General features: G+C 40.7%; 2 protein-coding genes across 10 annotated transcripts; one reads left to right on the top strand and one right to left on the bottom strand.

The window, feature by feature from the left end:
- Positions 1-17,094: 17,094 nt before the first annotated feature.
- Positions 17,095-91,193, bottom strand: RAD50 (RAD50 double strand break repair protein). 5 transcript variants are annotated; one of them, XM_059698343.1, is made up of 25 exons: positions 90,829-91,193; positions 88,562-88,645; positions 75,829-75,980; positions 71,589-71,774; positions 71,055-71,259; positions 61,137-61,265; positions 60,753-60,918; positions 57,230-57,423; positions 56,605-56,811; positions 54,206-54,388; positions 52,794-52,951; positions 50,672-50,847; positions 49,665-49,902; positions 46,371-46,560; positions 45,757-45,883; positions 45,139-45,332; positions 41,856-41,966; positions 40,084-40,176; positions 39,697-39,810; positions 37,503-37,630; positions 35,153-35,377; positions 21,684-21,769; positions 21,010-21,152; positions 18,673-18,806; positions 17,095-17,446 (listed from the first exon to the last, which is right to left on the bottom strand). In XM_059698343.1, exons 1-25 carry the CDS (start codon positions 90,955-90,957, stop codon positions 17,260-17,262), a joined length of 3,939 nt encoding a protein of 1,312 aa, XP_059554326.1. In that variant the 5' UTR covers positions 90,958-91,193; the 3' UTR covers positions 17,095-17,259. The 5 variants fall into 5 exon arrangements, 4 of the variants coding, with proteins under 4 accessions (XP_059554326.1, XP_059554327.1, XP_059554328.1 ...); XR_009453064.1 differs by having other exon boundaries at positions 17,306-17,446; positions 21,006-21,152; XM_059698344.1 differs by lacking the exon at positions 18,673-18,806 and having other exon boundaries at positions 17,279-17,446.
- Positions 91,194-91,267: 74 nt separating this feature from the next.
- IL5 (interleukin 5) lies at positions 91,268-101,633 on the top strand. Of its 5 annotated transcripts, none has more exons than XM_059698351.1 (5): positions 91,268-93,522; positions 99,750-99,917; positions 100,108-100,140; positions 100,906-101,034; positions 101,142-101,633. In XM_059698351.1, exons 2-5 carry the CDS (start codon positions 99,780-99,782, stop codon positions 101,238-101,240), a joined length of 399 nt encoding a protein of 132 aa, XP_059554334.1. In that variant the 5' UTR covers positions 91,268-93,522; positions 99,750-99,779; the 3' UTR covers positions 101,241-101,633. The 5 variants fall into 5 exon arrangements, with proteins under 5 accessions (XP_059554334.1, XP_059554332.1, XP_059554335.1 ...); XM_059698349.1 differs by having other exon boundaries at positions 99,004-99,917; XM_059698350.1 differs by lacking the exon at positions 91,268-93,522 and adding an exon at positions 98,551-99,107.
- The last annotated feature ends 19,228 nt before the right edge of the window (positions 101,634-120,861 follow it).

Below are 120,861 nucleotides of genomic sequence, written 5' to 3'. Positions count from 1 at the left end.
CAGGTGAGAGGGCCTGGGGGGCCGGGTCAGCCATGCTGCTGGGGTGCCAGAGGTCCTGCCTGGTCTGCCCTCCACCGAGGGCCTGCCCCCTCCTGCCCTCAGACCCCTTTGGGCCACCGCGTGTGCTCGGCGGACAGTGCTGGGACCCCAGTCCGCCAGATATGGGGAGTTGGGGGTTTATTTTCCAATGAAGCGGTCTTTTGCGTTACCGAAGGGATGCTTGCTTCGGATACAAAGTACAGACAGGACAGGAGCGGAGTGAGGTCCACTCCTCAGGGCCTCCTGGTTCCCAGCAGCCCGGCTGTGTGAGGGGTTTTAAAAGTCCAGATTTTGGGTCTCCACCCGGATCCAGGCAGACCCTCTGGACCTTCCCTTTTCCACGTGGCTTTGACGGGGGCACAGGCCACCTGGACACTGGGAGCCCTGCCCAGCCTGGGCGGCCTCACTGCTCCGGACAGTCCCAGGTCAGGGAGTGGACTGCCCACCTCTGCCCACCAGCCTCTGTGGAAACCAAGCCGTGCCCTCTGCGGCCCTTGTTTCCCTTCTGCACAGTGAAGCCCGCTCTGGGTCCCTGGCACAACCCACCCCCTGCAGGGACCCTGGCACGTAGCTGTTTCCTGCCCTTCCCTCATTTCTCTAGAACTCCTCCAGAAACCCCCACAACAGAGATGGCAGCATTTGCCTATTGTGTGCTGATGTCAAACCCTCTCACCCACTTCCTCCCTCCCCTAAGCCAGTGCCTCCCCCTCCAGCCCCCTCTTTGCCTTCTTGCTCAGGCTCCCGGTCACCCCCTCCCCCCTGTGGGGCCCAATCTCCTCAAAAGGGCCTTTAGGGATGCAGGAGCTTCTCTCCCGCTCTGCGGCCTCCCAGCCTTACCCCCTCTCCTCCCACAGGCAACACTGTCCCCCATCTCTGCTGTCCAAACCCTAAGCTCCCACCCAACTGCCCGCCCTGAAGGAAGGCAGCCCCTGCAGCTCGGTACCCCCTCCCCATCCAGCCCTCCCCACTCCCAGTGCCTGGAGTGCTGCTCCCTGGCTGTGGGACCCTCTGTGCGCCTCCGGTTCTTCGTGGGTAGAATAGGGCCAAGGGCATCTTTGCCTGGGGTCTTGGATGGGGGAAGGTTTGGGGAACCACCCTGGGCTGTGCAAGTCCCGGGGAGCCCTGTCAGGATGAGTCAACGCCTGCCTACTCCCCAGGAGCAGCCGAACCCAGGCGGGGAGCGGTGGGCAGGCTGCTGTGTGTGGGAGAAGATGCGCTGGCCGTGCGCTGGCGGCGATGCCGGGGAGATAGGGGCGCGGCCTTATGTAATGGGAGATGGGGCTGATAAGCGGCTGGTACCGCCCGCCCCTCCTCCTGTCCCGCCACCCAGGGCCCGGGAGCTGAGCCCTGCTGGCCAGCCGACTGTGTTGCTATTTCTTGACTTTCTGCGGGGCTCCCACAAAGTACAGAAGGGCTGCTCCCGGCACTTGGCAGCCGCTGGGTCCGGTCAGGGGCAGCCCAGCGCTCAGCCCCGCCCACGCCCACCAGCCCTCCCTGGGCAAGGTTTCAGAAAACTTCCTTTTCCAGTTGTCTTCAACTGTGGGTCTCCGTTGGAAAGAAAATATGCCTAGTCGGTAGGAGTGGGGGTTAGATGACTTGTCTGAATCATTTAAAATATCTTAGGTTTGTGTTTTTACGGAAGTTTTATGTGCATGCAAATTTTAAAAAATAATTCAAGGAGGTTGATGATGAATAACAGCAGTTTTGAGAATCAGTTCTCCATTGTTCTCTTGCATTTCTGCACACCTGTGAGTCAGGCACTGGCTGCCCTCTGTGTTTCCCTAGAGAGTGTGTGTGTATTTCAGAGAGGAAGGGAGAGAGAGAGATGATCAGAGAGAATCATTAATGGGCTGCCTTTTGCACGCTCCCCGCCCATGAAGCTTGGGCTCCCTACTACCTTTTTTTTTTTCTTCAACTTCCAGCATCAATTTATTTTCCCTAGAATTTGGATACAATAACTGCAGCAAGACAGTGCTCAATACTATTCAAACCTCACTTTAGGTTCTTAAACTACCTCAGCATTTGTAAATGTGAATTCACATTCCAGTGAAACTGGGAAATTAAAATTTAACATATGAACAAATTTACTCAATATTGATGTAACTACAAAATTTTATGTTAACACGTGGCCTTCACAGAATTTGGCCTTTAGAGACTAGCTTACAAACACAAAGTTAATGCCGCTGTGAAAATAAACTGTTCTTTGTCTCTGATCCCAGAGTTCTGTGTCTTCTGTCGGCATCCATGAAACTGTGGCAAACTAGTTAGTGTGCAAGTAGGGTAAGATCTCAGACCTGTCAGACCTTGCCTCTTCTCCAGAAAAACCACCATTTTCACTGTTTTTCTTGGTATTTACCCCCTCAGGTTTCCAAATTTCTTGATTTTCAGGTGTAGCCATTATGTGTAATTTAGCTGGATATTTACTTCTCTTTCTCCCTACCATTCTTCTTCCACTGTATCCTATCAATACACATAAATCATACGTTCGGTCGGTCAAAAGCCTTGTCTATCATTTACATAATTATGCTAACATATTCATCGCTGACACATGGTTAATTATGATTATTTTTATTTTCCCTCAAAACTCATTTCCTCTGGGATTAAAAATTGTCTTGCACCTGAAACATGTACAATTTTGTTAACCAGTGTCACCCCAATAAGTTCAATAAAAGGAAAAAATACAAAAATATACCATAGAAAAGCTTTTTTTTAAAAATCTTGTTTTCCCATTGGCTTAGTTTTCTATGTTCAAATCAGTCCTTTAGCCTTACATTCTGGGCCACCTAATAAATCTCTTCTCAAGAGACTTGGGTAAGTGAGTTATTCTCACAATGTCATCTTCCTGAGAAGTCTTCCTCAGGGCCTGCCCACCTGCCGTGACAGGGACAGCTGCCCTCTGACCCTTCTACACAGCGGTCACCACTGCCCTGGAGTTCCTTCGCCTCTCTCTTATCTGACTTCCCTGTTCTTTGCATCCCAGGACACATTCTAATAAACATAGAATTTCAGGCAGGAAGTAATTTTCCTTCAGAATCTTGAACGCCTGTGCTGTTGCCTCCTAAGTTCCAATACTGCTGTTCAGAAGTGCAAAGGCTTTTTTGAATCCAGACCTGTTCTAATTCTCTCTCTCTCTCTGGAAATTGTAGGGAATTTTCCTGGTCCCCATGTTCCAGATTTTGCAATGATGTGCTGTGTGTTTTCATCTATGATGGAAGACACCCTGGGGGCCCTTTCAAATGGAAACATGTTAAGTTCTTGGAAACTTTCTTTTAAAAGAAATTTTGTGAAGTCGTTGCTTTTTTAAAAATAGATTTTATTTTATTTTTTTAAAATATATTTTATTGATTTTTTTACAGAGAGGAAGGGAGAAGGATAGAGAGTTAGAAACATCGATGGGAGAGAAACATCGATCAGCTGCCTCCTGAACACTCCCCACTGGGGATGTGCCCGCAACCAAGGTACATGCCCTTGACCGGAATCGAACCCGGGACCCTTCAGTCCGCAGGCCGACACTCCATCCACTGAGCCAAACCTGCCAGGGCAGATTTTATTTTTTAGAGCAGTTTAGATTCACAGCAAAACTGAGGAACAATTACAGAGTCCCTACAGCCCCCTGCCCCCACACATGCATGGCCTCCCCTCCATTAGCATCCCCACCAGAGTGGAACATTTGTTACAGCTGATGAACCTACACTGACACATGTAATTGTCATCCAGAGTCCATAGTTTTCATTAGGGTTCACTCTTGGTGTTGTGCATTCTGTGGACGTGGACAGATGGATAATGACATGGATCCACAGGATATTTTCACTGCCCTAAAAATCCTCCGTGCTCCACCTATTCATCCCTTCCTCCCTCCTAACCCCAAACCACTCATCTTTTTTACTGTCCCCATAATTTTGCCTTTTCCAGAACGTCGCATAGTTGGAATCATAGTCTTTTCAGATTGGCTTCTTTCGCTTAGTAATATGCATTTAACTTTTTCCATGTCTTCTCACGGCTTAATAGCTCATTTATTTTTCAGTACTGAATAATATTGTCTAGGTTTACTCATTCATCTAATCAAGGATGTCTTGGTTGTTTCTAACTATTGACAATTACGAATAAAGCTCCTACACACATCTCTGTGCAGTTTTGTGTGGACATGAGTTTTCAGTTCATTTCCACAAACACCAAGGAGTATGACTGCTGGATCATATGGTAAGAGTATGTATAGTTTTGCCAGAAAAAAATCTAAACCCGTCCAACTGTCTTCGAAAGTGGCTGTACCATTTTGCATTCCCACCAGCAAAGAATGAGAGTTCCTGTTGCTCCACAGACTTGCCGGCATGTAGTGTGGTCAGTGTTTTGGATTCGGGCCGTTCTAATAGGCATCTCACCATTTCTCTGAAGAAATATGATGTGGAGCATCTTTTTATGTGCTTACTTGCCCTCTGTATATCTTTTTTTTTTTTTTAATGAGATTTCTGTTAAGGTCTTTGGCCCTTTTAAAATTTGAGTTGGTATATATTGGATAACAGTCCTTTATCTGACATGTCTTATAGCTTGTCTTTATTCTCTTGACAGTGTTTTGAAGAGCAGAATTTTTAACTTTAATGAAGTCCAGTTTATCAGTTAATATCTTTCATAGATTGTGCCTTGGTATTGCATGTACAAAGTCACCGATAAACCCAAAGTCATCTACCTTTTCTCCTATGTTATCTTATAGGAGTTTATAGTTTTGACTTTTACACTTAGGTCTGTGATCCATTTGAGTTACTTTTGTGAAGGGTATAAAGTCTGGGTCCAGTTTTCATTTTCCCCCCAGATATTCCAGCACCATTTGTTGGAAAGATTATCTTTGCTTCATTGCATTGCCTTTGCTCCTCTGTCAACGATTAGCTGACTATATTTATGCGGGTCTATTTCTGAGCTCTCTGTTCTGTTCCACTAATATATCAACAAGTCTATTCTTTTGCTATTACCACACTGTCCTGATTACTATAGCTTTATAGTAGGTCTTGAAGTCAGGTAGTGTCAGTCCTCCAAATTGGTTCTTTTCCTTCAATATTGTGCTGGCTAGTCTTTTGCCTCTCCATATAAACTTTAGAGTCAGTTTGTTAATATCTACAAAATATCTTGCTGACATTTTGATTGGGATTGCATTGAATCTACAGATTAAGTTGGGGAGAAATGACATCTAAACAATATTAAGTCTTCCCAGTATGGAGTTTCCTTAAAAAACTGAAAATGGAACTCCCATTTGACCCTGTGATCCCACTTCTAGGAATATATCCCAAGAAACCAGAAACACCAATCAGAAAGGATATATGCACCCCTATGTTCATAGCAGCACAATTCACCATAGCTAAGATCTGGAAACAGCCTAAGTGCCCATCAGTAGATGAATGGATTAGAAAACTGTGGTACATCTACACGATGGAATACTATGCTGCTGTAAAAAGGAAGGAACTCTTACCATTTGCAACGTCATGGATGGAACTGGAGAGCATTATGCTAAGTGAAATAAGCCAGTCAATAAAGGAAAAATACCACATGATCTCACTCTTTCATGGACAATAGAGACCATTATAAACTTTTGAACAATAATAGATACAGAGGCAGAGCTGCCTCAAACAGATTGTCAAACTGCACCGGGAAGGCCGGGGTGGGTTGGGGGGCAGGAGGTAGGGGGGAAAGAGATCAACTAAAGGACTTGTATGCATGCATATAAGCATAACCAATGGACATAAGACACTGGGTGATAGGGGAGGCTAGGGGACTGTCTAGGGCGGGGGGATAAAATGGATACATATGTAATACCCTTTGTAATACTTTAAGCAATAAAAAAAAAAAAAAAAAGAAACTCAGAAAAAAAAAATATTGTCTTCCTACCCATGAACAATGGACTATTTCTCCATTTATTTAGTTCTGTCATCAGAGTTTTGTAGTTTTCCTCATGTAGATCTTATACATATTTTGTCAGATTGATACCTACATATTTCATTTTGGGGTGCTAATGTTAACAGTGCTGTGTTTTTATTTTTTTTTATTTTTTTATTTTATTTTTTTTAAATATATTTTATTGATTTTTCACAGAGAGGAAGGGAGAGAGATAGAGTTAGAAACATCGATGAGAGAGAAACATCGATCAGCCGCCTCCTGCACATCCCCCACCGGGGATGTGCCCGCAACCCAGGTACATGCCCTTGACCGGAATCGAACCTGGGACCTCTCAGTCCGCAGGCTGACGCTCTATCCACTGAGCCAAACCGGTTTCGGCAGTGCTGTGTTTTTAATTGCAAATTTCCCTTGTTAACTACTGGTATACAGGAAAGGGATCAAGTTTTGTATATTAACCTTGTATCCTGTAACCCTGTTATAATAGCTTATTAGTTCTAGCAGTATTTTATTGATTCTTTTAGATTTTCTATTTAGATGACCATGTCATCTGTGAACAAAGACCGTTTTATTTCTTCATTTCTAGTCTATATATCTTTTATTTCCTTTTCTTGCCTTAGTGCATTAGATAAGATTTCCAGTATAGTGTTGAAAAGCAGTGGTAAGAGGGGGTATCCTTGCCTTGTTCCTGGTCTTTGTGGGAAAGCTTTGAGTTTCTAACCATAAAGTGTGATGTTAGCTATAGGTTTTTTTTAGAGATTCTTAGTCAAGTTGAGGAAGCTCTCCTCTATCCTTAGTTGTTTGTTTGTTTGGAGAGAATTTTTATCATGAATGGGTGATGGATTTTGTCCATTGATATGATAATATGATACTTATTCTTTAGCTTGTTGATGTGATAGATTACATTAACTGATTTTTGCATGTTGAACCAGCCTTGCATTAGGAAAAACTCCATTTGGTCATGATGTACAATTCTTTTTATACATTGTCAGATTTAATTTGCTAATATTTTGTTGAGGATTTTTGCATCTCTGTTTATGAGCTATATGGATTTGTACATTTATTTTCTTATAATGTTTTTGTTTGTTTTGATATTAGGATAATGTTGTCCTCATGGAACTTGTTAGCAAGTATTCTCTCTGTTTATATCCCCTGAAAGAGGTTGTAGAGAATCAGTATAATTTTTTCCATAAAATGTTTGGCAGAATTCACCAGTGAATGAACCCATCTGGGCCTGGTGCTTTATATTTTAGAGGATTATTATTATTCAACTTATTTAATAGATATGAACCTATTTGGATTGTTTTTTATTTCTTGTGCAAGTTTTGATTGGTTGTGCCTTTCAAAGAATTGGTCCATTTCAACTAGGCTATCAAATTTTTAGGCATAGAATAGCTCATATTATTTATAGTATTTATAGTATTCCTTGATTATCCTTTTTATGTCCATGGGATCTGCAGTGGTTCCCTTAGTCCATTTATGTTATTAGTAATTTGTAGTCTTTCTTTTTTTCTTAGCCTAGTTAGAGGCTCATTGATTTTATTGATCTTTTCAAAGAACCAGCTTTTGGTTTCTTTGATTTTCTCTATTGATTTCTTGTTTTTAAAATTCATTGATTTCTGTTCTAATTCTTATTATTTATTTTCTTGTTTATGTTGGATTTAACTTGCTCTTTTTTCTAGTTTCCTAAGGTGGAAACTTACTAGTAGATGATTGATTTTAGATCTGTCTTGTTTTCTAATATATATTCAATGCTATAAATTTCCCTCTAACACTACTTTCACCAAATCCCATAAATTTTGACAACTTGTTTTCATTTCCAGTTAGTTAAAAATATTGTTTAATTTACCTAAATATTTCTTCTTTGACCCATGATGTTCCAAGTGTTTTGTTTAATCTCAACATATTTTTTTAGATTTCCCGCTATCTTTGTTATTGATTCCTATTTTAATTCCATTGTTGTATGAGAGCAGACATAGTATAGTTTCTATTCATCTGTGTTAGGGTTTGTTTTAGGGCCCCAAATGGTGAATTTTCCCTGTAAGCTTGAGAAGAATGCGCATTTTGCTGTTGTTGAATGAAATAGTCTACAGCTGTCCATTTTACCCGGTTGTTTGATAGTGAATAGAATTCAACTATTCCCTCACTGATTTTCTCCCAGTGGATGTATTCATTTCTGAAAGAGGGTACTAAAGTCTTCAATTGTAATAATGGAATAATCTATTTTTCTTTGCAGTTCTATCAGTTTTTGCCTCATGCAAAACTGACACTGTGTTCTAGCCAGTTTGGCTCAGTGGATAGAGCAGAGCATTGTCCTGTGGACAGAGGGGTCCCGGGTTTGATTCTGGTCAAGGGCACATACTTTGGTTGCAGGCTCCTCCCCGTCCCGGGCCCTGGTCAGGGCTTGTACGGGAGGCAACCAATCGATGTGTTTCTCTCACATCAATATTTCTCTCTGTCTTACCCTCTCTCTTCCACTCTCTCTAAAAATAAATGGAAAAATATCCTCAGGTGAGGATTAAAAACAAACAAACAAATAAAAACTGACATTGTTATTATATGTGTCCAGTAGGCATCCATGTTAAGAATTTATGTCTTTTTGGAAAACTGACTATTGTTATATAATGCCCCTTTTTATCCCTGATAACTTTCCTTTGTCTGAAGTATGCTGTCTGAAATTAATATATTATTAGTATTCACATAGTAATATTTCATATAGGGGAGAGCCTGGGTGGGGGGTACTTTAGCTTACTGGGAAGCCAGAGAAAAGGGGGCCTTGGAGACAAGTTCAGGGGGTTAGCCAGGGACGAGCTGCTGCTGCCCATTGCTCCCCAGTTGCAAGTCTCCTGGGGACCCTTAGAGTGTAGGAGAGGCATGCTTGTGGGGAAGAGGGGAAGGGAAAGGTACGCATTCTCCCGGGAGGGGGCGTGCACCTAACTCTTTTTTTGCTGCATATAGGCCACATATTCCTGTTGTTTGCATGTCTTATAATTTCTGGTTGATAACCGGACATAATATGATGTATCAACTCTGAAAATCAGATTACCCCCTCCCCAGGGTTTGTAACTGTTGTTATTGCTATTTATTTATTGACTTTCCTGGACTAATTAAGTAAAGCTGTTTTCTTTGTCACGTGTGGTCATTGAAGTCTCTACTTAGTAGGCTTAGTAGTAAGTTAATGATTGGACAGAGATTTCTTTTAATGCCTTGAACTAATAAGTTTCCAAGCCTTTGTTGAAGGGCTCTGTGCGTGTGAATGAGCGAGGGAAGAAGCGAGAAAGAGAGAGAGCGCGAGATTGAGATGGAGATGGAGATTGAGATGGTTTGGTCATGTTATCAATGCTCTAGCAGGCAATTTACAACTGTGCTTTAGCCTTCCCTTCTTGCCTAAGTGTCAAGGTCAGCCAGAGGTCAGAGCTCAGGGCCTTCTCAGCTCTGACACACACATGAACATCTAGATTCCCAGGAACATGTTCAATTTGTCAAAGCCCCCATGGGCATATCCTTCCCCACTTTGTCCTTTTAAGTTTTTTCTTAGCCCTGTGCCTCAGGCAGCTGCAGAGTTAACTAATTATACCACTGATTGGCTATGGCAGGTGCCCTGTTTGCAGCACGAGCTTGCCTCAGGCCAAAAAGACCCTGAGGGTGGAGCGTTTCAGTGAGCTGCCGGACAAGCCAAATCGAGGCAGTTTCCTTGGGCTGCAGATTTTGGGGAGCTCTAGACCCATTCCGCTTCGCTTCCTGCAGGCGCTGCTGCTTTAACAGGTACTGTGGTTATGTTGGTTTTCAAATCTGCCAGAGACAGGGAGAGGGGACTGGGATTAGGGCAGGTTCAAATGCACTGGCTTTTCTTACTGAGACTCAGCTGCTTTCCTTGAAAAGGACTCTTTGGCCTGTTGCAAGCCTTTAGTTAATTCCTAAAGTTCTAAAAAGAGTTTATTTTGGCTTTGTTCTCATTGCTTTTATGGAGAAGCATATTTTTGGCAGTCTTTGCTCTTCCCTTCTGAAAGTTGAAATCCTTTATATACTGAAACCATACGTTTACACCGATTGTTTGGATTCAATCCAACAGTACTGGGCTCTTTCTATAGCCTTCCCCCTTTCCGGACATGCAAACATCTCTCTTCAACAGTGAGAAACTCAGCTCTAATTATCTACAATGTACGTAAGTATTTGTTTGATTTTGATATAAAGTGGTTTCAGAATTGCTAACCCTCACCTCTGTGAGAAACACCTATTTCGTTTACTTTTTAACACAAGGACTGGCTGCTGTGTTGAGAACAAACTGTGAGGGGCAGGACGGAGTCGGCAGAGCAGTTGGGTGCTTACTCAGACTGCCAGGTGTTGGTGGCCTGAGCCAGCGCAGTGGCATGGCCCGGTTCTGGGTATATTTTGAAATTTGAACCCATAGCATTAAAATGATGGGTTGGATGCATGATGTGAGATAAATAGAGTAAACGGTGATGCCATGATTTAGCCTGAGCAATGGGAAGGAGCTGACATTAATTGAACGCCTATGGGAGGTTGTGAGGGAAAGACTGGTTTTGGTCATTTTAAGTTTCAAATGTCTATTACATATTTAAGTGCAACTAGATGTCCAGTAGGCAGCTTAATGAGTCGGGAGCTTAGAAGAGATCTAGACTAGAGACTTGTTTGAGGAGTAGCATCCACATGATTATTAAAGTTGCCATCAGGGCCCTACCTCTATCCTAAAAAATTCCACTGTGCTCCGTCCCATTTGTATCTTCTGCTATGCGTATCTCTGTCAAAGGCGTTTTCTTTCTTACTTAAAACAACAACAAGAAAAAAAATCCCTGTAAAAGGCAGCTCTGCTGGTGTACATGGCGAGCCAACAGCCAGCTCGCCCTGGAAGAGCCCTCCGCTGGTGCCTCTAGGGGTGGGTATACACAGACTTGCCCCTCGGGTGGGATAATCCTGAAACATATATTCTGCCAAAGTTCCCGGTCTCCCTGTGGGATGAACCCTCCGTTGCCTGCTGGGACCGCTGGTTTAAGAACACAATCTTCATTGGCTGTCTTCACTATATAATTCCTGAAGTCTCCTGTTTCCTTCTGCTGGGATCATTGCTTTAGGTTCTGCTTCTGGGAGAACCCAAACTAAGATAATAGTAACTTTAAGGCTGAGACCGGATGAGATCAACAAACAAGGGAGTGCAGAGGAGGTGCAGATTCAGGCTGAGCGCGAGCACCACAACCTCACAGGCGAGGGAGCTGGGGACCAGCGAAGGAAACCTGTGCGGGGAGAGGGCTGGCGCTGTCAGGAGAGTTTGAGGACAGAAGAGGACGAGACAGTGACGTAGGATGGGCCGTGGAACTTCAGGTGTGCGGAGAGAAGGCGAGGGAAGTGAAGAACTGAAGAAGTGGTGGGATCAACGGGCCAAAACCCTGGTGGGCTCAGAGTTGCTGGGGTTGGAGGCCCCAGGAGTGAGTTGGAAAGTACCAGGGGCTTGGGGAGAGAGGTGCTTCCAGTCGAGCTTGTATGTGTGGGGGGTCACAGTTATCGCTATTGGAAGGACTGGACTCGGGAGCAAGACCATGGAGTGCTCTCACTGGAGGGAAAGGACAAGGAGTGGAGAGCCAGGGGTTGGTCTTCGATCGTCGTTTGGACACTGAAATCACAATGACTGTGAAGTTAGTGTTGGACAATGACAGTGAACTGGATGATGAAACAGTCAGGGGACATGGGGGAGTGACCAGGCTGGTGGCTAAAGATAACGGCAGTGAGAAAGAGTAAACTGAAAATAGGCTTTTCTTGCACACCCAGGACTTACTGTGTGCCAGGCAATTCTAAGCAGTTTGTGAAGTCATTTAATCCTCACAACAACCCTACATGATAGGCACTGTTTTTACCTACTTTTACAAATAAGGAAACAGAAGCAGAAGAGGATATAAATGACTTGCCTGAAGTCCCAGGACTAGTGAGTGGTGGTGCTAAGATTTGAGCCCATGTAGTCTGGCTCATATTCTGAACCTCCATCCTGTAATGCCTGTTCATTCCAAGTGCAAAGGAGGGGGGCTGTGGAGAAGCAGCAATGAAAAGCAAGGAAGGGCACCCACCCCACCTCCATGCCCACGGATTCAGGAGGAACGGGGGCGAGGTGGGGAGAGGAGAGCAAGCAGCAGTCACTCTCAACAGGGCTGCAAGGGAAGCTGCATCCTTGGGGAAAACCAGAATCAAACTAGGAAGTCTGTCTGACTTTGTTTCATTGCCTATGTGTGTCCTGTATTGCTGTTTTTGGTCACTCCTATTGCAATGGCTAGAGCTTTCAGAAACATGTTGTTGCTAGAAGGTAACTGGTTTTATTATTTAACTAGAGGCCCAGTGCATGAATTCGTGCACCTTGAAAGAAACTGTGGGCCCTGAGGATGCGGTGGGCACAGGGGCGGGTCTCGGCCCATCCTCCTGCCTCAGCCCTCGGTCCCCTGTCTGCTGGCAGCCCCACTCCTGCCACTCCCATGCACTTGCGGTGCTGGCCCCACGTGCACCTACTGATGGCGCAGAGCAGTTGGGGCCGGCACCAGCAGCGGTGCGAGCAGAGGCTGCTGGCCTGATCGCCCCTCAGGAGCAGGGGGAGGTGGAGAAGCCCTGAGGGGGGATCTGGGCCAGCAGCCACCACTCGCACCCACCTACGGCACCGAGCAATTGGGGCCAGTGCTGGGCGCTGGCAGCAGGTGTGAGCGGCGGCTCTGGTGCCGGGAGCGGGTGCAAGTGGGACCAGTGCCGGCAGCAGGTGTGAGCACTGGGCAGGAACACGGTTCATAGGAGCAAAGAATTTTCAGTAACCACCAGAGGTTAGCCCCGATGACAGTGACTGGTGCTCTGCCTTGGTCTGGCGCCCCTACTCACCTGCTCCACCATCCTTCTGTGGCCGACGCCTGACATGTTTGCACGCATCCCCTGGTGGTCAGTGCACATCATAGCGATTGGTTGTTCGGTTGTTCAGCTGTTCAGTCTATTTGCATATTAGAGTTTTATATAGATAGATGGGAATGTTTCATCGTTGGCTTGAGTTTAATTTTGATTTGAAGACAACATTAAGAATATATTCTCTTATCCTTTGCAATGTTATGAGTTTGCTAAGCTAGGAGATAGTAAATGTTATCGAATAATGGCCAGTGTTAGGTGTCTGTCAGACATTTTCCCTTTGGCTTTATTGTGTTGATGATTTAGGTTTCTCATTTTCTGAAGTAGTCTTGCACTCTTGGGATAAAAACACCTTGGTTAATTATGTGTACTTACTTATTTAAATCTTTATTGTTGAAAGTTTTACATAGGTCCACCTTTCCCCCCCATTAATCTCTTCCAGCCCACTACCAACCCCCACACCCAGGCTCTCACCACCACATTGTCTGTGTCCATGGGTTCTGCATATGTGCATACAAGTTCCTTGGTTGATCTCTTCCCACCCCCCCTCCCCTGCCTTCCCTCTGAGGTTCATTGTCTGAAGATGATATGAACAAGTCTGTTCATGCTTCTGTGTCTCTGGGTCTATTTTTGTTCATCAGTTTATTTGGTTCATTAGATTCCATATATGAGTGAGATCATATGATACTTACCTTTCTCCAACTGGCTTATTTCACTTAGCATAATGCTCTCCAGGTCCATCCATGCTGCTACAAATGGTAAGAGTTCTTTTTAATTGCTGTGTAGTATTCCATTGTGTAAATGTTACCAGTTTTTTTTTTTTTCATCTGCTGATAGGCACTTACGCTGTTTCCAAATCTTAGCTATTGTAAATTGTGCTGCTATGAACATAGGGATGCATATATCCTTTCTGATTGGTGTTTCTGATTTCTTGGGATATATTCCTAGAAGTGGGATTACTGGGTCAAATGGGAGATCCATTTTTAATTTTTTGAGGAAACTACATACTGTTTTCCATAGTGGCTGCACCAGTCTGCATTCCCACCAGCAGTGCACGAGGGTTCCCTTTTATCTACAACCTCGCCAACATTTGTCGCTTGTTGATGGTAGCCATTCTGACAGGTGTGAAGTGATATCTCATGTTGTTTTGATCTCTCGTATGATATGTGACTTTGAGCATTTTCTCATGTCTCTTGGCTTTCTGTATGTCCACTTTGGAAAAGTGTCTATTTAGGTCTTTTGCCCCCCCCCCCCCCTTTTTTTATTGGATTGTTTAACTTCCTTATAAGTTGTGTGAGTTCCCTATATATATTTGGAGATTAACCCCTTATCGGATGTATCATTGGCAAATACGTTCTCCCATGCAGTGAGTTAATTGTGTTTATTTTAATATGACTGGGATTGATTTGCTCTTAATTTATAAATTCCTGGATCTGTGCTCTGAGTGCGAATTGGTTTGTTTTTTCTCATACCTTTGTCAAGGTCATGCTAGTTTGGTAAATATGGGTAATTTCCGTTTTTCAAAGCTCATTAGGACTGAACATTGTCATGAGAAGGTGGCAGGAGAGGTGGCTGTGCTGCTTGGCCCTTTCATCCAGGCACTGGGTGAGGGTCTAGACCAGCCTTTTCAACCAGGGTTCTTCATGGGAACCACAGAAAGGAATCTGAGTAATTTTTTCCAATTCTCTCAAGGATAGTACGTAACTAGTGTCCTTTTATATACATAGAAATTGATTACATACAGTGGGTACTATATTAGTTTCCTATTGCTGCTATAACAAATTATAATTACCACAAACCCAGCAGCTTAAAACAATACAAATTTATTCTCTTATACTTCTGGAGATCAGGAATCCAAAATCAGTTTTACTGGGCTAAAAGTCAAGGTGCCAGTGAGGCTGGTTCCCTTTGGAGGCTTGGTGGGGGTGGGGGGGTAGGGAGGGAATTGGGGTCCTTCAGCCTGCGGCAGGGCTCTATCCACTGAACCACACCGGCTGGGCTCTGCCTCCTTATAAGGACACTAGTGACTACATTTAGGGTTACCAGGGTAACCCCATCTCAAGATCCTTAGCTTTAATCACCTCTGCAAAGCCCCTTTGGCTACATAATATTCACAGGTTCCATGGATGAAGACCTTGGTATCTTCAGAGGCCATTACTCAACCTACTATAGGTATGTTAGGGCCTTGGAGCTCTTTATTTCCTCCATTTTTAAAAATTTGTTGGGATTACACTGATCAATAAAATTATATAGGTTTCGATTATATAATTATGTAAGTGTACAATTCTATAACACATCATCTGCATATTGTATTCTGCGTTCACCACCCAAAGTCTAATCTCCTTCTGTCACCATTTGTTCCCCCTTTAAGGACCTTCGAGCTTAATTCTCTTCTATACTTGGGCTGAGAAAGGCTGTCTAGACCAGTGACGGCGAACCTATGACACGCGTGTCAGAGGTGACACGCGAACTCATTTTTTTGGTTGATTTTTCTTTGTTAAATGGCATTTAAATATATAAAATAAATCAAAAATATAAATCTTTGTTTTACTATGGTTGCAAATATCAAAAAATTTCTATATGTGACACGGCACCAGAGTTAAGTTAGGGTTTTTCAAAATGCTGACACGCTGAGCTCAAAAGGTTCGCCATCACTGGTCTAGACCATATCCTCATTGTCTGCAGATGACACAGAACCATGCCACATGACTGACAGGCTCCGAAGGATCAAACTCCACAGTCTAACTCAAAAGCATGTGGCTTGGTAGCACTCTGTATGCAATGCTTGTGAGAGGCTTCAAGATGTCAGTTGGCAATTCCAAGGAAAAGTGTGATTGGGCTTTTATTAGAAATGACATCTAGAGTGAAATGAGGGGCCCGCTCCTCCAGATGTGGCAGGACCCCACTGGAGCAGGTCCTGACTTTGTGAGCGAGCCTCCCCCCCCCCCCCCCGTCATGCACAGCTGGAGCACAGCCAGCTGATGGTGAGGCTGAGGACACACAGGGAGAGTTAAAGACTTGTGATGGCAGGGGAGGCCTTGCTCTCTGTCAGCGTTTCCAAGGGTGGATGTGCACAGTGGGGAACTTCCTCTCTAGAGAGCCCTGCGGCTGGATGTGTGGGGAGGGAAGATGGTGGACAGTGACTACAAGGTTACTTACGGTTCCGTGAAACCCTGAGGCCCCATTCAACTTTGTAAAATTTTAGCTGGGAAAACTGAGGCCCAGAGGAAGGTCGCTTGGCTGGATTTATAGAGTGAATGGAGCCAGACATTAAAATCTCATCATTTATGGTCATCGTCAGGTGTTAACAGTCACTGATAACTCAGTTTTATAAAAGACTTTTTAAAAATTGATTTTTAGCCAAAGCCGGTTTGGCTCAGTGGATAGAGCGTTGGCCTGCGGACTGAAAGGTCCCAGGTTCGATTCCGGTCAAGGGCATGTATCTGGGTTGCAGGCACTTCCCCAGTGGGGGGTGTGCAGGAGGCAGCTGATCGATGTTTCTCTCTCATCGATGTTTCTAACTATCTCTCTCCCTTCCTCTCTGTAAAAAATCAATAAAATATATTTAAAAAAAAAGAATATGTTTAAAAATTGATTTTTAGACACCTTCCTGGTGTGGTTGAGTGGTTAGACTCTTCAGCACCTGCAATGAAGTCACGGGTTGGATTCCTAGTCAAGAGCATGTACCTGGGTTGCAAGTTCAATCTCCAGCCCCATTTAGGGCGAATGCAGGAGGCAACCAATCAATGTGTCTCTCTCACATCAATGTTTCTCTCTCTTCCCTCCCTCTCTCCCACTCTAAAAATCAATGGAAAAAATATCCTTGGATGAGGATAAACAAAAAATAAAAAGTTATTTTTAGAGAGAGAAGAAAGTAGGGGAGAGAGAGACATCAATGTGAGAACAAGACATCAATCAGCTGCCTCTCTTATGCCCCCCACTGGGAGCCCGAAACCCAGGCATATGCCCCGTCTGGGAATCAGTGCATATGATGTCGTCCAACCAGCTGGGCCACACTGGCCAGAGTGATAACTCGGCTTTTAAAAACCGTATCTCAGCAAATAAATTCAGTGATAACATTTAACACACATAATTTTAAAATGCAAAGACCTAAATCTTGAAGGCAGTGAGGACCTACTCTCAATGGTGCTGTGAGGAGTGAAAGGTAGCAGCAGGTCAGGCCAGGGAATCACACGGATGCTGGGAAGGGAAGGGAGGCCGGGTCTAACTGCTGAGCCCTGTGGGCCTGTCAGGCTGCCCGAGGGGATGAAGTTCAGGAATCAGTCCAAATTTCATGTGAAACAACTTTAATCATTTTAGAACCTCTCAGACATTCAAAATCCTAGACACAGAGCTCCTTTTAAAGAATATATTTGCTTACTGACTCAGCTGATACCAGAAACAAGCAGTTGCCTAAGGACCTGTATTTCTAAGGCAGCTAAATCTCGAGTCTTCTCAGTGAACATAGGATTCCAGGGAGCTAATATTGCACTTCACAATCTCTGAGCACTGGTCGATGTTCTTCTTAATCCTGTAGAATTTCTCCACATACTCGGATCGCCCCAAGAGCTCCACAAAATCTTCATCATGAGTGATTACCAGGAGCTGAAAGTTACGTTGCTGTGAGCGACTCTTTATTATCCTGAAACAACAGATTTAGAACATTTTGTGACTGAAGAACATGTATAACCCTTTCTTTCCTTTATTTGAAAAAGCGATTGAGAACCTTGTTTGACATATGACTGAGTGGCAGGGCCTCTGCCAGCCCTGCAGGAAGTGGGGCAGGGTGGGGTGGACCCGGGCCTCTGTCAGGTAGGAGCCCATCTCCTCTCCAGGCAGTGGGGGTGCATGTCTTGACTCTTCACGTAGGTCTGGCTTACGAACTGGTAAGAATACGTGATCTAGTTTCTTCCAGAACACAAAGTTCTTACCACAGCAGCTGGAAATGCTCTAAAGTTTTCCTGAATATCTATGCTGCTCAACTTTAGGAGTCTGACTTATTCCTTTGCCTTGGGTTTTCTTGACCTCTGACTAGTTTTCTCTGGAAGAAAATACTTTTTCTTTTTGAAAAGACAGACTACAGGCAAGGGGAATAACGTGTGCAAGCCCTGCTGCCTTCTCAGGAGCTGTGTCTACCTAGAATTCTGCCCGCCTAGTCACTAGATGCATCATGAGCATGACACACGGCCTGAGTGGGTGGACTGAGACACGGTGCTCGTTATCTATACGCTGAGGTTACGAGGCTGAGACCTGAGGCCTGAAAGACCTTTTCCTTATATCAACCACTTACATATCCCTTGCCCGGAGCTGGATGTACTTAGGTTCAAAAGCACTAGCCCTTACTTGCTGGTCACGCAGGTCTCCTGGGAGGTGGCTCCGGGGTTGCTCAATTCTCCCTCTGGCTGTCAGACAGGAAACATGTCTGCCAGGGGTCTCCCACAGGTGACTGTGCTGCAAGGTGTGTGCAACTTTACCTTCCTGGATTCCACTTAACCACTAATCTACTTTTGAATAAGAACTGTCACTCCTCACAGAGTCTGACGCATGTGGAAAGCTGGGGAGACAGTCCAAAACCACCGTGACCACCCAGAATGTTTTACAAGTCATGGTAACTCCTGTACACAACATGTGGGCCCCTCTGGTGGGTTTACAGGAAAGCCAAACCAAACCAGAAAACTCACCAGTTTCCCCATGAACACATGGGGAGGTGCAGGGTGTTGCTGCTGGTGGTCACCATTTAGTTCATTTTTAAAAATCTGATAAATTACTATCAAAAGGTAAAGCCAGCCAGCTTCCCCGAGGAAGACACATCTAGAGGCGTTTCACCACGGAGCTCTCTTAATCTTACTTTAAACTTGAGAAACTTACTCAACCAGCGAATGTGCGAGAGATTCAATGTTTTCTCGGTCAAGATTCGTTGTTGGCTCATCCAAGGCAAGGATGCCGCAGTTCAAACAGAAGGTTTCAGCCAGGGCCAGGCGGATAATGAGGGAGGCTAACACCTGGAAAAAGCACCAAAGCTGAGCTGCCGCACAGACCATTTTCTCATCCACCTGGGAAAGTGTGCAGACCTGGCTGGGTCTCTACACGGGGAAGGTCACAGGGCCACTGACCTGAGGAAAATCGCTGCTCTTCTGCTTGGGAGAGCCCGGCACTGTGACCAGACGTGCCCTTCCAGAAAGTGAGCCATCACGTGCACAACCTCAGCATATCATGTGCAATGAAATAAAATGCTAAGAGCAATGCTGACCCCCTGCCCCAATCACATCAGCTATAACAAAACTTGAAATCACAGACGTGAATCAGAAATGCATTGCCATTTAGTATTAACTAATAATTTTAATAACTGGTATAAGATTAACAACCTTAAAATTCACAACCTATTTTATTTTCCTGATAGAGATTTATCAGGAAACCTGGACACATTACATTTCCCAGAGCCTCAGAGGCCTTTTATCTCTTCCTTACATCTCTCTGTTCTGTGGTCTAAAAGAGGCACCTAACCTACAAATGCTCTCACCCACACAAATATGTTCGTGCATTGTGAGACAGAATGAATGAATTCCTGGGCCACAATACCAGGAGTACAGAAATACAGCGTTATTTAAGCTCACCTGTAGGAAATCCAAACAACCCAAACTGAGGCACTTCCATGGCTAATAGAAACCTAGTAGAAACCCCTCAGGCCCCGCTGAAACCATCTGAGGGCACAGGCACACCAATAAGAGTGCAGGCGCTTCAGGAAGTCTAACCACCTGTGTGTGAGCTGGAAGTCCCCCTCCCCTCGAACATGTGAGTGAAGGAGAGTCAGTGAGTTCGTGATTCTAGAGCAGCTGACAGTCTCTCTTTGATGGAGCGCGTGGCCCTTCGGACAGACACTTCTTCCTTTGTGTCTGAACCCCCTGCTGCCACCTCCCCCACCACTCCTCGGAGTGGAGTCTAATGAGGTCCTGGCCCACCTCTACCAAACCATTTCTCTGTCTTCTCCCCCAATCACTACCAATGAATTTTTCTAATTTATAGTAGTTACAGGAAATCTACTTTTATTCAGAAACTATTTTTGAAAGTATTTTTAATCCAAAGAGACATGTTTTAAACTATATTTTCCCATTCATAACTACCACTACAAATCACCAAAGCAAGTAGGGGATACTGATTATAGATCACAAATTTGTCATTTTTTGCAGACTACGATTATGATAATCTGCAGATGCCTTAAACTAGTATAGCTGTCTGGGCTGACAACAAAATACATACATGCATGGAGTGTCTTTAGGTCAGAATTTAAAACTACAAAAATAACTTGGGTAACATGAGCATCTATTTCTAGAATTTTAAAAATGTGTTAAGAAAACCAAGGGTAAAGAGATGTCATCAATATAATCTCTTGCTTCTAATCTGAAAGGAGGAATCTGAGGCGTCTTGGGTACCAGCCTGTGCGCAGGGAAGACCCAGCCTGTTCCCCAGGACGCAGGCCCCGCTGTCCTCACTGTAAATCACCTTCCCTCTGGCTTGCTCTGTGCTCCATACCCAACCGAGGCTGTCTTCCCAGAGCCTCACGCAGCACCAGGTGCCCTGCCCAGCAGCTGGGTGTGTGTGTGTGTGTGTGTGTGTGTGTGTGTGGTGAGGGGGGGGTCTGCAGGCCCCAAGGCTAGGCTGGGTGGTGTTGGGGGACTCGGACCTATAAGGGGGCTGCTTTCTCAGTGAGGCTCATCTATTATAACACCTCATCTGGCTCAACCTAGGATTTAGTTTGCTAATACTGCCTGTCACTGACTAAAACACACCTCCTCCTCCCACTTGACTTCTCTCAAATCAGGATGCATCTTATAATCACAACTGCCTTTTTTCTTTCTTAGTGGCACATAAAATGGTGTGTCTTGCAATCAATGACACAGTAACTTATTCTCATAAGGAAGGCTGTAGAAGAATGAATGGTCTTCAGCTCCTTGTTTTATATTGAGCCTATCCTGTGAGAATGGTTCAGGCCCTTCTCCTAAAAGCCTAATGTATGTGATGCTGCAGGAAATGCCGGTTAGAAGTGGGGGAGTGTGTGAGGGCAGCAGATCCGCCCCTGAATGTGGCAGCCACGAGCGTGGCAGGAGCTTCCACCATTCCCGGGCGGCCTTGGAGGCTTCCACCGCACTGACGTTTCTCTCTGTCGAGTCTCTGGGTGAAGGTGGCCCCTCGGTTCTGAGTACCTGCCTTTTGTCCAGCACTGCATCGTCCTCGCATATCCAAGGCCGTGTCACCCTTTAGCATCACCACGCGGTAGTTGTAATTCCGCCGTTTATCAGAAGCTGATACGTTTTCATCGGCATCAGACCGAATTTCTATATATTCAATATCTGACACAGAAGGAAGAAGATTTCAGAGGAACCTACACTCTGTACCCTTTGTCATTTGCCAGCATTATCAAATAAGCCCAGGAGTACCGTGTGAGGCAGACACCACAGGGGAAACCCTGGCTTGTCTGGAACCTTTCCTCTGGCTGAGAGTGTTCCCGTAGATTCCTGGCTAGAAGCAACCCAGAGACCCCAACCCCCTCTCAGCGCTGCCTTTCTTAGTTCTACTCTACTAAGAGTTTCCTCCTGACGGTTTCTTCTTATCACATTTCGGCTTATCCCTATCGACACTCAACAGAATCTATTATGTCATCAGCTAAATATAATGTGCATCGTAGCCAAATATGTAAGGCCTACCAGGCTCTGGAATAGAAACCTCTGCACTTCTTGCTACAAGATGTTGTCAAGATAAGAATTCTTAGAACACATCAGAGAGATGCTCAGCAAGGACCCGGGAGGGGACGCGGGCGATCAGAAGTCGCGCGGTGGGAGCGGGGACAGGGCTTGGGAGGAGCTGGTGACACCGCGCGGTACCTTGTCCACGATAGGTGCTGCGCCAGAGGTCTCGGATGATCTTATTGATTTCTTCCATTTTCATACTGTGGAATTTCATTATTGCTCTGGAAAAAAAGCCAGTGGTACTTTTAATAGAATAATAATATGGTAACGTGTTATTACATGTAACAGTAACATTAAAGTGTGAAATATATAATAATGTGTATAATAATAATGTAAGTAACATCATAACAATATCATGAAGTAACTTCCCTGGATATTTCAGTGATAAAAGTAGGATATAGTAAGAGCTAGAAAAAATAATCAGGACCAAGATCTTGCTGCTTGGCTAATAATGAGTAGTGCCATCATATTTCCAGAGCTCCAGGGTCCCCACCTTCTCCATTTTTACTCTGTATGATATGACAAACACCCCCTTAATACACCCACAAATGCTGTGAACATTTCAGAAAACAGTTTTTTAGTAGACTCTTTCTTAGGCTTATTGGAAGGACTGTTTCCACTGATGGCCACCAGTTACAGGAAGACCTGCTGAATGGAAGAGAGTCAAGAGGGGAGGGAGGTGTACAGGGTCCCTTGCTCTATGGGGAAATAGGCAAATCTCTGCAAATGCTGTTGTTTTCCTCTTTAATTACTAATAAGGTTTACCAAGAGTCAGTCTCTTGGGCTGCTTTTATTCCTCAGATCCGTGAGCTTTTTATCTATTAGAAGCTTTGGTACAGAAAGGGCCATTTAGAGGCTTAAACTGAGCTGAACCTCAAAACTTTTATTCTCCCTTCCTAGCCAAAGATTCAGAAATCCTAATAGGTACACCCCTTCCGTCCCCTCTCAACACTCTTAAAAACTAGGAGTTTCTGAACACTAAAAAGAAGAAATGTCTGTAAAAACAGAAGTAGCCTTCAAAATCTAATGTTGTTCTTACTATTGTCACCTTTCACCAAAAAGCGCGGGGTTCTGTGGAGGCCTATGAACTGTAGGCGCTGCCCCAGTGACACACAGGCAGACTTTGGTGCCACCGCCACACAGAGGATGTGAGGCGCCTCACTTCCATTTGCAGCCTCTTATCTGATACACACAAAAAGAAACTGAACGTAATGCTTCTGCCTCTTCATAATCACTTCATGATCTTCTGGTTCACTAGCCAAAGAGAAAGAAATGACTCAACATAAATACATTTTAAGTATCAGATGAAGGATTTTGAAGTAATTGACTGGAAAAAACCATATTCTGCTTGATGATGAGAATGCAAGTCTCCATATTCTACTTTATACATCTGTCTCAGGCTAACATTTTATACTCCTTTAAAAGGATGGAGACAGCCCTGGTCAGTGTGGTAGGTGGTTAGAGTATTGGCCCATGCGCCAAAGGGTCTTGGGTTTGATTTCTGGTCAAGGGCACGTATCTGGGTTGCAGGTTTGATCCCTGGCCCCAACTGTGGGTGTGTGTGGGAGGCAACCAATTGATGTCTCTCTCTCACATCGATGTTTCTCTCTCTCCCTCCCCCTATCCCCTTCCTCCCTTCCACTCTCTAAAAATCAATAGAAAAAAATATCCTTGGGGTGAGGATTAACAAAAAAATAAGACAAAGGATGGAGACAAAATGTCTAAATATCTGCTATAAAATACACACACACGCACCCTCAGAGAATGTTCTTGAGATCAATCATGTAATCCATAGTTTTTTGCTTTTTAATTAATCCTCACCTGAGGATATGTGTGTGTGTGTTTTTTTTTTTTTTTTAAATATATTTTATTGATTTTTTTACAGAGAGGAAGGGAGAGAGATAGAGAGCCAGAAACATCGATGAGAGAGAAACATTGATCAGCTGCCTCCCGCACACCCCCCACTGGGGATGTGCCCGCAACCCAGGCACATGCCCCCGACCGGAATCGAACCCGGGACCCCTCAGTCCGCAGGCCGACGCTCTATCCACTGAGCCAAACCGGTTTCGGCATGTGTGTGTTTTTTAATTGATTTTTAGAGAGAAAGGGAGAGGGAGAGAAACATCAATGTGAGAGACATTGATTGGCTGCCTCACGAATGCACCCAGACTGGGGATTGAACCCGCAACCTAGGTATGTGCACTGGCCTGGAATCAAACCCACAACCTATTTGGTGTATGGAACAAGGCCCAACCTGCTGAACCACCTGCCCCAGGTTGTAAGCCATAGTTTTATATATTACTATCCTGACTTTTCAAATGACTTTTTAAAAAAGTCATCTTTCCATTCAAGTTAAAAATCTTCCATAAATGAACCCTCCCAAAGTAGAGCACAAGCTCCAGCTGAGGCAGGGGGTGACGGTGCCCCGTGTGCAGCCGCGGAGGTGCATCTGCCCGTGGGTAGTGTGCTGGAGAGAGCACTGCGAGAAAGACCTACTCACCCCAGGGCTGTGCCAGACACAGCTGAGGCTACCTGGCTGTATCCCTTCTGTCTAGTCTTGAGTTTAACCCCACTTGAGGGAATAACAATAATAATAGTGGTTACTATTGAGGAGCATTAACTTATGGAAGGCACAAATATGCTTAAACAATCATATTATTTCATTTAATCCTTATAATATTGGGAGAGTTAGGTTTGGTTATCCCCATTTTCCTATTAAGAAGATGAAGTCAGTAACTTCATCAGAATCAGAGAAAAGTGGGTAGACTATTAACAGCCCTTGAATATGATAATTAAAAATTTTAAAAGGCAGTCAAAATGCCATCCTTAAAGCCACCAAGCTGAGCTAGTTTTATGACTAAATGTTCTCCATTCTTCAAGGTACATTGGTACGCTTAAAACTCTCAAGTATCTGAAATATTACATAGCAAAAAGAAATATAAGTAGAGCCTGGCCTGTGTTGCTCAGTGGTTGAGTGTTGACCCATGAACTAGGATTCATGGTTCAATTCCTGGTCAGGGCACATGCCCAGGTTGTGGGCTCAATCCCCAGTAGGGGGTGTGCAGGAGGCAGCTGATCAATGTTTTTCTCTCATCATTGATGTTTCTATTCTCTCTCCCTTCCTCTCTGCAATCAATAAAAACATTTTTTTAAAAAAGAAATACAAGTAGAAAGAGGAAAAAAATGTATAAGCCTATATAAGATCATTTAGTAGTGAGGTATTAAAAAGAATATATCAGGACCAAGTAGTATTTATCCCAAGAATAGTACAACAGAAAAAAAAAATTGATTCATTGTATTAATGGATTATAAGGAAAAAAATCATCTCAATAGATGTCCAAAAAGTACTTGTTATAACACTGAGTTTTGATAAAAATCCTCAGTAAAAAATAGAAAATTTTCTTAATTTGACAAAATGACTTGATCAGATATCCACAGCAGCATTCAATTAATGTTGAAATATACAGAAGTGTTACTGCTAAAAACTGTATCAAGAAAAAGATGCCTCTTATTATGGCTACCCTAAAATAATATCCTAGAGATATCCCTAACAATTCAGGAAGATAATGAAGAGGAAGCAGCAGCCCAAAACATGTCATTGTTTCTGCAAGTGATATAACTGTGCACTCAGAAAATCTAAGAAATCAACTGTAAAGCTATTAAGACTAATACAGTGGTCAGAAATAAAATTAATAGTTTTATTATCTAGTAGCAAAATCCAATAGAAAACAATAGAAAAAAAGGATCCTAATCACAGTGGCAATTAAAATTATGAAATAAATACCTAGGAAAAAATCTAACAAAAAGGTACATGCTCTAAATGGAAAGCTATAGAACTTTACAACAGGACAAAGGAACTGACTAAATAGAAGAGACATACTATAGAGTCCAAAATGGGAGATTCAATACTGCAAAGATGTCTCCTCTCCTCAGTAATCCATAAAGCAAATGCAATCCAAACACAACTCCCAAAAGATTAAAACATTTTTAAAATTAAATCCATAAGGTGACTCTAAAGTTCTTATTTCAAAAGAGTAATGCAAAATAATAAATCACAGTAGGACAGGAAAAGAAATGAAATAAAACCAAATACTTGCAGAACTTTAGTTTTATAAATGACATTTTAAATCAGTAGGAAAGCTTTCAGTAGTGTTGGGGAAAGGAAAAACTTAAACTTATATCACTGCCCTTTAACAAACCTCAAATATAATTCTTCTGAAAACATTTTTATAATTTTAAGATTGGGGAGGCCCTTCTAATCCAGAAGCCATAAAGAAAGACTAAAGATTTGCCTACCTAGAAATTAAAAGTCACAAACAATACTGTTAAGTTAAAGGACAATGACAAACTAGGAATAACTAACTTGCAATGTATGTGAAAAGGATTAATATCTAGAATATATATTTAAAAAGTGGTACAAATCATTGAGAAAAAGACAACCTAATAGAAAAACTGGTAAAAAGATATGAATAGGCAATTCTTGGAGAAGAAATACAAATAGCCAACATATGTAAAAAGTGTTTAACCTCACTAATAAATAGGGAAATGTAAATTAAAGTGAGCATTTTTTGGTGTGTGTAACAGACTGGCAAAAATTAGAAAGGGTAATGATATGAAGACATAGAAAAATGGGTACTTTCATACACTTTTGGTGAATACAAATTTTGTAAATGTGTTTGGAAGGCAATCTGGCAATAACAACTTAAAAATGTAGATACCCTCTGACCCATTAACTCTGTTTCTAAGAAGTTATCTTCCTAGTGTATCTATACAAGTGTGCAAAGACATGCATTGTAGCACTATCTGTAGTAGCAATTATTTAAAAACTTCCTAATATGTCCATCTGTGGTTAAATAAAGTAGGCAACATCCATTTTATAGAATAGTATGCAGCCATTATAAATGAAGTACTTACATATATGAACATAAAAGATTTTCATTACATGTTAAGTGAAAGAAAAAGCCAACAGAAAAAGCCAATAGTGTGATACTATTCACATAAAAACAAAAAAGATCTATTTGTATAAACATACTTAGAAAAGCACTGTGAGGGAAATAAAAACATGTCACCAATGTACTAATACTTAAGTGCTGAATAAATGTTAGACATTGTCATGGAAATAAACCTAAGTCTAATGTGAACCATATTCTGTGATTTGGTTAGTAATGGAGTGAGTACCAGGAAGCATAAATATCTATAATATAAGGCTGAATGGGTTAACTCATATAAGTTGTACAAAATATTATGGAATACACAGGAAGGAAAAATTACATCTGCTTGGGAAGGGCTTCATCAAGATAACGTTCCAAGGAAGAGAAATAGCATGGGAAAATCTGAGGTGTCCTAAGGAATGTTCGGTTTGCTTAGATCACAGTGAGTTGAGAGATGAAATGGGAAAGGCCAGGTGTGGAAGGAAGTCTGTCCTAAAATTAGCAGGGAATAGAGACAACTACCTTTAGGAAAATTAGCCAGGTGAAAGTATATTGGGGGGGTAGGAGGGACAAAGAAGTGAGGGAAAACGACAACAATATAGGTAAGAGTAAGGAGGGTCTGACGTAAGAGGGGGCTGTGCAAGAAAAGCAGCTCTGACACAGGACTGGGTGAGGGTGGACTGCTGATCAACACATACAGGCCCAGAGATGAGCTACACACACCTTTACGCACCTGGACTTTATAATTAACATTTAAGATTGACCTTGAAGGCCCATGACCTCAAGTAAACAATCATTCTGCTGAGGCAAAGATATGAATTTCATGGGCTGGAAACTGTTGTGGGTAAGTGGTCATCTGGTTAGTTGCATCAGCCCCACCATGTGCCTGGTATACATATCATTTGGTTATATGCAAATACTAACTCACATGAAGTGGTACATTTTGTGAAAACTGGTTCCCACAAGAGAATGGAAAGGTCTAAGAGCTAAGAATATGGTGGTCTATAAATTATTTGGTCCTATATTTAATCTAAAAGATTTCCTTTAAATTTTCAGTAACAATGTATGTCATATTATGAGGACAAATGATAGCTTTAGAGTAGTGATAATTTTGGTGATCAATAAAAGTCTTAGGATATGATCCTCACAAATGACAAGGGCCTACTAATTTCCTGTTTGAAAGAAGGCATGGGACAGCATGAGGCCAGAAAGACAAAAAGACATGTGCCAGTGAAACAATTCTATATGATACCATAATGGTAGATACATATCATTATACATTTGTCCAAACCCATAGGATGTATTACAACAAGAGTGAACCCTAATGTAAATGATGGACTTTGGGGGATTATGACATGTCAGTGTAGGTTCAACTGTTCCACTCTAGTGAAGGCTGCTGATGGTGGGAGAGGCTTTGGTTATTAGGTTGGGGGAAGTATATGGGAAATCTCTGTATTTTCTGCTCAATTTTGTGGTGAACCTAAAACTGCTCTAAATGAAGTCTACTAAAAAAAAAAAAAAAAAAAAAAAAAAAGACAGAGGCCTAACAGGTTTGGCTCAGTGGATAGAGCGTCAAGCCTGCGGACTCAAGGGTCCCAGGTTCGATTCCGGTAAAGGGCATGTACCTTGGTTGCGGGCACATCCCCGGTGGGGGATGTGCAGGAGGCAGCTGATTGATGTTTCTCTCTCATCGACGTTTCTAACTCTCTATCCCTCTCCCTTCCTCTCTGTAAAAAATCAATAAAACATTTTTTAAAAAGACAGAAAAATAGAAATAGGGGCCAATGTAACTGGTGCAGCTGTTTCTATCCATGTCCCTCTTCCTTCTTTATGCAGCATCTCCTGTAAACGTTAGGCTGACTACACTGTCCTTTAGTACCTCTTTGCACCAGGGCTTCTGCCCCGGCAATGAGATGATTTTCCTTTTTGTTCTAAGCTGTCCAGCTGCCTCCCACACTTGGACATTTAGTGAAAAGCTCTAAGTTCTAAATTATCTTCTTCCTAAGTATACATGTTTGATGTCACAAGTTCTAGTCTGATGTCACAAGTGAAGCATATTAGGCCTCCCCAGGACCATAGATCAGGGTTTTTGTTGCCGTTCTGAGGCCACGTTTTAAATCAGGACTTAGCAAAGATCGGAATGTCTGATATGGAGTAATTAGAGAGCAGGTATCTAAGGGGTCAGAAAAATATCATCTAAATAGTCCAAAACCTTACCTGCCGGGAAAAGACCTTCTAGGTCCTGCTTCTTTCATTATTTAAAACATCTCCAGGTACTAAGGAAGGTTAGCTACCATTTTGGCAAAATTTGAACTAATGCACATAAAATGGCAAATCTTGAACTGAATTTCCCCATTGTCTCAAGCTATTTTATTGAGTATTGATTAAAAGGGCCAAATACAAATATGCCTTACTAATAAAAAAATGTTAGTTCAAAAGTATGAAAAACTAAGTTAATGAAAATAAAGTTGGAAAAAAGTAGAAAAGATTATATATATATATATATGTATATATATATATATATGTATATATATATATATTTTTTTAAATATATTTTATTGATTTTTTACAGAGAGGAAGGGAGAGAGATAGAGAGTTAGAAACATCGATCAGCCGCCTTCTGCACATCTCCTACTGGGGATGTGCCCGCAACCAAGGTACATGCCCTTGACCGGAATCGAACCTAGGACCCTTCAGTCCGCAGGCCGATGCTCTATCCACTGAGCCAAACCGGTTTCGGCGAAAAGATTATATTTAACAAAGGACGTTTTCTAACAATATTGTCTTTATCCTTGTATTTAAAATTGTACCAAACTTTGGGATATATAGTTTGCTAAGAAATTGGCTAAGACCATTGTTATTCATGATTACATTGAATACTCTTCTCTGCTGCCCTGGTATTTAGCAGCGTGAGAACTTCCTGTCTCCCAACATTTAAGCTAGCAGAAGCCCTCTCATATAGAGGAAATGGTACCATGTTCCAAACTAATAATGATTTTCATCACCGAGCTAAACTCAAAATCCCTAATTTGCCAAACTTAAGTTGCACATTTAAAAGAAAAAAGACCACTTTTTCTAGATAAAACCCTTAAGACTATTACATTCTTAAAACTACTGAACTAATTTCCTTTAGCCAGACTCTCAAAAAAAAACCCACCACAAAACAAAACAGCTTTTAAAATTCAAGCAAGGGTTCAACCATTATCACAAGATAAACATTTGGTTTAAAAAAAAAAAAAACTGCAGTGAGTGTGAAAAGTCTCTGGTTATCTTTTGATTTTGGCTCGATGCTGGAGGGACCCAGTGCTGTAAAACTGCTGCATCCACGGTGAAGACAAGAATATTGGTTGAAAAATGAGCCCTAAGCCCTCCATGCATTCAAGTAGCCAGACTCTCAACAGATTCACAGAGAGTTGGTTACCTTGGATACAAAACTGTAAAAGTTACATGTTTCCACAGAATCTCAGCAGAATATGCAACCTTCCACGTTTGGGGAAGAATGACAGTGTAAGAATGGTATAAGGTTGAACATATTCTAAAATCATTTAATTCTAATTGATATATTCTACTAAGGGACAAGGAGCAATACATTCTAAATGATGAATGTTTTCCCTCTTCTCAGCCAGTGCAAGTCTCTCAGACCATTGGCAATGCTTACAATTAGTGATGTTTTTAGATGATTACTAATAACAGATGGTAATCAGCTTTTCTTGAAAATGCATTGCTAATTTCCTGTGTTACCTTAAATAGACAGCTAAATGCAACAACTACATTGACTGCATGCTTCATTCTAAGAGGTGAAACAATGAGGGAAATTTTGGACCTCACTTTCTTCTAGGTGAGAAGGCAAATTTAAGGCTTAGAGTATAAACCTTAAGAAGGCCACTGTTTGCAAGCACAAGCCCACAAAGACTCAATTTTGGGGAAATTTGTACCAATTCTTTTCCTCTCACTTAGTAGAATCCATCCGATTACCAGATAAAGACCTCAGTTTGGATTTGTTCCTTTAGTAAGCCCAAATTGCTGGAAAGCCCCGTACCTCCCTACCCCGAGAAACCCGATTGGCCACACCAAACCCTCTCACCCCCATTGCTTGGCTACGTGATGCCTCTGTGATTTTTTTCTCTACTGAAACGTCCTTCCTTCATTATTAAAGGCCCAGGTCAAACATAGACTGTGGGGCAGCTACCATGGTCTCCCCTGTTGGACTGTTTGCAGGAGGGACAGAATATGGTATCTCCATTTTCCCTGACGAGAAGACAGAAGAGGGATTTGGGAATGAACATGTGCATTTCTGAGGACATTCCTCTTCTTGTGGCTACCACTGGCTCTCTGGGTCTGCAGGAACAGCTGGAGGTGCCTAGCAGTAGTGTGCTATTCAGTCAGTACACATGAAACCAGGTCTGCAGTCAGTGTACTAAGTAGAGGAGTTACCTAATAGTAGAATATGTGCAAGTAAAATTTAAAACCAAACCTTTCTACCTAAATGGGCCCTTCAAGCTATCACCCCATTGTTTTGCTCCCCTTCACAGAAGAACTTTTTGTAAGAAGTATCTATATTCGCTGTCTCCATTTCTTACCAAACATCCTTTCCTCATCCAACTTCAAGGCTTTAGTTCCAACCAAGCCACTAAGATTGCACCTCAAAATCATTAACAACCTCCATTTTGTCAAATTCAAGGGTTGGGTCGCTTTTTTTGTTTCTTAAATTTCAGTGAGTTTTTGATTTTTAAAAATTTTATTTAAATAAATTTTAAAATCTTAAAATTCTATTTAAGATTATATAATATTGACACAATATTATATGAGTGTCAGGTATACAAAATAGTAATTAGACATTTATATACCTTATGATTTATGTGCCTCATGATTACTTTTGTAAGTGGCAGTTTGTTATCTTCACTTGCAATCCCTGATTTCCAATGCTGCTGAACATCTTTTCGTGTTTGATTATTTTGTTTCCTCTTTGAAACATTTGTGTCTTTTACCCATTTTAAATGTATTATTGGTCATTAATCCAATTGGTCATTACATTCTTTTGTTGTTAATTCCCATCAGGATATACTTTTTCCATTAATTTTTTTTTAGAGAGAGAAGGGAGGGAAGGAGAGAGACATCGATGTGAGAGAGATACATTAATTGGTTGCCTCCTGCACATGCCCCAACTGGGTGTGGGGATCGAACCTCCGACCCAAGTACATACCCTGGACTGGAAATCAAACCTGTGACCCTTCGGTGTGCAGGCCAAGGCTCTAACCACTGGACAACACAGGGCTTAGTCATTACATTCTTTTTTTTTTTTTTAAATATATTTTATTGATTTTTTACAGAGAGGAAGGGAGAGAGATAGAGAGTTAGAAACATCGATGAGAGAGAAACATCGATCAGCTGCCTCCTGCACATCTCCTACTGGGGATATGCCCGCAACCCAGGTACATGCCCTTGACCGGAATCGAACCTGGGACCTTTCAGTCCGCAGGCCGACGCTCTATCCACTGAGCCAAACCGGTTTCAGCGAGTCATTACATTCTTAATCTCCCTTCATCTTTCTCACCCATCTCTCCCATCCCTTCCCATCTGACAACTATCAGTTTATTCTCTGTATTTATGAGTTTGTTTTTGTTTTGTCTTTTTAGATTCCACACAGAAATGAAATCATATGGTATTTATCTTTCTCTGTCTGACTTATTTCACTAGCATAATACCCTAAAGGTCCATCCCTGTTGTTGCAAATACAAGTTTTTATTCATTTTTACGGCAAGGTAATATTCCACTGTATATATGTACCACATCCTCTTTATCCATTCATCTATTCATGGATACCTAGGGGTGAATGTATCTTTTCAAACTGGTGTTTTGGATTTCTTCAGATAAATACCCAGAAGTGGGACTGCTGGGTCACAGGCAGCTCTATTTTTAATTTAGTGAGGAACCTCCATACTGTTTTCCACAGTGGCTGCACAATTTGCAATCCCACCTAAAAGGCAGGAGGGTTTCTTTTCCTCCACATTTTCATATCCCACTCCTCAGGGAGGACCTTGGAAGCTGAGCTATCTTTGTTAATCTCCACCCTGTATGTGTGCGACTGAGTCCCCACCCCTCCTTCCTATCTAATAAGTTCCAAGATGATACTCATAATGCTGCTCCAGAAACACTTTAAGAATCAATGTATCTTGCCTCAAACAGATTGTCAAACTGCAGCAGGAAGGCCGGGGAGGGTGGGTGCAGGAGGTAGGGGGGTAAGAGATCAACCAAAGGACTTGTATGCATGCATATAAGCATAACCAATGGACATAAGACACCGGGGGATAGGGGAGGCTAGGGGACTGTCTAGGGCGGGGGGAAAAAATGGACACATATGTAATACCCTTTGTAATACTTTAAGCAATAAATAAATAAATAAATAAATAAATAAAAATAAAAAAAAATTTGGGCTCAGTGAGATAAAAAAAAAAAAAGAATCAATGTATCTGATTTTAAAATATGCATGTTAAAAATTTAAAGGTAAACACCTAAATAACTAAAGTGGAATATATCATTTACAACCCAAAGAAGGGAAACGAGAAATAAAGAAAAATTCCACAGAAGGCAGAAAGTAGAGAAAAAAAAAAGACAGAAACAAATTTGTGAATTGAAAGAACTAAATTCACTAGTGAAAAGAACAAGATGGTCAGACTGAATAAAAAATTCTGGGGGGGTTGGGGATGGGGATAAGGACACATGTAATACCTTAATCAATAAAGAAACAAAACCAAATTCTGTTATATGCTGAATATATTATGCAGATGTAGGAAATAAGAAGGTTTAGGCAATGGCACAGAGATAGATAAAATGACCAATGAAACAGATGGAAAACCCAGAAGTGACCCATACACACACATGGAATTCTGATGTGTGACGTAAGTGACAGTGCAGATCATTAAGAAAAGGATAGGCTCCTCACTACACAGAGCCAGGACGAGTGGTTGGCCACAAGGGGAAAAGTGATACTGGAGTCCTACCTGACGCTGTACATAAAGTTCCATTTAGGATTATATACTTAAATGTACTTAAATGTGAAAAGACAAACTTTAAAACTTTTAGAAGGACACACAAAAGTAGGGAAGGATTTCTTAAACAAGACAAAAAGAAGAGATTGGTAAATTCAATGACCCTAAAATCAAATCTGTCCACTAGAAGACACTATAAGAAAGTGAAAAGATAAACATGAAAAGTTCGAAAAAAATATTTGTAATACATGTAACTTAAAAGTAATTAAAATGCAGAAGAGATAAAGAACACCTTCAAATCAATTAGATGACTGAAAGCCCTGGCTGGATGACCTAATTGGTTGAAGCATCGTCCCATATACCAAAAGGCTGCGGGTTCGATTCCTGATTGGGGTGCATACCTAGGCTGTGGGTTTGAGCCCCAGGTGGGGAGCATACAAGAGTCCACGAAATGTTTCTCTCTTCCTTCCTCTCTCTCTAAAATCAATAAACATATCCTTATGTGGGGAGTAAGGAAAAAAACCCAAAACTAATAATACATTAAATATAGGTACAAGACACAAACATTTTAAAGAGGAAGCAAAATGGTCAAACATGAAAAAGATGTTCAGCAATATTAGAAATCAGGGGACTGCAGATGAAGACCACAATGATTTAACATTTTAAACTCAGATTGGCAAAAATTAAGAAACTGAAAAAAAATCAATGTCAGAAAATGTGTTTAAAAAAATCCTTATATTCTGCTAGTGGTGCAAATTAGTGAAAAAACTTTGGCAAAAATCTTAACATTATTTTGTAAAATTGAGCATATCCTGCAACCCAGAAACTTTACCCCACATATACTCTAGGGCAGTGGTTGGCAAACTGTGGCTCGCGAGCCACATGCTGCTCTTTGGCCCTTGAAGTGTGGCTCTTCCACAAAATACCGACTTCTGGGCATGGGCCACGAAGGGCCACAAGGTTTCAATCACACTGTACGTGTGCACCCGCACGTGGTATTTTGTGGAAGAGCCACACTCAAGGGGCCAAAGAGCCGCATGTGGCTCGCGAGCCGCAGTTTGCTGACCACTGCTCTAAGGAATCTCTTACACCTCTGCTCCAGAACACATAACAAGGAAGGGTGATATCAGTGAAGACCCGGAAACAACCGAATGTCCATCTACAGAAGAATGGATACATCGTGGTCTATTCCCACAATAGAATTCTATATATCAGTGAAGATGAATGAACGACAGCTCTAAGCAACATAAGCAAAAGCAAAACAAAATTTAAAAAAAGCAAATCCTAGAAGAGTACACAGAATATATTTTCAAGCTCAAATTACATGCATATGATAAAATTATTTTTTTTAAAGCATATAAAACAAAAATCTGTGCCAATGGTTACAGGGAGTGGGGATGACAGAGGCCAAGATAAAGAGGAGCATTTGAGAGGATGCCAGTTAGTGACAATGGTAGAGTTCTTGGATTGGGTGTGTGTGAGGAGGGGTATTATGACCACTCCTTAGTATTAATATGCTTTATAACTTACCTTTATAACTTCAGTATTTGTTGTATACACATAAATATATGTATTTTCCATTCTTTGGCATGTATGACATATAATTAAAAAGAGGGAAGTATGACTAAAATATGCTAGTTGATATTCACTACAATGGGGACCAAATTCCCAATCCAATACTTACTGGTCAAGGGTCTTATAATAAATGTCCAGATCCTTGTTCACAAGCTCTGTTGTTCTCATAACAATCATCATTTCTCTATACTTTTCCTCGGCATCTCGAAACTGAGGTGATCGAAGTTCTTTCTTAAAGTGAATAATTTCTTCCTCATAACCCTTCTGTCGCCCTATTGCCAAACTGTGACTTCTTTTTATATTTTCTATTTTTTCTTCCAAGTTCTGATGTTCACTATGAAAGGGAAAAATGACAAATGAGGACCATTTTTAGCTTTTGGCAGCTTGAAGTGGATAAGCCAGATCTCTTTAGAGAGAAATATCATTTATCATTCTCCTTAGCAGTCAGCATATGATAACAGAGTCTTTTCTTGCTTTTTATGTAAGGCTTCAGTACAAAAGAAAATTTTCTTACTTCCTGAAGCATCCAGGTTTCTAAATAGTTAATTTTTGTGTGCTGAATAAAGAACTCTCATAACATGTGAGCAATAAGAAAGTTCCTGACTTTTAGACACTAAATAAAGCACTCTTAGTGATTAATATTAGAAATTCACAAACTTCTGACTGTGAACTGAGAGTGTACAATGAGGAGTTATTGAATAACAGGTGTCATAATTTTGTTCACATTGTCAAAGACAAATATAATTTTATTTCAAACTATTAATTTCTATAGTAACACCTACTAAAAAAAAGTTTGTATTCCTCTATGAAAAAATTTCTCACACAAGCATAATTCTGACCAAAAAAAGTAAAATACCCAAACTTAGTAGATAATACAATTTTTAATATATGATTTAAAAAATCTTCATTCATTTAACAGTTCCTTATTAAGCAACCTCTTATGTGCCCGGCACTGCTGTCAAGTTTATAAACATCCTTACAGAATTGGCCTGATTGTCCTTTTGTTGATATTTCTGTTGTGTTCTGGTTGAAGAAAGGTTTGCAAAAGAGCAGTTGTACTTAGTAGACTGAATGGATGTAAAAAGCATTGTTATATACCAACCACAGAAAGAATTATATTTAAAAAATCTGGTTTTGCTTTCAGTAGCAAAGAATAAATTGTTTCATTTAAAAGTTTCTTCTAAAAGCTTTATTTTTTCCAACTTGCAACCGGGAGCACTAACATTATAGCGTTAAAGAGCTGAGGCTTGGGAGCGAGGATATCTGAGTCACATTCCTGGCTTTCATCAAAATTTACTGTGAATTTTTTTCCTGAGTCTCAATGTCCTAATTTATAAAAAATGAAGAAGCTAAAGATGAATAGCTCTTCCAGCTAAAAAGTCTGATTTCCTCATTATAGGAAAGAGATTTTAAACAGCTAAACCAATAACAGGGTTAGCCACTTGTAGTGTTTTATAAATTAAAATTTCAGTTTACTATATACTTTAGAAAACCTAAAGCATTCTTTGATTCATATTTCTGTGTAAAGTCAAACAAATGAAAAATCTATAAGGAATGGCTGAATGAGAGACTTAAATTTAATCAACTGAGGCCGTTAAAAAATCAATTTGGTGAGTATAGCCATTTATATCAGTCTAATGCCTTAGCATCAACCGAAATCTTACAGAATTCTTAAGGCAACTGACTCTAAGGCAGACAAGGCAAGAACAAAATCTTCTCTGCTGCACCAGGAAGGTAGACACTACAGTAAGTACCAATAAAACCAGATCAAAGAAGAATCAGGACAATCTTAAGAAAAAACCACACAAATCTGCCTGGTTGTCATCTATATATATACTAGTAAAAGCCCAGCGACCTGAACGGCGGAACAACCAGAACGACTGGTGGCTATGACGCATACTGCGGCAGCTAACCAGCCTGATCCCGGCCCCAATCCTCCCCACCCCTAACCCCCCAGCCAGCCAACCACCACGGTCCCTCCCCATGGCCAGCCCATCCTGATGGGCCCCCATAGGGGCAGACTGGCTGGACCACATCTATGCACGAATTCGTGTACCAGGCCTCTAGTATAATTATAACTAAGAGCATCTAAAATGGGTCTCCAATGTCAAATCACTTTGGCAGTATTATAAATTGCACAAGCTCTGACCCAGGCAGGGTTCATAGGCCATATATTGTTTTTGTTCGGTGCCATTATCTCGTGAAGCAGACTAACAGAAACCTGGGGACTTGGCATTTTTGATTCTGTCCACCACTGCAGTGTAACTATAAATTCTATATCACTTCTTCAGTAATTTAATTCATAAGGCCATGAAATATATTTGTATAAAAACTTCCTATAAGTCTCAAGGGACATTTAGGCTAAAGGCTTAAATCATTTTAAAAAACACATATTAAATATTCTTCACATTCAATAATAGTCCTTTATTTAAACTAAAGACTATTTTTAAAAAACATACTTTTTCAGTTGTAAGACCTGCATTTGACCCATTTCCTTCAAATGTTGTTTTCTTTCTTCTTCAACCTCTTTTAGTTCTTCTTTTCTTTTTCTTAGCGTAAGATTATCCTGCAGCCATCTTTCTTGTATCTAAATTGTAAATATTAAACCAGTTAAAAAATGATCAAGTTACCAACATGTGATTCATAACAGGCAACTGCTGGCAGGTAGTACTAATTCTGCCTTATTTAGAATCGTGTTAAACTCAACAGAGGGAGAATAAGCCAGGGTGAAAGAATCTACAACCTGGACTAACCTGGATTGCACCTATAAACCAGAACAGAAATTTACACAATGAAATAACAACTGTAACTAATTAAATATTTTATACCTGTACCCCATTGGATCATCTTACATAGGAACCCCACAATAAAAAATCTGATTGAAAAAAAAAACACAAGCTAGCAATACTACTATTAATGTCCCCCTTCAATTTTTTTTGCCTACTTGTATTTTTGTCCTATGTGCCAATATTGTTAGATTCTATTTTTTTTTAAATATATTTCTTTATTGATTTCAGAGAGGGAAGGAGAGAGAAACATCGATGAGAGAGAATCATTGATTGGCTGCCTCCTGCACGCCCCCTACTGGGGATCGAGTCCACAACCCAGGCATGTGCCCTTGGTCAGAATTGAACCTGGAACCCTTCAGTCCCCAGGCCGACACTCTAGCCACTGAGCCAAACTGGCTAGGGCTAGAATCTATTAAGTATGTCAGATAAGATCTTTACCTTCAAGCTAACAAATAAATTATACAAGGCAGTAAGAAGTGCCACAAAAATAGTAAATATTTACTTGATGAGACTTCCATGGACATTGAATTGAACTGAAAATTTAAAAAGTTGGCTGTTCTTATTGAGCAGTTTTGTCCTTAAAGAGACCTAATCACTTAGCAGCAGCAGCAGCAGCAGCAGCAGCAGCAGCAGCAGCAGCAGCAGCAATGCCAACACAATTATTTCAGTAGGTTTCCCAGTGATTACAATGGACTATATTGTGAGATAAACATTATAAGTTGATTCTTTGAAATTTAGAGAAAAAAATATCCTGTAGAAACAATGTTGGTTTGGACCATAAAAGCCTGAATATAGAAAACTCATCACAAGTTCAAAGTCAAGACTTCTCAAAGAGGGAGCTAGGTTCCTCCTTCAGTGACCCTAGCTGCTGAGATAAACTCAAGAGTCATGTGGGAAGTGGGAGGGAGAGGCAGATCTTTGGCAATATCTCATTAACCAACAATAACAGCAGAGAGTCACCAGGGAAAATGAATTTGGAGGTGGGAGAGAAGCATGGAAGGATTTTTCTCTCATGTTTAGTGTTCATATCCAACCCTGCCCATCTATAAATCACTATTTTGTGGGTTTTTCCCCCAACTGTCATCAGTTTTCCTGGTAATCATAATATAAATATATACTTATCTATTACAGATATCATTTTAAGCAGTTAAAAGTGACTACCATGATATGGTTGTAACTGTCCTTTTGCAGCCAAGGCAACTCAATGCACCACTGCAGCTGCTGTGACACTCCCAGATCCTTCCGTGGGAGACTACCTGTGTACCTTTTCCTTATTAGGAACAAGAGACTATGCTATTGCTTTCTTTTATCTAGTGTTACATAACACTGGAATTGGCTTTCAATACTGCATAAAATAACTTCATTTTTAAAAAACTGATATTCTCTACTACATGGCTCTATTGAACATAAAAGTTTTAAAAAATGTTATTGGTATAAGTCAGTGGTCGGCAAACCGCGGCTCGCGAGTCACATGCGGCTCTTTGGCCCTTTAAGTGTGGCTCTTCCACAAAATACCACGTGCGGGCGCGCATGTACAGTGCGATTGAAACTTCGTGGCCCGTGCGCAGAAGTTGGTTTTCGGCCTGGGCGAGTCTATTTTGAAGAAGTGGCGTTAGAAGAAGTGGGGGTACATTCACTGAGATTGACCTTGACCCCTCAGATTGAGGACGTTTTTAGCAAAGGCCAGCTTGGGAGTACCCTAATTCAGTTAATAACAATGTACCTACCTATATAGTTTAAGTTTAAAAAATGTGGCTCTCAAAAGAAATTTCAATCGTTGTACTGTTGGTATTTGGCTCTGTTGACTAATGAATTTTCCAACCACTGGTATAAGTGATACCATTAAGACACAAAGAAGACTTACTTTCTGTGTATCAATATCTTGTCTCATGATTCCCATATCGGTATTTATCTTTTCTTTGTGTTTCTCGCTTTCACTTAGTTGAGCTATTACTTTATTAAGTTCAGTTTCTTTTTGCTATAAAAAAGAAAATTTTTTTTAATTGTTTAAGTATTACATATGTCTCCTTTTCCCCCCGACTGACGCCTCCACCACACTCCCGCCCCCAGGACAAGCCCCCACCGCCCCAGTGTCCGTGCCCATGGGTTATGCTGATATGCTTGCATACACGTCCTTTGATTGATCTCTTACCCCCGGCCCCCACGCTTTCTCTCTGAGGTTGGAGGGAGAAAATTTCTTTAAGCACAAGAAATAAAGCTATAAATAAATAAGATTTAAGTTTTAAATTACCTTCTTATAGTCGTCTTTCCCATCTTGAATATAATTCTCAATGTTTTTCACATAGCCGTGAATATTTTTAACCTTCTCTTTGATATCATTCATCTGCAAAAAAAGTTATTAAGCACACTGATTGAGGACCAGAGCATTTAAGATTTATTTCCAAGGAAATACTAGGTGTACCAGTTAATAATGAGGATTTTTTTCAATAGATGGAGTTACACATATGTTGATATATATGCGATTTGATATGTATGCTATTTTGTTGTATTGACAGCAAGCTTCAAAACTTCTATGTCAAATTTGCTGAAGGTGTTAACATCATAGATATTTTTACACTTAAAAATGAGCATTTGCGGGAAGTTTTAATTCATTATTTTGAAGAAAAAGTTATTGTATACTTTGGGAAGATTATGGTGAACATGCTCCATTTCAAGATACTTGTGAACGCTGATTTAAACGCTTTAAAAGTGATGATTTTGATGTGAAAGACAAAGAATGTCCAGGTCAACCGAAAAAGTTTGAAAGACCAACAATTACAAGCATTATTGGATGAAGATGCGTGTAAAACTCAAAAACAACTTGCAGAAAGATTAAACGTTGCTCAGCAAATAATTTCCAATCGTTTACAAGCAATGGGAAAGATTTTAAAGGAAGGAAAATGGGTGCCACATCAACTGAACAAAAGACAAGTGGAAAACCGAAAAGTCATTAGTAAAATGTTGCTTCAACAGCACGAAAGAAAGTCTTTTTTGCATCGAATTGTGATTGGCGATGAAAAGTGGATTTATTTTGAAAATCCCAAATGCACAAAATCATGGGCTGATCCAGGTCAACTATCAACATCGACTGCAAGGCCAAATCGCTTCTGAACGAAGACAATGCTCTGCATTTGGTGGGATCAGGAAGGTGTGGTATATTATGAGCTTCTAAAACCAGGTGAAACTATTAATACTGATCGCTACTGACAACAAATAATCAATTTGAACCACGCTTTGATCTTGAAATGACCAGAATTGGCCAGAAGACATGGCAAAGTAATTTTGTTTCATCATGACACACCATCATACACTTCAAAACCAGTCAAAGACACGTTAAAAGATCTTGCCTGGGAAGTATTAACCCACCTGCTGTATTCACCAGACCTTGCTCCTTCAGATTACCACTTGTTCCTATCGATGGCACACGCACTTTCTGAGCAGCACTTCAAAACGTACAAAGTGGAAAATTGGATGTCTGAATGGTTTGCCTCAAAACAAGAAAAGTTCTATTGGGACAGTATCCAAAAATTAACCTGAAAGATGGGGGAAATGTGTAGCTAGAGATGGACATTACTTTGAAAGAAGCACTTTTGATGTTTCTCTTGAAATTATTGTGTTTCCTTTGATTACAAAATCTGCATTTTTAACCGGTACACCTAGTATATTAAGGTAACAAAAACTTAATAGGAGAGCACAGGGAAACATTGGCTTGAAAGTTAGGAGCTTTGGGTTCTAGTTTTCATCACCAGCACATTTTATTATCTCAGATAATTCCCTTTATCACGTATGGAATTGGATTAAATAGTCTTACTTCTCAGCTTCTATGATAGATCAAGAAACTAATTACAAGTTTAATCCTTATTTTAACAAGAATTTTTAATATCAAGATTATGTCACAAATCTGAAAATACTATTTATCTTGTACTTTTAATTTCATGGGAAATAATAATGTCCAATATGGTGCTCTGAACATTATGTTTAATATATATATATTGGTAAGTAAATATAGAAAGGAAATATTACTTTATCCTGTGTTATTTTGTGGCTTGTATTTTTTTTGAAGATTAATTCTTCTTTCTCTTGCTGGAACTTTTCCAGTGTTATTTCCAAAGGGCTTATCTGCTCTTTAGCATCCTAAAAACAAAAAACATTCCGTTATCTTATTTTAGGGTCAGACTTTACAGTCATACAAGCACTCTCTTATGTGCCAGGCTTTAAAAAGAAACTCATTTGCCTCTTCTAACAACCCTATGAGGCAGTACCATTATTTTCATCCCATATTTCAGATGAGTAAATAGGCATAGAAATGACTTGTCCAGGATCACAACAGCCAGTAAATAAAGGAGCCAGGAGTCAAATCCCATCCAGCTCGAGAGTCTCTGTGAGCCACTATGCTATACTGCTACAGCCATTGTCTTGATTCTTAAACTAGACCACGTACTCCCAATTATATGAACGACTGGCTTCAGGTATAAGTTTTTAGGAGTCTGCAGGGGCTCATGCCAACTGTGTCACCAAAAAATGGCAAAGTTCATTCACTCCAGGTTTCTCTCTTACAGACAGGAATATGATTGTAAAGGACACATTTGTCCTTAAGCTTATTTTGCTGAGTAAGATTAAGTAGATTTTTTATGGTAACAAAAGTGTACTGTACACACTGATATCAGTGATGTGTCCACACCTATTTTGGTAGGAAAAGGGCTTTCAAGTAACAAACTAGTTTACTACTCAAAAGTCTGCATTATTTGGCCTTGTAACATATCTACAGCATGATTATATGATAACCCGTTAAAAAACAATGATCCTTAAGCATTTTAAGATCCTGAAATATATAATGAATCCACAAAAGTAGAAATGACTATGTAGTATTACTTCAACACAGGTGTATTTTATCATATTGGGAAGTGGTATGGTGTAGTGCAGTGATGGCGAACCTATGACACACGTGTCAGACAGAGGTGACACGCGAACTCATTTTTTTGGTTGATTTTTCTTTGTTAAATGGCATTTAAAATCCTATCTAATAAAAGAGAAACATGGTAATTGGCGTACGACCGATACCCTTTTCATTGGCTAATCAGCGAGATATGCAAATTAACTGTCAGCCAAGATGGCGGCCGGCAGCCAGGCAGCTTGAAACTAACATGAGGCTTGCCTGCCTCAGTGACGGAGGAAACCAACGTTCCCCGCCTGCCGCTGCCTCTGAGCGGGCAGTTTAAGAAACTCTGTAACAAATACGCCCAACTTCAGCCAGCAGAATCGCAACATTGTAAGCAAAGGCCAGAAACCTACTTTCAGCCAGAGGCCTAAGAGCTGGAGCCAAGCCTCAAGCTAAAGCTGGCCCAGAATTAAAAAAAAAAAAAAAAAGGAAAAAAGGAGCGTTTGGGAGTTCAGTCACCCCCAGCCTGAAAACAGCCCTCAGCCCCTCACCCAGACTGGCCAGGCACCCCAGTGGGGACCCCCACCCTGATCCAGGACACCCTTCAGGGAAAACCAGCCGGCCCCACCCATGCACCAGGCCTCTACCCTATATAGTAAAAGGGTAATATGCCTCCCAGCACCGGGATCAGCGTGACAGGGGGCAGCGTGATCGCCCTGCGGCTGTGTGTGTGACAGGGGGCGGGGCCACAACCTCCCTATCCACCCTGCTCTGTGCCTGATAGGGGGGAGCTCCCCCCTCCCCCACGGGCCCTGCTCTGTGTGTGATGGGGTAGAGCCATAACCTCCCCATCAGCCCTGCCCTGAGTGTGAGAGTGGCGGCGCCCCAACCCCCTGATCCGCCCTGCTCTGTGGGTGATAGAGGGTAGCACCCCAACCCCCTGATGGGCCCTGCTCTGTGTGTGACAGGGGGTTGCTCCACAACCTCCCCATCGACCCTGCCTTGAGTGTGACAGGGGGCGGCGCCCCAACTCCCCAATCAGCCCTGCTCTGAGCCCGACCAGGGGCTGCACCTAGGGATTGGGCCTGCCCTCTGCCACCCGGGAGCAGGCCTAAGCCAGCAGGTCGTTATCTCCCTAGGGGTCCCAGACTGCTAGAGGGCACAGGCCAGGCTGAGGGACCCCCCCCCCCCGAGTGCACAAATTTTTGTGCACCGGGCCTCTAGTATAAAATAAATATCAAAAATATAAGTCTTTGTTTTACTATGGTTGCAAATATCAAAAAATTTCTATATGTGACACGGCACCAGAGTTAAGTTAGGGTTTTTCAAAATGCTGACATGCTGAGCTCAAAAGTTTCACCATCACTGGTGGGAAGTCAAATGTCTTTGATGTCTGTAGACCTAACATCTGAAATTAACCTGCCTCTTACTAGCTCCATGAACATGGGTAAGTTATGGGACATCTAAAAGTCTCAATTTCTTTTTCTATAATAGGGGATTTCGTCACATATCTCAACAGGGTTACTTAGACCTAAATGGCTTATTGTCAAATTACTTTATAAACACTAAAATATTATATAAATGTATGGTAGTACTATTTGATATACTATAAGTCTCTGATAATTTGTAATCCAAAATACTTAAGAAACACAGTAACTATAGAGTCAATAATATATATATATTTTTTAAATATATTTTTTTATTGACTTCAGAAAGGAAGGGAGAGGAAGAGTGAAATAGAAACATCAATGATGAGAAGGAATCATTGATTGGCTGCCGCCCGCAATGTGCCCTTAGCCGGAATCGATCCTGGGGTCCTTCGGTCCGCAGGCCAATGCTCTATCCACTGAGCCAAACTAGGCAGGGCTCAATAATATATTTAGTGCTTACTGAATGTGTCTAATTATAAAAACCTAAATGAGATTGTTGTTTCTAAAACTGTTTAAAAACTTAATTGGTTGGGTTTTAGATTTTATTAATCGAGATGAGGGATTCCAAATGGGTTCCATTTCATGTGACAAATCAATTCCCCATGTTCACTGTTTGGGGAAGAATTCCAAGACTACATCTCAAATCAGATAGAGAAAGTGCTATGACTAAGGCAGTGTTGGCCGTGGATATAGAATTAAGACGAACTTTACATGGAGGAATACTTACATGGAGTTAGTTACCCACCACCTGACCACCTCCAATAACAAGACATTCTTTACTAAGTTAACCAGGCAGCCAATTCTTCCTTATTATGACCAAAATTCTTCTTCCAGACATCTTTAGTACTATGAGTACAAGTTCTGTCACCCAGGAGCCACACAAAGAATTATTATACCATTTTCATTTTATCTTCACAATATCCGTAATTCTAGCTGCTATACCAATAAAGAACATTTCATACATTTGAAGTAATTAAACACATACAAATGTTCTTACCTTTATCTCTCTGGATAAGGACTGAACTTCAGTGGATAATTCCACAGTCTGCTCCTCCAGTTGCTGACGACGTTGTAAATTAGTGGATATCTGAAGTTTTTCTGATTTAAGTTCATTTGTTACACCTCTTAGGTGTTGAATCTGTTCTTGCTGGTCCTGTATAAGCTTACGATTCAATTCAATCTTACTGGAAACTGCACAAAAACATATGGACACAGTGATTAATGTAAGAGTATAGAAAATGCTCTGAGCAGCATCCTTCCAGTGTTATAGGTCTATGGAATTCACAAAGGCAAGTTTCTACGGGTCCCACCCATAGCAACAAAAGTGCCACTAGAACCCTCCAGCCCCAAACCATTTTTCTGTCCCCTCCTGGCCACTCACAGGGCAGGTATGATTGAGAAAGAGTACAGCTCACTCGATACTCATCATTCAAAATCTGTTGTACAAAGCAAGGAAACAGAAGTGATACTTCTGAAAAAAGTAAGTGAATATACTGTGGATTGGAAGGAGGAAAGACAGTTCTTATCCACATAACAGGTGTAAAATTTAGGTGAAAAGCAAAAGCTGGGAATGTTGATGTCTTTAATGGGAATATGAGGAAACGGGCTATATTACCTGTATCTGATTTGTGTTGTTTTTCTTGTTTTTCTTGGTTTACTTGTTGAAGAGTTCTATCTAAGTCTAGTCCTTGTAGCTTAGCTGCTTGTTGTGCAATTTTTCTTTCAACATCTTTAAGTTCCATCTTAAGAATAAAACAAAGTTATTTCTTTTAAGAAATTTACTGCAATTTACAACTGCTTTCATATATCATTTGAACAAAATTTGATAGGAGGAAATAAAATTAATTTTAAATAATTTCAATGATATAAGCAAAAGGCAGCAGACTGAAAATGGAAACAAACAGGACTATTTTTCATAATCCTATATAATAAAAGGCTAATATACAAATTGTCCCCTTGACTGTGGGTTCGACCATGGGATGGGGCTGGCCAGCCAACTGCCCATGGCCTCTCCCCGCCGGCCGGCCAGCAGACTCCACCTATGCACGAATTTGTGCATTGGGCCTCTAGTTTATAAATAATTCAGAATGGGGAACTCTAACCATGATGTGTACCTGAACACCAGCTACTGTTTTTAACACTCTCACACTTCACATTCAAACCACCATGAAACAAGTTTTTTGCTGCCTCGCTATAAGTTTTTTGTAGTTTTAACTACAATCAGCATACCTGAAATCTCTCCATAATTGTAACATCTGTGAGACACACTTTGGCACTTTCTTCTTCAGGCATTATTGTACCCAAGAGGGTTTCCTGTTCTTCTATGTCATTCTTCAGGCGCTGTATATCTCTATTGACATTCTGCAGTTTGTTTCGTAATTCTGGTATTTCCTTCTCTTTCAAATCAATTATGCTTTGCCTTAACAGAAAACACGCAATTAAAAATAAGCTATCTAATGTTTTCTCATCGTGAGATTGAGGTTATGTATTTTTTGGCAATAATATAAAAGTGGTATCATGTATCCTTCTCAGGGCATCATATCGATGGGTACATGTCAGTATGTCTTATTACTGGAGATGTTAAACTTATTCACTTGGTTAAGATGGTGTTAGCCAGATCCATCCATTGTAAAGTAATTATTTTCCTTTTTGTAGTTAATACTTAGGAGAGATACACTGACTGAGACTGTAAATATCCTGTTTCTCCTCAAACTTCTGCCCATTGATTTTACTATCCATTGCTAGATGTTGCTTGCAACAATTATTACTGTGCTGTTTGTCAAACAGATATTCTACAAATTAACCGATCACACTCATTAGAAGTATCAAGGCCATGAAAGACAAAGACTGAAGAACTGTTACGGACCACAGGAGCCAAAGGAGAAATAAGAACTATATGCAATGTGGAATCCAGGTTTGGATCCTGAAACAAAAAAGGACATTAATGGAAAGACTGCTGAAATTCAAATATGGTAATTTAGGTAATAGCATTATACCAATGTTAATTATGGTTACATAAATTCTGATCATCACGAGAAGCTAGGTGAAGGGTATATGTAAATTCTCTGTACTATTTTTGTAATTTTCCTATAAGTCTAAAATTTTTTTCAAAATAAAAGGTTTAAAAAAATGATGGAAAGAAGGAAAGTAACCAACCACTCAGCCAAATGCTACATGAGTTTTAGGTACAAAAGCTGTCAGTCCAGCCTACTGTTGCTTCTCTAGCTAATATGGCAGGTACTAGCCCCACATATATATTATTTTTTCACTCTCATTATTTTATTAAACACTTTTATGGTTTAATAGAGAAGAAGTGTAGACAAAATTCACACTGAAAACTATGGGTCACGAAAGTTACAATACACAAAGAATTATGAAACTACAACATTGAAAAAGGTAGGCACCAAGTACCTTACTCTGAAAATGGGAGCTGTGATGGCAAGAGCCCCAAAATATAACACAATGTTGATTTCTGCTATTTATAGTATATCAATATGACACAGAACTAAGCTCAAATTTCCTTGACATGCAATTTCTATCAACTTTAAATTTTATCTTTTATTTGATCTTTTTCTTCTCAAGATACTGCCTTTTCTTCTTCCTTTTCATTCTCAAACTACTGCCCTTGTCTCCTATCACATTCTCTCTATAGCCGGCAATAATCTGGTTTCACCTTGATAATTATATTATTTACTGCTGCAAAACAAAACAGCCCAAAATTTAGCTGCTTAAAATGACAGCACTTATTTCTCACAGTAAGATAATCAGGAGCAGCTATCTGGATACTTCTGATTTGGGTTTCTTGTTGAAGTTGCACTCAAGCTGAAGGCCAGGGCTACAGTCACTCAAGGAGTGACTGCTAGAGAATATGCTTCCAAATGGTACCCTCACTCATGTGGTTGTTCAAAGGCCTTAAGTCCTCACCAAGTGGGTCCCTGCTCTGCTCACCACATGACAACTGGCTTTCCCGAGATCCAGATGATCCAGGAGAGAAAAAAGGAGAGCAGGAAGCTTGAGTGCCTTATATAACCGAGTCCTAGAAGGGACATGTTATCACTTCTGTCGTATTTTCTTGGTCACACAGACCAATCCTGGAACAAGACTGTGAAAGCCAGGATCATTGGGGGCCATCATGGAGGCTGGCTACCACAAAGCACATCTGCTTAAACCTTTCCTGCTTTTCCTGAAATTCCTCTTTGGTTTTCCAGGACAACAGACCCTCTTGGTTTTTCTGCTTCCAGAGTTTTTTGTTGTTGTTTTTTTCACTCTCATCTATTCAATACATTAACATTAGATCAATTTTCCTAAAACACATTGTTGATTAAATCCCTCAGAATGGCTCCCCATCAGAGACGGCTATAACTAGAACTGAACATAATCTAGTCCCATCTTCCCAATTTACGGGAATCAATCCCTATAAATAACTCTCTAAACTCCAATGCTTCTATTGCAGCACAGGTCATGTTCTCCATCCTTTTATACACAATGTTCTCAATTCCCTCTCCCCTTTCCTTTTCTTAACTGAGTTTAACCAGTTTCCCTGTGTGACTTTGTGCAAATTACATTCTCCCTCCTACCTTGTTCTCTAAATTCTATTCTCACTCTGTAGTCCACTGGCTTCTCTCTTCTTAAATAATGCATTTGTTTGAACTAACTAAGCACTTTATCTAATTCTGAAAGCTTGTTTCCTTTCTTGGGACATCAGCTCCTTGAGGGTCATGTCTTTGGTTTCTCTGACCAGCTCTGTGCTCTGTCCTGGGAGACAAGGCAATCATCACATACTTTCTGATTTGATTTATAGACTATCATTTGAATTTCTTGCACAAGCAAGGGAAAAACGAACACTAGAAATCATTTAGGATTCATTCCTTTTTAGAGTGGGAAAGACATAATACAGTTTCTTATATTTTATTGATTTTTAGAGAGACCGGGAGAGAGAGGAAGAAACATCAATGTGACAGTGAAACATCAATCGGCTGCCTCCTGCACGATCCCTGCCAGGGATTGAGCCCGCAACCCAGGCATGTGCCCTGAACGGGAATCAAACCAGCAATCTTTCGGTCTAAGGGATGACACCCAACCAACTGAGCCACACCAGCCAGGGCCGTAATACAGTTTAAAATTTGTCTGCTGGGAGAGCTTTTCAGTAATTTAATTCTTTTGCTGGGTTTACAAAGTTAAATATCAGCAAACAGTTCTAAATCTGTCAAAATTTCTGCCCTCAAACCAAATCTGAGGAATTAAATTAACACAGACACAGATTATATCTGTTTGCCCTGTAACTAAATTAAGAAGCAAATTTACCTTTAGAAGAAAACAAAAAAGGAAACAAGAAGAAAATCACTGTTTCTTCTTGTCATGTAACTAACATGAGACGGGGCACACTGGCTTAGGATCCTGATTTCAACTTTTATTCATTCAAGACATGCTATGAGGCGCTACCACATGCAGGCACTAGGCCAGTACCTTTTACAGGGCTGCTGCTGCTGCTACATGTATGTAATGGTAAACCCCTAGTCTCACCTCATGGGCACAAGCCCCAGCATTTCATCACGCCGCTTCTCTTTTTTCTTTAGCTCTGATTCTGTTGACTTGAGTTTATCTGGAGCCAGCCGCAGCTTAGACTGCAAATCACTGATGACTTCTTGTAATTCAGCTTCTGTCTGAAAAACTCTCTGACAGACGGGGCAGCAGGACTGGCTTTCATCCGTCAGCTGAGTGATGAATTGGGAGTACACGGCCGTAGCTCCAGCCAACATGGCTGTTTTAAGAAAATAAGTGTTTCCAGTCAGGAGAAAATATAGTTTTGTCAATATGGTTACATCCTCCTCTGTAAATATATGATTATTCTTCTTGCTTTATAAACACATTATTAAAAAATTTTAAATTCTGATATTTAAATATTCCTACAAATTTTTCAATTTCTTCTTGAAAACCTCTATCTAAATCACTTTCAAAATTCTGGCTCCCACAATACATTCAGATTTGTCTTTTGGATAACACATAAAAGTACAATAAATTTTAGAGCTTATTATGTTCCAAGAACTGTTCTAAGTTTTATACCTAAAATCTCATTTACTCCTCCCTAACGGCCTAGGTCAGTGGTCGGCAAACTCATTAGTCAACAGAACCAAATATCAACAGTACTTCTTCAAAATAGACTCGCCCAAGCCGAAAACCGACTTCTGTGCATGGGCCACGAAGTTTCAATCGCACTGTACACGAGCCTACACGTGATATTTTGTGGAAAAGCCACACTCAAGGGGCCAAAGAGCCACATGTGGCTCACGAGCCGCAGTTTGCCAACCACGGGCCTAGGTGGTAGGTAATTATGTCCTCAGACAATGAATCGGAAGTATAGGAAGATTCAATAATTTGCACAAAGTCACACAGCAAGTTAAGTTATAGAACCAGGACCAAAACTTAAGCCAACTGGATCCAGAACCAAGTTTTTAAACCTCCCATCCTTAGTTACCTGTCAATGAAAATTCATGTGTCAGTGACTTGATAATATAAAGCAGGTAACTTACCTCGTTGTTTTGAAGATTTTTCAATTTCTTCTTTAAGCCTGCCTAAATCACTTTCAAAATCCTGGCTACCACAAACATCAAACAATTTATCTTCATAACTGGATAACTGCTCTTCCTTCCTTTTTAGCTCAATATTTATATGATTTTTATTTTGCTCAGCTGAAGCTAGTTCCTTGCTATAAAATAAGAAAAATATGAATTACAATTTTAGAACATGAGAAATTAGTTTGAAAAGTTTGAATAGGTATAAGACAAATTCTGCCAACAAATATTAAAAAGTTTGCTATGGCCAAGTACTTTTTTTAGAAGTCCAGGCAATTGTTTGTCACTTCCACCTGAACTCTCCCACTCGGATACCAACTCACTTGCCATCAGTAGTCATGGGCCCGGTCCCAGAAAAACGTGTAATATCGGCGAAATTCTGCCTGGTTTCTGGGAATTCATGGCCTCAGATCTCAGCTTAAGAGCCTTTGCTAGGAGAATGTGCTTGCTGGATCTACTGGAGGAAGGGAAGCGGGGCAAACATCCTAATTCCCTTTGGGCCCATTCACAATATTACTTCCCTTCCTTTCCTGTAAACTTTTCCTTTGTCCCCTCTTTATTGTTATCATCTACTTAAGATCATTCATTTCTTCTCATTCATCAAAGACTTTGCTCACTAGTACAATTTATCTCCACTCCAACTCTTAAATTTCACCCTAGTCAATCTCCATGCCCATACAGATTAGGGTTTTTTAATTTGCAGGTTGTGAGGCAAATCACATAATCAATTCAATGCATCATCTCAGCATATTTTAACAAAATGAAACAACAGAACCTATCGGAGTAGACTGTACATAGGTAGGACAGGTACTATTTTGAGAAATCTGTTTCAGATAAACATGTGTGAGTGCACACCTGCTTCATCTTGATACTTCCCATTGTTTTCTATAGCAACTGCACCATTTTGCATTCCCACCAACAGTGCCCAAGGGTTCCAATTTCTCAACATTCTTACCAACACCTGTTATTTTCTGCGTTTTTGATATTGGACATCCTAACCAGTGTGAAGTGATGTGGGTTTTTGTTGTTGTTGTTGTTGCTGATTTCAGAGAGGGAGGGAGAGGGAGAGAAAGATAGAAACATCAATGATGAGAGAGAATCATTGATTGGCTGCTTCCTGCACACCCGCTACTGGGGACTGAGCCAGCAACCTGGGCATGTGACCATGACCGGAATTAAACCCGGGACACTTCAGTCTGCAGGCCGACACTATCCACTGAGCAAACCGGCTAGGGCTGAAGTGATGTGGTTTTAATCTTCATTTCCCTGATGACTAGTGATGTTGGGCATCTTTTCACATGTTCATTGGCCATTTGTATATCTTCTTTGGAGAATTATCTATTCAAGTCCTTTGCCCCCCCCCCCCTTTTTTTTTAATCCTCACCTGAAGTCATTTTTCTATTGATTTTTTGAGAGTGGAAGAGAGAGGGAAAGACAGAGAGAAATATCGACGCGAGAGAAACACATCGATTTGTTGCCTCCCACACATGCCCTAGGGCCCAGGCGGGGTGAACCCAGGACCCTTTGGTCAGCAGGCCAATGCTCTATCCATTGAGCCAAACTGGCTAGGGCCTTTGCCCATTTTTAAAATCCAGTTATTTTGTTGTTGTTGAGTAGTAGGAGTTTATATATTCTGGATATTAACCCCTTATTAGATACACGATTTGCAAACATTTTCTCCCATTTTATAGGCTGCCTTTTCCCTCTGTTTAATGTTTCTTTTGCTGTGTAGAAGTTTTAAAGCTTGATGTAGCCTCATTTGTCTATTTTGCTTTTGTTGTCATATGCAAGAAATGATTGCCATTTCAATATAATAAAGCTTTTCCTCTAAGTTTCCTTCTAGGTGTTTTATAGTTTCAGGTCTCACTTTTTTTATAAAGGAGACTTTTAATCCTCTCAGTTAATTCTACAAACTTTCAAGGAACAAGAGATCCCAAATCACTATTACCATTTTACTTAATTCATAAAATGTAGAACCAAAATCAATTAATAAGACTTACCTTTTCATGACAAATTATTTTAGAACAATTAAAAATTAAAGCAAGAAATAAGAGATTTCTATTACATTTCTATTACTTACTTCAATTTGGCAAGCCTGTCCCTGGTCTGATTAATTTCTCTTGATTTACTATGAAGCCAGTCTTCAAGTTGTTTTTTGTTGGGAAAATACCCTAATAATGAATTTAATTCATCACTGTGCCTAGACTTTATTTTTCTGATTTGTTCATCTTTGTCAGCCTATTAAAAAATATTTTAAAAATAAAGCTCAGTATCTCCACATTATGTCAAGAACAAATATAAATTTTAGATTTGTTAAAGTTCTAGGCTTAGTCAGTCAATAAAGGAAAAATACCACATGATCTCACTCATTCGTGGACAACAGAGCCATTATAAACTTTTGAACAATAATAGATACAGAGGCAGAGCTGCCTCAAACAGATTGTCGAGCTGCAGCGGGAAGGCCGGGGAGGGTTGGGGGGCAGGAGGTAGGGGGGTAAGAGATCAACTAAAGGACTTGTATGCATGCATATAAGCATAACCAATGGACATAAGACACTGGGTGATAGGGGAGGCTAGGGGACTGTCTAGGGCGGCGGGATAAAATGGATACATATGTAATACCCTTTGTAATACTTTAAGCAATAAAAAAAAATAAAAAAAAAAATAAAAAAAAAATAAAAAAAAAGTTCTAGGCTTAGAAAGTAAAACTATAAAAATGTAAGAAGAGAATATATAATTTCCTAAAGTCTAAGAGTGGGGATGACCTTCCTAAGCCATAAGAGAAAAGAGTAATAAGTCTGATAATATAAAAATTAAAACTTCTGCATAAGATATAAAATTTAACAGCAATGTATATATTTAGTAGTATCTATACACCTCTGTATTAGTTTCTTGTAATTAGAAAATAGTTTTTAAACTTGAAAGTCTATTTTTATAGTATTAAGCTCAGTTAGCCCCTAAAATATAAAGCCAATAACAACTAACTTCTTCATAATAAGATAAACTATTTAAAATACCAAAAATTATCCTACATAATAAAGCCTAATATGCTAAGTGTCCAACCATTCGACAAGTTGCTATGATGTGCACTGACCACCAGGGGCAGAAGCTCCAACTGGTAGGTTAGCTTGCTGGTGGGGTCTGGCTGGCTGGGACTGGGCGAGAGGGCCAGACACGCCCTGGAGCCCTCCCACAGCCCCTTCCGGGCCCCAATCTAGGCGGGACTGGGCAAGATGGGTCGGACACACTCTGGAGCCCTTCTGCAGTCCCTCCCTGGCCGGCACCAATCACGATTGGGCGAGACGGGCCAGAAACGCCCTGCAGCCCTCCCACAGTTCCTCCCCAGCCCCGATCATGCATCAGTGGGGTCCCTTGGCCTGGCCTGTGCCCTCTCACAATCCGGGACCCCTCAGGGGATGTCCACAGGCCAAGCTGAGGGATCCCACCAATGCACGAGCCCTCTAGTAATTAAAATAAAAAGAAAGGTCATACTTTGTCTTTGGTCAGCATCTCCATCTGGGTGCGTGTTGCTGTATGATGGTTTAACTGCTCCATCTCCTGGTCCAATTTACGCAGGGTCCTGTCTAGGTCTGCTTTCTCATTCTGAAGACTTATTACTTCTGTTTTTAGAGTTTCTACATTACTGTTTTTCTCAGCCTTGCTTAGCTCATGTTCCTTATCAATAATAAAAACAAACACAGAGGTTTATATAATTTGTGTTAAAATAGTGACAAAGTGTATTAGAAATCAACTACTCACTGCAACAGAAATAAAAAAAAACATAAGGAATAAAATTTTTAAGGAAAAAATCTTATAAAATTACCTTACTATCTTATAATACTTAAATAAATCTGGAAGAGTCAAACAAGGGTGGGAGAATAAGAATTAATGCAAAGTTAAGAGAAATTTGTCTAAGAATATAGTTTCATGACTCTTCAGTCAATACCTAAGTATTTATCAAGTACCCATGTAACTCACTACATTTCCTGCCACACAGAAACTCTAAAAACAGTGTAACGCTATCCCTTAATAATGCCACCCCTTTACAACAAGACAATCCTATCTAATAATAGACAAACATGATAATTAACTGTAACTTCGCTACCCTTACCATTGGCTAATCAGGGTGATATGCAAATTAACTGCCAACAAAGATGGCGGTTAATTTGCATACATAGGCGCAATGATGGGAGGCCATAGGGGAAGGACGGTGATTGGAAACACAGGCGGCAGGCAAGAGCCAGGAGGCACTGCCCCTAGCCCTGGATCGGAGAACCAGTTGCCTTTGCCCAGCCCCCTGCCGGTGATCGGAGAAGTCAGAGGGGGGCAGGGAAGAGGCGGGCTGGGTGCCCCTGCCAGGGATGAGCAACCGGAGATCCCACAGCAGGAAAGGGGGGCCTGCAGCCAGCCCCTGTGTACGCCTGCCCCGGGTCGCCGCTGCAATCCCCTAGCAGGAAAGAGCGGCCTCTAGCCAGCCCCCCTGTGCGCCTGCCCATGGGATCGCAGCGGCGATCATGGAGCAGGGAAGGGCGGCCTCTAGCCAGCCTCCCTGTGCGCCTGCCGGTGGTTTGCTGCGGCGATCCCACAGCAGGAAAGGGCGCCCCACCCTGGCCACAGCTCAAGGGAGAGTACAACATGCAGTGGAGGCCAGGAGCCTGAGAGATCAACAGAGAGGGGCACCTGCTCCAAGCCTCCAAGGTGTGGCTGGGGGCAGGCCCCCAGCAGACACACACACACACACAGCGCCTACTCTGAGCTTCCAATGTGGCTGGAAGCAGACTACCACTGGACACACACACACACGGCAACTGCTCGGAGCCTATGTGGCGCGGCTGGGGGCAGGCCCCAGCAGGCAGACAGACAGACAGACAGACAGACACACACACACACACACACACACACACACACACACACACACACACACACGGGACGCCTGCACCGAGCCTCTGCTGCCAGACTGTGGCCATGAGTAGGACATCCACTGAGGGCTCCCGGACTGAGGGGCAGGCTGGGCTGGGGGAACCACATCCCCCAGTGCACGAATTTCGTGGACCGGGCCTCTAGTCTATAATAATAAAAGCATAATATGCTAATTAGACCCGATGTCCTTCCTTCCGGACAAAGCTGCAGCAGGTGGGGGCTGCCGCAAAGGCAGCAGAGGCCCCTGGCCATGGCAGCAGTGGGCAGGGGCCAGGACCAAGGTCCTTACATGAATTTAGTGCATCGGGCCTCTAGTATTGTGATAAAATGCTAAACTGACAAAACATACACTAGATGTTAAATTAGGAAGCAAAAAGCAGTGTTTAATTACATTATCAAAGTAGGACCTGAGAGGGGGAATTCCCAGCTTTAGGATGTTTACTTTGGTGGTGGGGATGTAAATGAAGAAAACAGAAAGAAGGAAGAAAATTTGGAAATTCATGAAAAGAATAGGTGGGCTAAGAAAGATTCCACCATAGAAAAAGTGGTAGTATGGCAAAATTTCTAAGATCTACAGTGTATGGAACCTAGAGGAAAAATACTTGTTTCTTTTTTAACTTAAGTAAATGGTTCTAACCAAGGTACTCATAAGAATAGCCTCGTTTTGTTCTGAATGCACATTTCCAGGCTCTACTCTAGAGAGGTTTGATTTTGGAAGGTCTGAAGTAAACTTAGTCTAAGCATAAGTACTTTTAAAAAACTTCCTAGGTGATTCTAATTTTTAATCCACTGGATTCTAGAACCAAATGGTTAACTGATTAAGATATTTAGATGAATTCATTTTACATGAAATTGTTAGACAAGATAGATATTTTAATTAACATGTCATAATCTTAGAATTAACAACAGAAAAAAATACTTCAAACTACAAGATTCTAAATGTCTTACACCTTAAAATTATTTTGTCTTACAGCTTTTGTGAGTTCCTGGTCCAGTTCATGAATCCTGTCAGAAGATCCTTCCAATTGTTGTAATTCATACTTCACATTTTTCAGCTCATTCTGCTTCTTACTTAGAATTTCTGATTTCAACTCAATTATTCTTCCCAGTCCAATTTTCTTATCCCTTATCTCATCTATCTGTTTTTGTTTCAGAGTTTCTTTTTCTGCAAAGTCATTCTAAATACATATAAGAAAAAGTATTAACAATTTTTTCACTCCATAATTCATTAAGTGAGTTTCCTCATTATCAAAGTAACACATGCACACTAAGGAAAATATTAAAAAGTTAAAAAATATGGAATGGCTAGCACCCACAGATAATCATTTTTAACTCTGAGCAAACCTTTTCTTTACTTTTTCTGGTAAAAGAAAAAGAAATATTACTTAAAATCAAATAGAAAATATAGGCCTGCATTTCTTCATATTTTTAGCCTTATCCACATTTAAAAATTTGCTTCCATAAAAGTTTCTTCTACCTTATATCAGATTCTATCCTAACACTAACCCCAAAATATAAGAAAATAAGGTCTATCCAAAAATTAAAACAACATAACTAAAGATTTGGACACAAACAAAAGAAAATAACAATATTTACCATCAGTTGGCTGGCAGTTTCTTCTTCCTTTTCTTGTCTCTCTCTTACAAGTTTGTGAAAATTTTTAATCTGTCTTTCACTGAATGGTCCATGCTCAAAGCCATCCAATTCTAACTGTGATGCCAAAGACTGAATTAATGAATCTCTAGCTCGGATATTTTCTTGATGGCGATCTGCTTGTTGCTGTAGACGACCTTTATTATTATTATTTTTAATATGTTTTTATTAATTTCAGAGAGAAAGGGAGAAGAGATAGAATCGTCAATGATGAGAGAGAATTATTGATCAGCTGCCTTCTGCCCCCCGCCACCCCCACTTGGGGATTAAGCCCACAACCCGGGCATGTGCCCTAACCAGGAATCGAACCGTGACCTCCTGGTTCATAGGTCAACGCTCAACCATTGAGCCACATGGACTGAGCTGTAGATGTAATTCTTTTTTTAGCTGATTTTTTAAAAATTGAGATAATCATACATTAACATGTAGTTGTAAAAAAAAAAATACAGCAAGATCTCTTATATTCTGTGCCCTGTCTCCCCAAATAGTAACTATGATATTGTAATATAATTAGAAATACACATTTGGTCTTTGTCCCTGGTTCCTGGCACTGATCTCCTAAAACTCTTAGAATTTCGGATAGAATGTCTTTGTTTGGTTGTTGTTGTTAATCCTTAGGATATTTTTTCCAATGATTTTTAGAGAGTGGAAGGGGAGAGAAAGAGAGAAACATCGATGTAAGAGAGACACATCAGCTGGATGCCCCGACAAAGAAAGGCCTGGGGATCAAATCAGAGACCTTTCTGTGAATGGGCCAATGGTCTAACTATTGAGCAACACCAGCCAGGGCAAGAGAGGAGTGTCTTTTGCTATTCATTACTAGGGGCCCAGTGCACGAAGATTTGTGCACGGGGGAAGGGGGGTTTGGGGGGAAAGGTGGGTCCCTCAGCCCGATTTGCACCCTCTCCAATCTGGGAGCCCTTAGAGGAGCCATCTCCAATCTGGGAGTTTCTGTCTGTCTTTGCAATCATATGAGCGAATTGTCTGAGACCCCAACCCAGTTTGATTTGCTGCTCACAGAATTATAGAGGCTTTTTTTTTCTTTGCTTCATTGGTGGAGATTTCCTGGAAGTTTTAGGATATCTTCCCTTTAATTTTTCCTAGACACTCTGATTTTACTTATGTCTCTCACCTTTGCTTTCCCTCCATCCCCCACCACAACAGTAACTTGCTCCAGGCTCACTTTGCTCCAGTGCAGTGGTTCTCAACCTTGGCTGCACATTAGAATCACCTGGGAATCTTTTTAAAATCCTGATTTCTGGGCCTCATCCTCCGGAAATTCTGTTTGTTACTAATGTTGTAGCCCCACCCCATCACAAAGAAACAGGATTTCCAGAGGATGAGGCCCAGAAATCAGGATTTTGAAAAGATTCCCAGGTGATTCTAATGTGCAGCCAAGGTTGAGAACCACTGCTCTAGTGTCTAGGTCCTAGACCAGGGGTAGGCAAACTTTTTGACTCGAGGGCCACAATGGGTTCTTAAACTAGACCGGAGGGCCGGAACAAAAGCATGGATGGAGTGTTTGTGTGAACTAATATAAATTCAAAGTAAACATCATTACATAAAAGGGTACGGTCTTTTTTTTTTTAGTTTTATTCATTTCAAACGGGCCGGATCCGGCCCGCAGACCGTAGTTTACCCATGGCTGACCTAGTCTCTAGGAGATCCGTCTGCCACCTGAACTACGATTCCCAGCATTCCTGGTGCTCCCTGGGCTCTGGGCTTCCCCTTCTGGTCCTGGGGCTGCCACCAGAACTACCATTCCCAGAATTCCTGGTGCTCCCCGCACTCTTGGTTTTCCCTTCCTGCTCTGTCTCTGTCCCATGGCCTCCCACTCTGCCAAGTTCCCCAAGCCGCTCCACTCTCCGCCGGCTCTCCCTCTCTGCTCTCAGCGACCAAGGGAGCCATGTGTCCCCCCCCCCCCCCCACCCCGCCCCAAGCCTCTGACTCTCCTGCTCTGCTCTCCGCCAGGCAGCTTGTGGGGAGCGACCAAGGGAGCCACATCCCCCCAAGCCTCCAGCTCTCTCACTCTGCTCTCCGCCTGTGTATGCAAATTAACCCTCCATCTTTTTGTCAGGTTAATTTGCATGCTCACTCCTGATTGGCTGGTGGGCATCACGGAGATATGGTCAACTTACACATTTCTCTTTTATTATTCTTCATTATAAGTTTCTTTCTACCACACCTGAGTTTATTCTAATGAAGTGACTCCTGTAGGATGAGACCTGGTTATCAGAGGAGCCTACTATGTGATTAGAGAATAGGAATTTTCAGTACTCTCCTACCCAACTCTGGGGAGAAGTTGAAGATTCAGTTCAATCGTCAATGGTCAATAATTTAATCAATAATGATTACATAATGGAACTTCCATAAAACCCCTAAACAAGGAGCTTCAGAGCTTCCAGGTTGGTGAACACATGGAGGTTCTTAGAAAGTGCCACGCCCTTTCCCCATACCTTACTCTATACATCTCTTCCATTTGGTTGTTTCTGAGCTGTATTCTTTATAATAAACTAGAAATTATATTTCCCTGAGTTCTATGAGCTATTATAGAAAATTATTGAATGTGAGGAAGGGGTATAGAAATGCCTGATGTATAGCCAGTGGTCAGAAGAACAGGTGACAGACAACCTGGACTTGGCAATGGCCATTGGAAATGGAAGGCAGTCTCACAGGACTGAGCCCTCAATCTGTGGGGTCTGTGCTAATTTCAGACAGTTAGTGTCAGAACTAAATTAAATTACAGGACACCCAGTTGCCAAGAATTGGAAAATTGCTTGGTGTGGAAAAAATGCACTCACCTGGTGTTAGAATTTTTTAAGCAGGAAACTGTGTAACATTTTAGTAACATTTTGCAAAACTATAAAGTAAATCCTCACTTAAAGTCATGGATAGATTCTGCAACTTTAAATGAAATGACATATAATGAAACCAAATTTACCATAGACTACTTGATATAGACAAGAGTTAAGTTCCTATGCCTCTCAAAAACATTGTAATAAAAGTTATTCGAAGGACCTATTGTAGTGTCATTATCAACCAGGATACAGACACTGATACAATCCTACAAACTTATTTAGATTTCCCAGTTTTACTTGTATTCATTTGTATGTGTGTTTATTAAATTCTATATAATTGTATCACCTGTACTGGCTCATATATCTACCACAACAGTCAAGATACCGAACAGTTCCAATACCACAAGAATCCCTCTTGTTGCTTTTATAACTATACCCACAGTAACCTTTTTCCTGCCCCTCCTCCTACTTAGTAAGCCTAGCAACCACTAATCAGTCCTCCACTTCTAAAATTCTGGCATTTCAAAAATGTTACATAAATGGCAATACACTGTATATATTTTGAGGTTGACTTATTTTTACTCAGCATAATTCCCTGGAGATTCATCATTCATGCTGAAAATGCATAATATTACAGTAAGAAAGACCAAGTAAATACTTTACCCTACCCTGTTCAACAAGTAGCTCTGATTTTTCTTGATTGAGAAGCCTAGATTCTTTATTTAATTTTTCCAGTTCACGCTGACAGTCTACCAATTTCCTTTCTTTCTCCCTTATTGTTCTCTGGTGATTGAGATATAAATCATTTAGTTGCTCATCAGTCCCTTGAAAAACCTATGCAAAACCAAAATAAAGAGCTTTAATAAGTATAAGAAGATATCACTTTGAGGTACAAAGTATGAAAAAAGTATTCAATATCCTTCCTCTTAACATATACTTGGAAGGCAAACATTATAAGGATTTTCTTTCAAAATGAGTGGCAAAATGGATTAAAATGAGGTTCACTATAATAAGCCCAGAATTTTGAAGAACAAAATTCTATCACCACAAACCTTTTCCATTTTCTGTTCCAGTTCACTATTATCTTTCTCCATTTGCTTCTTTCGGCTTTCCAAGGCTTTAATTTCATTGTCAAGTTTCATTATTTTAGAGAGATTGTGTTCAATTTCTTTGAGACGATTCTGGAAATAAACAAACACTCTACGATAAATAAAATTCTCTATAGTTTACAACACAGATGGATAAAGAAAAATACATAAGATGTGCCAGGGTCAGGCACTTGGTAAAAGAGATCTCATTTAATGTGAACAATGCTGCAAAGGGGATATACAGAAACTAAGGATCGGAGACATTAAGTAACTTGCCCAACTCCTCATAGCTAGTAAAGAAAAGCAGTAAACTCCAAATCTAACTCCAAAGCCATGTCTCATCTTCAACACCCCCAAAAGTCATTCATTAATTGAATACTTAGAGCCACATTATGCAAAGTACCACATTTTAAGAATTTAATCCTCAAAAGGTTAGCTATTTAATGTATTTTAAAAAGTTAGGAAAAATGAGTGGGCTAGAGACTCAGGGTGAGTCACCAGTGCATTCTGAGCCTGGAGGCAAATTTACATGGAAGATTATACTTTAATTCAAAGTTGGCTCAAGCACAGAGGACTCTGAACACTTGAAATGTGATAAATAACCTCAGTGGTCCGCTTCCTGGGAGAGCTGGCTGCCTCATCACCTAGGAATATGTGTGACCTGGTTCAGAGCATTCTCCTGGGTGATGCTCTTCCACTGCCATTACATTTCCAAGGCTGACCGATTCCTCTTACAAGACATTTGTAGAACCTGATTTTTAAACTAATGCATTACTACAGTGCTTATTTATTGTAACCTTTCAAAGCTGCACCAAAATGCATCCTCAACTTTAATGTCATTTAATAAAATTGTATCAAACCATCTCGTGATTTGTAAATTAATCAGTAGCATGTAATCACTATAAAAATAGGAATTTTGTTCACTAATGTATCACTAGCACATATAACAGGTGTTCAGTATGTTAGCTGAAAAAAAAATTTTTTTAAGTAATTTTATATTTACAGTTACAGCTATCATGACTGAATGCCTACCAACTTGCAGACATTGTACTAGCTGCTCCTATACATTCTCTTTAATCCTATGAGACTATGTACTAGGTAGGAGACTTGGAGGACTTGTATAAAGCTACATATATACTTAACAATAAGAGATGAGACTGGGATGCTGAGTTGTGTAATGGTTATGACCTAGGCTTTGTGTGCTGGAACAATTAAACATCTGTATGCAAAAAAGCAAACCTCAACCTTACCTCACACATATTTTAAAATTAACCCGAAATAGGGCATATACTTAAGTGTAAGAACTCAAACTATAAAATGTCAGGAAGAAAATACAGGAAAAAAATCTTTGTGTCAGGAAAAGATTTCCTAGATAAAAAACAAAAACTATAAAAGAAAAATTGATAAACTGAACTTCATAAAAACTAAACTCTTGCTCTTTGAAAAGCAGTTAACAAAATATTTACAAAATATGTATTTGATAAGGACTTGTATCCAAACTATCTGAAGCACTTTTAATATTCAGCTTGTAAGACAAAAAAAATTGAAAATAGCCTTGACCAGTGTTGCTAAGTAGTTAGAGCATCGTCTCTCTCACATCAATGTTTCTCTCTTTCTCTGTCTCTCTTCCCTCCTCCCTCCCTTCCTTCCACTCTTTTTGAAAATCAATGGGAGAAAAATGTCCTTGGGTGAGGATTAAAACATTTTTTGAAAATAGCCAGAAGAATCAAAGACACTTTACCAAAAACGATATTCAGATGGCGAATAAACACATACAAAGGATGCTCAACATCCAAAGACATTAGAAAAATTAAAGGCACAATGAAAAAAAAAATACTCAAGAGATACAACCTATCTAATGTAATGGCTGAAATAAAAAAAGACTAACAATGTAAGAGCTGATAAGGATGCAGAGCAACTTCAATCGTAAACATTCTTGGTAGGACTATGAAATGGTACAGCCACTTTGAAAAGTGGCAGCTCACAGTGTTAAACATATACTTACCATACATCCTACCAACTCCCCTCCTGGAGAGTTACCCTAGAAAGAAACATACTACAAACAAAGACCCATACACAAGTTTATAGCAGTTTGATTTGTAATAGCTAAAAGCTGGAAACAACCTAATGTCCATCAATCAGGGAACAGATGGACGTACTGTAATAAAGCCATACAGTAAAATAACCTCAGCAATGAAAAGAAGTAACTACCCAAATGTGCAAGAAACTAATTAAAAAGCAACATGCTAAGAAATCAGATGCAAAAAGCTACATAAGCTATGATTCCATTTATGTGACAATTCTGGAAAAGACAAAACAAATCAGTGGTTACCAAGGGCTGGGGATAGAGGGAGAAGGCTGACTACAGAGACTTATAAGAACTTTTTGAGGTGATGGAAATGTTCTGCATCTTGACTGGAGTGGTAGCAATGCTACTATATACATTTGCCCAAACTCATTGAACTATATACTTTTAAAAGGGTTAATTTTACTATATGTAAATTATACATCAATAAATCTGACGTTTAATAGTACGGGCATAGGAATCAGAGAGGCCCGGACTCAAATCTGGGTTTTATCCCTTACTTCCAACATGAAAACCTGTGTCTCAGTTTTCTTTCCTAAATACCTCACAGGATTAATGTGGAGCTTACAAAATACATTTTAAAGCACTTTGATCAGTGACTGACATACAGCTGGCCCTTAATGAATACCTTTTGAACAGTCTAAACAAGAGAAATGGATTGAATCTTCAAAACACTGATTACAGGCATACCTCATTTTATTGTGTTTCATTTTATTGCACTTCACAAAGCTGCGTTGTTTACAAATTGGAGGAGAGCGTATCCACCAGGAAAAATATTACAACTCATTTTATTGCAGTAGTCTGGAACCAAACCCGCAATGGTACTCTACTTCTCAAAAACTTCTTAGCTTCCCTCAGTCAGTGTTTTCACTGCCTCTTGGTGGCATTAACATTATCTGGGCTTGAACTGTTTGTGACATCCCTAGCTACTTCATTTTTTAAATCTAGCCCATCACCAGATGCTGTGGATTCTTTTTTTGACACTTGTGTTTTGGCTCTATCCCCAGAGCACACAATCGAATAAAAGGAGCTAAGACAAATTTGTAAGCAACAAAAAATATAGCAGAGTACTTAAAGCTTAGGCATTAGTGTGAAATGAGACAAATGAATAGGGTAATTGGGCTATTACTACGTAACTAGTTGCCCTGTGCACGAATTCGTGTGCCAGTAGCTCACTGCTGCCCTCCAGTAGCTCTCTGCCCGCTGCCCCACCCTCTGGTAGCTCCTCGTCCCCCCTCCCCACCTCATAGCTTGCTGCCCTGCCCACTCCTGTAGCTCTCCACCACCCGCTAGTAGCTGGCTGCCCTACCCTCCTGCTGATCCATGATTCGGTCGTTACACGGTCAGCCGATACGCTTCATGACCATTTGCATATTACATCTTTATTATATAGGCTTAGTGGTCTGATGCACAAAATTCATGCATGGGAGGAGGGAGGTCCCTTAGCCTTGCCTGCACCCTCTCCAATCCGGAACCCCTCGGGGAATGTCGGACTGCCGGCAGTTGGACATCCTTCTCGCAATCTGGGACCACTAGTAACCACTCGCATGCCTGCCTGCCTGATCACCCCTAACCGCCTCTGCCTGCCTGCCTGATCTTTCCTCTAACTGCTTGCTCCCTTGTGCTGGCCTGATCTCACCCCTACCTGCTTGCTCTCCCATACCCCTAACTGCCCTCCTCTACCAGCCTGATTACCCCTAACCACTTCTGCCTCGGCCCCCGCCACCATGGCTTTGTCCGGAAGGATGTCAGATGTCCAGTGGATCCAGTCTAATTAGCATATTACCCTTGTATCAGTATAGATGACTATGAACTTGTGTGTGTGGAAAAATAAATGTTTTTGAACTTGAAAACAAATTTCTCAAGCAGTTTCCACTGATAGAAAGAAAGAAAAACAGGGCTAAATGAGCCAGTGTGGTGGGATGGAAATAAAGTAGTTTATGAAAGAGTTCTTAAAGACTGGGGGAATCTGTAAAAATGGTTAAGAATGAATTATAGTGCAGTAGTGAAATGAAGCTATCCCTGGATGGCTGCTGGGAAGGTGACTTGATCCAAACTTTATGCTGAGTTCTATGAAGGAAAGAATTCTCAAATATTAGAGCAAAAAAGGACTTTGGAAATAACCCACTTAATAAATACTACTGACCCACCTGCTATGTGCCAGGCACTGGACTAGGCTCTGAAGAGAATAAGATTAAAACCTTGGAGAAATAGTCAAATTAAACAAAGAAATTTACAAACATCTCAATGTTTGCTACAATCTTGGAATCTAGGCACCACTCAAATAAATATCAGATATTATCCCAGCCTATCTTGACATATTTCCTATTCATATGCTCTACTTCAGCTATATGAATTTCCTTGATAGTGTTCAAAGACAGTTTGCATTTTACTGTCCCTATGTCTCTAATTACCTACCCATTTTTGGTTTAAAACATACCCCAAATTTAGCCTCATAAAGTCCTTTCTGGCCACCTCAGAGCTTACAGCTCTAGTCTAGTAAGACACAGCATACTTGTCATTCTTTTGTCTACGAACAAAATTCCAAACCCACTAACTCTTCATAATCTGACTGTAATAATCTCTTACTCCTTTTACCCTGACTTACTTAACCCAGGCTCTTCTCACACAATCCTGTTCTGATAAGCTTGTATGTGTGAATATATACTTATATACATGTGAATATATGCACATATATGTTATATACATGCAAAAAAAGGTTTTGGTTGGATGTGTCTAGGAGGCCAAAAATAAGTGGGAAGAACATTTCTTACTTTAAATTAATATTCTGTAATTTTTTTCATTGTGAGCATAGATTATTTTTAAAGAAAAAAAATGCAGAATAAATACAAACATACATAAAATGCCTTCCAATCTGTTGATATAATTTCCCATTCTTTAAGGCCCAGCTCAGCCATGCTTCCTCCCTGGACACCTTACAGCAGATTTATATTAAATCTTATTAATTAAAGATTTATATCACTTTTTAAACAGCGCTATTGGGATATAATTTGCATACCCTACAACTCATCCATTTAAAGTGTGCAATTCAATGTTTTTTAGTGTATTCAGAGTTGTGCAACCATCACCATACTCTATTCTTAGGACATTTTCAATTTCTAAACAGAAACCCTGTATTCATTAGCAGTCACTATTCATTCCTCTCTACCACCTACCCATGGCAATCACTAATCTATTTTCTATCTCTATCAATTTGCCAATTCTGACCATTTTAAATAAATGGAATCATACAATATGTGGTCTTTTGTGATTGGCTTCTTTCACTTAGCATGTATGAGAACTTCATTTCTTTTTATGGCTAAATAATAATCCAATATATGGATATGCCATATTTTATTGATCAGGTATTTATGACATTTGAGTTTTCATTTTTTACTATTATGCATAATACTGCTATAAACATTCCTATACAAGTTTTTACGCAGATTTATGTTTTAATTTCCTTTGAGGTTATATGAGAATTCATGTTCAACATTTTGAGGAACTTGAACTATTTTCTAAAGTGGCTGCACCATTTTACATTCACACCAGCATGTATAAGAGCTCCAATTTCTCCACATCCTCACCAACACTTATTTTTTTTATTTATACTCATTTCAGTAAGTATGAAGTGGCATCTCATTGTGATTTTAATTTGCATTTCCTGATGAATACTGTTGTCAAGCATCTTTTCATATGCTCATTGGACACATATCTACTTTGAAGAACTATCTATTCAAAGTCTTTGCCCATTTTCAAACTATTATTCATTTATTATTGAGTTATGTGTTATTTTTATGTTCCAGATACAAGTCCCTTGTCAGATACATAGCTTGCAAATATTTTCTCTTAACAAGGGAGATATGTTCTGACAAATGCATTAAGTGATTTTGTCACTGTGCAAATATCACAGAGTACACTTACACAAAACTAGGTGGCATAACCTACTATATACCTAGGCTCTAGGGCAGTGATGGCGAACCTTTTGAGCTTGGCGTGTCAGCATTTTGAAAAACCCTAGCTTAACTCTGGTGCCGTGTCACATATAGAAATTTTCTGATATTTGCAACCATAGTAAAACAAAGACTTATATTTTTGATATTTATTTTATATATTTAAATGCCATTTAACAAAGAAAAATCAACCAAAAAAATGAGTTCGCGTGTCACCTCTGACACACGTGTCACAGGTTCGCCATCACTGCTCTAGGGTATAGCCTATTGCTCCTAAGCTACAAACCTATATAGCATATGACTATACTGAATACTGAAGGCAACTGTAACCCAACAGTATTTGTTTTTTGTTTTTTTTTCTTAAATATATTTTATTGATTTTTTACAGAGAGGAAGGGAGAGAGATAGAGAGTTAGAAACATCGATGAGAGAGAAACATCGATCAGCTGCCTCCTGCACATCTCCTACTGGGGATGTGCCCGCAACCCAGGTACATGCCCTTGACCGGAATCGAACCTGGGACCTTTCAGTCCACAGACCGACGCTCTATCCATTGAGCCAAACCGGTTTCGGCTCCAACAGTATTTGTATATCTAAACACAGAAAAGGTACAGTACAGTTGACTCTTGAACAACATGTATTTGAATTGCATCGGTCCACATATACCCACTTGCCATGAATGGAGCTTACAGGACTGGAAGTTGCTCTGGGTGAGTGAGTGAATGAGTGGTGAGTAAATGTGAAGACCTATGACATTACTGTACACTTCACAAATACTGTACACTTAACCTACACAAAAATAATTAAAAAATATTTTTCTTTCTTCAAGTTAACCTTAGCTTACTATAACCTTTTTTACTTTGTAACCTTTTTTTTAACTCTTTGATTCTTTTGTGATAATATTTAGCTTAAAATACAAACTTTTAACTTTTTTTTTTTACTTTTTCAACCTTTTTTGTTGTTATTGTTAAAACCTAAAACACAAACACACATATTAGACTAGGCCCGTGGTCGGCAAACTGTGGCTCACGAGCCACATGCTGCTCTTTGGCCCCTTGACTGTGGCTCTTCCACAAAATACCATGTGTGGGTGCACATGTACAGTGCGATTGAAACTTTGTGGCCCATGTGCAGAAGTCGATATTTTGTGGAAGAGCCACACTCAAGGGGCCAAAGAGCCGCATGTGGCTCGTGAACCATAGTTTGCCGACCACTGGCCTAGGCTAATATTACTGTCTTCCACCTCCACATCTCATCCCAATGGAAGGTCTTGAGGGGCAATAACACACATGGAGCTGTCATCACCTATGATAGCAATCCCTTCTTCTGGAATAACCTAAAGGACCTGCCTGAGGATCTTCTTAAGTAGGTGTCACTCTTTTCAGAAATATGTTCATGGTGGTTTGCTTGGTTTCATCATAGATTTGCTTGTAAGCAGATAATGCACCATGAATATTCCTCTCTATTAATGAAAACCTTTCGGTGTTGGGGTCCATGTTATTAGACTTTTTAAGGAGCCAGCTGAAATCTGCAAAAGCTTCTGTTAAAGGCTTCACTAAGAATATTCTTGGGGGGCGGGGGTTCTTCTTTTTCTTCTCCTGAAGTTCCTTTTTTCTTACCTCTTCTTCTATGTGTTCCTATTCCAGTTCTAACAACTCACTAGTCAGTTCCTCCAGAACCACCCCTAAGAGCTCTTCCATTATCCACGTTAAAGTTGTTTGCTATCTCAACCATAGTCTTGTTGATTTTTGTAACCTCCTTACCCTGGCAACTTCTTAGAAGTCATGGATGAACCCTTTAAGTGTCTTCTTCCAGATGCTATTCATACACTCCTTGGTGACATCACCCCAAGCTCCAGCAAGGTTCCTAATTCTCCCAAAATTGCATCAGTGTCTTCTCAGCTGCAGCAATAGCCTGGGCAAAGGTCCCCCTCAGGAAGAAGGTCTTAAAAGCTACAATTCCTTGATACATTGGTTAGATCAAACAGGTGGTATTTGTAGGAAAAACACCACTTTGATACTGGGATGAAGATCACCAATGAAAGGAGGATGTGCAAGAACACTATCATCAATAAGCAGAATCTTGATAGGTCTATGTTATTTTCCAAATACTACTACTCCATTTTGTGAGCACGGCAATTCAGGAGGGCATTTTGGAAGAGCAACTGGGTTATCCATGACTTCTTGTAACTCCTGCAATACACTAGCAGTTTGTGTTCTCTGATATGCTTGTAGGCCTTTGGGTTTTCACTGTGCCAGATCCAAAGAGTTTCAATTTGCTCCTGATATACTGTCTCAAAATGAGACTATTATTCTGTCCTGAAAAGCCTGGAAACCTGGCATTGATTTGGCCTTCTTATGGATAAAAGTCCTTCCAAGCATCTGTTTCCAGAATAGAAAGGTTTCATCCATATTGAATATTTGCTCTGGCAAGTAATTTTCCTCCAAAATCAACTTCTCTAGAGTTTCCAAAAATTTGGAAACTTTCCAAAGCAGTTTCTTCAACTGCTTTCACATCAGCACTGGCAGACTCACCACTCACTCTCACATCATGGAATGAATAACTATTTTTGAATAGTTTAAACCGCCCACAGCTAGCAGTAAAATCAACATGATAGTAGGGTCCAGCCTTTTCTTTGAACATCACAATCCTTTTGCTTTGGCTGTGATCATCAAGGTGCTGAGAAGAATACACTTCTGTGTCTGGTCTCCAATTCAGATCATGTCTGATGTAGGCCTCTTCTTTAACCCTCTGAGTGCCAACCAATATCCTAGGAACTATGCTAAAATTGCAAAGGCATTTTTGCTGATTTTACAGCAGTTTAGGAAAAAACTTATGAATTGCAAGTAAATGAAGTTACATATTCAATATCTTCCACAAAATCGTCATCTTCACAGCAAGAATTGACATATTTAGCAATATCATCATCACTAATAAAAGGAGACTTAGAACTGGACACTGCAGGAGGAGCGCGATAGCGCTCCCGGCACTTTTGGTGAAAGACAGGAGGAGCGCAATCACGTTCTCTGGCACTCTAGGGGTTAATTTTTGTTAGTCTCGTTGCCTTCAATGAAGCAGATCCTTTAATAGTTTTCATCACTGTGCTCTTGTTCTTTAAGACTTGTGCTATGGTAGAATGGGACATGCCTGACTGAAGAGCAATGAATATCACTGATTTTCCACCTGTATAGTCCTTAATTACTTTTAATTTCATTTCCAGGCCAATCCCTCAATGTGACCTCTTACCAGCAACATTAGCAGTAGATTCTGTACATGTAGGAGACATGCTGAACAAAATAACGTGAGATTAAATCAAGTACAAGAGACACGTTGAACAAGAGGTGTATGAAGCTACTGCGGGTGTTAATAAGGCATACTGTTCTATAGCAAAAGTTTTTTTATAAGTAAAAAGAGTACACCCTAAAATAATGATAAAAAGTACAATGTAGTAAATACATAAAACAGTAACATAGTAATATATTACCATTATCAAGTATTACATACTCTACGTATTTCAAGAAATATATGTATCATTCAAACTCATAACAAAATAAAGTACATGCAGCGATTCTCAACCTGTGGTTCGCGACCCCTTTGGTGGTCAAACGACCCTTTCACAGGGGTCGCCTAAGACCATCCTGCATATCAGATATTTACATTACGATTCATAACAGTAGCAACATTACAGTTATGAAGTAGCAACGAAAATAATTTTATGGTTGGGTCACAACATGAGGAACTGTATTTAAAGGGTCAGAAGGTTGAGAACCACTGAGTCATAAAGGGTGAGTGCTACCATGGTAAAAGGTGACTTTCTCCTTAGCATATAAGAAATCAAATTACCTTCAGTGGATCAAGTTCATTTTCATAGGATTTGACAATTTCTTTTGAAGATGTTAACTGGGCTTCCTTACTAGTAATCTGATCGCGGATCTCACAAGCTTTTTCCTTATTTTGCTTCAGATATTTTAGTTCTGTTTGACATTCTTTTACTTTCTGACCTTGAGTCTGGCGTACCTGCCTAAGTGTTTCCAAGGCCTTAATATACCTATGAAGATATTAAATAAAAATTTCTGGCTAAGTAAATGATAGTATAGTCATACAATGAAATATTATGCAGTCATTAAAAGTTTTTAATAACTTGGAAAATGCTTATGACATATGGTAAGTGAAAAAGTTACATATACACTGTCAATTAGGTAGTTTACATGCACAGAAAGAAAACTGAAAGGAAATATGCCCACTGGTTGCTACTGAGAAGTAATAATTAATGACTTTCTTGCTTTTAAAATTTTATCTGTTTTAAGAAAGATATATCCAAATTGTAATCATATCAATAACTTAATGGGCTACAAAGTCTAATTAAATGTTACAAACCTTGTTGCTGAAAAAATCTCATCAAATTTTTGCTTCAAAGCCTTTCCTTCACTTAAAGGCCAATTAGAATCTTCTTGATGACAGAAAATGACATTATTTAGCACAGACTTGGAAACCCCAAGAGAACTTATCATCTCTCGGTCAATTTCTGCACACTTAGAGCTGAGACTGACCTTTTCACCATGCCTATAGAAAATGAAAATAAAGAATTTATGTAAAATAACCTCCAGTTGTACCTATTCTATTGCTTAAATCAATCCTTTATGTTATACTTGTAAAAAAAAAAAAAAAAAGTCCCTTCATTCATCCCTCTTACAATAGCTTCCTCATATTAAAAAGTATTCTGAGCCAAAACTGGTTTGGCTCAGTGGATGGGGTGTCGGCCTGCGGACTGAAGGGTCGCAGGTTCGATTCCGGTCAATGGCATGTACCTTGGTTGCGGGCACATCCCCAGTGGGAGATGTGCAGGAGGCAGCTGATCGATGTTTCTCTCTCATCGATGTTTCTAGCTCTCTATCTCTCTCCCTTCCTCTCTGTAGAAAATCAATAAAATATATTTTTTAAAAAAATTAAAAAAAAAAGTATTCTGAAATAATTCAGCAGTTCACTGAGAAAAGAAGTACATAAAACCGTGTGGTTCAGAAAAAGATGTAAGAATTTATGTAATATGTTTTTACATATTTGGATTTTTAAAAAATATATATATTTTATTGATTTTTTTACAGAGAGGAAGGGAGAGAGATAGAGAGCTAGAAACATCGATGAGAGAGCAACATCGATCAGCTGCCTCCCGCACATCTCCCACTGGGGACGTGCCCGCAACCCAGGCACATGCCCCTAACTGGAATCGAACCTGGGACCCCTCAGTCCACAAGCCGACGCTCTATCCACGGAGCCAAACCGGCCTCGGCCATATTTGGATTTTTAATTACAATCATTTAAAATACCTATAGACAATACATAGGGAAAAATAAACTACCTCCCATCCCTAGAACTTAAAAATAAGGAAAATAAGGGTCTTAAGAGAATAGAACAAAACATGATAATCCACAGCAGACAGGCAAAGGTGCCTTAAACAAAAACATGTAAAAGACTGTGTAGTTTAGATAAGGGGTTGTTTAATAACAGACACATGGTAAAAGGAGAGTAAAGGCAAACAAACCTTAGTGGTACCCATCTAGCAAATCCAGGGAGGATTCTTATCAGTAGACCTCAAGTTCTAGGTTCACACTGCCAAAGCAATACAATACAGAGAACTGCTTTGGGGTCTCTTAAGTGAGATCAGTATACCCAGAGCGAGGAGCATCCTTGTCCTTGGATTCCAAGAGATCTCTCAGTATCGTCCAGCAGAAGGACAAATCTACCATGTTCTTTCCTATCTTCTGTCCAGTATCTGTTAACAACTAGATGAGGTAGGCAGAAGCAGTGTCGATCTTTCCTGTCATTTATATATTCCCTTATGTATGTTTAAAACATTACACTGAATGAAGTGAGAATGTTTTGTAGGGGGACTGAATGGGCACAGATAGAGCAGGAAGTTATCATATTAGACCAGGAAAAGATATGGTAGCTTGAACTGGAATGGTCATCATAGAGATAGAACGAAGAAGACTAAAAAGACATTCAGGTTAAATCCACACAAGTTGATAATGGACTGAATATGAAGGGCAAGGAAGATGTCAAAACAGACTTAGGTTCTCGGCTTATGTCACTAGATAGGTAGTGGTGTCATTCACTGAGAGTAAGAGAACTGTAAGAGGTTTTTCAAGGGGAGTCAGGGGAAGGATCATGAACTTGGTATAGTTGAATCTGAGGCATCTTTGAAACAACTGGTAGAAAAATTAGAGAGGCAGTTAAGTACATCGGTCTAGAAACAGAGGTCTGGCCTGGAGACATAAATCTGTGAGTTACCTATGAATACACAGTAAATTGAGCAATAGGTATAAATGAGATTATCTAAGAAGAGAATATAGAGCAAAAATGAAAGGGGATCTAGGACTAAGTCTGTACAGCTCCAACTTTTATTGGCTGGGTAGAAGTTGGCTTTAAGGAAAAGGAAGAGGGAACAGTGTTTCGGCATGTCATGGAAATCTAAAAACATGTTCAAGTAAGAAGTGATTAATATCTACTTTTTTTTTTTTCCTCTCTCTCTCTCCCTCTCAAAAAAAAATCTTTTAAAAGGTACATATACAAATGTCTACTCAACAGTGATTCTGAATTGACTATAACATCTACTTTTTATTGCGTTGTAGTACATAGAACAATGGCCTTCTAAAGAGATCTATATTACAATCCCTGGAATTTGTGAATGTGTTAGTTTATGAGGCAAAGGGGAATTAAGAAGAGATGAAATTGAAGTTACCCTTTATCTGACTTTAAAATAGGTTATCCTGGATTGTATGGGTGGGCCAAGGTAAGGAGAGGGTCCTTAAGTTTGGGAGAGGGAGGCAGAAGAGGAAGTCAGAGTGATGCGATGTGAAAACTCTGTCCACTGTTGCTAGCTTTGAATATGGAGGAAGAGTGCCAGGAACCAAAGAATGTGGGTGGCCTCTAAAAGGTGGAGAGTGCCCAGCCGGCATGGCTCGCTGGTTGAGCGCTGACCTATGAACCAGGAGGTCATGGTTTGATTCCTGGTCAGAGCACATGCCCAGGATGCTGGCTCAATCCCTAGTAAGAGGCATGCAGGAGGCAGCCAAATCAATGGTTCTCTCTCATCACTGATGTTTCTATCTCTCTTTCCCTCTCCTTTCCTCTCTGAAATCAATAAAAATACATTTAAAATAAATAAATAAAATAAAAGGTGGAAGAGCAAGGAAACAGACTGTTCCTAGAGCCTCCAAAAAGAAACAGCCTTGCCAACACCTTGGTTTTAGATTAGTGAGAACCCAATTCAAACTTCTAAATCACAGAACTGCAAGATAATAAATTGTGTTGTTTTGCCTGGCCAGCATGGCTCAGTAGTTGAGTGCTGACCTATGAACCAGGAGGTCATGGTTCAATTCCCAGTTAGGGCACATGTCCGGGTTGTGGGCTCCATCTCCAGTATGGGGCATGCAGGAGGCAGCAGATCAATGGTTCTTTCTCATCAGTGATATTTCTCTCTCTCTCCCTCTCCCTTCCTCTCTGAAATCAATAAAAATATACTTAAAAATAAATAAATTGTGTTGTTTTAAGCCACTAAGTTTGTGGTTTGTTACAGCAGTCATAGAAAACTAATACATGAGCTCTTAATACATATTAAGCATTTAATATGCACTAGCACAATCCTTACATCTGTTTTAATATGTACAGTGATACTGAACCCCAATTTTACAAATGAAAAAAAACAGGCTCACTAACTGTGAGGTCTATTTTATATAACCATAGCATTATCTTAATTACTACAGAGGTTATTAGTGACCTTAGTTGTAGCTGTTTTCAGTAGAGGAAGGGGCTAGAGAAGGAGTGAGGAGAAAGTAAAGAAATGGAAACAGTAAGTATCAACAATTCTTTTGAGAAGATTGGCTGTAAAGGGGAAGATGGAAACAGTAACTGGAGTGGACTGAAATCAAAGATATGTGCTTAAAAGCCACTAAAAAGAACCTGCTTAAGAAGCTAGTGGCTAGTATAGTAACTCTAACACATAATAGAAGCTACACATTACTGGTTAAATAAAAGGATTATTTCACTAGTTTAACAAATAAGAAATAAATGAAAAAGGAAGGGGGTAAGGTTACAGTTAAGTAATTTGCTCAACAAAGATAAAGCCTTAAATCCAGGGTGGCCTAATTCCAAAATCCATACTCACTGCAAGATGACACCTGCTCAGTTGAAATGGACAAATTATTACTCTCTCCTACTTGTCTGCTTCTCATCTCACCCATCCCTACACGATACTACCATTTTTTCATTCAATCTATATTTGAGTGACTATGGATCTTCAATTCAGCAACTGTTCATAAATTACTCAAAAGAACGGAACATTATCAAGAAATCGTTAATGGGATCATTCTAACTGATAAATTGTAACCAAGCAAAAAATTAAATGATGACAGTGGGTGAGCTTGTGCATATGTAGAGGCAGGGATAATACAGGCTACTTTCTGCTCAAGTTTGCTGAGAACCTATAATTGCCCTAAAAAAATAGTCTGTTAAAAAATTAATATGCTCCCCTAAAATAAACTCAAAGTAGTAGGAAAAACCATAAAAAAACTAAAAGACAGAAAATGAACAGATAATCAAATATAAAATAAACACCTACTTTGTTCTAGTAATGACTCCTTCCAGGGTCTTAAATTCTGTCTTTTTGCTTTTCTGAGTACACACCATAGATCTCTGCACAGCTACAAGTTCTCCATTCACATCACGAAACTGCAGACGAATCTGGGCTCTAACATCTGTTTCTTGAGCAACCTTTCAAGGTAAAATAGAAAAAGAATGCTACCTTAATAAGCATTAGAATGCTAGTTCTGAAGGAAAATACAAGCAATTTTACTGAAAATGAGTGAACAAAAGAATTTAATTTTACTGTTTATTAAAATTATATATTCCCCTATATTATTCAGCATCATTAAGAAATTAGGTGCCCTAACTGGTTTGGCTCAGTGGATAGAGTGTCTGCCTGACGACTGAGTGGTCCCAGGTTCGATTCCGGCCAAGGGCACATGCCCGGGTTGCGGCCTTGATCCCCGGTAGAGGGCATGCAGGAGGCAGCTGATCAATGATTCTCTCTCACCATTGAAGTTTCTACTTCTCTCTCCCTCTCCTTTCCTCTCTGAAATCAATAAAAAATATATATATTTTTAAAAACTCAGGCGTGTGATTTTTCAAATAAATTTTAGTTTTTAAGCACCAAAAACAATTTTTAAAAGTTTTTAAAAAATTACAAGGTTACAGAAAAGTAGAAATATAGTATACATAATTTGCCCCCAAACCACTTGAGAGTAAGTTGCTCATCTGCTATCCCATTACCAATATTTCCTAGGAAACATTTCAATCATAAAAATCAGGAAATTGATATTGATATATTATACCATATAGTCCTCACATTCCATTCAAGTTTTGCCAATTGTTCCAATATGACTTTTATGACAAAAAAGCTATTTCAAAATTACACGTTGTTAATTTACACGGTTCAGAATTGCACATCATGTCTCTGGTTTCTTTCAGTTTGGAACAGTTCCTCAGCTTTTCCTTGATTTGCATACCTGATAATTTTGAAAATTTACAGAATGTCTCCCCATATTTGTCTTTGTCTAATATTTCTTTATGACTATAACCAGATTATGCATCTTTGGCAGGAATATTAAAGAAATGATGATATGTTCCTTTCATTGAATCTTATCAGATGAAGCTTGATTTCAATTTATCTCATTACTGGGGATGTTAACACCAGTTTCTGATAAAAGCAGTATCTGTCAGGCTTCTCCACCATAAACTTATTTTTTTCTACTTTGCTTTTAGTAAGTATTTGAGAAATATATTAAGATCATACAAATATATTTATCAAGTTTTCCTCCATGAGGTTTAGCATCTAGTAATGAATGTTTTTTACTTGAATGATTACTAAATAGCTATCCAATAGTAATTTTCTAGTTCCATTATTTCTCCTACATTTATTAGTTAAGATTCTATGAACTTCCAGCAAAGATGGTAAAAGAGCTAAACGCTATGCCCACCTACTCCCATGAGCACATTAAAATTACAACTAAGTTATAGAACAACCATCATTGAAAACCAGATGAAGATCAGCTGAACAGAAGTCCTATAACTAAGGACATAAAGAAGCCATGTCAAGACTGGTAAAAGGAGCAGAGACACAGAACTAGCAGGTTTCACATCCAAAGTGTAGTGATTAAGAATCAGGAGGTATTGGGGGGGAGTTCTCTCTTCCCGCAACCAGCGCAGAGAGAGAGAGAGAGAACGCGGGGGTTGATGAATCTTGATTAGGACACGACGAGGTTTAAGGAAAAATGAATAAAACAAGACTGAGAAAGAAATAGAGGGAAAGCTGGGACCGGGTGTGGCGTCTGCCCTCTGATGGAGGGGCAGACAGACGTGCAGCACTGCGCATCGGAAGTAAATTTAATATATATTCGAGGTAACAGGAAGTTACATCACATCTGGGTGGGTCTTGAGTTAATAGGATCCATCCTTTCCCTTAGCACCTGGGCAGGAAAGTCAGACTAAGTGGCATCCTAGCCTCTTGACTAGGACCGCCCCCAGGGCATGGCTCTGCCTGAGCTCTGGGTCCAGCCAACAATATTTAAAAAACATCCGAAGGTGCTAGCCAGCAGGCCTCCACCAGGAGGAATCAACTGAAGGACTTGTATGCATACATATAAGCACAACCCACAGATGCAAGGCACTGGGGGGCGGTGTGAGGGCAAGTGCTGGGGGTAGAGGAGGACGGGGGGTAGGAGAGGCCGGGGGGAGGTCAATGGGGGGAAAAAGGAGACGTGTACTACTATTTGTAATACCTTAAATAATAATAATTTTAAAAAAGGATAAGGAGGAAGAGCTGGGCTGCAGAGGTCCCCCCTGAGGAGCAATGGGTCCCAACCAGGGGCACCAGGGCCAGGAAAAGAAGTCCCCAGAATACCGGGTTGTGAAAACGAGCAGGGATTGAGTACAGTGATCCAGAGGACTGCTAAAAATCAAGTTGTCTTCTTAAAGGTCCTGTGCATGAACTTGTTCACTGACAAACTCACTTGTTCTGGGGTCCAGAGAAGGGACAGCAGCTTGAAAAGTGCCAGGGACATCCAGGGAGGAATTAGTTTCACAGCAAGGGCTGAAGGAGCAGGGGTCCAGGCAGCTCTCCCTGAGGAAGTGCTGATAGGCATCACTATTCCTTTGTTGAACACTCTTCTCACTCAGCCAGTGGGCACAAGTGGGCATTAGCCCTCCCTGGTGATTCCCTAAGACCCACCCCACTCAAGTCCAGCCCTGCGGTGGCTGCTCCACACAGGGGGCCTGCCGAGGGCCTGTGGACCTTCCTAAATCAAAGGCCCACAAACCCCAAACAAGCAGCAGCTGAGTTCAGGATGCCCTGCAAGCAGCCCTAAGCCCAGCATAAGCAGTGACTGGTCTTCACTTGCATTGTAATTCCCATCAGGTGGCCACAAGCCTGGAATAAGTGGTGGCCGCTCTTAGTTTAAAATGTAGCTTCAACTAAGCAGCTATAGCCAGGCACAAGTTAGCACTGGCTTCAGCTTACATCAAGGTACCCATTAAAGGGTCCCAAGCCCAGCGCAAGTAGCAGCTGGCTTCAGTTTGCACCATACCATCACGCAAATGCCCCCAAGCCCTGCACAAAAAGCAATCAACTGCAGATCACTTTGTAGCTCCTACCAGGTGACCTCAAGCCCAGCACAGTGGCAACTGACCTTGGCCTACACTGGAACCTCTCCCAAAAGGCTCCAGAACCAACATACTGGGTGGCCAGCTTTAAACTACACCAAAAGCACCACCCAACCAGCTCCACAAACAACATACCAAAAGGGCAAACTCAACAGGCACCAGAGCCCACTAAAGTGATTCCCTCTTCATAGGGTCAGCTCCCACACAACAGCTCACTCACTGTAGTCACAGCCAGTACTCAAAGCCAGTTAGTCTGAGGGTCAACCAAACCTATGACATGCCAACAGCAATCAAAGCTCAACTATAACAGAAGGGCACACACAACTCATACAAGGGAAAACCCTAAAACTCCCGGTTGAGGTAATTAGAGAGACTGAGACTGGGCTTCTGGGACCCACAGAACATGTACTACATAAGGTCACTCTGTGAAGACTGGGAGACATAGCAGATCTACCTAATACATAGAAATAAATGCAGGGAGGCAGCCAAAATGAGGAGATGAAGAAACATGTCCTAAATAAAAGAACAGGACAAAACTCCAGAAAACAACTACATGATATAGAGACAAGCAACCTACCAGATACAAAGTTGAAAACACTGTGTAATGGATGCTCAACGAACTTAGGGGAAGATTGGATGAACTCAGTGAGGTGGAAAACATAAAAAAAGAACCAGTTAGAAATAAAGATTACAATAGCTGAAATGAAAAATACACTAGAAAGAATCAACAACAAATTACATGAAGCAGATGATCAAATCAATGATCTGCAACGCAAGATAGCAAAAAATACCCAATAGGAGCAGCAAAAAGAAAAAAAAGAATTTTAAAAACTGAGGACAGTTTAAGTGACCTCTGGGACAACATCAAGCATACCAACATTTGCATCATAGGGGTACCAAAAGAAGAGAGAGAGAACAAGAGATTGGAAACTACTGAAGAAATAATGACAGAAAACTTCCCTAACCTAGCAAAGGAAGTAGACATATGAGTCCAAGAAGCACAGAGAGTCCCAAACAAGATGAACCCAAACAGGTCCACACCAAGACATCATAATTAAAATGCAAAAGGTTTAAAGATAAAGAATTTTAAAAGTAGCAAGAGAAAAGCAATTAGTTACATACAAAGAAGCTCCCATAAAACTATCAGCTAATTCTCAACAGAAACTTTGCAGGCCAGAAGGGATTGACAAATATTCAAAGTGATGATAAGCAAGGAAATACAACCAAGATTACTCTTCCCAGCAAGGCTATCATTTAGAATCAAATGAGATAAAAGAGTTTCCCAGGCAAGAAAAACCTAAAAGAGTTCATCACCACTACACCAGTATTACAAAAAATGTTAAAGGCAAAGTAGGAAGATAATGTGTAATTATAACAATCAATTAAGGGATACACTCACAGACACAAAAGTAAAAAATGACAAAAACATAAACATAGAAGGGATGAGCAAAAATTTTAATGATTTTGTAATATGTTTGAAGTTAAGCAAATATCAACTTAAAACAGACTGCTACAAATATAACTTAGTATATATGAAGCATATATTAAGCACAAACCGAAAATCTGTAAGATATATACTAGAAATAAAGAGAAAGGAATCCAAACAGAACACTATAGAAAGTCATAAACATACAAGAGAAGATAGCAAGAAAATAAGAAAGGAACAGGGAATGAAAATACATTCAAAAAACAATAAAATGGCAATAACAACATATCTATCAATTACTTTAAATGTAAGTGGACTAAATGCTCCAATCAAAAGACATAGAATGGCTGAATGAATATAAGCCAAGAACCATACATACGTATGCTGTCTAAAAGAGACCCACTTCAGCTTGATAAACACAGAATGTAAAGGGATGAAAAAAGATATTTTGTGCAAATGTAAACAAAAAGTAAACTGTGTTGCAATACTTGTAAGAGAAAAAATAGACTTTAAAACAAAGGCAGTAACCAGAGACAAAGAAGGACATTTCATAATGGTAAAGGGATCAATCCAACAAGAGGATATAACTCTTGTAAACATTTATGCACCCAACATAGGAACAATTAACCCTTTGCGGTCGTTTGTCTACTCTCAGTCACCAAAGCTTTTTTACCGTTCCGGTCGTATGTCTGCTCTTAGCCACCACAGCAAGGAACCTTACGAAGCTTAACTCTATTCATTCATGTATCAGTTCATAATTTCTCTGAAAGCTCTTAAGTGTCTAAGCGACCTTGTCACGAACCAAAACATTGCCCCGACAAATCGGAGATATCGAAACTCAATATAAACAAACGCGGTCATTCCACACTCACCATGCAAAACACCGTAGTGAGTCAGTCGCCTTTTGAGAGTGAAGAAATCGACAAACTTCGGAGATACTTCGCAGAATTTCAAATAAAGCTTTACAAATTACGTTTAACTGTAATTAGGCATTCTCGCTTGTTAAGATATTTCAAAATAATACTCCAAAATGGCAAAAAGAAAGTTACTGAAAGAAGTGTACTGCGAATCTGGAAGTAACGATGAAGAGTTTTATTTTGGCACCTTGAATACTGACTCTGACGTAGAAAGTGATAATGTTTGTAGTGATTCTACTAGTAGTAACGTAGTTCCAAAAAAGAATTAATAAATCTTGTTTATCCTTCATAATGTTGCATGTTATGTATCACTGCTCTTTCAATGGAAATTAATTCCGACCAGTACGACACCCATGTCCAAATTTAATACGACCGCAAAGGGTTAAATATATAAAGCAAATATTGATGGACATAAAGAAAGAAATGACCAGTAATACAATAAGAGGAAGGGACTTTAACACCCCACTGACATCAATAGAAAGATCATCCAAACAGAAAATCAATAAGGAAAGAGTGGCTTAAAACGACACATTAGACCAGACCGGCTTAATTAATATTTTTAGAACATTTCACCTGAAAGCAGGAGAATATACATTCTTTTCAAGTGTACATGGAATATTTTCCAAGATAGAACACATGTTAGGCCACAAAACAAATCTCAATAAATTTAAGACTGAAATCATGCCAACCATGTTCTCCAATGACAATAGCATGAAATTAGAAATCATTTACAAGAAGAAAATTGAAAACACACAAACACATGGAAGCTAAATAACAAGTTACTAAACAATGAATTATTAACAATGAGGTCAAAGAAGGAATCAAAAGACACCTGAGATAAATGAAAATGAAAACATAATGACCCCAAGTCTATGGGACATAGCCAAAGCAGTTCTAAGAAGGAAGTTCACAGCAATCCAGATCTACCTCAAGAAATAAGAAAAATCACAAATATACAATCTAACCTTACACCTGCAGGAACTAGAAATACAAAGCCCAAGTGAGCAGGAAGAAGGAAACAAGATCAGAGCAGAAATAAACAAAATAGAGGCTAAAAAAAAAATACAAAGATCAATGAAACCAAGAGCTGGTTCTTTGAAAAAGATAAACAAAATTGATAAGCCTTTTGCCAGACACATCAAGAAAAAGAGAGCCCTGGCTGGTTTGACTCAGTGGATAGAGTGTCAGTCTGCAGACTAAAGGGTCTCAGGTTCAATTCCAGCCAAGGGCACATGCCCGGGTTGCAGGCTCGATCCTCACTAGGGGGCATGCAGGAGGCAACCGATCAATGATTCTCTTTCACCATTGATGTTTCTATTTCTCCCTTCCTCTCTGAAATCAATATATATATATATAAATTCATGACTGATTAAAGAAAAGAAAAAGAGAGGGCCCAAATATAAAACAAAAAGACAACCTACTGAATGGGAGAAGACATTTTCCAATAATACATCCAAAAAAGGGTTAGTATCCAAAAAATATAAGAAAGTCATATAACTTAACAGCAATAAAAACCAAATAATGGGCAGTGGACATGAATAGATATAAATAAGCATGGGTTTATTTCTAGGCTCAGTATTCTGTTCCATTGATCAATGTGTCTGTTTTTATGCTTTATATACTAGAGGCCCAGTGCACGAAATTCATGCACGGGGGTGGGGTGTGTGTGTACCCTCAGCAATGCATCCTCTCCAATCTGGGATCCCTCTCACAATCCTGGACCGCTGGTTCCTAATTGCTCACCTGCCTGGTCACCCCTAACTTCCCCCTCCCTGCTGGCCTGGTCACCCCTAACTGCCCCCTCCCTGCTGGCCTGGTCGCCCCCAACTACCCCCCCGCCAGCCTAGTCACCCCTCACTGCCCCCCCTGCCAGCCTAATTGCCCCCAAGTGTCCCCCCTGCCAGCCTAATAGCCCCCAATTGTCCCCCCTGATGGCCTGGTCACTCCCAACTGCCCACCCTGCTGGCCTGGTCGCCCCCAAGTCTCCCCCACGCTGGCCTGGTCAGCCCTCACGGCCCCCCCCCCCCCGCCAGCTGGTTGCCCCACACAGCCTGCTTGTTCAGTCGTTTGGTCGTCCCTCACTAACCCCCCTGCCGGCCTGGTCATAGGCAGCCATCTTGTGAGGGCGTGAGGGTAAATTTGCATACTACCTCTTTATTATATAGGATATATTCTCTCTATATAAAAGGCTAATATGCAAAGTGTCCCCTCACAAGTTCAACCGGGAGTTCGATTACTTGCTATTATGTGCGCTGACCACCAGGGGGCGGCACAGAATGAAGGAAGGCCCTGGCTGGCAGCCAGCAGCTGGCAGCTGGGGAAGGAAGGCCCCAGCTAGCAGCCGGAAGGCCCTGATTGGCCCTGATCGCCGGCCAAGCCTAGGGACCCTACCCATGCGTGAATTTCATACACTGGGCCTCTAGTATTTCTAGAAAGATGACATACAGATAGCCATTAGACATATGAAAAGATGCTCAAAGTCACTAATCACCTGGGAAATGTAAACTAAAACCAAGATGAGATATCACCTCACACCTAAGTATGTTATCAATAAATCACAAGCAACAAGTGTTGGCAAGGATGTGGAAAAAAGAGGACCCTCGTGCACTGTTGGTGGGAATGTAAATTGGTGCAGCCACTATAGAAATCAGTATGGAGATTCCTAAAAAAAAAAAAAAATTGAGTATTACTCAGCCATAAAAGAGAATGAAATCTTACCTTTTTCAACAACATGGATGGACCTAGAGGGTATTATGCTAAGTGAAATAAGTCAGAGAACCACAAATACCTTATGATTTCATTTATATGTGAAATAAAAAAAAACCCAAAATAAACAAACAAAATAGAAACGAGCTCATAGATACAGAAAACTAACTGATAGTCACCAGATGGGAGGAGGGCTGGAGGGATGAGTGAAAAATGTGAAGGAATTAAGAAATACAAATTTCGTATTATTTTAGCAACTCATTATTATTCTCACTTGAGCTGAATAGAGAACATTTTTTAATGAATGTAAATGAATTGTTAGGATTTTGTTTTGCTTTTTCCTTAACAAACTCCACCTACACCTCTTACTGGATGCCTTTTAAGAGCTTTAGCATGCCAAAGAAGTATCATTGACTATATCATGGGGATACAGTCAATAAACCCATGCTTATTTATATCATGGGGATATAGTCAATGATATTGTAATAACTATGTATGGTGCCAGATGGGTACTAGACTTACCAGGGTAATCACTTTGTAAGTTGTACGTCTAATCACTATGTTGTACACCTGAAACTAATATATTGTACGTCAACAGTAATTGAAAATAATTTTAAGATTCTACTTAAGGCTTCATCCTCCCCCCACCTATTTTAGTTTAATTTTATGTATAATGATGGACTCATTCATTCCTCACTTGACTCCAATTCCTAACCACGCTGCCACAGCTATTTTTTTGTTGATGCCTTCCTCTCTCAGCCTTACCTACTAGCTTTTGGTTTGAATTACTTAAGAATAAAAGATGCCCTAACTGGTTTGGCTCAGTGGATAGAGCATCGGCCTACGGACTGAAAGGTCCCAGGTTCAATTCTGGTCAAGGGCATGTACCTTGGTTGCAGGTACATCCCCAGTAGATGTGCAGGAGGCAGCTGATCAATGTTTTTCTCTCATCGATGTTTCTAACTCTCTATCCCTCTCCCTTCCTCTCTGTAAAAAATCAAATATATATATAAATAAAAGACAGTGCTGAGTTTTTATCTGGACAAATATTGAACTTATATGCTGTTTTTATACCTACTGGTGCTTATATTTTTCTTTATTTAGTTAATGTGACAAATTGGTTTTCAAATGTCAAACAAAACTTGCATTCCTGAGATAAACCCTGCTTAGTCACGGAATATTATCTTGTTTTCTCTGTAGTTGTTTTTTTTTTTTTTTTTTAGAAAAGCAAGCATAACATTTATTGACCGCAGCAAAAATATACTTAGAAGAGTGAAACAAGGAAAGCCATAGAAGCAACAGGAGAGCCTAGGCTGGGCTGCCTTAGCTCACTGGGAAGTCAGAGAACAGGGGGCTTTGGAGACAAGTTCAGGAGATAGCCCAAGAAGAGCTCTACTGCCCATTGCTCCCCTGGTTGCAAATCTCATGCAGTCCCTTAGAGATTAGGGGATACATGAAGGGGAGCAGGGGGGAGAAGAGGGGCAAGGGGAATGGCCCGGGCATGCTCCTTGGAGGGAGAGCACGCCTGGAATATTATCTTTATTTGCATATTGCTGAACTTGATTTGCTAATATTTTGCTAAAAATTTTGTGGAGATATTTATGACCATTCATGAATGGTATCATGTAGTTTTCTTGTGTCTTTGTCTGATTTTGGTATGGGGTAATGCTACCCTCATAAAGAGTTGGGACATTTTCCTCTCCCTCACTCTTCTAAAAGGGTCTGTATAGAAATATTATTTCTCCCTAAAATGTTTGGTAGAATTTAGCAGTGATACCATTGGAGCCTGAAGTAAGTTCTCATGGTGAGGTTTTTAACTTTGAATCAATTTCTTATTGAATGAACTTTGACAGCTTGTGTCCTTTAAAGAATTTTTCCGTTTCATCTAAGTAGTTGAAGTTATTGGCATAAGTTTGCTAACACTATTCCCTTATTACCTATATACTGACTATAAGATCTGCAGTGAAGTCACCTCTTTCATTCCTATTATTGGTAACTTGTGTCTTTTTCTTGATCACTTTGCTTAGAGGTAAATTAATTATATTCGTTTAAAGAATGAGCTTCAGCCCTAGCCGGTTTGGCTCAGTGGATAGAGAGTTGGCCTGTGGGCTGAAGGGTCCCGGGTTTGATTCTGGTCAAGGGCACATGCCTGGGTTGTGCGCTTGATCCCCAGTAGGGGGCGTGCAGGAGGCAGCCCATTATTGATTCTCTCATCACTGATGTTTCTATCTCTCTCTCCCTCTCCCTTCCTCTCTGAAATCAATAAAAATATGTTTTAAAAAAAGAGAAAGGAATCACTGGCCTAGCCGGTTTGGCTCAGTGGAGAGCGTCAGCCTGCGGACTGAAGGGTCCCGGGTTTGATTCCGGTCAAGGGCACGACTGCATGCTCAGTGCCTGGCCCTGGCTCAGGTGCGTGCGGGAGGCAAACGATCGATGGGTCTCTCTCACACTGACATTTCTGTCTCTCCCCTTCCCTTCCACTCTCTCCAAAAATCAACGGATTAACCAACTGTATCAAATCTGCTGAGAAGTTAATAAGAATTAGAAAATGACCACTTTAGCCCGGCTGGCGTGGTTCAGTGGTTGAGCATCAGCCTATGAACAAGGAAGTCATGGTTCAACTCCCAGCCAGGTTGCGGGCTCAGTCCCCAATGTGGGGCATGCAGGAGGCAGCTAATCAATGATTCTCTCTCATCATTGATGTTTCCATCACTCTCTCCCTCTCCCTTCCTCTCTGAAATCAATAAAAATATATTTAAATAAAAGGAAAATAAAAATAAAATGACCACTTTATCTGGCAACATAGATATTACTGGTAACTTTACAAGAGCAGTTTCAGTGAGGAAAAAAAGAAGAAAATCTGAACTGAGTAGGCTGAGGAGAAAATGGAAAGCAATGAAGTGATGACAATGAGTACATACAACTCTTGTGAATTTTGTTATAAACTGGAACAGAGAAGAGGTAGTAGCAAAGGGGTGATTTGGAGTAAAAAGACAGTTGTTTATATTTATAGATTGGAGCTACCAGAGCATGCTGATGTGAATGATCCTATACAGAGGGAGAAATTGCTACTGAAAGAGCAAGAAGGAACACTAGGAAAGCAAAATGCTTGAGATGACAAGAGAGATTGGATCCAGCCTTCAAGAGGAGTTGGCTGACCTTTAGATAAAATAATAAACAATTTACTCTTAATACAGGAGAGAAAACAGATAGCATGGGTACATAAACAGAGTAGTTTGGAAGATATTATGACTGGAAAACGAGAGACTTTTCATCTGATTCCTCCTACTTTCTCAATATAGTACAAGGCAAGATCATCAATCAAGGAGGGTAGATTACAGGTTTAAGAAGACAGAAAATGTGAATAGAGAGGGCTCAGTATATGTACTAAATGGTATTTCTATTTCTAAGTGGAAAATTAATAAATACTTTAATTATTAGCTATTTTTAGTAATATAAAAGTAGAAATTTCAATGACCGGCTGGGAGTCGGTTAAATCAACTACAGAATATAAACTCAATGGAATTCAACTTAGTAAAACAACGAAATAAGAGTATATACAGGGGTGGAAAAGAATACAATAATTAATAAATATTAATACAATAAAAACTCTGTGTACTCGTAACTGTAGACCTATTTTTGCCCTCCCCTGAATATCTACATATATAAAAGTCTAAGTGACCGAACAACCAGTCGACTGGTTGTTATGATGTGCACTGACCACCAGGGGGCAGATACTCAATGTAGGAGCTGTCCCCTGGTGGTCTGTGTGCTCCCACAGCCAACCTCCCTCGGCCCCTCCCCTGGACCGTGCACTGGGCCTCTAGTATGTATATAAACAGATATATAGTAGGTCACTAAATAATTATTTGATTTGTAAAATGGCATACTAAAATTCCATCCATGTGTTAAAATACATATGTGAGTATATTTATATATGCACACAAATATGTTTTCATAAACACAAAAAAAGCCTGGAATAAATATACAACAAACTCTTGTGAGGGATAGATATTGAGAGAGGCACCTATATATGCAATAAGAAAAACCTACAGGCCAAATATGTACAGAAAATTCTATGTCCTTGACAAACACCAATAGTATAAACACCGTAATTCAAAGATTCAGGCAAAGACTTTCGTCATGGTACATTTTAATGAAAAACTAAAAGCAATGTAAGAAAAGTATGCAATTATTAAAAACATTCACAAATGTTACATGTTTTAAGGAGAAATATTTCAGACATTATAAAAAAGCATAAAGATTATAAAGAACACCCATATACCAAACACCTAGATTAAGAACTTAATTTTTTAATGACATGGGACTTTATGATGTTAAGTGGAAAAAAAACCCTCAGAATACAAAATTCGAGTATGTCTTCAGCTATGTTAAACAGTATGTAAAGGAGAAGAAAATACATGAAAATGTCAACAATGGTTTTCATTGGGTGCTAAGACTGTGTGTGGGTGACATTCCTATCTCTTTATCCTTTGCCATTGCTAGGTTTCTACAATAAACTGTTATCACTTTTATAATTATAAACAATTTAGTTTAAAAGTACAAAATTTTACTAGCACCATTACCTTGGGATCATGAACAAAAGTATTTCCTTTGGTTCCAGGAGGGAAATCTCCAGTACAAATATATTTTAAACATTCAATAATGGTCTAAAGAAAGAGAAAATTACATTTAGCCATAAGAGAACCACAGAAGTTAATCCTACAATATTCATTATAAAAATATTATTTACCATAGAGCAGCGGTTCTCAACCTGTGGGTCGCGACCCCTTTGGGGGTCGAACGACCCTTTCACAGGGGTCGCCTAAGACCATCGGAAAACACATATATAATTACATATTGTTTTTGTGATTAATCACTATGCTTTAATTGTGTTCAATTTGTAACAATGAAATTGGGGGTCACCAAAACATGAGGAACTGTATTAAAGGGTCGCGGCATCCGGAAGGTTGAGAACCACTGCCATAGAGACTATAAAGGATACAATCAGATACAATCAGGCATAAAACCTGCAATAGAGGTATGATTAAGTATTAAAGAATAATTGTTGTAAGTTCATAGAAAAACTACACAATTAAGAAAGTATAATAGCCCTAGCTGGTTTGGATCGGTGGATAGAGCGTCGGCCTGTGGACTGAAAGGTCCCGGGTTCGATTCTGGTCAAGGGCACATGCCTGGGTTTCGGGCTTGATCCCCAGTAGGGGGCAGGAGGCAGCCAATCAATGATTCTCTCTCATCATTGATGTTTCTATCTCTCTCTCCCTTCCTCTCTGAAATCAATAAAAAAATATTTTTAAAAAAGTATAATAAATAATAATTATTTGGAAAAAATTCTCTATTTCCAATTAAAATCATTTAAGCTAATTTAATAATAACAATGGCTAATTAAAAAACATGGCCACCATAATTAATAACTATTGTATAATTGAAATTTGCTGAACTTAAATGTTTTCACTAAAAAAGACAAATGTGTGAGATGATGGATTTGTTAATTAACTACATAGGGGGAATCCTTCCACCATTAGGTATTATCAGATCACCAGATGTATACTGTATAAATATCTTACAATTTTATGTGAATTATACCTTGATAAAACTGAAATTTTTAAAAAAGTAAAAAACACCACCACCAAAACCAATGGCTGTTACATAGACCTTACTATGTGCCAGGTATTGAATGAACCACTTTTACATAGAGTAACCTTTTAATTCTCACATTAATCCTAGGCTCTCGAAACTGTCTTTTATCTCCATTTTACAAATGAGAAAACTAAGGCATAGAACATTTAGGTCGCTCTTGCACAGCCAGTGCTCATCAACACTACACTGGTCTCCTTCACAGTAGATCACTTAATACAATGCTAGCTCCCCAACAGGCATGCAATAAATACATTTTTGCAGAAAAGGAGACAGGAGTCAGACATTCAGTACTCAACACTAAACCTTCTCTCTTCCTCTACGCTTTTAACAAAACCTCAGTGACTCGTCTCCCTGTTACACTCCTTGTGTTTTCTCAAGCCACCCTTCCAGAACACAATCCAGCCTTTTGGCTATCCTTTTTCCATAACTGCTTGCCATTGCGGGGCCTAACCTAAATTTCTAAATATTCCCCGTTTTAAAAAACCACAGTAAATAAGTTGTGCTCCAACTTTTTGACTAGGGAAGCGCATCCCACAACAAAATACAGGCATGCCCGAAGATACTGCGGGTTTGGTTCCAGACCACTGCAATAAAGCAAGTCAATTTATTTCTTTTTTGCTGGGTTTGCCTCAAGTTTATTTAATTAAAAAAACACACACAAAAAACACGCAGCACCTGTTAAGAGCAATAAACCACGCAGAGTAAAACGAGGTATGCCTGCAGTTTTCCAATTTAAGGCTCACTGCATGTTTCATTTTAAAATTAAGCCATTTATTTTTTTATTAATTATACTTAAACAGTCGGCATACTTGTAAACTCACATATTTCTATTTTATAACTTTTTATGAAGTTCCTGCATTGAGAAAACTACCATGAAGAGAGTGCTATGCTTGGGAGCAAGGTGCTGAAAAGCACCGATACAGACAAGGGTTCTTGCGGGACAGGCTGTCGGCCCGTGGGGTTCCCCGGTGAACCTGCCCACAGGCCCGGACACCCTCGGTGCTGGGTCTGGGCGACTCCTGCACTCGCTGACCACGCCCCGCGGCCGGGAAGTCACCGGAGGAGAGGACAGGCACTTCCTGGGGCCCCAGAAACAGGGGCGCCTCTCGTTCCTCATCAGCATCCTGCTCCCCGGGTGTTTGAGGCCTCGGTTCCTTGACCCGCGACCTGAAGGGGGCTACTCCGCACTTACCGTCTTCCCTGCCCCATTGGGTCCAACCAAAATTGTGAGGGGACTGAAGAAAGTGATAATTTGCTTATCTTTGTCCTCTATTCCAAAACTCCGCACGCCCATAATGCTCATCTTTTCGATCCGGGACATGTTTGTAAATGTTTCTTATTTCAACACCAGCAAGATTGAGCGGTGAGGCAGCAGCGCGGCGAAAGCGGGCCGGCAGGCTCCCGCTGGGAGCGAAGGCTCTGGCTGGAACCCTTCCTCCCACGCCTGCCTTCTTCCCGGCTGGCGGGCCAGAGCCGCCCAGGGATGCCCGCGGGAGACACAAAACACGGGCCACGGGACCCCGCGACCGTGCCCACTCACAGATTCCCGCCTCTGCTGCCCCGCGGGTCACGTGAACGGCCTGCGCGCCTTTACGCCGCAGGCCCGGGGCACGCTGGGAACGCGGGGCCCGCCCTGCGTGCGTGCGCAGCGCCGGCTTCTGGGAGCCCCGCGGGCCTAGAGGGCTGGATGCTGCGTGTTTCCGGTGGCGGCGGTTCCTGGTCCCTGATCCCTGCTGGCGGTCCTGGGCGAATGGAGAGACACTAACTCTAAGGGGAGACGAAGACTTGCAGTGAACCACCACGGTTCTCAAAGTGGGATCCCGGGAATGGAGGAAAGTGCGATGTTTGCTAACGTCAAAACTATTTTCCTAGCCCTCACTGGTTTGGTTCAGTGGCAGTGGTTCGCAACCTGCTGGCCCTTTAAATACAGTTCCTCATGTTGTGACCCAACCATAAAATTATTTTCGTTGCTACTTCATAACTGTAATGTTGTTACTGTTGTGAGTCATAATGTAAATATCTGATATGCAGGATGGTCTTAGGCGACCCCTGTGAAAGGGTCGTTGGATCGCCAAAGGGGTCGCGACCCACAGGTTGAGAACCGCTGGATAGGGCATTGGTTGGGTTCCGGTCAAGGGCACATGCAGGGGTTGCGGGCTTGATCCCCAGTGGGGGTCTGGAGGAGGCAGCTGATCAATAATTCTCTCTCATCAATAATTCTCTCTCACAAAAAAAGACACTATTTTTCCAAAAGTAGCTGTTATTTACCTTTTCTACTCTCATTTGCTCACTAAGGTAGTTTTTTCCCGTGATCACATGACGTGTGGTGACGCCATGGCAATAGTGACCAGTGGAATGTTACTAGATTTCGAGTGGCGGTCACAGGGTATATAAATGTCGAATCACTGTGTTGTATACCTCAAACCAATATAATACTGTATACCGACTATTTTAATAAAAATAAAATGTTGAAGCTCTTTGGGGTCCTCAGTAATTTGTAAGAGTGTAAAGAGGCGTTTAAGACTAAAAGTCAAACGCTCTGGCATATGATGTGAAGGAAATCCAGTCATAAGTATTAACACAAGATAGGAATAGACACCTTTCAAAAAAGGAAGTTTCGGTTATGCAAGATGAGTAGTAAGAGATCTATATACCATAGTGCTTACAGTTAAGAGTACTATATTGTATAATTACAATTTTGCTAACGGTAGATCTTACGTGTTCCTACCAAAAAAATAATAGAGAAGGTGGGAGGGAACTTGAAGGTGATAGGCGCACTAGTGGCACTGACGGAGTAGACTTACCTCCAGAGTCATCACATTGTATACATGAAGTATGTACAACTTTTATGTTTCAAGAAATTTAAAGTAAAATAAGGGAAAGAGAAATTACCTTTCTCAAAAATAAGAAAATTGTGGCCCTGGCCTGGTAGCTCAGTTGATTAGAATATTGTCCCTGTATGCTAAGGTTGCAGGTTCCATCTCTGGTCAGGGCACACACATACAAGAAGCAACCAATGATGCCCTAACCGGTTTGGCTCAGTGAATAGAGTGTCAGCCTTCGGACTCAAGGGTCCCAGGTTCGATCCCGGTCAAGGGCATGTACCTTGGTTGCGGGCACATCCCCAGTAGGGAGTGTGCAGGAGGCGGCTGATCGATGTTTCTAACTCTATCCCTCTCCCTGCCTCTCTGTAAAAGATCAATAAAATATATATATTTTTAAAAAGGTAATGAATTAAAACTTCCCGCAAATTCTCTTTAAAAAAAAAAAAAAGCAACCAATGAATGCATAAATAAGTGGAACAACAAGTTGATATTTCTCTCTTTGCCTTCCTCTCTCTCTAAAAATCAATAAATTTAAAAATGAGAATATTGCTTTTTGGAAACCAATTTGAGGGATATATGCAAGGATGTATAGACAAAATTACAAAAGCAGTAATGGAAGATATTAAAATCAAAGTAAGTACTTTGGACTACTGAGCTAGAAAAGCATAGGAAACACTCTAATCACATAGTCCCAAGACAATCACTTACAGAACTTAATACATTAACTAAAAAATACATCAAAGATGCAAGTGGGGAAGACCAGTAAATAGTGTCTTCAAGTACCAAGTGTGAAAACATGAAAGGGTCAGTTATTACAGTACATATCTTAAATTACCAATGGAACAAAACAGATTGAAATTATACAATAATGCCTTATGAATACAGTAATGCCTTATTACCAAATATGGTAAAACAATGACACTAGATTAAAGCCTTTTTTATTTAAAAAAAGTTTTTACTTTTTAATGTTTTCTTTTCACTCACTACCTAAAAATTACTAGGAGACGCTAAAGTAATGAAAGTTTAGCACCTCCGAAGACTATTCGAAGTGAACTTTACTGGTGAGTTCATTATTTTCATACCTATTTTCTGTGGTTGATTGAAAGGAAATTCTCATAGTAGGACTCAAAACATATAAACAGTGAAGAAACTAGGAAGTCTGATTTATGCTCTTGCCCAGTATTAAAATAATGAAAGCTCACTTTAAAAAAATCAGGTTTACTGAAGCATAACTTACAGTAAAATTTACTCTTTCCAGCATACAGTTCCACGAGTTTTGACAAATGTAAACAGATGTGTAACCACCAAGACCACCCCCTCCCACCGCCCCCCACCAATTTTCAGGAGTGGGGAACCTTTTTTCTGCCAATGGCCATTTGGATATTTATAACATCATTTGAGGGCCATACAAAATTATAAAATTAAGAATTAGCCTGCTATATTTGGTCAAACATTTAATTAACTTACCCCTAATGCCTTGGCAGGGCCAAACCAAATGATTGCAAGGGCCTTATATGGCCCATGGGACAGACACTCGCCATCCTTGAAGACAAATACTTGGATGCCAGTAAGAAGAAAAAAGCAAATCTATATTTTACTTACCACTCTTAAGTTCTAGGTTGATGAAGAGCTAGATATTTCTGAAAACAATAAAAGAAAATCCAGAAATGTAATTACTCTCCCCCCCCCCTTTTTTTTTTAACCCTCACTTTTAAAACAGAATTTTATACTCAAAGTAACACAAGAAATTAGCAATGACTGGGGCAACCAGACATTGTTCCTCCTGAAATCTTAATATGAAGTATCCAACATCACCTCTTATGCAGTTTTTTTCAAAGGTTAAACTTTAATCACACCTTTAAATTTAACTTCTAGTTCACAGGAATTAAGGATTAAGCTAATAATACACAAGGATGAAAGAGGTAAACCTGGATGTACTGCAAAACACTAGCCCTGGTTCTCTTTGTCATTAAAACAAGAAAATTTTAAAAGGCTGGTTTTGTTGTTTGTTGTTTGTTTGTTTTTTAAGGACTGTTGCAAATGAAAAGACTTGAGTTGCATGTTACCCATATTCAGCACGTGGTCCTGGAGTTGATCCTGATTTGAACATAGAGATGTGAAGGGAAGTTGGGGGATACATGGGAAAACTTTCTGAATGTAGACTGCAAATTAAATGCTAAAAAGAATTATTAATTTCATTATATTAGGTGTGATAATATTTTGCTACGTAAGAAAACGATCATTTTTTGAGGTACATATGGAAGTGTTCATGATAGTGTCATGCTTTCTGTCATTTAAAATACTTCAGAAGAAAAGTTATGAGTTAAAGGGAAAAAAATGGATATGAGAAGGTAAATTCCATTACAAAAATTTTCAACTTTGTAACAATAGGAAACTCTAAAACTAAGATAACTCTAGGAGGAAGGTGGAAAAGATTTGCAATAAAAATGATTACTCCTTAAAATAAAAATAACTAAAAAGGCAGATCAGTCAGGTTCCCAGTTCTCAGTAAACTATTGAAAAATGTTTGGTTTCACTTATAGCATACTCAATGAAATGGAAATTAAACTACCATGAGATATTATCTTATACCGGCTAGTGAATCTCTTTATCCTTATAATACTTTCTCATATAAATTATTTTCCTAGTGTTGGTATTGCTGTATCAGCTTTATTTTTATTAGTATTTGATCAGTCTATTTTTTATCCCTTGATTTTCAACCTTTTAAAAAATATATTTTTTTATTGATTTCAGAGAGGAAGGAAGAGGGAGAGAGAGATAGAAACATCAATGATGAGAAAGAATCATTGATCGGCTGCCTCTAGCACACCCCACAGGGGGATTGAGCCCGAAACCTGGACATATGTCCCTCCTGGTTCATAGGTTGATGCGCAACCACTGAGCCACACCAGCCTGGCATGATTTTCAACCTTTTAATGTCATTTTTCATGAAGTGTATCTCTTGAAAATAGCTGAAATGATTTTAATATAATTATATAGCATCTTCCTTTTAATAGGTGAATTTAATCTATTTTTCAATTACTATCGTTTCTGATAAATTTGGATATATTTCTCATATCTTTTTCTTTACTTTTTCTCCTTTCCTAGTTTCTGGATTGATTAAGCTTCCTTTATTACCATGGTTTAGTCCACTGGTTTGGGACTTATACACTCAATTTCTGTTATTTTAGCGGCTACTCTTAAAAACTTTACATGCCTATTTTGACATCTAAAGTTAGTATCTTTAGCATCCTTCCAAACAATACAAGACCAACTCTGATCACTCTTTCTATCTCCTACATGATCATTGTTTAGTGTCTGTTCCTCATTGCCTTGAAACCCCCTAAATAAATTGTTTTTAACCAGCATTATTTATTTAGGTTTACCAACTTATTTGTCAGTCTCTTTGATTATCACCGCTTCTGGCATCATACCTTCCTCCTGGGTTCATTTCACTCATTCCATTAGCAAAACTATTAAACACTATTGCTAAAGAGACTTCAGGGAAAGAAAACTATCCCACAGTGCTGATATCAGGATTAAACAAAGTTATTTTTTGAAAGTGCATTATAAGTTGCAAAACACTGTAAAAATATGAGATTTATTTTTTGTGCATTGAATATTTTCAGAAGAGTGATCTTATAAAATGTAATAAAAGCTAAAAAATTTATCACACAACTTCCTTAACGTAAGGATATATTTTAGAAATGATACAATGGACTTTTTAGAAAGTACTTTATAAGTTGCAAAACACTGTTAAAATATAAGAGATTTAAAAAATATATATATAAGAGATTTATTTTTTGTGCATTGAATATTTTCAGAGCAGTGATCTGGTAAACTGTAACAAAAGCTAAAAAATTATTACACAAGTTCCTTAGCATAAGGAAATATTTAGAAATTATACAGTATTTTATAAATGATAAAATTGTGGAATGCTGGAAACAACCCAAATGGTGAAGTAAATTATGATTCATCAGTTTCATCTAATAGCAGGTAACCTTTAAAATAAACAAATAGGTACGTGAAGAATTAAGCAAAAAAGATAAACACAGATTGCATATATTCATTGGTTTACAACTCTGTAAAGCTATCTATATGTTAGTAAAGATTGGAAGAAGTCATCAAAAACACTGAAAGTTGCTAGGCCAAGAGGAAGAAGTTCTGTTATTTTCCTATAATGTTATTTATTCAATAAAAATTTATTTTAAACATATGCTTGAGGATTGAAAAGATGGGGGTTAGATTAAAATAAAAAGAAGAAAGAGATACTATCATTTTACATTTAATCACCAAGAAAATTTTGTGGCATCATGCCCAGTAGGTTGATTAAAATCAGTTCATAGAAAAGTCATTTAACCTTAAGTGACTGCACAGTTAGTAAAAACCACAGGTATCAATTTTTAAAAATAGGTTGCCAAATTGGAAGGTTTTAGGGCAAAAGGATGGATGTTACTAATGTACCTTTTCAACACTATTCAACATCTTTTTTCTAAATGATATAATATAATTACTCATATTTCTTAATTCTGCATACTGGTTGCTAATTTCTTTCTGTTCTCCTAAAATAATGTGGGTTTTTTTTTTAATGCCATGGTAGTTCATATTGGCTTGGTCTCTAGCTTAACCTTAAAGTTTTGCCCTATCTTTTCATTAGGAGACCTTCAGACTCCTTGAATTTCCACAGTATACATATTACTTTGTTCAACTAATACAACCAAGTGCCTGCTTATTCATTCAGTTATTTATTCAACAAGCATTAATTGAGTGCCTACAATAGGCTGGTCCTTGACAATGAAGAGATCAATCAAATAAAATCCTTATTAAGGAGCTCACAATCTAGTGGTGAAGGCAAAGGTCTCAAGTCTATGACATTTATGGGATACAAAGTCTCTTTCATAATAATAGTAAAAAACAATTATTAACTTTTTTTTCAATATTTTGCAATATTATCTTTTTAATCTTCACCCAAGAATATGATTATTGATGGGGAGGGGGCGGAGAGAGAGAGAGAAATATTGATGTGAGGGAGAAACATCGATGGGTTGCCTTCCATTCATGCCCTGATTGCCTCTCCCCCTCCCTGCCACTCTCTCTAAAAATCAGTGGAGCCCAACTGGCATGGCTCAGTGGTTGAGTGTTGACCTATGAACCAAGAGGTCAGGGTTCAATCTCCAGTCAGGGCACATTATTTATTCAACAAGCATTAATTGAGTGCCTACAATAGGCTGGTCCTTGAGAATGAAGAGATCAAGTTGAAGAGATTAAGTTACAGGCCTAATACTCAGTGTGGGCATGCAGGAGGCAGGTGGTCAATGATCCTCTCTCATCATTGATGTTTCTCTCTCTCTCTCTCCCTCTCCCTTCCTCTCTGAAATCAATAAAAATATTTTTTTTTAAATCAATGGAAAAATATCCTTGGGTGAGGATTAACAAAATAACATCTAGCCCTCCAATAGGGATCCACAACTATTCTGTAAGTCAGAGGCTGCAAAATGACACACTTTATGGTTTTTGAAAATATGACTTGCCAACATTTAAAAATAAAGAGATGATACATAATAATCAGGATTTCTGGTTTTTTTGAAAAAGTTGATGATCTGGCAACATAAGGCCTCGGGTGTCACATGGCATCAATCAGCTGGAGCTGTGTAGCACCTGCCACCTGTAGACAGGTCATACATGCTGCAGCTACCATAGCCCCAAGGCCTTTCAAGTGTTCAAATCAGACGTGTCTAGCCAAGAGTCCCAAACTTCCGCACAAACAAAACGAGACATGCTACAGAAAGCTGCCCCCGAAGTCCGACACCACTTTTAACCTACCTGGGCAGAGCTCTGATTATATGCATGTAAAAGGCATGTCTACTCCTCCCCCCCCCCCCCAGCTGCCTCTGTTTCTCCTACAGAACTCTATCCAGCTTTGGAAAAGGGTTCTACATAGCCATTTGCATTTGGTACCATCTGCCCTAGATGCTCAAGATAGTTCTAAAGTCAGGCTTCCAGGCACCAACACAGACCCACTCTGGGACACTTACTGAAAACCTCCATTGAAAGCAAGTGGCTAACAGCTCCATTATGTGTGCTCAGGCCTGGGAAGAAGGACGCGTGTGGTTGAGTAGGAGGCCTCATAAGCTCCCTTCTGGGGATTACAGGTCTGAGCCTAAGGAACACAACAGCTGAGTCCTCTGATCAGACCTGGCCCACCCAGGGTGCGAAAGGACATCCCCACCCTTGTTGGACGTGAAGGAGAGGCCATGCCTGTATATTATGTGGTTGTGATGGATACTTACTGGTTAACTTCCCAGCATCCACATCCCTCTTACTACTACCCAGGACCCCCAATTTCTTAGGTGTGCCATTTGGGTGGGATGAAGCCCACCTCCAGTTCCAGAGAGAGAGACAATCAGTATATCCTATACCCCTGGCCACCGTCCAAGGGTGAACATGTATGTGCTCCCTTGCCACAAGGAGGCTGAATGCTAGAACTTTTGACTGAGCAATCTGAAAAGCACAATTTGCTTTCTCCTGCTTCTCAAAAACAGGATTCACATAGATCCAGGAGTTCTGACATCGTCTTGGGACCACAGTGGGAGAGCTGTCTGAGAAGGGAACCAAGAGGAGCCACTGAGGCCAGCAAAATATAAAGGTGCCTCCACACTGGACCATTTGGTGCTACGAGCTAATAAATTCCCTGCTTGGCTTCAACCAGTTTGGGTTTGGTTTTTGGTCACTGGCAACACAAAGGGTCCTCACCAGCACCCCAGTGAACACAACTTGAGCCAGCTCCGTTTTGATGATCTCTGCCCTAATCACCATCTTCCCACCCGTATTTTCAATTCCGTGTAAGGCAAGTCAATGTAGCAACAACTGTGATAGAATTCAGTAGACTTCGGCAGGGGAGGGGGAAAGACAGTTCCCAATATTTGTGTATTTTAGCCTAAAATTCGATTTCTTGGTTTACGTCATACTTCTCTTTTTTATGTATATCTTTTCAGAGGAAATTCGATCATCAGTGTTTAAGAAATGCAAATGTGGGGCAGTGATGTATCAACCCAGAGACTTTCTTTTATACTAGAAAATGTTTTTGAAGGGGGAAAAACAGGGATTTTTATTAAAAGATAAAAGTAAACTTGTTTTTTTAAGACACAAGGCATTGGAAACATTGGTTTCACAACATGCCATTATTAGACAGTCTCTATCTGATTGTTGGAAATTATTCATTTCCTCAAAGAGAGAGAATAAATTGGTTGGGGATACAATCTTGTACAATGCACTTTCTTTGCCAAAGGCAATCGCTGAACATTTCAGAGCCATCAGAATGCTTCTGCTTTTGACTTTCCTGGTTCTCGGAGCTGCCGACGTTGGTGCCATTGCCTTAGAAAGTCCCTTGAAGAGACTGGTGGCAGAGACCTTGACCCTGCTCTCCACTCATCGGACTCTGCTGATAGGCGAAGGGGTAATTTTCTTTTTGTGTCCTACAGTCTTTAAAAGGCATCGGTAATCTTTGGTGCGGTTAACTTTTAAAGATCTGTTAATGAAATTATGAGTGTTAGCAATAGATGATTGGTAACCATTTCACAATCATTTTATTAAGTGGTGAATGTATAGAGTGCTTTACAAATGAATGTATTTCCTTTCCTTTTCAGAACCTGATGATTCCTACTCCAGGACATACAAATGTAAGTTAAATTATGATAGCATGAATAAGTGAATTGCATATTTTAGGCTATCAAACCATAGTTATCATTGGAACTATTTATGTTCTGTATTTCGTTTTTGTGTGTGTGATGTGAATGTGTGTACTTATAAATATTAGGAATGACTTTATAACAAGTAGAATCCATTAAACAAGGCCCTTTGGAGATATGCTCAGGTTAAGAGGTGCCTCCTCATCTCCATTCAATTCTGACAATCTACTGCTTTCCTCACTTTAATATCTTTTTGAAAGTATTAGCAACTTAGGGTAATACTTTTAGAATCTTAGTGCACATTACAATATACAATGAATGATCTATATTTACAGTCATTTCCACGTTTTAAAGTGATCATGACATGTAACAGAATTGTATGCGTTTGGAGTATGTCATGGTCATACTAAAATGTAAAATATATGATTTCATTAATCTGAATAGAACAAAATTACCAACTAGAACTATGAAAGGAAGCTCTGATATGAGATCAATAATTATTCTTCTTAAACATTGTATTTTTGGTTAAGTACTTACTTTATATCATTTGTAAAACTCCTCAGTAATTCAATAAACCTCACCTACTTTTAGAAATTATATCCCAATATGAAATTGGTTCCACCTAGAAAAGGAACAATGAAAAACTCTTTGGAAAAGGAAACTCGTGTAAACACCACAAAACAAAGTCTAGCTTTGTGGACCAATGTTTTAGATCCTGATTTGATTACTTATGTTTTTAAAATCTTCCTCATTTAGCACCAACTATGCATTGAAGAAGTCTTTCAGGGGGTAGACACATTGAGGAATCAAACTGCAGAAGGGGATGCCGTGGAAAAACTCTTCCAGAACTTGTCTTCAATAAAAGACTACATAGATGGCGAAAAAGTAAGTAAAAACGTTTAGTGGAAGCTTAAGCATGTTTGTCTGGCTGTGCCTATTTTTACAGGTGTTGACAGGTTCCTATAATACCTCTTGTCTGTTCTTTTTCACAGAAAAAGTGTGAAGGGGAGCGATTGAGAGTAAAAAAGTTCCTAGACTACCTGCAAGTATTTCTTGGCGTGATAAACACTGAGTGGACAATGGAAAGTTGAGACTCAACTGGCTTGTTGTAGCGATAAAGGATGTTTTATTGCCACGAGAATGAGGGCCAATCAAGGGCAGGGCCTTCCTCTTCAGTTTAATTAAGCTTCTGAGGCAAAGTAGCAGCATTTCAGGCATACTGCTGCTTCACTACCTCATCTAGGCAGAAAGCATCAAAGCAAAATATTCTAGGTATATTCCAGATACAGGAATCAGGGAAGTATTTTCCTCCAGTTCGCTCCAAACAAAATGGATGTATACTTTTTATCTTATTTAATGCAACATTCTGTAAAATGTCTGTTAACTTAATATTATTTATGAAATGGTTAGGAATTTGGAAAGTTACTATTTATTTCATGTCAAGCTATGTTCCAATAAAACAAAAATAGACAACTCCGGTTCAATTTGTCGTTGGCCTTTGTCTTATTCTTGAAGTGAGTGCAGACTGTGTGAGAACAGGCTGAGTGTGGAGGGAGGGCCTGCATGGATGCTAACATATTAGGTTGTAAAATTTGGGGGGGGGGGTATTTATTTATTTATTTATTTATTCCATAAACTGTGATAAAATAAGGATGTAAAATATTTAAAGCAGTACTCTCTGATCACTAATCCATCAACGTGGCTGCTTTGTCTGTATAACATGCTACACGTCCCCTTAGTTGACCCTCAGAGCCTTTCTAATTGTCTTCTATGAACTTTTCTATGTTCCCAATTATATTTGGAGTGAACCTACAAATTTTCTCTGCTGAGTTCTCTCCCATCACTTTGTTAAAAATGCATCAAGTTTGGGGACATACGTATAATATTTCCCTATATAAATACTGGTAGACAAGCAATGTATTGAAAGATATATATGTTCCACGAAGAAATGTTTTATGCAGAAAACATTCACTGGGGAGACATTCTAGAGCAGTGGTTCTCAACCTTCTGGCCCTTTAAATACAGTTCCTCGTGTTGTGACCCAACCATAACATTATTTTCGTTGCTACTCCATAACTGTAATGTTGCTACTGTTATGAATCGTCATGTAAATATCTGATATGCAGGATGGTCTTAGGCGACCCCTGTGAAAGGGTCGTTCGACCGCCAAAGGGGTCGCGACCCACAGGTTCTTCCCGTAACGCCCCAAGAATTTTCACACCTGTGTGCCTTTGCCCACACTGACTCAGAACATCAGTCTTTCCCCACACAGGGAACATGGAGTTGTCCCCTAGATGTTTTCATTCATTCCTCTCCCTGAGCTCTCACAGTCCAGCTCAAATGCTTCCTTCTTGATTCCTTCCCTGCCTAGCCTAGCAGTATTAGTTGCTCCCTTCTCAGTGTCCTGCATTACTTTGAACATTTCTCTATCGGCGTTCTTGTTTTTATATTGCAGTGTTTCCAGGCACATCATATATATCTCTGTACACGTATCAGTCTGAATAGTCCAGGTGATGCTGCAGTAACAGACATCCCTGAATCCTAGTGGTGGGGGACACAACTAAAGTTTGTTTCTTAGTCACACAGAGTCTACTGTGGTGTGGTCCTGAGCAACCCTTCAGAGCAGCTGTTCGCATGTTGGCTCTGCAATCCAGGATGTTTCCGTCTTATGATGCTCAGACAACCTGAGCAAGTGCTTGTGAAGCAATCTTCCTCCAAACAATTTTCCCCAGAGTCAAGTACAGAAGCCAAAAAATTCCATGGGACTAGCTACCTCCGGGCAGAGGAATCAATGCTCAAAGCCTGGAAATGGCCTCATTCCCTTCCTTCCTCTCACTACAATGTAAGATTTGCTCCTAGACCAGGTCAGCCAAGCCCTGGCAAACATGCACCAGGAGGAAATGGCTCAGGTGCCTCTGAAATCTGAACAAACACTGAGATGGAGCCATCTGACTTGGCCACTTTCACGCGGGAAGACCCCATCCCTCACCTCTATTGTAAAACCGCAAAACCTGCAGGGCCTTCGAGGACAAATTTCCCCCAGCCCAGTCTAGTTCTGCTTTGCTGACAATCTAGCGGTGTTGAAGTTCAGTTCACACTGTATTCACTTGGTCATCTGCCATGACAAACCCACAGATTGGGTGGCTTTAACAACAGAGCTTTATTTTCTCACGGTTCTGGCAGCGTTGGTTTCCCCTGCACCTCTCTCCTTGGCTGACAGATGGCTGCCTCGTCCCTGTGTACTCACATGGTCGTCCCTCTGTGTGTGCGCATCCCTGGAATCTCTCTACATGGATTAATCTCCCCTTCTCATAAGGACACCAGTCAGATTGGATTAGGGCCCAGCCTAGAGACCACATTGTCACTTACCTCTCTAAAAGCCCTATTTCCAAATACAGCAACATTCTGAGGTACTGAGGGCTAGGGCTTCAACACATGAATTTGGGGAGAATACAATTCCATCCATAATATACACTAACAGGAAACATTTCCTCAGGCACTTGGGATGACACAGGCGTCCACCTGCATGAGGAGCAGACGGGTCACATGTCTCCTTCTTCTCTATTTTAGGAACACACAGAAGTTAGGAAGAGCAGGTTGTACATCTGAAAACAAAGTGCTGCCAGGCCAGTGTGGCTCAGTGGTTGAGCGCCGACCTATGGACCAGGAGGTCACGGTTCAATTCCTGGTCAGGGCACACGCCCGGGTTTCGGACTTGATCCCCAGTGGGGGATGTGCAGGAGGCAGCCAATCAATGATTCTCTCTCCATTGATGTTTCTATCTCTCTCTTCCTCTCCCTTCCTCTCTGAAATCAATTTTTAAAAAAATTTTTTTTAATGAAAAAGTGCTGACACAGGTGTGGAAAACCAGCTCAGGAGGCCCAGGGTTTCTGACATAGTGCAGCCCGGACAGTCACACCAGGTAGCCCTGCAGGACCTCTGAGGCAGGGCAGGTACACCCCGTGGCACCCTGGGAAGTGCCCAACCCTAGACCCAGCAGCTTCACTCCCCTGTGGGCCATAGAAAATAATCTTAAGAGCAGCCAGAAGAGATAGATTGCCTACAAAGGAAATACAATAAGACTGAGAGCTGAGGTCTCAACAGCAAAACACGGAAGACTGGTGACAGCAGAATGTTATCTCAAGGCTGAGGGGTGGAAATGTCTAACTTAGCAGTCTGTGAAGAGCGAACATTTCTTTCAAAAATAAAGATGAACTAAAAGCATTTTTAAAAAAATAGACTTCAGCCCTGACTGGTTTGGCTCAGTGGATAGAGCGTCAGCCTGCAGACTGAAGGGTCCCAGGTTCAATTCAGGTCAGGGGCATGTACCTTGGTTGCGGGCACATCCCCAGTAGGGGGTGTGCAGGAGGCAGCTGATCAGTGTTTCTCTCTATCTCTCTCCCTTCCTGTCTGTAAAAGAAATCAATAAAATATATTTTAAAAATAGACTTTATTTTTAGAGCAGTTTTAGGTTCACGCAAAACTGAGCAGAAAGTACAGAGATTTCCCAGATACCTCCTGCCCCTACACACACAGCCTCCCTCATGATCAACACCCTGCAATAAGGTGGTACATGTGTTGTAATCCGGGGGCCTACATTGACACATCATTATCACATTAGGGTTCACTCCCAGTGTTGTACATTCTATGGGCTTTGGAAAATATAATGACATGTCTCTGCCATTATGGTATCATACAGAATAGTTTCACTGCCCTAAAACCCCTCTGTGTTCCACCTATTTATTCCTCCATCCCCTCTCCTCCCTGGACACCACTAATGTTTTTACTATCTTCCTAGTTTTGCCTTCTCCAAATATCATATCATTGGAATCATGCAGAATGTAGCCTGTTCACATTGGTTCCTTCACTTAGTAACATGCATTGAAGATTCCTCCATTTTCATGGCTTGATAGCTCATTTCTTTCTGGCACTGAATAATATTCTATTGTGGATGTATCACAACTTATTTGTCCACTCACCTGCTGAAGGACATCATGGCTGTTTCCATGTTTTGGCAATTATAAATAAAGGAGCTACAAACATCCATGTGCAGGTTTTTGTGTGCATATAAGTTATCAGCTTATTGATTGCTGAAATGTCAAGGGTATGTTTCATTTTTCTAAGAAACTGACAAACTAAACTGTCTTCCAAAGTGGCTCTACCATTTGGCATTCTCACCAGCAATGCATGAGAGTTCCTGTTGCTCTGCCTCCTTGCTAACACTTGGTGTTGTCAGTGTTTTAGATTTTGGCCATTCTAGTAGGTGTGTGGTGTGCAATATCTCATTGTTTTAATTTGCAGTTCCATAATGACATATGATGTGGAGCAGCTTTTCATATGCTTATTTTCTATCTGTATATCTTCTTTGGGGAGGTGTCTGTTCATGTCTTTTTCCCATTTTTAAAATTCAGTTAAAAACATTATCAACAAGCTCTCACTAAAAGGACTTTGATAAATGGCACTCCTGGAAGGTGAAAAACCACCTCAGAAAGAATGCAAGAAGGAATTACACGTTTACTGTTTTATGCAGCACGATGTTATCTTCCTCCAGAAATGCTTTACTTACTTCTGGCATGCAATTAGGGGAAGAACAGATCATCTCAATGTAATCTGAGATACAGCCGCTGGAAAGCTGGGTTTGCTTTGAAAGACTGATCTATTTTGGTTCTTAACCTAGAGTATAACTCTTCAGGAGTCCTGATGGGAAGCTTAGCAGTATTTACAGAAACCCCTCCTAGTTGGGATCCCCGAATTCCCATTTTTGTTCCTCTGTACCCATGAGACTGCCCCCAAACTCGCTTTGTCCACAGTCCCACAGCCACAGCTTTCCTCTCAGCTTCTCAACCTCCAGATCACAGCTTTCCAATCTGTAAATGCCTCAACGCGAAAAGCTTTGCCAACTGTGAGACTCACTTCCACGCTTTCCGTCTAAGAACTTAGTCTCTTAAGTCTTCATTGCCATGTTAGTTCTCTGATCCTTTCAAGCAGATTTTAAAAACTATTTGACACGCTTTCCTGATGGTTTTTAACTGGAGGGCTCGTCTGTACAAGCTAGTCTGCCACGGCCTGGATTGACTGTCCTGGCTTTTGCAGAGACCAGGAAGGTGAGCTGAATGGGAGTGTGAGAGGGACCAGCACTCCTGCACGTTCAAGTTGTCACGGTGGCAACCGCCCAGGAACACAGTATCGTGGTGTGTGTTGCCTTTGATGTACTATCTTGATCAGGGTTGGGATCGCTTCAAGCCCTTCCACTTGACCCTTACTTCATAGACCCCAGAACCCATGCGAAAGTTCTCCCAGGTGCTAGGAATATTTATCCTATTTATACAGTAAAGAACTACGAAAATAATCACAGGATATAAAAATGATTTATGCCACAGCTCCATTTGATTACTTATCCTATACAAGTTCCATTCTAGCCAGAAAGCCAGGGTGGCATTTAGGTTTTCCAGGTGTTGGGCCTCATATGTACCAATCTTTGAAAGTCTGGGAATTCCCTTTTACCAGTGCATGGCTATTGTTTTGTTTTGAAATATATTTTTTATTGATTTCAGAGAGAAAGAGAGAGGGAGAGAGATAGAAACATCAATGATGATAGAGAATCATTGATTGGTTGCCTCTTACTGAGGATCGAGTCCACAACCCAGGCATGTGCCCTTGACCAGAATCAAACCCGGGACCCTTCAGTCCGCAGGCCAATGCTCTATCCACTGAGCCAAACCTGCTAGGCCAGTGCATGGCTGTTCTGATGATGGCTCTAGGTCTCTTTAGTAAAGAACGGAAGAAAGTTTACTGCATGTACATGCAGAGGCACTGTAGGGTCCTCCTGTTTAATGAATGAAGACTGGACTTATGAACTGTGTCAGGTCTGGGAAGTGGGGGAAGGGCCTGATTTTCTATTGTGGTGGCTTATGTCAGGCCTCTTCCCACAAGCTCTAGATTCTATCTAACTACATAGACATTGAATAGCATGTTGATCGATGACCCATTTCTCTGCCTCTAGGAACATTTTAATGTATTAACCGCCACTATAGGTCCCCATGCCTTAAAGATCAAGGTTTCCTGATTGCTACTAGAATCCTACTGCTCAGGTGTTATATTTTTTATTGAATTTATTGGGGTGACATTGGTTAATATAATTATATAGGTTTCAGGTGGAAAATTTTAGAATGCATCATCTGTATATTGTATTGTGTTTACCACCCCAAGTCTCCTGTCACTCTTTATCCCCCCTGTAGCCTCTTCTTGGGTTTTTGTACTCAGGTGCTCCTACCTCAGGTCTTGTGGTCCCACCCTTTCCAGATTTGACACATCTGTTCTCCTCTGAAGCTCTACAAAGACCTGCACATGGTCAGACTCTGCCAAATTTTTAGCCAGCCTGCCCTGTGGCTGCAGGAGACAGGGCCTCCTTTAACGTTTCCACAGAAGTCTTCTAGCTCTCAGAGCACACCTGAACTCGGGACTAGATGACCCTGAGCCACTCATTGTCTTTGGTCAACTCTCCAGTGCTGTCAGAAGAGTTACCGTACCCCGCAATGCTTATCATTAACATGGTGCTCACACATCCCACCACTTTACCTTCCATTGTGTTTCTCTCCATCTGCCCTTCATCCAAAAATAAACAGTTACTAGTAAAAGCTTAAGAAGTGGAAAAAGCCACCGAATGCTAGAAGTTATTGCCAATCTACTTTTCCTCAGCGATGGGTTTCTGCTATTTTAAAGAGGTGAGCAATCTTCTAGAATAATAAACGTGTAGTATGCTAATGAGACCAGACGTCCTTCTGGACAGTTGTCATAGCCCCGGTCTCCTCAGAAAACCAAACTAGCCAGGGCTAGACATGGTGAATTTCAATATGTGTTATGACAATGTCCCAGGTGGAAGTAGTGTCTTGAGGAAGAGGCTTCTCTTCCCTATTTGCACACAGGCTTTATGTGGGCTAGTGGTGGCCTTGGATATTAACTCCATTTCTATTAAACACTGTGACTTAAGGTCCTGGCTTTCCAATACGGTATAAGTAGGGCTAATTCATATGAAGATTGTAATGGAAGAAACAAAATTCATATATGTAATGCATATTCACACAGATGATAAAATATGACAAAAATAAAACCCAAGAGGGGCCTAACCAGTTTTGTTCAGTGGTTAGAGCGTTGGCCTGTGGACTGAAGGGTCCTGGGTTCGGTTCTGGTCAAGGGCGCATGCTCGGGTTGTGGGCTCAAGCCCCAGTAGGGGGGAATGCAGAAGGCAGCTGATCAATGATTCTCTGTCATCACTGATGTTTTCTATCTCTCTCTCTCTTCCTCTATGAAATCAATAAAAATATATTTTTTAAAAACCCAAGAGAATGTAGAGCCAGTCAAATGATTAAAAGGAAACAGTTTAGCAAGTTGATGGATCATATACAAAGTCAATTACATATAGCAATGTAATTTTAAAGATATTTATAATACTTACAAAAAATAAGGTGCCACAAAAAAATAAATCTAAGAAAATAATGGGGAAAAAGTTTTTTAAAATATATTTTATTGATTTTTTACAGAGAGGAAGGGAGAGAGATAGAGAGTTAGAAACATCGATGGGAGGGAAACATCGATCAGCCGCCTCCTGCACATCTCCCACTAGGATGTGCCCGCAACCCAGGTACATGCCCTTGACCGGAATCGAACCTGGGACCCCTCAGTCCGCAGGCCAACGCTCTATCCACTGAGCCAAACCGGTTTCAGCAGGAAAATTTTTTAACTTTATTTCTATGTCCATGGATAGGAAAACCAATACTATAATTTGGAATCTGATCTATAAGTTTAATGTAACTCATATCAAAACCTCAATGATCATGGTGCTTACTAAAATGTACATGGGTGCGGCTGGCATGGCTCAGTGGTTGAGAGTCGGCCTATGAACCAGGAGGTCATGGTTTGATGCCCAGGTTGTGGGCTTGATCCCCACTAGGGGGCATGCCAGAGGCAGATGATCAATGATTCTCTCTCATCATTGATGTTCTTATCTCTCTCTCCCTTTCCCTTCCTCTCTGAAATCAATAAAGATATATTTTAAAAAAGGAAAAAAAATGTACATGGAAGAATGGACAATGGACAATGTACATTGGACCCAAGAATGGACAATACAATCCTAAAGAAGATCAAATTGGGAGACTGTGTGCTACTAGATATCAAGTTTTAGTAATCAGGTCAGTGTGGTATTGACGTGGGGGTAGAGCAGTGGTTCTCAACAAAGAAGGACTCTCCCCTCTCCCAGGGAACATTTGGCAATTTTTAGTCGTCACAACTGAAGAGTAGGGAGGGGATGCTATTGTCATCAGTGGGTAGAGGCCAGAGATGCTACTAAACAATGCAGAGTTCCATAACAAAAAAATTATCCCATTTAAAATGTCAAAGGCATGCCCTAGCTGGTTTGGCTCAGTGGATGGAGCGTTGGCCTGTGGACTGAAGTGTCCCGGGTTCTATTCCTGGCCAAGGGCACATACCTCAGTTGTAGGTTTGGTCCCCAGCCCTGGTCAGGGCATGAGCAGGAGGCAACCAATCGATGTGGCTCTCTCACATTGATGTTTCTCTCTCTCTTTCTTCCCCTCCCTTCCACTCTAAAAATCAATGGAAAAATATCCTCGGCTGAGGATTAACAAAACAAAACAAAAATAAATTAAATAAAATGTCAATAGTGCCAAGGTTGAGAAATCTAGGGTTAGAGATAGACCAATTAAAAAAGAAATATATATATATGACCTTGGGGTGAGCATATACAGCTGGAAACAGCTGTAATATTCATATTGGGTAATTTGATGAGAGTTTATTTAATAAAGGGACCATTATAAAAGTGAGACTAGGGTGTAGAGAAACCAAGAGGAAAAATGCAGTCCCCTGGAGCTAATAGGAGCTATAACAGTACAGGGAATAGCTACTAAGACTCAGAGTGCAGAATGGGACACTGGAAGGAGCCAGAAACTTTAGTAAGGGGCACGGCCAGCCTGCAGCAACCTGGCAAGGAGAGAGCTGGGAGGACAAATACCCTGACTTCACTTACCTTTGCCTGTCAGCACTGCTCATGGCCTAACCCAATAGGAACCCATGACCAAAAAAGCCATTAATGTATTCCAGACAGGTCTGTCTCCCCTCCCAGGACACAGGCAAGGCTAAATAAGAGCAAATCTGAAGAAGCAAACAGGAGCTCTCCAGCCAAATAGAAAGATTTTATAAATAAATCACCCAAATTTAACATTCATCAAATTTATTATAAGGAGAATGAGAAGAAAAGCCACAAGTGAGAACAAATATATGTCACTGTAAATGACAAAGGAGTCGTTTCCAGGATGTGTAACAAAGTCCTTCTAATCAATAGGAAAAAGATAAATAACCCACTAGAATTTTTTTTTAAAGGTAAATGACATGAATAAGCATTTCTTAGAACAGGAAGCACAGATGGCCAATAAACATATACAAAGAGATGTTCAACCTTGTTAATAGTCACGGAAATGCAAAATTAAACCGCAGTGAGATAACATTTCACACCCACCAGACAGGCAAGAATTAAAAAGGCAGATATTACAAATTTTGCCCAAGAGGTGAAGTCAAAGGAATTCTTTTTTTTTTTAATTTATTTTATTGATTTTTCACAGAGAGGAAGGGAGAGGGATAGAGAGTTAGAAACATCAATGAGAGAGAAACATCAATCAGCTGCCTCCTGCACACCACCTACTGGGGATGTGCCCGTAACCAAGGTACATGCCCTTGATCAGAATCGAACCTGGGACCCTTCAGTCCGCAGGGCAACACTCTATCCACTGAGCCAAACCAGTCAGGGCCAAAGGAATTCTTATATGTTGTACCTGGGACAGTGAATTGGTACTTTTGACATGTAGTGACTAGTAAAATGGAAGATGCGTGTACTCTGCCACCCAGAATTCCAATCTGGAGTGCATTTCAAAGAAATTCTTGCACATGTGTATCAGGAAATGTAAGCAAGGATGTTCCTAACAGCATTGGGTTTTTAAAAAGTAACCCTTTTCTTTAATATTGACTATAAACTGTAACTGAAAAAATGTTTAAATAACCTTTTTGTTGTAGAATAATTTTAGATTTACAAAAGATTGTGAAGAAAATACAGTCCGCACCCAATTTTCCCTATTGGTACGTCTTACATGTGTGTGGTACCTTTGTCACATTAATGAACCAATACTGGCACATTATTATTATTACAGTCTATGCCTTATTTATATTTCCTCAGTATTTACCTCATGTCCTTTTTGCAATATTGTTTTTAATAGGTAAAACTGAAAAAAATTCCCTAAATATCCATAAGGATAAAATAGATTCATAAACGGTGGTTTATTCGCTCACTGGATTTAGTAGTAAGGCAGATACAGGAGAGAGAGTAAATGAATGTACAGCTGCATCAGTCCGAAAACATTTTGCTGAGGAGTAAAAGTGAGTCTTAAACATATCCAACACGATTCCATTTATAAAGAGTTCAAAATGAGGCAAAATAAAATCATATACAATTTGAGGATATTTACGTATGTAATAAAACTTTAAAGAATAGCAAAAAGAAAAAAAGATTCACTACAAACATCAAGGTAGTGTTACCTCTGGTGGGAGGAAGTGTGATGCTATGGGAGAAACACTTTCACGGGGGTGGGATGGTGAACACGTGAGTTTTTATTTTGTTATGTTTTAAACCATACATGTCGGGTATATTTTCTTTTGTGTGTATATGTTTCATCATAATAATTAAAAACTCTTAACCCTCCCCTTTTTCTTTGCCCCTAAAGCATTTTTTCCCACACAGTCCCCATCCTCCAAAATTTCTGGCTTTAGGGCAAAGGGGATGAGTTAGAGGAGAGCAAACAGGAACCCCAGTCCTCCATGCCCAAACCAAAGAAATATGATTATGTCTCTTATCACCCTTTCAAACCCCACCACATGGTTTTTCCTGTTTCTCAGAAGCTGAAAAAAGGTGCTGACATAATGTAATGAGTGGAAGGGAGGCTTCTCACAGAGATCCACCGGAACCCTGGGTATCACCCCAGACAGGCTGTGCCTTCAGCTGTGGTCAGAGCAACGGCCAAACCCAGGACCTTGGTTGGGGAATGACCCCAAGTTGGAAGATTCATGGAGCAGGTGATTCTCACTGTAAGAGCGAGTGAGGCCACCATCATCTACCCCAAAAGATGCTTTCCTGCAACAGCAAGAGGCAACTTCTCAGCTGAGCCCTTTGCCCAGGGACTGCTGGACTGGGCACTGGGCTCCAGCTGGGGCCTGGGAAAGTCTGCCACTGCCGGTGCGCTCATGTGCCTCCACTTTCAGCCCTCCCTTGTCTGTTCACTCAACTGTTTATCCATTCACCCAGCAGACACTCACTGAGCACCTACAGTGTGCGAGGCACTGTTCTCAGCCCTGGCAACACATCAGGCGGCAGGACACAGCCCTGCTCTAGCAACATCACAGCCAGCACAGGGACCAGACAACAAGCAAACAAAACCACTACAAATTGTGCTAAGTATTATCCAGGAAAGAACAAAGGTAGAAGTAAAATAACCCACTGTCACGGTGTAAGCACAAAGGTCAGGCAGCCTGAGTTCAAGTTCTGCTGCTAGCACCTAGACTTTGGGCAAGTTATTTAACCTTTCTAGGCCTCAGTTTCCCTTTCTATAAATTGGAAGCGATGATCAAACCTGCTGAATAGAGTTGATAGAACATTTATTCTTTCAGAAAACATGTATTGCCCTAGCTGGTTTGTCTCAGTGGATAGAGTGTCCGTCTGCGGACTGAGGGGTCCCAGGTTCGATTCTGGTCAAGGGCACATGCCCGGGTTGCAGGCTCAATCCTCCAGTAGTGGATGTGCAAGAGGCAGCCGATCAATGATTCTCTCACATCATTGATGTTTATCTCTCTCTCCTCCCTTCCCCTCTGAAATCGATAAAAATATATATTTAAAAAATATATATATTGAGCACCTCTATGTGCCAGGCACTAAGGACTAGTAGTGAAGATAACAGGCCAGGTCTTGACCTCAAATGCTTACATCATAGTGGAGGAAGAGTCACTGGAGATACAAAGGCCATTTCAGATAGCAGAAAGGATAGGCACTGATGTGACAGTGAGATTAGGGAGGGAGGTGCTGGGGAGTCAGGGAAGTCCTCTCTGAGAAGGTGACATTTTTTAGCTAAATGATGAAAAGGAGCCAGCTATGTGAAAGGCTGGGGGAAGAGAGAGTTAACCAGAAGGAATTAGCAAGTGTGAAAGGCCTGCAGTGGGAATGAACTTGGTGTAGCTGATGAGTAGCAGGAAGACAGCGATGGCTGGAACATATTAGTGGGCAGGCAGAAGATGGCGCTAGGGAGAAAAGGGAGTGTCCATGAAGGCCACAGAGAGGATTCTGCATTTCTCTTAGTAACAGGAAGTCACTGAAACTTTAAAGCAAAGAAAGGATGTTAGTGTTTAATCAAGGAGATAAAATAGAAAGCTATTGCTCTGGGGTTGGTGGCTTGAACCTGGGTCTCTGTGTGATATGGGGTGAAGGGTGAGGGATGGTCTGGAGGAGGCAGGACCCAGAGCTTGTCATGGACACCTGATCTGCCTCCTCCCACTCCGTGCAGCTTCTCCTCTCCCTTCGGTATCCACATCTGAATTCCACTTTCTGTAGGAAAAGCCCTCCCCCACTTTGAATTCCATTCTCTCTGAAGGTGGTGAGGCTCCCTGGACCTGAGGTCTCTGCCTCCTTTGCCCCACCTGCTGTCCAGTGGTCCTGGAGCCCGCTCCTGTAACGCAGAGGTATCCTGCGGTCCCCAGGCTCCCAAGACCTGCATGAGAAGACTCGAACTCCCATTTGCCCATGTGCAAGTCCAAAGCCTTTGTCAAGGTGTCTGTAAGATCCAGGGGCCCATGTTCGCATGACAACCACTGGGTCCCTGCCCCTGCTCTCTGTGGAGTTAGTTCATCCAGAACATTCTATGGGAGTGCTGCTCCTGTTCTGCACCCGACAGAATGCAACCCTTCCCACTGAATCTGTTACATAGCAAAGCTGACCAGCCACCCAGATTGCAGAAGAACCTCAAACTTAGCTCTGGGGTTCCTGTTCTTTGAAGTCCTATGGCCACCCAGCTGTGGTGGATTTTCCAATTCTCCATCCCTCCCCGCTTTTTTTCAATTGAATTTATTGGGATGACATTGGTTAATCTCCACCCTTTTGCCATTTTGCCAGCTCCTCCTCCCTTCTCACTCAATTACAGTTCATTTCTAATACAGAGCAAGTTCTGTAGCCCTTTAATGACCTCAACTCATTCATTGTTCAGGGCGCACTCAAGTTCTCAGCTCCCTACCTCCCTCTCCTGGCTGGTCCAGGCATTTCCCAAGAATTCTTACTAAAGCAGGGTTCTGTGACTGTCTGCAAGGCTGCCATTGAAAGCCCCTGCACACACGGTGGTTCTAAGAGTTTAGGGTGCTCAAGACATGCCATAAAAACAAATGAGGTCTGTCACAGAAGCCTGGGCTGAAAGAAGGTAAGCTCTGTTTATCATTCTCTGGCTGAGGTGGTTTTCTGGGGTGTTGACATACCCCAACACCGCCCTCTGGTGGTTGACAGATGTTAATTCAGAGACAAATCAGAAGCCTTCCCAGCATCATCTCCAACAGCCCATACACATTAAGTGTGGGCGAAGTCATATCCTTAGGCCAAGTTCTGTATTTTGCACAGGAGCCATTACATTTCAGGGGGAGGGGCTGTCTACCTAGGTGACTCTCAACATGACCTGAGTCCAGTCAAGGAGAGAGGTCAGGGCCTAGCTGGTTTGGCTCAGTGAATAGGCAGGGGTGGGCAAACTTTTTGACTCGAGGGCCACAATGGGTTCTTAAACTGGACCGGAGGGCCGGAACAAAAGCATGGATGCAGTGTTTGTGTGAACTAATATAAATTCAAAGTAAACATCATTACATAAAAGGGTACGGTCTTTTTTTTTTTTTTTTTTAGTTTTATTCATTTCAAACGGGCCGGATTCGGCCCGCGGGCCATAGTTTGCCCACGGCTGGAATAGAGCGTCCGCCTGCGGATTGAGGGGCCCAGGTTCAATTCTGGTCAGAGCACATGCCTCGATTGTGGGCTTGATCTACATGCAGGAGGCAGATGATCAATGATTCTTATCATTGATGTTTCTATTTCCCTCCCTTCCTCTCTGAAATATATTAAAAAGATCAATCAATCAATAAAAATAAATGTTGGATCTGATTTCCTCTATTTCTTAAAAAAAAAAAGAGAGGGGTCAGGTGGGATCCTGAGATTGGAAGGCTTAGAGCAGTGGTTCTCAACCGCCCAACCAACCCTTTAATACAGCTCCTCATGTTGTGGTGAACCCCAATTTCATTGTTACAAATTGAACATAATTAAAGCATAGTGATTAATCACAAAAACAATATGTAATTATATATGTGTTTTCCGATGGTCTTAGGCAACCCCTGTGAAAGGATCGTTCGACCCCCCCAAGGGGTCGTGACCCACAGGTTGAGAACTGCTGGCCTAGAGTATCAAGAGATTAACCATCCTTGGTCTCAAATCCTTCTCTTGACCAATACATCCCTCACAGGTTCTGGTTCCCCACCCTAAACACTAGACCGATAGGCAGCAAGAACAAACCCAGGCGACAAGGGTGACTGGCCAATAGGCACTGACAGAATTAGAATGGTAAGAAACATCCCTTTTTATGTCCTCATCTCTCAGGCCCAGAGCAGTGTCAGCTCTGTGGGCTAAAGGGGCCTGTCCTACTCATCCCTCAGATCCTAGCACGGTGCTGGCACTCCATAAACATCAGATGCAGAATGAATGGATGGAGGAATGAATAAGTGTAATGAATGTGCCTCATTCGCTCCCTCCTGCCTCCTCATCCTGACCCTAGAGAGCAGCATGCTATATGGCTCCTGAAACAGTTTCTCACTCAACTACCTCCCCTGCTCTCCAACCTCCAGCCCCCGAGTGATGATTTCGCTGCTTCTCCTCTGACCTTGGTCCCCCAAATCTGCCCTGTTGTCAGAGCATTGGGCTAGGAGTTAGGAGTCCCGGCGCTGCCATCAATGAGCTCTTTTGTCCCTTGTGGCCTTATCTGTAACCTGAGATGGGGCTCTCTTCGCCCTAGGAAGTAAGTGGGATGGGAAGGTGCCCAGCCTTACTTAGGGCTGCGGTATTCTGACCCAGAGTTGTTGCTTTTTCCTCTCTCTCCGGCATCATAAGTGTCCTGTGCATAATACAAAATATATACACATTCATAAAGTAATAAACCAAAGTCCTCTCTGTGAGATGGGGATATGTTGCTGCTTTATAGGCCTGGTGTCATCCACTCCTCACACCAACCCCGCCATGTGGGCGCTTCGACTATCTGTGTCTCACGGATGAGGAAAGTGAGGGTTAGAGAGGTCTAGTTACGTGCTCAAGGTCACACAGCTTGAATGGTAGGTTGGGATACAGCATGAGGGACACAAAAGTTTAAGTACTGGGAGGGCATTCTGGACAGAGGGAGAAATTTCCTCAAAGGCTCAGCTTTATCATGAGTTGGCCCTCTTTTCTTGTCACTCAGGTTGTGGATGCAAAAGTGAAACAGTGCAAGTTGTGACCAGCCACCAGAGACGTAGCTGGGCAAGGGGCTGCCCCAGCTTCTGTTCCAGCAACTCTGGGTTACAAAACTGCCCTTAGCTTTGCCACTGCATCCTGTGTTGCTGGAGGACAGCCGCTCTATGGTATTTTACAGCTTTACCGAGGCTTAATTAATGCAGGAGAAACTGGGCTTAACGTGTACAATTCAGTAGGTTTGGACCATTATGCCCGAGTGAAACCATCACCACAGTCAAGATAGTGAACAGGTCAATCACCTGAAAGCTTCCTCCGGTCACTTAGCAATTCCTTCCTCCACTCCCTCTCATATCCCTACCCCCAAGCAATCACGGATCAGTTTTTTTGTATTTTTTTATTGATTTAAGAGAGAGGAAGGGAGAGATGGAAACATCAATGATGAGAGAGAATAATTGGTCAGCTGCCTCTTGCATGTCCCCTACTGGGGGTCAAGCCCATAACCTAGGCATGTGCCCTGACCTGACCAGGAATTGAACCATGACCTCCTGGTTCATAGGTCAACGCTCAGCTATTAAGCTACACCAGCCAGGCACAGATCAGTTTCATGCCACTATAGATTAGTCTGCATTTTCTATAATTTTATAAAAATGGGACCATCCTCAACCTGATATGTTGAACTCAGCAGAATTATTTTAAGATTTATCCATATTGTTGCATGTATTAATAGTGCATTCCTTATTTGATTTATTTTTTAAATATATTTTTATTGATTTTAGAGAGGAAGGGAGAGGGATAGAGAGATAGAAACACCAATGATGAGAGAGAATCATTGATTGGCTGCCTCCTGCATGCCCCTTACCGGGGATGGAGCCCACAACCTAGGCATGTGCCCTTGGCCTGAATCAAACCTGGGACCCTTCAGTCCGCAGGCCAATGCTCTTATTCACAGAGCCAAAGCAGCTAGGGCTGATTTATTTTATTTTTAAATTAACATACTGCTGGAGCTGACCGGGGAACCCCGAGCGATTACTCTGTCACGCGTTTCTGTGAAAGAGAGGGCTAAGGCACTGCTTGGCTGTGGCCGCCAAGGAGCCCTGTTCGCCTGCCTCCTTTGGCGTTTATTGGTACAAAAGCCTGAACTAAAATTAACTATTAGATACTATTAGCAGGGTAAGTATCCTTGAGAAAATATATGCATCCTTTAAGCAAGGTCAGGTCTTTATTTTATATATATATATTTTATTGATTTTTTTACAGAGAGGAAGGGAGAGGGATAGAGTCAGAAACATCAATCATGCTGCCTCCTATACACGCCCTACTGTGCATGTGTCCACAATCAAGGTACATGCCGCTGACTGGAACTGAACCTGGGACCCTTTACTCAACAGGCCAATGCTCTATCCACTGAGCCAAACCAGTCAAGGTAAGATCAGGTCTTTAAAGACTAAACAATAGAGATTCTAGCAAACGCCCCGGGGATCAGGACCGGACTTGTTTGAAAAAGTCAAGGTAGGGGCTGCCGCCTTGGGCAAGGTCCCCTCAGAGGCCCCCGACCTTTCGCAGAATCTTCCTTACAGACATTCCAACCAAGTCCCATGCTTCCCCACAACATACAAAAAAAAAAAGGCACTTTGGTGGTGAACAGTTCTACGCATTTTAACATAGGTATAGATTTGTGTAACCACCGCCACAACCAGAATACGGAATAAAAAACTCCCTGGTGTTATCAATGCCTTTGTAAACCCACCTACCTCTACCCCAACCCCTGGGAACTACTGATCAGATCTCCATCGACAGTTTGTCTTTTCGAGAAGGTCATATTAATGGAATCAGGTAGTATATAGCTTTTTGAGACCAGCTTCTTTACTCAGCATAAAGACTTAGAAATTCATCTAAATTGTGTGTTTCCTTCTTTTTTTTGTGTAGTATACCACTGCATGGAGGTATGAGTTTGTTTATCCATTCACTTGATGGATATTTGAGTGGCTTCCAGTATTTGACAATTATGAATGGAGCTGCTATAAACATTTGTGCACAGGTATTTGTGTGAACACATGTCTTTATTTCTCTAGGATAAATACCTAGAACTAGGACTGCTGGATCATATAGTAGGTGTATGTTTAACTCTATAAGGAAACTGCTGAATTGTTTTCCAAAGTAGCTGTGTCATTTTTGTATTTCCATCTGCAAAGTACGAAGAGTCCAGCTGCTCTGTCTCCTCACCAGCACTTAGCTTTGCCAATGTTTTTTATTTTAACCATTCTAATAGATGTGTAGTGGTATCTCATCATAGTTTTAATTGCATTTTCCTAATGACTAATAATACAAAACATTTGCATAAATGTAATTATTGATATATTATGGTTTCAGCCTGCCATTTTATATTTTGTTTTCTGCTCATTCTCTCATTTCTCATTTATTTGTTGCTGTTTTCCCCTGCCTCCTAAGTTCTTTATGTCTTTTAGCTATAAGTCCTTTATTCAATACAGGATTTGTAAATATGTTCAAGTCTCTGGCTTGACTTTCTGTTTTCTTGAAGATGTATTTGAAAAGCAAAAGTTTTACATTTGAAGTTGAGTTTGTCAATTCTTCATTCATGTATTATGCTTTTGGAGTCACAGCTAGGAAATCTTCATTTAACCCAAGGTCACGAAGATAGTCTACTATGTTTGCTCATAACATTTTTTAAAAAATATTTTATTATTGATTTCAGAGAGGAAGGGAGAGGGAGAGATAGAAACATCAATGATGAGAGAGAATCATTGACTGGCTGCTCCACACTGGGGGTTGAGCCTGCAACCCAGGCATATGCCCTGACTGGGAATTGAACCATGACCTCCTGGTTCATAGGTCAACGCTCAACCTATAAATGTATCAAAGCAATATGTTGCCTCCTGCAAGCGCCCTGACCAGGGAGGATCCTGCAATCCTGGTATATGCCCTTGACTAGAATCAAACCTAGGACCCTTCGATCCGCAGGCTGATGCTCTCTCTATCCACTGAGCAAACCGGCTAGGGCTCCTGGATCTTTGTATGCCAAGTAATTTTTTTTTGAAACCTAGACATTTTGAATTTTGAGACTTGGTCTTATTTGAATACTATGAAGAATGTTGATATTTATATTTTAGCAGGGAATTGACTATTGGATTCGGCCACAAGTTCTGACCAGCCTTCTGTGGATTGTGGTTTCGATGTTAATTCCATTTTGGAAGCCTTTGCAGTACTGTTTAGATTTGTCCCATGTGTGCACCATCCAGTGGTCAGTCTGAGAATTGGGTAGTGGTTTATCCTTTTTTTAAAAAAATTGATTTTACAGAGAGGAAGGAGAGGGAGAGTTGGAAACATGGATGAGAGAGAAACACCAATCAGCTGCTTCCTGCACGCCCCACACTGGGGATTGAGCCCACACCCACAACCCAAGCATGTGCCCTAACTGGGAATAGAACTGTGACTTCCTGATTCATAGGTCAATGCTCAACCACTGAGCCACGCTGGCGGGGCATGGTTTATCCTTTAGTTCAATTCTAAGTACTTGGTATGCTGCTTAGGACCAAATCCTCAGCTTGGAGTTAAGTTCAGGAGTTCACAAATGACTCGGTTTCCCGAGTTCCTCCTTCTCCACAATCTCCCTAGTAGTTCTGGGTTCCCTGGGGCCGCTCTTTTTGGTCAAAAAGCTGGAGTTTTAGTTCCTTTGCTCTGCAGTGCCCTTCCTGCAACTGTGCCCCCTTCCAGGGCCAAGTGGCAAAAGGATGGAGAGCTAAGAGAGCAAGAGCAAGGGCCAGCAATAGGGTTTTGTCCCAAACCCTGGGACGCCTCCAGGCAAACTTCCTCCCTTAGAGTTTTCGGTGCCTGCAAGCCTCAGATATCACTGCAGCAGGAATGTTTGGGGGGGGGGAGGGGGTTGGAGCATGAGAAAATGTATGAGAGGAAAGCATTAGGAGTTTCTTTCCCAATCTTCAAACCAGAACTAAAGGGCTTCTCCTACAGTTTCCACTGTCTGTGCCCTGTAGCCCACGTTCGGATTTCAGGCTGCTTTAAGTCCAGCCCAGAGAGCGCTGGAGGGAAAATGGGGCCTCATCCCCCGGTCAGTGGTCCTCCAAATATGGATTTTCTTCCCCAACGCACCTGCTACTATTTACTCTGTT

This window comes from Myotis daubentonii, chromosome 5, assembly GCF_963259705.1.
Source record: "Myotis daubentonii chromosome 5, mMyoDau2.1, whole genome shotgun sequence".
NCBI lineage: Eukaryota > Metazoa > Chordata > Mammalia > Chiroptera > Vespertilionidae > Myotis > Myotis daubentonii.
Note: the sequence above shows the minus strand (reverse complement) of the source record. Positions and strands in the feature narration are given on the sequence as shown.

Bases quoted from the DNA above. Each gene is read 5' to 3' on its own strand.
- RAD50 (XM_059698343.1), bottom strand. From the start codon at position 90,957: ATGTCCCGGATCGAAAAGATGAGCATTATGGGCGTGCGGAGTTTTGGA. The intron at 35,378-37,502 runs GTATGTTTTTTA...TCCCTTTCATAG, and splicing joins CAGGTCTTACAACTGAAAAA to TGAACATCAGAACTTGGAAG. The intron at 21,770-35,152 runs GTAAGTATTGGA...CTTTTTTTCCAG, and splicing joins TATTATAAGACCCTTGACCA to AGCAATAATGAAATTCCACA.
- IL5 (XM_059698349.1), top strand. From the start codon at position 99,540: ATGTTTTTGAAGGGGGAAAAACAGGGATTTTTATTAAAAGATAAAAGT. The intron at 100,141-100,905 runs GTAAGTTAAATT...TTCCTCATTTAG, and splicing joins CTACTCCAGGACATACAAAT to CACCAACTATGCATTGAAGA. The intron at 101,035-101,141 runs GTAAGTAAAAAC...TCTTTTTCACAG, and splicing joins ACTACATAGATGGCGAAAAA to AAAAAGTGTGAAGGGGAGCG.